Source organism: Balaenoptera musculus, chromosome 11 (assembly GCF_009873245.2).
Source record: "Balaenoptera musculus isolate JJ_BM4_2016_0621 chromosome 11, mBalMus1.pri.v3, whole genome shotgun sequence".
Classification (NCBI taxonomy): domain Eukaryota; kingdom Metazoa; phylum Chordata; class Mammalia; order Artiodactyla; family Balaenopteridae; genus Balaenoptera; species Balaenoptera musculus.
Genome location: NC_045795.1, coordinates 71,419,557 through 71,563,735, shown reverse-complemented (window position 1 = coordinate 71,563,735; position 144,179 = coordinate 71,419,557). Strand labels below are relative to the sequence as shown.

Genomic DNA, 144,179 nt, shown 5'->3' with positions numbered 1-144,179 from the left:
GATTTAATTGATATTTATAGGACATTCCATCCAAAAACAGCAGATTACACTTTCTTCTCAAGTGCACACAAAACATTCTCCAGGATAGATCACATCTTGGGTCACAAATCAAGCCTCACTAAATTTAAGAAAGTTGAAATCATATCAAGCATCTTTTCTGACCACAAGGCTATGAGATTAGAAATCAATTACAGGGAAAAAAACGTAAAAAACACAAACACATGGAGGCCATACAATACGTTGCTAAATAACCAAGAGATCACTGAAGAAATCAAAGAGGAAATCAAAAAATACCTAGAGACAAATGACAATGAAAACACGACCATCCAAAACCTATGGGATGCAGCAAAAGTAGTTCTAAGAGGGAAGTTCATAGCTCTACAAGCCTACCTCAAGAAACAAGAAGAATCTCAAATAAACAATCTAACCTTACACCTAAAGGAATTAGAGAAAGAAGAACAAACAAAACCCAAAGTTAGCAGAAGGAAAGAAATCATAAAGATCAGAACAGAAATAAATGAAATGGAAACAAAGAAAACAATAGCAAAGATCAATAAAACTAAAAGCTGGTTCTTTGAGAAGATAAACAAAATTGATAAACCATTAGCCAGACTCATCAAGAAAAAGAGGGAGAGGACTCAAATCAATAAAATTAGAAATGAAAAAGGAGAAGTTACAACAGACACCGCAGAAATACAAAGCATCCTAAGAGACTACTACAAGCAACTCTATGCCAATAAAATGGACAACCTGGAAGAAATGGACAAATTCTTAGAAAGGTATAATCTTCCAAGACTGAACCAGGAATAAATAGAAAATATGAACAGACCAATCACAAGTAATGAAATTGAAACTGTGATTAAAAATCTTCCAACAAACAAAAGTCCAGGACCAGATGGCTTCACAGGTGAATTCTATCAAACATTTAGAGAAGAGCTAACACCCATCCTTCTCAAACTCTTCCAAAAAACTGCAGAGGAAGGAACACTCCCAAACTCATTCTATGAGGCCACCATCACCCTGATGGCAAAACCAGACAAATACGTCACAAAGAAAGAAAACTACAGGCCAATATCACTGATGAAAATAGATGCAATAATCCTCAACAAAATACTGGCAAAAAGAATCCAACAACACATTAAAAGGATCATACACAATGATCAAGTGGGGTTTATCCCAGGAATGCAAGGACTCTTCAATATACGCAAATCAATCAATGCGATACACCATATTAACAAATTGAAGGAGAAAAACCATATGATCATCTCAATAGATACAGAGAAAGCTTTTGACAAAATTCAACACCCATTTATGATAAAAACCCTCCAGAAAGTGGGCATAGAGGGAACTTACCTCAACATAATAAAGGCCATATATGACAAACCCACAGCCAACGTCATCCTCAATGGTGAAAAACTGAAACCATTTCCACTAAGATCAGGAACAAGACAAGGTTGCCCACTCTCACCAGTATTATTCAACATAGTTTTGGAAGTTTTAGCCACAGCAATCAGAGAAGAAAAAGAAATAAAAGGAATCCAAATCGGAAAAGAAGAAGTAAAGCTGTCACTGTTTGCAGATGACATAATACTATACATAGAGAATCCTAAAGATGCTACCAGAAAACTACTAGAGCTAATCAGTGAATTTGGTAAAGTAGCAGGATACCAAATTAATGCACAGAAATCTCTTGCATTCCTATACACCAATGATGAAAAATCTGAAAGTGAAATTAAGAAAACACTCCTATTTACCATTGCAACAAAAAAGAATAAAACATCTAGGAATAAACCTACCCAAGGAGACAAAAGACCTGTATGCAGAAAATTATAAGACACTGATGAAAGAAATTAAAGATGATACAAATAGATGGAGAGATATACCATGTTCTTGGATTGGAAGAATCAACATTGTGAAAATGACTATACTACCCAAAGCAATCTACAGATTCAATGCAATCCCTATCAAACTACCAATGGCATTTTTCACAGAACTAGAACAAAAAATTTCACAATTTGTATGGAAACACAAAAGACCCCGAATAGCCAAAGCAATCTTGAGAAAGAAAAATGGAGCTGGAGGAATTAGGCTCCCTGACTTCAGACTATACTACAAAGCTACAGTAATCAAGACAGTATGGTACTGGCACAAAAACAGAAATATAGATCAATGGAACAGGATAGAAAGCCCAGAGATAAACCCATGCACCTATGGTCAACTAATCTTTGACAAAGGGGGAAAGGATATACAATGGAGAAAAGACAGTCTCTTCAATAAGTGGTGCTGGGAAAACTAGACAGCTACATGTAAAAGAATGAAATTAGAACACTCTCTAACACATAATAATAAACTCAAAATGGATTAGAGACCTAAATGTAAGACTACTATAAAACTCTTAGAGGAAAACAGGAAGAACACTCTTTGACATAAATCACAGCAAGATCTTTGTTGATCCACCTACTAGGTGGAAGATAAAAATAAAAATAAAATAAAATAAACATAAACATAAACAAATGGGACCTAATGAAACTTAAAAGCTTTTGCACAGCAAAGGAAACTACAAACAAGACGAAAAGACAACCCTCATAATGGGAGAAAATATTTGCAAACGAATCAACAGACAAAGGATTTATCTCCAAAATACATAAACAGCTCATGCAGCTCAATATTAAAAAAACAAGCAACCCAATCAAAAAATGGACGGAAGACCTAAATAGACATTTCTTCAAAGAAAACATACAGATGGCCAAGAAGCACATGCAAAGCTGCTCAACATCACTAATATTAGAGAAATGCAAATCAAAACTACAATGAGGTATCACCTCACACCAGTTAGAATGAGCATCATCAGAAAATCTACAAACAACAAATGCTGGAGAGGTGGGCTTCCCTGGTGGCACAGTGGTTGAGAGTCTGTCTGCCAATGCAGGGGACACGGGTTCGAGCCCTGGTCTGGGAGGATCCCACATGCCGCGGAGCAACTAGGCCCGTGAGCCACAGCTACTGAGCCTGCGCGTCTGGAGCCTGTGCTCCGCAACAAGAGAGGCCGCGATAGTGAAAGGCCCGCGCCCCGCGATGAAGGGTGGCCCCCGCTTGCCGCAACTAGAGAAAGCCCTCGCACAGAAACGAAGACCCAACACAGCCAAAAATAAATAATAAATAAATAAATTTATTTTTAAAAAAAAGAGGAATGGATAAAGAAGATGTGGTACATATATACAATGGAATATTACTCAGCCATAAAAAGGAACGAAATTGGGTCACTTGTAGTGATGTGGATGAATCTAGAGGCTGTCATACAGAGTGAAGTAAGTCAAAAAGAGAAAAACAAATATCGTATATTAACGCGTATATGTGGAACCTAGAAAAATGGTACAAATGAACTGGTATGCAGGGCAGAAGTTGAGACACAGATGTAGAGAACAAACGTATGGACACCAAGGGGGGGAAGCGGCGGGGGGTGGGGGTGGTGGTGGGATGAATTGGGCGATTGGGATTGACATGTATACACTGATGTGTATAAAATTGATGACTAATAAGGACCTGCTGTATAAAATAATAAAATAAAATTCAAAAATTCAAAAAAAAAAGGAATGGAGAGAGGAGACAGAAAATATATTTGAAGAAATAATTGCAAAAAATTATCCAAATGTGATGCAATTATAAACCCAGAGATCCAAGAAATTCAGTGAACTCCAAACACAAGAAACAATAAAACTACATGAAGGCATCCAATCAAATTGTTCAAAACTGGTAATAAAGTCTTAAAAGTCCAGCTGGAGGAAAAAGACATGTTACATACAAAGAAACACAGGTAAGGATGACAGAAGATTTCTCTGTGGAAACAAGGCAAGCAGGAAGACAGCGATATCTTTAAAGTACTGAAAGAAAAATAACTGAGCCCAGAATTCTATACCCAGTGAAAATATCTTTCAAAAGCAAAGCAAAATAAATTATTTTCGAACATAGAAAAGTTGAAACAATTCATTACCAGGAAACCAGAACTACAAGACATGTTAAAAGACATCCTTGAGGCAGAAGGGAAATGATATCAATAGTTGACTTAACATTTTAAAAAAAAAAAAATCAGCCAATGGGGAATTCCCCAGTGGTCCAGTGGTTAAGACTCCACACTTCCACTGCAGGGGGCATGGGTTTGATCCCTGGTTGGGGAACTAGGATCCCACATGCCGCATGGTGCGGCCAAAACCCCCAAAAAACAGCCCAGGTAATTCATCAAATTAAAAAGTGGGGAGGCACATGATCATCTCAATAGATGCAGAAAAAGCATGTGACAATATACATCCCTGATAAAAACTTTCAGCAAACTAGAAATACAAGGAAATATTCTCAACCTGATAAAGGGTATCTATCACAAACTATGACTAACATCATAATGCTGAAAGATTGAATGCTTTCTCCCCTAAGATGAGAAACAAGGGAAGGATATTCATTCTCACAACTTCTATTCAACATTGTACTGAAGGTCCTAACCAGCACAATAAGGCAAGAAAAAGAAACAGAAGACATCTTTATGGGAAAGGAAGAAGTAAAACTGTCTTTATTTACAGATAACATGATCATCTATATAGAAAATATGAAATATACAAAACTTATTAAATAAGTTCAACAAGGTTGCAAGATACAAGGTAAACATGCAAAAATTTATTGTTTCTATATGATAGCAATGAACAGGACATTGAAATTTAAAACAATACTGTTTATATTATCATAAAAATACTAAAAACAGATAAATCTGAGAAAAGATGTGCAAAACATGTACCCTGAAAATTGTAAAACACTGTTGAAAAATTATTATTATTATTTTTTTGGCCACAGCACACAGCTTGTGGGATCTTAGTTCCCCTACCAGGGACTGAACCAGGCCCTCAGCAGTGAGAGCGCAGAGTCCTAACCACTGGACCACCAGGGAATTCCCTTTTTTTTTGGAAAAATTTAAGAAACACCAAAATAGATGGGAAAATATACCACGGTCATAGATTGGAAGACTCAATACTGTTAAGATGTCAGCTCTGCCCAAAATTAATCCACAGATTTAACACAATCCAAATCTAAATCAAGGTGGACTGTTTTCTAGAAATTGACAAGCTGATTCTAAAATTCATATGGAAATCTAAGAGACCTAGATTAGCCAAAACAACTCTGAAAAAGATTAAGTTGAAAGACTTACCTAAAACCTACTATGAAACTGCAATAACCAAAACAGTATATTATAGTATGATAGACAGTCAACAGACCCAAATAGAGCCCAGAAATACGACCAGACATATGGTCAGTTGATTTTTCAACAAAGATACAAAGGCACTTCAGTGACAAAAGATCTTTTCAACAAGTGATGCTAGAACAACTGGCTATTTATATTCAGCAAAACAAACCAATAAAGTAAGACCCTATATCACATCTTATACAAAAATTAACACAAATGGATTGGAGAAAAAAATGTAAAACCTAAAGTTGTAAGGCCTCTAGATAAAATCAGGAGAAAATTTTTGTTGCCTTGGGTTAGGCAAAGAATTCTGCAAATAATTCTTAGATATGACACAAAATCATAATTCATAAAAGAAAAGGATAAATTGGGCTTCAATAAAATGAAAAACTGCTCTTCAAAAGACATTGTTAAAAAACTGAAAAGACAAGTCACATACTGGGAGAAAATTTTTTGCAAATCACATCTCTGATATAGAAGTTGTATCCAGTATATATAAAGAAATCTGAAAATTCAATAATAGGAAAACAAGCAACCCAATTTAAAAATAGACAAAATATTTGGACAGGTACTTGACCAAAGATGATATGTGGATAGTAAATAAGTATATTAAAAGACACTCAACATCACTAGTTGTGAAATAAATGCAAGCTAATACTACAATGAGATACCACTATTTACCTATTATATGTCTAAAATTTAAAAGATTGGACTTATCTGGTGGCACAGTGGTTAAGAATCCGTCTGCCAATGCAGGGGACACAGTTTCGAGCCCTGGTCTGGGAAGATCCCACATGCCGCAGAGCAACTAAGCCCATGTGCCACAACTACTGAGCCTGCGCTCTAGAGCCCTTGAGCCACAACTACTGATACCGCATGCCACAACTACTGAAGCCCACACTCCTAGAGCCCATGCTCTACCACAAGAGAAGCCACCGCAATGAGAAGCCTGCGCACCGCAACAAAGAGTAGGCCCCGATCACCGCAACTAGAGAAAGCCCGCGTGCAGCACTGAAGACCCAACACAGCCAAAAATAAATAAATATATAAAATTAAAAAGATTAACTGTGGCCAACGGCCATGAAAAGATGCTCAAAATCATTAATCATTAGAGAAATGCATTCCAAACCACAACGATACCACCTCACATTCATTAAGATGGCTACTATTAAAAAGAAAATCAAAAAAAAAAAAAAAAGAAAATCAGAAAATAAGTGTTGGTGACAATGTGGAGAAATTGAAACCCTTGTGCCCTGTTGGTGGGAAAGTAAAATGGTGCAGCTGATGTGGAAAGCAGTATGGTGGTTCCTCAAAAAAATCAAAATAGGATTATCATATGATCCAGCAATCTTGTTTATGGGTATATATCCAAAAGAATTGAAAATAGGATCTCAAAGAAATAGTTGCACATCCATGTTCATAGCAGTGTTATTCACAATAGCCAAAATGTGGAAGCAACCCAAGTGTCCATCGATGAATGAACAGATAAACAAAATATGGTATATACATACAATGGAATGTTATTCAGCCTTAAAATGGAAGGAAATTCTGTCACATGCTGCAATATGGATGAACTTTGAGGGCATTATGCTAAGTGAATAAGCCAATCACAAAAAGACAAACACTGTATGATTCCACTTATATGATGTACCCAGAATAGTCAAAATCATAGAGGTAGAAAGTAGAATGGTATGGGACTTTCCTGGTGGTCCAGTGGTTAAGACTCCACACTCCCAATGCAGGGGTGCAGGTTTGATCCCTGGTCAGGGAACTAAGATCCCACATGCCTCGCAGCGTGGCCAAAAAAAAAAAAAGAAAGTAGAGGGACTTCCCTGGTAGTGCAGTGGTTAAGAATCTGCCTGATAATGCAGGAGACACAGGTTCAAGCCCTGGTCTGGGAGGATCCCACATGCTGCAGAGCAACTAAGCCCGTGTGCCACAGCTACTGAGCCTGTGCTCTGGAGCCCATGAGCCACAACTACTGAGCCCGCGCGCCTAGAGCCCATGTTCCACAACAAGAGAAGCCACTGCAATGAGAAACCCACGCACCACAACGAAGAGTAGCCCCCGCTCGCCACAACTAGAGAAAGCCCGCGCACAGCGACGAAGACCCAATGCAGCCAAAAATAAATTAATTCATTAATTAAAAAAAAAAAGAAAGATTGGTAATTGCCATGGGCTGGAGGAGGGGAAATGGGGAGTTGCTGCTTAATGGGTATAGAGTTTCAGTCTTGCAAGATGAAAAGGGTTCTGAGGATTGTATGCACATAATGTGAATGTACTTTACTAAACTGTACACTTAAAAATGGTTAAGATGATAGGACTTCCCTGGTGGAGCAGTGGTTAAGAATCCACCTGCCAATGCAGGGGGCACGCGTTCGATCCCTGGTCCAGGAAGATCCCACATGCCACAGAGCAGCTAAGCCCATGTGCCTCAACTACTGAGCCTGCGCTCTAGAGCCCGCGAGCCACAACTACTGAGCCCATATACCACAACTACTGAAGCCCACATGCCTAGAGCCCATGCTCCACAACAAGAGAAGCCACCACAATGAGAAGACCACGCAATGCAATGAAGACCCAACGCAGCCAAAAAACAAAAAAATGGTTAAGATGATAAGTTTTCTGTTATATATACTTTGCCATAATTTTCAAAAGGAAACAATGTCCCACTCACTTTATATTTCTTCTGTACAGCAACCCCTTGAGGTGTAGGTATAATTATTATCTCCATTTTACAGGTGAGGAAACCTAGGTGCATAGTTAGAACATATTTTTAAAAGAATTCCACTGTACCTTAAACTATGATTCTTTGTAAAAGAGCTGGCAAATCACCAGCAGGTGATCCCACTAAGACATCTAGACATTGTGGCCCACTTTTGTTCCCTCTGGCTATTTCCTAAGGTCCTGTCCATCTAAGAGCCTTCAGCAGTCTCAGAACTTTGCAAAGAATTCTCTTCCGCCTAAACGTAAGTCCTGCAATTCCATTATTCCTAAAAGATAAAGTAATACATATACACACAAATAACATGTTTACATAACTCTTCTGCTGAATATTTTAAAAATACTTTTAGAAAGTGGTATAGAAAAGCTGCTGGGTTTTAAAAACCTGTTTTGTGAAGTTTTGCCCCCCTCTGCTGGAAAGTTTGTGTATATGCTCCTGAGGGTCTGGTTTCTGGCAAAAAAAGAATCATACAAAGTCAACTTTGGTATTCAGTAGCCAAGTGCTAGATTCTGTTCTCCGAACCTAGAGTTTCAAGGAGGTGTCTCAAATATTCTGCAACTGTCTGATTTAAAATTTTCTAAACACATTTAAGCTATTTTTACAATAAAAACAATACTGTGTTTTAAAATCTTACATGGCTAGTTCCCTGTTGGCCTAGTGGTTCGGGTTTTGGGCTTTCACTGCTATGGCCCGGCTTCAATCCCTGGTCAGGGAACTGAGATCCCACAAGCCATGCGGTGTGGCCAAAAAAATAAAAATAAAATAAATATTACATGGCTAATTTTGACACACCAGATATAGCCTGAATCTAGTTTGGGGATGGAAAGAGAATGTCTTCTTAAACTAGTCTGTCTACTTATCATCTGCTCTTATACTTTTGTGCTCCATCACTCCATTTCAAACCCTGTGGTCTGTTAAACCATTCCACTGGGAATAATAGTTATAATGTTTTATAGGGGGTGTTTCTGTTAGCTTGAAAATTGTGAACTATTGTAAGGTCTTCTGCATCTGAATTATGAATTGGAAGTGTTTTCGTCCTTTACATGGCTTATTTTAAAACATGTGACAACATCCTTTCATGGTTTACCGTTTGGTCTTTTCAGAGAATTTGGAATTACACATTTTTAAAAAACAATTGTGGTGGTGGGGAGAACAGCAATAGCTTTCTTTATTAACTATTATTAATTTCTTCCATCTCTTTACTTCTTCCCTTTAAAATACTCTCACAAAGTAACAGAACCTTGGTTTGTATATAGGCTGACAATGACCAAGCATGCTGAAGTCCTAAGCCATCTCTTACCTAGATTTTTGTAACAGACTCCTAACTGATCTTCTTGCCTCCATGTTATGTCTTTAAAACTCACCTTCTATAATGAGAACCAGAATGATTTGTCTAAAACGTGCATCTAGGACAGGAATAAAGATGCAGTCGTAGAGAATGGACTTGAGGACTTGGGGAAGGGGAAGGGTAAGCTGGGACGAAGTGAGAGAGTGGCATGGATATATATATACACTACCAAATGTAAAATAGATAGCTGGTGGGAAGCAGCCACATAGCACAGGGAGATCAGCTCGGTGCTTTGTGACCACCTAGAGGGGTGGGATGGGGAGGGTGGGAGGGAGACGCAAGAGGGAGGAAATATGGGGATATATGTATATGTATAACTGATTCACTTTGTTATAAAGCAGAAACTAACACACCATTGTAAAGCAATTATACTCCAATAAAGATGTTAAAAAAATAAAGATATATTAATATGAAAATAAAATAAAATGTGCATCTGACTAGGTCAGCCTCTACCTAGTCTTTTTTTTTTTTAAATAAATTTATTTATTTATTTATATTTTTGGCTGTGTTGGGTCTTCGTTGCTGCACATGGATTTCTCTAGTTGCGGTGAGTGGGGGCTACTCTTTGCTGCATTGCGCAGGCTTCTTGTTGCGGTGCTTCTCTTGTTGCGGAGCATAGGCTCTAGGCACACAGGCTTCAGTAGTTGTGGCACACAGGCTCTAGAGTGCAGGCTCAGTAGTTGTGGCGCACAGACTTAGTTGCTCCGCTGCATGTGGGATCTTCCCAGACCAGGGCTTGAACCCGTGTCCCCTGCATTGGCAGGCAGATTCTTAACGACTGCACCACCAGGGAAGCCCTCTACCTAGTCTTTAAATTCTTATCTCTTGCCTCAGGATTAGGTCCAAGTTCCTTAACATAGCACAGGAGGGATCCTCTGATTCAGCTCAGCCTGCCTCTCGGCTTCCTGCCTCACCACAACAAGAACCAACTTTGCTTCCCTGCTACATAAACCTTTTTACTTCTCACTTTGGTGTCTTTGTTCCTTTTTTCCCTCACTGTCCTCTCTTCCCAGATTCCTATCATGCCCCCTGCCACTCAACTTCCTCCCCTCTCTGGCTTTTGCTGACTCAGTGAATCTCTGCTAGACAGTGTCAAGGTTGTCTCCTTTGCTTGTCTTCGCCAGTGGGAACTATGTCTTCCGTTTAATCCCCTGCATCAGATACAGTTCCTCAGAAACACAAGTTGTTCAATAATTAATTGCTAGGTAATTGAATGAGTTTAGTAAATGAATACCGGTAACAGTGTGGTAAGCGTCAAGTTATCAGTGTCCAAGGGTAAGGGTATGAGACATTTTCCTGTCTTGCAAATTTCCTAGCTTATTGTAGACATGCTGTGTGTGGTTGGAAGTTGATTGAGGCATTGAGACAGACTTGTACGTTATTATGTATTTTTTTTAACCATAAAACTTGAAATTTGACTCCCCTTCAGGTAGGAAATAGGGACATGGAAATTTGCTTGAACAATACCTGAAGTTTAAATACTTGGGATACATTCTCTTGTATGCATTTCTGTAAGAATCTAATTTCTATCTAATATGCTTTTCATAGAAATAGTATCTTCATACTTATCTGTATGAAATATTTGAAAGAAATATTTGGAAAACTTTGGCAGTATTAAATGTCTTAACATTGCTTTTTATATTTATAGGAAACAGGAACTCAGCCAAGGACCATAGGACCTATGATAGCAGATTGATTAGAAGTGAAGAGTTTATCAGCATTTAAAGAAAGAAGCAGCACATAATGGTGAGTGTAACTAATCAACATCTCTGTTATGAATGCGGATAAACATCTACTAAAGGAATTATTTTAATACTATTTTATTAAAGAAATATATAAGAATAGTTTTTATATATTTTTGAGTTTTTTCAAAGCAAAGTGAAACTGATTTTTTTTGCTGTTTCTATTTTTATTTTATTTCATTTTTAAAATTTTATTAGAGTATAATCAATTTAAAATGCTGTCTTAGTTTCAGGTATACAGCAAAGTGATTCAGTTATACATCCACATAATATTCATTCTTTTTTAGATTCTTTTCTCATATAGGTTATCACAGAATATTGAGTAGAGTTCCCTGTGCTATATAATAGGTCCTTGTGGGTTACCTATCTTATATATAGTAGTATGTGTATGTTCATTCCAAGCTCCTAATTTATCCCTCCCCCCCACCCCGCCCAGTTTCACCTTTGGTAACTATAAGTTTGTTTTTGATATCTGTAAGTCTGTTTCTGTTTCATAAAGTAAGTTCATTTGTATCATTTTTAAAAATTAGATTCCACATATGAATGATATCATATTATATTTGTCTTTGTCTGACTTACTTAACTTAGTATGATAATCTCTAGGTCCATCCATGTTGCTGCAAATGGCATTACTTCATTCTTTTTTATGGCTGAATAATATTCCACTGAATATATGTACTACATGTTCTTTATCCATTCCTCTGTCAATGGACATTTTAGGTTGCTTTCATGTCTTGGCTATTGTCAATAGTGCTGCAATGAACATTGGGGTGCATGTATCTTTTCAAATTATGGTTTTCACTGGATATATGCCCAGGAGTGGGATTGCTATGGTATCATACGGTACCATATGATCATACAGTAGCTCTATTTTTAGTTTTTTAAGCAATTCCCATACTGTTCTCCATAGTGGTTGTACTAATTGACATTCCCACCAACAGTGTAGGAGGGTTCCCTTTTCTCCACACCCTCTCCAGCATTTATTGTTTGTAGACTTTTTGATGATGGCCATTCTGAGCGGTGTGAGGTGATACCTCATTGTAGTTTTGATTTGCATTTCTCTGATAATTAGTGATGTTGAGCATCTTTTCCTGTGCTTTTTGACCATCTGTATGTCTTCTTTGGAGAATGTCTGTTTAGATCTTCTGCCCATTTTTTGATTGGGTTAAAACTGAATTTTTTAACATTACTGTACTCTGTCCCCAGAGAGGCACATTTAGATTCTCAAGAGAATGGACTAATCACCAAATGGCACAAACCACAAGTAGAATTCCTCTGTTTGGGTAACTGAACACCACATTTTCTTCAATTAGATGAATATCTGGTGTTATGTTTCTATAATTTATGTAAATTGCAACCATAGACCTACCAATTACCCCATTTAAACTTGGCTTGTTCCCCAAAGAGTTCTTAGAAGAAAACTTATAATAATTATTGCCCATCCTTTCAGAACCACTGGAGGGTACTAAAACTCTAGGTCGCATTTTTTGTAAAGATCTATTTTTGCAAATTTCTTCTAACCAGGGATTTTTTTTTAATACAGAAATAATTGGCAAAAACATGTTTTTTGGTGTGTTTGGAAATATGGGGAAGGACATTTGAAGTAAGGTGTTTAGAGGCAAACAATAGTGTTGTATTTTAAGTAGTTGAAGTGGATTTTTTTTAAAGAATTTGGAATATTTTATACTGATAGTTCATAATTCACTAGGCCTTCTGTTTAATATTCTTTTTTAAAAAGGGGTTAATATTAACTAAATTTAAAAATCTTTAAAATATAAAAATCAAGAAAAGACACAGCAAGCACTCTTGTTACTTATACATTTACATACTGTAAAGGCTGGATATAGACGTATATAGGGTGTTGGTGTCAGTTGCTGCTGCCTTAATTGACTAGGGTACATCTCAGTTATAATATTTAAATTATGCTGCTGCAGTGTAGGTAGAATCCAGTGTTTTTTCTTTTTATTTGAAGAAAAAAACATTAAAAAAATGTTTATTCAGTTCTCTCTACATGTTCAACACAAATTTAAGCAGTGGTTGTAGGTCAAATAACTTTGTGTATCACATACCCAAGTTACTAGTGGAACACTAGGTCAATTTCCTTTTTTAAAAAATAGTTTTATTGATATAATTCACATACCACATAATTATTGAAGTGTACAGTTCAGTGATCTTTAGTATTATCATAGAGTTATGCAACCATCACCACAATTCATTTTAGAACATTTTCATCACTCTAAAAAAACTCTTTAGCTTTCACCTGTAAATCTACCCATTCCTCCAGTTCTAGGCAACCATTAATACACTTTGTCTCAATAGATTTTCTTATTCCAGACATTTCATATAAATAAAATTATACTGTAGGTGGCCTTTTGTGACTGGCTTCTTTCACTTAGCAAAGTTTTCAAGGTTCATCCATTTTATAGCAGGTATCAGCACTTTATTCCTTTTTGTGGCTGAATAATATTCCATTGTATGGACAATACATTTTTTTCATCCATTCATCAGTCAATGCACACTTGCTAATTAATGTTCTTTTTTTTTAAATGAATATTTTCTTTTTTAAAATTAATTAATTAATTAATTTTTGACTGCGTTGGGTCTTCATTGCTGTGCGAGGGCTTTCTCTAGTTGCTGCAAGCGGGGGCTACCCATCATCGTTGCGGTGCGCGGACTTCTCACTGCAGTGGCTTCTCTTGTTGTGGAGCATGGGCTCTAGGCACGTGGGCTTCAGTAGTTGCAGCACGCAGGCTCAGTAGTTGTGGCTCGTGGGCTCTAGAGCGCAGGCTTAGTAGATGTGGCGCGCAGGCTTAGTTGCTCCGTGGCATGTGGGATCTTCCAGGACCAGGGCTCGAACCCGTGTCTCCTGCATTGGCAGGCAGATTCTTAACCACTGAGCCACCAGGGAAGCCCTTAATGTTCTTTTAAAATCAGTACTTACTATGTAGTTGTTAAGGATTCCTGCACCCAATCCCAACATGTGCATGTGTGCATGCAGGCTTCCTCATACCAACAAGCAATTCTCGGACACCAGCTGGGTGTTCAAGAATTCAACTCAATTCTGACACTATCTATTCAGAGATAGAATCAGATTCCACAGCTAAAAGGCTCAGTCCCACAAGATCACCCTCCACCTCTGATGCCAGTAGCAAGCCCGGTTGTTACCTGTGCTTCTGACCAACTGACTACAAATCATAAGTTCCCATGACTCTCTCTTTGGGTTTAATTGCCAGAACAGCTCACAGAACTTGGGAAAACCTGTTTACTCACGAGATTACTAATTTATTATAAAAGTCTATTAAAAGATAAAAATCTATAGCCAGATGAAGAGATATGTAGGGCGACATCTTGAACAAAGAAGTTTCTGTCCCCCTGGAAATTGGGAGCTGGCAAGATAGCATGCAGAAGCGCTCTGGGTCCCCCATGTAGAAGCTCTCCAACAAAGGGTCGAAAAGCTGTCTTTGGAGGATTTTATGGAGGCTTCATTACATAGCCATGATTGACTAAATCATTGGCCAACAGAGATTGATTCACCCTCAAGCTCCCCTTCCTGCCTTGAAATCAGGGTGTAGGACTGGAATCAGGAAAACCAACCATTCACATGGGCTGGCAACCAGTCCATACCCTGGGGTAGGATCCAAAAGCCACGTCTATTAACATAAACCCAATTGTGATGGAAAGGAATTGTTACGAATATCAAGATACCCATTCTGTCTGCAGCATTTTCAGGAACTGAGGACAAGAGACCAAACACTGTATTATAAGAAAAGATGCTCCCATTGCTCTTATCAACCAAAAAATTCCAAGGTTTTAGGGAGCTGTGAACCAGGAACTGTGGATGAAGCCAAATATATCTGAGAAATATATTTTGGTTATCTGAATGCCAAATGTATATATTTCTTATAAATCACAGAATCACAGTAGCAAAAGGTCACATCAACTATATCCTTTATTGCTGGGATTTTTTTTTTTTTTTTTTAGGAAATTTTAGTTTTTATTGCTGGGCTTTTATGAATTGGGGAGAAAATGTCCAAAATTAAAGTAAGTCTGAGTACCTTTCTTGTATTCTGAAGCACCAGATAATAAAGCCATAACCTGAATCATGTGAAGTCAAAGGGAGGCAGGCTCTCCGTTCAGCTGTTATTCAGCCAAGGAGACTGGATGACCGATTTACTTCTGTCTGTCCAGAAATCATCTACAAATTGGTAGGTGCCAAAGGAAATAGTAAAAATGAAAAAACTTGTGTTTGTAAGGGAGTTGGTGGGAAGTTTCCTATTCACTCAGAAGAATAGAGGGACAAAACAAGGGAGAAGAAATGACACACAGGGGAGTGTTTGAAATGTATAGTGCTGTAATTTTGTAATTTTTCTTTATTTCTCTTGAGAGCCTTGATTTACAAACTAGAGATCCCAGAGGCCTACAAGCAAGTAGAATTTCGTATAGTTGCCTGAAATTGGAGTTAGAAGATGCAAATCTGAGTCCTGATGAATCACTTATTGGTGGTATTTCTTTGAGCAAGACAGTTAAGCCACCATTTCTTCCTCTGCCAAAAGTGGCAATGTTTCTCTGGCAACTGCTGTGAAGATCACAGCAGGGTCAGGATGGATCTGTTTGTTTTCAACTGTATCCCCAGAAGCCCAAACTGGGGCCTGGTAGCAGATAGGGTCCCAAGAAATATCTGTGGAGAGAATGAATGGTAAATTTTCTGTATTATTATTCCTTTTCCTTCAACTTATTCACAGTCTTCCAAATTGAGTAGTGAGATGTATTACCTTCTGAATTCCTACATGAATTCCTACAACTTTCTTTTGCCCTCCTTTATTATAAAAGCATAAAATCAAAAACGGGTTTTTTTTGTTTTGTTCTGTTTTGTTTTTGGCTGCACTGTACAGCATGTGGATCTTAGTTCCCTGAACAGGGATCGAACCCACACCCCTTGCAGTGGAAGCACAGAGATTTAACCACTGGACCACCAGGGAAGTCCCAAAAACACTTAATTTGAAAATTTTTTTCACACATTTCACCTCTGTTTGCACTTTTGCAGTACATCACTTCCTCTTGAGCATTCTTTTTTCTTTGTGTAACTCATGTCCTTGGCACCACTCTTCTTACTTAGAAAACTTCACCAACCACCATGTGAAGTTAGTATAAACCTGAGTTTTTCTTCAGGTGGAAATGGCGGTGGTATAAATGATCTTATAACCGGGTCTGTACTGGTTAGCCAGCTGACATAACACAAGAATCTCTCCCCATTGTTAAATCCTTTTTATTTCAACAAGCGTTGGATTTGGCAAATTATGTTCATCTGTATTCTCAAACGCAGTGAAAGGCATTTTGAATTTGCATAACTCATTTAAAAGGCATTTGGCAGACACACCCTAATTTATATTTTGGGGTGTGATTTCCATATAATAAAGTTTGCTTAAAGCGAGATGAACCAGTAAACACTTAATGGGGTAAACGCAAATCATGTTATGTGAGACAGCGATTTTCTTGCCAGAAACTATCAGGTAGCCACTCTGTCCTCAGCAGTCAAAACATATTTAGTAAACACCTACTGTGTTCCAGGCACTGTGCCAGGCCCAGGGTTATTGTGGTAAGCAAACCCAGACATTGCCCCTCAGCCCATGGAGTGGAGCATAGGTTCTAGTGGGAGAGATAGATATCATTAAATAATCCCACAAATGAGGGAGTAATGACAAATTGAGAGAAGTGAGAGGTAAATAGTCTGAGTGAAAAGAAGAAGGTTCTATGAAAGCACCACACAGGGAAAGCCAACCTCGAATGGGAGGGGGATGATCGAGGAAGCTTACACAAGGAAGTGAAGCTTAAGCCAAAGGAAGTGCAGGAGCTAATGGGGAAGGGGTTGTCCAGGGAAGAAGAGGACAACCATGCTGGGGAAACAATATGTGCCAAGGTTGATCATGTGGCCAGGGGAGCTCGGCAAGTGTGCCAGACATAGGAAATGCCAAGGAGGAGCTTAGGGAAGAGAGGTGGAAATGGAAAGTAGAAAAGGGTCAGGATCAGCAGGGCTCTATAAACCATGTGAAGAATTCTTATCTTTAGCCCGTGAATAATGAGAACATGCAGAAGAGTTTTTGTTGTTGTTTAATTGAAGAGTAACATCATACAGTAAAACGCACAACTTTCAAGTGTAGAGTTCAATAAATATTTATGTATGTATGTATATATGTATGTATGTATATACTGTCTTTGTATATACATATAACTATCACCTAGATCAAGATATAGAACATTTTCATCATTTCAGAAAGTTGTTTCATGTCCCCTTTGACTCAAAGGGGACCCTTTCATACCCCCTTCCTCCCCCTGACAGACACATAAGGGAACCACTATTCTGACTTTTATTACCATTTTTGTCTGCCCTTGAACTTCATATAAATGGAATCATACAGTATGTACCCTTGTGCCTGACTTATTTCACTTAACATCATCCCTGTGAGACTCATTCATGGTATCACATGTAACAGAAATCTTAGAAGAGTTTGACTCAGAAATGACAAAAGTGGTGATCATTTTGAAACATATAGAAATAGCAAATCACTCTGTTGTGCACCTGGAACTAACATAGTGTTGTAAGTCTATTACACTTCAATTAAAAAAAAATTAAAGAAAGAAATGAAACCAAAACTTAAACCTTAGTAACAGCTCTTGACTCCTGGGTTTAGTTGAGATTTGTGGTTACCCGAGTCAGCTGTGTAGTTGAAGGGCTACTCACATGCTGGTTCATCCCTAACCTTATTATTATTTTCAGCTGAAGATTACTTGTGTGCCTTCTCTTCTCTTCCTTGCATGGAAGTTCTTCCTTCCAGACATCAACCATGATGAACTTCAACCCAGTTTGTTGTCAGGGTCTTATACTTCCTTGGGACACGCCCAAGAAATATCTGCTCAGTGAGTAATAGAACAAGTTCTTTGGGGGAAAGAAGATGACTCATGGAAGTAGAATTATTGTATTAGCTCAAGCATAATGGAAGGAATGGCAGTTTCATATATTTTTAATGCATCTGAATAGGCCGTGGAGTTGTAGTCTTATAGTACTGTCCTTATTCACAAAATGAACGGGTTGAACTGATTAATCTCCTTAAGGTTCTATGCATTGGATTAGTGGTAGTTTTGTTGATTGGCCTTTATTATCTTTCCCTGCTGCTGATCAATGGAAAGGTTAAAAAAAAAAAAAGCCTCCTAGCTATATGGTTGAAGCAGGTACCTGTGAGCATCAAATAACGTGGTTTACCTGAAAAAAAAAAACACGCGAAATTGCTTTGCAAATGTTAAAGGCTGTTGTTACTGTTGAATCTTTTTAGTGACTTTGTTCACTTCAAAGGTACTATTATGCTTTTGTTTCTATGTGCGAATCCTGTAACTCTAACTATATACTTACCTAATTGATTTCATCAGCATGTGGGAGCCTATAATTCCTATCTATTGAAACATCGGGATCCTTCTAAAATCTCTGTATTGGATTTCTGGATGATTATTAAGATACTACTGTTTCATTCTTGCATGAACTACTGAGTAATCACAATGACAGCTTCTCAGCATGCTTTTCTATATCTTTTTTCCTTTCTCTTTATTTTTTTAATTTAAAATTTTTTATTGAAATATAGTTGATTTACAATGTTGTGTTACTTTCAGGTGTATAGCAAAGTGATTCAGATATATATGTATATATATATTCTTTTTTTAGATTCTTTTCCATGATAGGTTATTACAAAATATTGAGTATAGTTCCCTATGCTATACAGTAGGTCCTTGTTGGTTGTCGATTTTATATATAGTAGTGTGACTATTTTAATCCCAAACTCCTAATTTATTCCTCCCCACCTTTCTTTTTAAAATTTTTTTTTTTTTTAGTAAGTGATGCATTCATATGCTTTAAAGTATAAAAAGATATGGACTGAGAAGTCTCTCCCACCTCTGCCCTCCAGCCCTGGTTCCCTTTCCACAGGCAACCACTGTAGCTAGTCATTTATGTAGCCTTCCACAAAAGTTTTATGCAAATAGGTGTATATATACATAACTGTATTTGCCCTTTTTGGGGTACAAGTGCTAACACTCTATCCATCCTGTTCTGTACCTTGGTTGTTTTGTTTTAGCACTTAATGAGCTTCTTCATCAGAAAAATGGGGAAAATATGAGTACCTACCTCACAGAGTTATTTTTTTAATAAATTTATTTATTTTATTATTATTTTTTGGCTGTGTTGGGTCTTTGTTGCTGCGCATGGGCTTTTCTCTTGTTGTGGCGAGCGGGGGCTACTCTTCTTGTGATGCGCGGGCTTCTCATTGTGGTGGCTTCTCTTGTTGCGGAGCACAGGCTCTAGGCGCCCAGGCTTCAGTAGTTGTGGCATGCGGGCTCAGTAGCTGTGGTTCACGGGCTTAGTTGCTCCGTGGCATGTGGGATCTTCCCAGACCAGGGATTGAACCCGTGTCCCCTGCATTGGCAGGCAGATTCTTAACCACTGTGCCACCAGGGAAGTCCCCTCACAGAGTTTATTGTGCAAATTAAATAAATTTAACATATGCAAAGCACTTAGAAAAGCCAGGCATTTTGTAGCCTCTGTATCAGTTTTCTATTGCTGCATAACGAATTACCACAAACTTAGTAGCTTCAAACAATATCCGTGTATCATCTCACAGTTTCTGTAGGTCAGAGTATGGACATGGCTTAGCTGGTTTCTGTGCCTGGGCCTCACACAGCTGAAATCATGGTGTCAGCTGGACTGCATTCTTACCTGGAGACTCACTAGGAAAGAATTTGCTTCCAAGATCTCTCAAGTTGTTTGCACCTGTAGAATTTATGGCAGGCTGCTTCTTCAAAGCCAGCAATGGGAGAGACTCCCTGCTGCTTGGAATCTCCATCCTCTGGTAATACCTAGGTCCTCTATTTAAAAAAAAATTCAGACATAATTCATATATCATGAAATCCATCCTTATATACTTTAAAGTGTATAACTCAGTGGTTTTTAGTACATTCACAAAGTTGTGCAACTATCTTCATACCTAATTCCAGAACATTCTCATCACCCCAAAAGAGATCCTATACTCATTAGCAGTCAGTCTAGCCTCATTGCCCCCTCTCTCCAGGTCCTGGTAACCATCAATCTTCTCTCTGTTTCTATGGATTTGACTATTCTAAACTTTCATGTGAATGGAATCACACAGTCTGTGGATTTTTGTGTCTGGCTTCTTTCACTTAGCATGTTTTCAAGATGCATCCATGTTTTGGCATGTATCAGTATTTCTTTTATGGGTATACCCTATTGATAGATATTTAGTTTCCAATTCTTTACTATTACAAACAACACTTGATATCCCATTACAAACAACAATGGATATCCTTGAATAAACCTTTCAAATGTGAATGAGCATATCTCTACTACAAATTTCTAGAAGTAAAATTGCTAGGTCAAAGGTTTATGCTTCAGTAATACTGGCAGTTATTGCTGAGTTATAATATTTATATCCTGTCTTTTATAGTACTGTTTGAGGAAGGGAGGTGAAATGGCATAGTGGAAAATGCACTGAGTTCTGGACTTTGTTTTGCTACTAACAAGAGAGGTTAGCCTAGGGTGGTTATTAAGAGCATGGGCTTTGAAGGCAGACTGCCCGGGTTAGAATCTTGGTTCTGCCACTTAAAACTGAAATGACCATAAGAAAGTTAAATAACCCCTCTGTCTCAGTTTCCTTATCTGTAAAATATGGATAGCATTAATACTTTTTGTGGGGATTAATGATTCAATACATGTAACACTCCTAATACAGTGCCTGGCACACAGAAAGTGCTCAATGAATGTTAACTCTTCTTACTAGCCTGCTATGTGATCTTGGTCCACTGTCTTTTCCTATTTTTAAAATGAAGAGTTGAACTGGATTATTTTTGTGTTTCCAATTTAAAAAGGCAATTGTGGTCCCTGCATATTTAATTATATACTATCTCATTGTTCTCTAGTTTTCCTTGTGTTGTTGTTTTGTCCATTACTTAGGGTAGGGGACAATGTAGGTTTTATTTTATTTTTTAATTTTTAAAATTATTATTTAATGTATTTTTGGCTGTGTTGGGTCTTAGTTGCGGCACGCAGGATCTTTCATTGCAGTGCATGGCTCTTTGTTGTGGCGCATGGGCTTCTCTCTACTTGTGGTCTGTGGGCTTTCTCTTCTCTAGTTATGGCGAGCAGGCTCCAGGGCGCGTGGGCTCTGTAGTTTGCGGCACGTGGGTTCTACTTGAGGCGCACAAGCTCAGTAGTTATGGCGTGCAGGCTGCGTTGCCCCCCGGCATGTGGGATCTTAGTTCCCTGACCAGGGATTGAACCCGAGTCCCCTGCATTGCAGGGCAGATTCTTTATACCACTGGACCACCAGGGAAGTCCCCAAGGTAGCTTTTATATCTTTAACCTTTAGTAGCTCTTGCTTCAGAACCTTGTGTATCAGTGGTAGCTCCTCCCCTTGAACCCCCATCCCCATATACTGGATATCTATATGCATACATGTATATAAACACATATCTGGATACCCTCTGTATCTCACTGTGTGTGTTAGTGTTCCTGAGATAGCAAGTTTATGCCCCCTCTATCCCTTTCCTGTAGCTGATTCTTAACTTTTAGGTCTCTGCTTAGCCATCACCATAGATTCTAGTTTTAGACATATTTTCTGATGAACTGTAAACGTGAAAGAGGTACCCATGTCCCTTTGCTTCAGAATTATATATTCAGCACACAGCAGTGCTTAGCCCCCAATAAACAACTGAAAAATATTTCTAATACTGAATAGTAGTAATGTTATCCAGCTGAACCTAAACTTTTTAATCTACAATAATTGAATATATAGTTAAAATTATATATTAGAGCTTCCCAATCCTCTTATACCTTATAAGGAATAATACTGAATTCATTTAAAATTTAAAAAAAAAATGACTTGGAATGAAGAAAAATTTTATCCTCACCGAATTTAAGATTCTATTTCTGTGGAAGACTAATGGTTCTCTCTGGCCTTAGTTTTAGGTACTCTTTATCACCAACTGGTGTGTTTGCCTTATACATATCCTAGGACTTCTACCTTCTGAGTTAAGCTGGCTTTTGCTGACCAAATGAGGAAAGCCTTAGCTGAGTAGTGGCACCAGTATGCAGTTGTTCCTACTTATCTTTAATCTGATAAAAATGAGTTTTTAGAAATGCCTTTAATGAACCAACAACAGAGTTACCCTTTGGAGACCCCAACACCTGTGTTTCTGATAGCCTCTACTATCAAGTAAAGCCTCTTCCTCCAAATTTCGAGGGTAACTTTTAACTTAAAATAATGTAGCATTTTGCCTCAACATGGCCCTAGTGTTTTCATCAGTATTTTAAAATGTTTTTATATTAACTATTTACTAAAAGGAATAATTGTTTTATACTTTCCTATGACTTACTGAGCTGATTCAAATAGGTTGGGCAAGTCATGATTAGCTTTTCCTATTAGCTGTTAAACAGGTATGATATTTATCACAGGACACTGGAATCCAATTTTGCCATTGCCGTTGGGAATGCTCTTTAAGTAGCAGCCACGTGGCAACGCCTAGGGTTTTATTATAATTATAGGTTTGGTCAGTCAACTCCTGGAGTTTGAAAATTGAGGTCTGGGTCCCAATCCTTATTCTACTGCTTAGAGATGGAGCAAAATGTCAATCCTCATTTCTCCATACATAAAATGCATAAAGGTACAGACCTGCTGTGAAGATTAGGTCTTAAGAGAAGCAGTCAAGGGCAAGTACTTTATTTGGAGTTAAACAGACCTGGCTTCAAATTCTCATTTTGTTAATTTGTTCTATATCTTGCAATACTTATTTTATTTTTTATTTAACTATAGTTGGTTTACAGATTCTTTTCTATAATAGGTTATTACAAGATATTGAACACAATTCCATGTGCTATACAGTAAATCCTTGTTGTTTTACAGTGGTGTTTCTATTAATCCCATACTCCTAATTGCAACACTTATTTTAAATTGTTTATGATAGTATCTTCCTAACATCTGTTGTGAGGATTAAATGTACATAGTATACGTAAATCGCTTTGTCCAGTGCCTAGCGTATAGAAAGGACCCAAGAAATATTACATTTTCTGTATTCACCATAACCCAAATAAATAGTTTCAACCTAATCAGTGTAAGCTATTTTAAAGGCCTTCTACTTGACTGTCAAGTTGTTTTAAGAGAAAGCGATCGCTTGCTGTATATTTTTTAACGTGGCTGCAGACGTTTCTATTTTTCTTTAATACACACGCACTTGAGGAAAACTGAAACACCAAAGGAAAATCTAAAAGCCAGCAGCCCCTCTCTCCTCAAGCTCCCCAGAACCAAATCCTGTTAACATTAGGCTATGAAATCAAATCAAAGGACCAAGGTATCGACTGTTTGCTGGAGGCGTGCCACTGGTTCTAACCCTTCTAGATAAAAGAAGGGGGAGGGTGGGAGTAATCTATTGTAAAGATGCAAGATCCAGTGGGAACTGCAGGTCGCTGAAGCGGGCCCCCGACGCTTTCACGCTCTTATCGCTGCAGCCCACTCTCTTATCGCCACTCCAGGCCTTTATATGCACGTAAATATTTCACAAAGCCGAGATCGTCCCACAACCACTGCCTCTGTCCTGTCCTGGCCGATGTGAATCGTGCGCGGAGAAGCCGGGTAATCTTGCCTGGAAACAGGCGACGCCTGCGTTCCCGGGACCTGGCGCAGCGCGCCTCCCTCGCCTGCAACACTGGCCGAGCGTGCTCCGGGAACTCGCAGCTCGTCCTGAGGCCCATCCACCCCGCAGCCGGCCGCGGCGTCGAGGTACTCTCCGGGCGTTGCGGTCGCCCCTTTTGGCGGGCTCCGGCGCCCCAAGGCTCCGCCCCCCGGCGCTGTCTGTCCGCACCCGCGGAGGCGGGCGCCGCGCCCCCATTGGTGGAGCTCTCCGAGATGGCCCCGCCCCCTCCCGGCCCCGACGCCAGCACGTTGAGTGGTGGGGGCCGGCAGAAGAACTGCTCGAGCGAGGAGCGGTTGTTGGGGCCGGGCCGCACGGTTGGGGCGCCCGCTTTGGGGCCCCCGAGAGGCTGCTGGGTCGGGATAGCGGCCAGCGGCCACGGGGGGGGAAGGGGGTGGGTGGGCTGAGAGCAGCTCGGCGGCGAAGCTGGCCCGCCACCCCTTCCCCCCACCCCCGTCGACCTTGTAGGCAGAAGCTTCCCGGCGCTCCTCACGCCGGCGCGATGGCGACTGCTGCGGAGGCGGAGGCCTCTCCGCCGACGGACGCGAGCTGGGAAAGTGGCGGCGGCGGCGGAGACGACGAGATGAAGCAGGCGCTTCCGGAGCTTGAGTCCTCCCCACAAAATGGCGGCGGCGTCAGCGTTGCGGAGCCCGGCGGCGGCACCGGGCCTGAGGAGACCGCGGCTGCCGAGGCCGCCCCGAGTCTCTGCCACGAGCAGCCTCAGGACTCCTGTGAGGCGGGCGCGGCCGCTCTGCCCAAAGGCCCCGAAGAGCCCGAAAGACCCGTTAGGAGGAGTTTTCAGATCCCCAGGAAGAGCAGAGAAAAGAAAGGTGGTGCTTCCCCTTTTTCCCAACCCCTCTTTCTCTCTCCCCTCCATCTTTTCATTAGAACCTCTCTGTCTCCTTCCCACACCCATCCGAGACACGTAAACACGCATGCAGCGCCAGCCGCCTCTCCCCGCACTGCCACGGCCGCCCAGCTGCTGCGCTTGGTGCGAGAGGAAAGCGGTGGAACCACGCTCCCTGCTCCCCCTCTCCCCGTGGAAGTTGGAAGTAGCTCAGGTTTGAAGCTTGTCCGTAAGGCTGCAGCTCCCAGAGAGGAAAGATGGTGCTCGGCGCCCCTCCCTCCCAGCCCCTGAAGGCAGAGAAGCTGATGTGTCCTCCTAAGGATGCTTCTGAGAAGTCTCACTGTGGAAATAACCCGTGGCCATGGATTCTGGGGCTTTCTCCAAGGCCACTGCGTTGAGAGGACCACAAGTGCTTCTCCCTGTGGAAATTCTTCAGCTCTATGCGTCTACTTGAAATTTGCTCGATGTCAGCGTCTTCCCTTGTTTAGACATCTCCGTTAGATGTGATTCATGCACACTGCTGTTTTCCATCACACTTCATTTCCATGTAGATTTTTTTTTCTCGTTTTTGAAGCGCTAGATAGGGCTCTCTCTAAATCCAATTTTAGTATGTTTTTTTCTTGTATTTGAGAAGCTTGGGAAGGTAGGTTCTTGGTGCAGTAATTTCCCTATGGAAAAAAATAGAGGTCAGCTTATGCCCAAGAGTCACCAACTTGATCTTGCAGATGAGAGAACTTCAGAAAAAAATTTAAAAGTCCAGTCTGGTTTTTGGAACCAATATGGGAACAGTTAAATGAAGTACGTTACCTTTTTAAAACTTAATGCCATATTGTGACACCTTTCTAATGGAGGAAATTATCGTTTTCAATTCTTAGAAAACAATTTTTGACTGTCCAGTGATTTGGGATACTCTGGATTTAGTCAATTTAAAGCCTCTTTTTGTTTTAGTGCGTGGTTCCGTTTTTCAGATTTACTTTGGAAAGTAATAGGAATTTTCTTATTTGCGGAAAACGTTTTTTATTTGTATCTTGAATCTTGGTAAAGAGACTCTTGAATGAAGCATGTGCTTCCTCTTGCCATGTGCATAACCAGCTACATTTGCACACCTGAAATTGTTAGCCTTCTGTCAGTAAGATACAAATAAAGTCAAATTGGTAATTTCTATTTGGATGATAAAGCCAGGGAAATCCTTGGTGTGAGAAACCATGTTGAGAAAGATGAAGTTACCTTTTGTCCACTGGCATGCAGAATGTTTCTAGAAGTATCTTTTAAGTGAGTTAATGTAATACATTTTAGGGTTCAAGAGAATTCTTGTAAAGGTCAAGTTTATCAATCCTTTTGGTTTAGTTAAGATGTATAGTCTATATGAGGAAAATTAGATTTCATCCTAAGTTATCAATTGGTAGAGAATAGGTTGGAAGTAGATTCAGATGGGCTCTGATTATAGGATCAAAGTAGGAGATTGAATTTTTTTCTTTTTAAAAAATTTTTTAGCTTGATACAGTTTTGAAGTCCGTTTTTTTAGGGTTTTAAGCAAAACAAAGCATGAGGTACCTCCTTTTAATTTTTAATAGGACCAGGAAATTGGCATAAAACCCATTTGGGTTGAAATGTGGGAGGGCACTAGGAAATGTTGAAAGGCACTGTTTGCATATGTGTTGGTTTTTTTTTAATTAGATAAATCCAGAGGTTGCTGTAAAATAGACTTCATTTGAACACATTAAAAGTAGATAATAATTGAGGAATTAGGAAATATAAAACCTAGTTGTTTTTGTTTTCTCCCCTGAGCCTGATGCTTCTTTGGGGGAAATTTGTTACCTTTCTCCTCTTAGGGACGTTTTGGTAAGGAAAATATAACACAGTGGACTTTTTTCATGTTTAGTGAAAGTGAGTAATTTTTAACTTGTCTAAATATTTGTACACTGAGCAGCAGCTGTTCAAATAGTGCAATAGCGATCTAAATAGCAATTTTAAAACTTAAATAAGCAGCTTTTTACCATCATGGACTTCATCCTGTCCAACCTGAAAGGAGTTAATACTTGGTGATAGAATTTAATAGAAAAATATAACTTTTCATTAAAAAAATGCTTTATCAGAAACAGTGCGGCAGGTACTGCTAGTTTCACACTTGATCCCAAGATAATCTCCTCTTGGAAGACTTGAAAGGTATCACTTTATGTATAGGATTTGGCTAGGTATTAGTGGTGTGGTCATCTGAGTCTTTTATCATGAATATTAGATCATTTTCAGTAGATAACTCTGCTTGAACTTTTCAGTATCAAAGGTTCTGTTGCATTCGTATTTTAATATGGCAGACCTTTGCTTGTGACTGCTTTTCCAGTGAAATTTAAGATTAGGACTCATATGTTTTTGGTAGCTTAAAGGTAAACCTTTGTGAGTATAACTTGACTCAGTTCTTTTATTGGTCTTCACAGTAGCATAACATCCAAAATACTGCCATTCTAATTAATATTGGCAAACACTTTATAGTGCTTAATAAGTTATAGGCATTGTTCTAAGCAGTTTATATGTACTAACTAAATCTCAGTAATCCTATGTGGTAGGTACTATTCCCATTTTACAGATGAGGAAACTGAACTACTGAGGTAAATAACTTGCCCAAGGTTACACAGCTAGTAAATCGTGGAGTTGGAATTTGCACCTAGGTGTAGAGTACTTCTTATTTTTTATTGTAGGAAGGTTTTAGTTCACTTAAAAAAAATTTTTTTTTAACAGCTATTAAATTTAGTGATGTTTAGTATGTCTTCATCCCTGGGGAATTTTGAGATTCAGAAATTATATTCATTAGAAAATTAACACATTTAATCAGTACTCACAGATTAAGTGATCTGTTGACTGGAAGAGTAAGATTTTACTCTTTGTGATCTATGTGCTATTCTGTTTACTTATTGGCTGGACTACTTTCTGTACTGTAAGGAGTCACTGTTACATTTAACCAAATTGTGGAATTGCACTTTGTCAGTAGATGTTTCACTATTGCCTTCTTTTACTCTAAAATCTGATAGTGTAAGTCATCAAAAGTAAATTAAAATCAGTAATTGTATTTGATATAATTTTTCCCTCCAAAGGTCTTGGGAAATGAAGTAGTAATGATTCACTTTCTGGAAAATGTTTATTGGTTAATACTTTATGTAGGGCACAAGATTAATTGCTCTCATGCATCTGCATCTCATGCAGGTGCATCGCAAACTAAATGCTCTTACGCACCTGCATCCATACTGGTCTAGTTCAGGAAAATTAAAGGCCAATTCTCCTCCCAAATCCCCATCTTTTCCCACAAAATTTGGAGTTGTCTTTTTGAAGACTTTGGGGTTGAGTCTCTTTCTTAAGGAAATTTGCATGATGTTCTGGTAGTGGTATATGAATGGCTTGGTTCTAAGTACCACAGTTTTCCCTACATAGAAGTAAATCTGAGCAGGAATGTACAGGCAGAATCCAGTCATCCACATAAAACGTTTGATAGGCGCATATAAATTCTAAGTAATGGAGGTAAAACTTTCTTTGACGTATTCCCCAGTCCAAAAAAAGTCAAGTTTCATATTTGTTACCTCTCTAGATCTCTGCTAGAATGTTTATTCCTGATTCTGCACTATGTTCGATCATGAGTAGAGATGAATCACCCATTCCTACAGTATTATGTCTGTAGTAATTTTATTAGACTGAAGAAAAATGATTTTTAAAATGTCTAAATTATCATGAGGAACAAATGGATATTCATTGTATTTTAGTCATTAATATCCATAGATATCAGAGAGATGGATTCAGAGAGAATTGCAGACCAATGAGATCCGCAGTCTACTCTTTGCTATTTCCTTTTCTTCCGTGAATTACTTTAAATTGGAATGTATATTTTGGAATTTCCCTTGGTATATTTTGATAACACTGGTCCATCTTTTTTTAAAAGTTTAGCTTGTTTTTACACTTATGATTTTTTTTTTTTTTTACGTATACACATAAACAATACAAACACAAAGAGTGGCATTGACACTAAATGAGTTGGTAAAAGTAGTTGAGGAAAAATGTTCCTTTGACTAAGAAACAAAGCTACTATTTGGTGACCTTAATTTTATGTCTATTCCAGCTGCTTAAATTTAACATTTAATTCTTAGTATGTTTTGTATGCTACCAGTAATATAAAATACTCAGTTCTAGTTGTGGTTCTGTGATACAGTCAGTTTCCTCATTTGAATTATAAATCTCCAAGTGCCTTTCTAAATCTTTTCTTGAACCTCATAAAAACACATCTATAAAAGGGCCCCCCCATGATGGTCTAATGGTTAAGACTTCGTGCTTCCACTGCAGGGGGCACAGGTTTGATCCCTGGTTGGGGAACTAAGATCCTGCATGCCATGCAGTGTGGACAAAAGAGAAAAAAAAAATGATGAAAACACATCTATCATCAGTTTTGTCAATAGAAAAGCCTTGTGAATTATCAGAAATCAACTCAGTAACTATCTTTCTGACATGAATTTGATGGAAGCACTGTAAATAAGCAAAATTATATATTAATGTCTGGAAGAATTATTACGACTGCTGTTAACCTTTATAAACCAAAAAAAGGGTGTGAGTTATGGCTTTTGGCCCTGTTAAATGCACTAAATGAGAAAGAAATACTAAGAAATGAGATTCAAAAGAAGACATAAGAGGGTAGAAAGAGCATTCTAGACATCAAATTCTTTTATTGCTAATTTCCATATAGCTAATATAATTTCTTGGTCTAAAATAAGGAAACAATTCTGTTTTTCCAGCTCTTGTAATGATTTGTTTCAGCACTTATACACCCACATACATCTTTTACTTATAGTTCAGGAAACAAGATTTGCAGCTAGGGAGACTGATTTTGAATTCACACCTACCCTATTCATGTATTAACCTTGGGCCAAGTTAACTGTTAGCTCAGTTTCATTTGTGAAATGGGCATAATGAACTTCATAGGGTGGTTTCAATGATTAAATGAGATAATGCATATAAAGCTTTTAGTACAGTACCTGAAAAGGAATAATGAGCCACTAATTGTTAGACTCAAAAATTGTCAGAATCCAGAGAACAGGATTCTGACTTCCTTATGTGAAATGGATGATAAATATATAAAATGTTCTGTTCCCCTACGGGTAGTTACAGGTTTATTTATTATTATTGCCTCAAATGATGACCCATAATACTGTGATGTGTATATGTGTTCTTTAAAAGAAGTGACAGGATGTGTTGATCAGGTATGTCCTTTAGAGGATGATTAAGGACAAAATAGACCACCAGGGAATGTACATTCAGAACATGAACTGGTTATATTTCTAAACTACTGTTACCAGCACATTGACTTGAAATCTTTAAAAATAGTTACAGCATAATTTTATTCTTATAGAAATTGATAATTGGGAAGAGAAACTAGAAATTATAACTTTGGCCTAACTAGTAAAGCCAACTGAGGTATTTGAAATATAAAATACCTAATAGGACACAGGTATTGTTAGACCTATAATCTTGCACCTTTTTCTGTATTTTTATTCACAAGAATTTTTTTCACACTGGCAGTCTACTTGAGTACTACTTGAGGTGACTCTAGGACATTGCTTTGGAATGAAACAGAAATGTTAAGTACTTTTTTGAGAATAATTTGAAAGTTAATTTCTATATAAGTTTATATGATTTAACTTGAATCTTTCACTTTTGGTTAGATTGACAGTGGAAATAGTGTTGGAATAGCTTAGCTAAGGAAAATGATTTCATTTTGTAGATTGTAAAATTTCATAGAAATTTAAAGCTACTTCTTTTGATACTTCTTTTTGGCACATGTTTAGATACCTGAAGTCACTTGTTAGTTTAGAAACATAAAAATCAATCATACATAAAACCCAACTTTAAGAATCATGCTTGGCTCATTTTGGATGTGAAAGCCTATGAAAACTATTCCACATGCTGTTTTCCCTCACAAAATTTTCCAGTTTAGTTGGGGACAGACACAAAGATAAAACGTTTTCTCCTACTGTATTCTATAAAACAGATTTGAATTGAAAGAATGGATTTCTCTGTTTTTTGAGCTTTCATTTTGTTTTATATATCACTGAATGGTTGAATTTTTGACACCTAATTTAAAATGACAACAATCATATTTTGGTAGTTTAGAATATATTTGTATTCAATATAAAAAAATCTTGACAGAGCTTATTCTCATCTTCACTCACTCAGTCATTCAACTTGTGGCCAGTGCCCCAAGAAAAGATAGAGTAATGAACAAGGCAGATATAGTTCCTCCTCTCATGGAGCTTACAATCAATAGATTATTGAGTATATCCATCTGCTATAAATTTTATTATAGGACACTCTGTGTTTAGTAGTTCTTTAGTTCTTTTTGAGTGTTTTTTTTCCTGCTTACTCCTACTGTCTTTATTGCATTATTATAAGTATGTTGATTTTATCCCCACTGCCACCTTTTTTAGTGTGCAATTCCAAAGTAGTGGGAATCATTTGTTCTATATACATTCTCTCATTGAAAGCTACATTTTTACAGGCACTTTTGTAATATATACATGGTTTGGTGGATGAATGTATATGTCATTTGACATTATAGGGAATACAGTAAAAACAGCTGCTCTCTAGTACCTTTGAGAGTATGTACAAGTAGAACACTGCTTTCAGTAGTGGCCTAAAAGTATTTTGAATGACATTTATTGACTATATATAGTATCTTGAAAGAAATTAAGGTAATAGCATATAACATAAGTTCTATGAATACTTCTATCTACAGTGAAAAATAAGTGGTTCCTTTTGGTTTGGGGAAGGTACATATATAGACTTGATGTTTGAAATTTATAAGTTAAATTATTTCATGCGTAAAGTAGAAATTTGAGGTTATTAGGCTACTGTTTGAAGAACAAATTGTATATTTGACTTAAGTATTTTAAAAATTAAAGGGAGTGTGCAGTAGTTGGTGGAGTGGGGAATAAAAACTTTTTTACTTTGCACCAGGTGCTGTGCTTAGAGCCTTTTCCACGTGTTGTCTTATGTGCCATATGGCATATAGTGGTTATTAGGATAGCTGGAGTTCTCCTTTTTACTGAAGAAAGTACTGAGCTTGTTTTGTTAAGTAATTGATTTACCCAAGGTCTCCCACAAAGCCAGTAAATGCTAGACCTGATATTTGTGTCCTGGTTTGTCTCCAAAGTTCCACATCTTTCCATTTCACCAAGTTTTCATAGTAAATATCCTCCTACTTTATATTGGTAATACAAGAAGCTAATGGATGCAGCATATCTTATTCTAACTTTAGTATTAAAAACCAGATAGAATCATTTTATTGTATAGACAGCTAAGTGTCTTAAATGTTTTTATGCTTTTACTTATGGCATAAGCATTTCATTTGCTGAAATAAATGGTCCTAGACATACTACCTAAATGTAACGTAAAATAGGAGTTGAGGCAAGTTGAGTTTATGCACAGGTTCTTATGAGCGTCTTTAAGCAGTTTAGGTTGCCTAGTGTAGCATCCCCTAAGTTTTGCAAAATTGTAATTTCCTTTTCTGCATGTGTAATGCCAGATGCTCACTGCTGAAGAGTTTTTTCTTCAATGAATTAATAAGTATCTCTTTCGCATATCACAAAATAAGATAGCCTTGATGCTTTTTTTTAACTTTATTTAAAAGTTACATTAACAAAGCCACAAAAATATAAAAAACTACCTTTAAGATGGAATCTTAAAATTAATATTTTTTATTTTAGCACTTTTTCAGCCATTAACTCCAGGCTCTCGGGAATTTGAAGATGTTTTAAATATTCTCCACTCATCTTACCTTGAACCAACTTCAGTAACAAATTTTAACTACAGACGTGCTTGCTTGATACATAATGAGCTTTTGGAAAAGGAGGTATGTTTTGTTTTTGTTTTAAATTTATTTATTTTTATTTATTTTTGGCTGTGTTGGGTCTTCATTGCTGCACGCGGGCTTTCTCTAGTTTCGGCGAGCGGGGGCTACTCTTCGTTGCTGTATGCAGGCTTCTCACTGCAGTAGCTTCTCTTGTTGCAGAGCATGGGCTCTAGGTGTGCGGGCTTCAGTAGTTGCAGCATGCAGGCTCAGTAGTTGTGGCTCACGGGCTCTAGAGCACAGGCTCGCTAGTTGTGGCGCACGGACTTAGTTGCTCCGTGGCATGTGGGATCTTCCCGGACCAGGGCTTGAACCCGTGTCCCCTGCATTGGCGGGTGGATTCTTAACCACTGCGCCACCAGGGAAGTCCAGGAGGTATGTTTTAAATTGTGCTTTTTGTAAGATTCTTCAGAACCAGTTAATAGCCTGGAATTTGTTTTACTTTCTTCCTTTTCTTTAAAAATGCTAAAGTTCTTAGGAAAGCCAAATTATGGAGGGGAAAAACAAGTTTTAAATGACATGTTGTTTTCCCTAAACACTGTTGATATTGCACTACATTTATCTGTTCTGTTAAATTAACGTGTGATTGTGTAAGATAACTTCTTTTACTAACAATGAATCTTAAGCATAGGGCTAGCTTATTGTATAATGGCTTAATTGTAAATTCATTACAAGGCTTTTTGCTCTTTCAAGCGTATGTTAGTTAAATGGAATCTCTAAGAGCATATTATGTCTAAATTGGAAGGCTAATGAAATAAAATACGTATTTTTTTTTTTTTAGGATATGCTTAATTTTTTCCCCAGTTATTGCCTGGTAATTGAATTATCTTAATATCATTAGTAGAAATTCTTAGTGAAAAAGTGAGAACAAAGGGGAATAGTTGAGCCTGTTAGGTAGTGAATTTAAGTTTCATATACAAATTAGAATCTTTTTTGAGTTTTGATTTAGGAAAAGCCATAATAATCCTGAGGTAATACAAATGAGATGTTTAGAAATATTTGATGTGTATATTGCTTTCTAATGTACATGAAATACTATTAATTTTGTACTTTTATAGGTTGGTTAATCTAGTGCTATGAGAATTTAACTTTGAAAGGATCCCTAAAGTGGATGAATGTTACCGGCTCCCAGAGGATATTAAAACCTTGGTAGTTTGATGTGGTTTCATGATATGATAGGGATTATTTGTCAATTTTATATGAAAATTTAAAGATTCATTAATTATATTATTAAAGATCAGTAATAGCCTGAACATGGCATGTAAATCTGTTAGGTATGGGCTCCATATCTATTTGCTTGTATCTAAAAGTGAAAGCCAGCAGTTTAGGGTGACTTACAGTTCAGATGTACTTAGATCAAGTCACTCTTTTATCCTGGAAATGGGTATGGAGCATGGCTTATGTACTTGGCACTGAAAATATAATTGTAAAGAAATGAAACATTTTTCCTTGTCCTAACTGAGTTTATAGTTTAGAAGTTGGTCATTAAACAGAGATTTATTAAACCACCTATATGCAGTGTTCCGTGTTAGGTAAAATGAGAGATCCAAAGATAATCAAAAAATGAACTTAAAAATCTAGGGCAGAGTTGGAGTGTGGTAAGATTTTAATAGAAATTTAGTTAAAATTGTTTAGCACTAGATGCTTATTTGACTATATTGTAAGGATAAAGAGCCAATTATAATGGGAAAAAATGAAGTGCAGAAATTACAGGGAGAGAAAAGATAATTTCCACTTTGGTAGATATGGATTTTTTTTTTTTCTTTTTTTGCCATGCCTTGTGGCTTGTGGGATCTTAGTTCCCTGGGCAGGGATCAAATCCAGGCCCCCAGCAGTGGAAGCGCAGAGTCCTAACCACTGGACTGCCAGGGAATTGCTGATTTGGAATTTCTTTGAAATAAAATTCCTGAAACTCTTAGCTTGAAAAACATAATCACATACTAAGGAGTTGTTATAGATTTAATTTCATTTAGTTTACAGAAAAGCGAAGAGAACTGAAGTTTGATGGTCGTTTAGATAAAGAACTTTCAGAATCCTATGCATTTCTGATGGTTGATCGGTATCAGGTAAGTGAACCCATTTTATAAAAAACAATTTGAAAGTGCTTCCATTGTAAGTTACCTAAATTTGCAATTAATCAATACACTTGATTTTTTTTTTAACATCTTTATTGGAGTATAATCGCTTTACAATGGTGTGTTAGTTTCTGCTTTATAACAAAGTGAATCAGTTATACTATACACTTGATTTTTATAAACTAACAATTTTTTGATGTATAAATGGAAAAAATGACTTAGTGCAAGGTATTTCATTGTTTTATAATTTGCTTTTCAAATATGTTCATTTTTTCTTTGATCAAACCTAATATTCCCCCCTGGAATGTGCTTGATAGTAAATAATTTTTCCTTTATTAAAGTAGGTTATCTTCTATATTACTGATTCTTCTGTATTACTGATTATATGTGCTGGGAACTATTTTTTCTCCTTTGATGGAAGATGTTTTGAGGTGGAGTTAATTTCTCTTTAAATACTTTGCCAGTACTAATTCTTTCTAAAAGGGGATATTTATATATATATGAATGGCATGAATTCTGAGTGTATGTCAGACCTGGCATAAACAAAAATAGATTCCAACTATGGTTACATTGGAAGTGTAAGTCAGTTTCACATTAATATTTAGTCATAAACTAGCATGTATATGTATAATTTCTGTAATGTAAAAAAAATATAGTTTAGAAGCTTGGATTTTACTTAAAACAAGTTTACAAACTGTCTTTTCACATTTTTAATGTATTGACTGTAAGATGAAATGTTTTGTTTATGTAGGTTCAGAGCATATGTGAAAAAGGATTACAGGTGGGCCAGTCCAAAATAACAATTCTTGGCAGTCCTTCCATGGGTAATCTTTTTTCTTTTTTCATTTACCTACTACTAAGTTGCCCTTTAAAAATATATTATCTAATTTCGCTGTTGTCCTTATAATTAAATTCATGTATGCTGTGTCATGTTCCCAGAAAGATAGACTAGTTTCAGGTTCTGCAATGAAAACCAGTTTTATCCTTTGTTTCTGATTTTGCATAGTTCCAATTAAACAAGGGTTATCTTTTTTTTTTTTAATGTCTTAGTCTAGTCCTAGTGATTTTGAAAAATTTGGTTTTTCATGTTTTTTCTAGTTTTATTTTTTGCTTTGGTTAAATATCAGCTATCATTACATTTTTTTTAAAAGGTGTCATACCTTTTATCTCTTATTATGTTAAATATTTGGACTTTTTATATTTGTGTCCATATTAAAATAAAACTTTAATTTTTCCCTCTTTCCTAGGTGTCTATCTTTCTAGGTATGCTGATTTATTACAAGCTAATCCTTTGGAAGCTGGGGCAGTGGGCGATGTTGTTATTTTTAAAATAATGAAGGTAATTTCAACTTTTACATTTCATATATCAAAGACAGCATTTGACTTGGATTTTAGTCGACCCTGCCTTTAGGGGTTTGATTGAATTAAAAACCAGTGCTTGCTTGTGTTTGGTGTATAAAGATACTTTGAGAGTGGTTTGCCATCTTTAATCTGAGCTTTCTGAGCTTTAGAGTTTGCTTTTTTCTTTTCCAAAGAAAATACTGAAGAGAGGGAAATATGTTGGTAATGTTATTTAAGCTAGTGAAGTGTTGTGAAGAAAATTTTTATTTCCGTGTATTAAATTCAAACAAGCTTTTTTTTTTTGGTTAACTTTTTCTTACTGCTTCGATATTAGTAAGAAGTGTTGGGTATTACTTTATTACCAGGTATTAAAGGAAAAAAACTGTTGTTATAGGTAATCTATATTCAAAGAGTTATTCTATAATGTTAATGTCATACAGTCAGTAATTAGGTTTTGGTGGACTTAAAAGGTTTTCTGTATTTTAGGGTAAAATAAAGAGTATATATGACCCCATGGGTGTAAAAAGTTTGGAATCTATATTAAATAAAAGTGCTTTGGACCCAACACCAAAGCATGAATGTCATGTGTCGAAGAATGCCAATAGAATTACATCACTTTTGGCTTATAGAGCTTATGAGCTTACTCAGGTAAGTACCTGGATCAATTTTAGTGTTATGACCTCGTATCAGTTTGTCACTAAATCCTTTAAAATGTCTCCCTTTCAGTTCTCTCTGCCACCACACTAGACTCTGGTTTCCACTTACCACTGCTAGACTCCAGTGTCTCTCACTGCTATTTGTTCAGTGTTTCCAAGATAGCTCAGAAACATAACAGTGGCCCCCCTTAGACTTACAGTGATATTCAGATTCCTTAGCCTAGCTAGCTCTCCCTGCCTGTAGACTGTGACCTCCAGCCTGTTTTTTGTATAATTCCTGCCCTCAACGATCTCATTTCCTCTTGAAGCCTTGGTTTCTTCTGGCCTAGAAAGATCCTGTCTAATAAAATATTGCTCATTCTTTAAGATAAAGTTAAAGCCCTTTGAATTACCTTAATTCATATCACTTTGTATTATTGATTTGGTAGATATTTTCTATTTTTATTAGTATTTTTCTAAAATGCAAACTTAGAATTCATTCTTTAAATTTTATTCAGATGTAATTGATTTATAGTAAACTACACATATTTAAAAGTGTATTTAATGAATATCAGTCATTGTGTTTTTATATGTTGTTTGACTATAATGTTACTCTTTTTAACAAATGTATAAAAAATGTGTATATCTAAACGGATTGTATGTGAAAAGTGGTGGTGCTAACCTCCCTGGAAATGTTCTTTCTTTTTCTTTTCTTTGATTTTTACTTTATTTACATAAAATAAAGTTTATTCTTGCTCTTTTCTTTTTGAAGAATCTCAGTGGGCAAGACCTATTGTTGGGGGCTTTTAGCAAAAATTATATTCACCAAAGTCATCTGGGCTGACTCATTTGATTACCTTCTGGACAGTAGTATTAGTAGATATGAAATATAACTATAAAGTAATTACTGGTTTTTCTAGCAGAACTTGTAAATTGGCTTGATGTTTCCAGAAAAATTCCAGGCATTTTTAGAGCAACAGCAACATTATTGAAATCAGTAGTTTCCCAAGAGAATGGACTTTGAAGGACAGTGCTTTGTTTATAAACTAGGGCATTCTTTTTAATGAAAATCCCTAGACTGCAGGTCAGAAAACCCTAATCTAATGAATGTTGTGAAGGGGAGAGGCAGATAGATAGGGTAATAGGAAGAGGTTCAGCTGCCTTTGTCACCTATGTTTGTAATCTCTGCCACCTCCCCTTTGTTGCTTTGTCTGCAGTTGGAGTCAAAAATGTGTTTTTCTTTTGAAATAATGAGCAGAATGCTAGGTTTGCTTGAGATTGTGTTCTTAGTATTTTACTTTTGTATCAAATTGGTTTTTCTGGGCTGACCTGGGAGCTTAGGCTCCATTTGTTTCATTTTCATGAGGAAATTTGTTGCGCATTCCCACTGGTCAGCTCTTCAGAAGTAAACTTTTGGAATACCTATTAGTATCCTGGCATCTGATATATATATAGAAGCAGAATATTTTATATCATAAAATAAATATAAAGTACAAATTATTTTAATTAAATTGACAAGCAGTGCTTAAAGATATCTTTCATTAAAGGTACTTAAGTGGTATTGTGTTTCTCAGAAATCAGGCAGGTAATTGTAAGATTCCACTGTCTACTTCTTGCCTTCTTAAGGAAGTTAATTTTGCATTTTCTTATTTTTAGTATTATTTTTATGAGTATGGCTTTGATGAGCTAAGGCGAAGACCGAGACACGTGTGTCCATACGCAGTTGTGTCTTTTACTTATAAAGATGATATACAAACTCCGAAGTTCGTACCTTCATCAAGGTAAGATTCATGAATTTTAGACGTCATCCAGAATGGTATATAACACGTATCCTGCACTTCTGAGTTAGGAGGAACACTTTGTATTTCTTCCCATTTTCTTTCCTTCTCTTGAAATTAATTAGATTCATGAATGTTGATGATGACTTTTAAGAAGTCAGTTAGAAGGACAGATACTTAACTGTGTGGAAATAAAAACTAAAATTTACTTAAACCTCAGTGGTTAACCTTTTTTTCCTGATATTGAAGGTTTGTGTAGCTGCATAAATGCAGTTGGTTTTTTGGGGGTTTTTTTTGGCCGTGTCATGTGGCATGCAGGATCTTAGTTCCCTGATCAGGGATCAAACCCGTGCCCCCTGCAGTGGAAGCTCGGAGTCCTAACCACTGGACCACCAGGGAATGTCCAAATGCAGTTTTGTTTGTTTGTTTGATTTTGTTTTTTTGTTTTTGGCTGTGCTGTGAAGCGCGTGGGATCATAGCTCCCAGACCAGGGATCGAACCTGGGCCCTGGGCAGTGAAAGCACAGAGACCTAACCTCTGGACTGCCAGGGAATTCCCCAAAATGCAGTTTTTAAAAGTGAAATTTTGTGTATTAGCTCTCCTGGAAATGGGGAGCTTCTACAAATCCTCAGCCCCATCTCAAACCAGTTAAATCAAGTATTTATGAAGGAGCCTAGGCTTTGGTAGTTTTTACACGCTTCCAGGTGATTCTGATGGTCAGTCAGAGTAAATTGCCATTGATGATTTCTTACAAGCTCTAATATGAGGTGACCAAGTACAAATCAGTTTCTTTCCCCCCCCCCCACCATGGGGTGATTCCAGAAAATGTTTTGGCAAAATTGAATAAGTAGATTTACAGAGATGTAGGTGAAACAGTTAAATATCTACTTATTTTTACTTTGAGTTCCCAGATTTAAAGTCATGCATGATATCTAGTAATTTAGAAATACTGCAGTTTTAAAAAGCCACATTTCATGAAACAGACATTTTTGAGGTCAACCTTTTAATCAGTTTTCAGATCAGATTGTCTTGTCTTCATTTAAGTTGTTTGAGATGCAGCACTTTTTTTTGGTCAGTGAATAGCCCTGGAAACCATCCACAGCCACAAGTACTGATTTGCATAATATCCTGACAGTTGTGTTTTTCTTTCATTCTTTTTTTTTTTTTCCGGTGGCTCTGTATTTGTGATCTCCATGATACATTTACTATAGTGCCTTTCAACAGTGATTTTTAAAAGACACCCAGCACTTAATTATAAGGTCGTACCCCCAGGAATAATGATTGTCTGTTAATTTTCTTTGCCTCTTTGATTTTATCTGTTGACCCTCCATATCATTTAAAATGAACATCCTTGTTGTACCTTGAATGCTGCCATGAATGCTTCTGCCTCTGCATTTGCTATTCCCCCTGATTCCTCAATTAGCTGTATAGTTTACAGTGTCAGTGAGACCTTCTGTGATTTTTTTTTTGAAACCTATGTACCCTTAGTTTCTTTCTTCCTTTTCTTCCATAGCACTTAAAATGATCATCATCTGGTAAACTATATACTTACTTTTTTTTTTTTTTTATACTTACTTTTTGATTGTTGTCTGTCTTCCTTATGAGACTGGAAGCTCTATGAAGGCAGGGGTTTTGTTCATCGCTGTAATTGTTACCCAGAACTGTGCCTAGTAAATAATAGAAGCTTAGTAAATATTTAAGTATGATTGAGGCTATTTCCTCAAATCTCATCACCAAAATAAAGTAATTGACAGAGACTTTAAAGGACTATATTCTCTCCTGATGGATATTTTTGGGAAAAACAGCTCCCTTAAATTTGGGAAAATATGGTGATTTGAGCCAAGTAAGTGATTCTGATTTCTCTGAGTAGACTTGGATTTATTAAATGTTGTAATAAGTAATTTGTTCTTCATACTGGGAGGGAAGGATTTAATTCTCTTGTACAGTATCCCATTAAAAAATAGCATTTCTGTCAATGCCCTGAATGTTAACTTTCATGTTGTTAGCAATCAGTAATATATCTTTTTTCTTTTTAAAAATATATTTGTAGATCTAACAGCTTTAATGCAGATAGAAACACAGGTAAGATTCTTATATTTCTTTCTTTTAGTTTTATAAATCGAAAGAATAAGTATGTAGAGTAAAAAAATTAATAAGTTAAGTACTTTGTTTTATTTTTATAATGAATGAGAATCTGCAAAGTATGAAAAAGCTCGAGGCCATGTTATGATGTAGCATCAACATTTGGTCATCCAAACATAAGGTCTCCTTTGAGGATCTGCTGGTACTGTGAATACACCAAAGAATTTTAGCACTTTGATTGATAAAGGTAAAAAATAGAACAAGTTTCACAACTCAGCCTTTTAAAAGTATTAACTTCATCAGAGGTGTAGAATTTAGAAGAGAGAGAAGATTAAAAGCAATATTGACACTTTCTATCTTCAAGTTTCTCTGCAATGAGAAGAGCGCAAGTGGAAGCTGTAAGACGTTGTGAGGGATTCATGTAGTTAACTGGATTTAGTATGGTCTCCTTTGGGGGAAATAGGAGGGCAGTACTGTATTGTCTTTGCTCCTCAGCTTTCTGATATGAGGACATTTAGGCAAATAAATTTGTTATTTTCATCTGGAATAATTTTGTAGGGGAAAAGATACCTGAAACAAAAATCCTAGTATTTGAATTCCCTGTAAATAGAAATGTCAAGGTTTCTTTTGGTGGTTCTACTTAAACTGTGTTTCTGGATGTTTTTCCCTTTAGTTCTAGTAAATATTTGCTTCTGGGCTGCCAAGAGGCTGAGTTGTGTCATTATTCTTTTTATTTAGATAAATTTAACTACACGTTGTGGAAAGGACAGCTTTTAAATAAAGGAAAGCTTTTGTGTTATATTTCTCTGAGGTCAGCCACTCGTGCTTTTTTGCCTATCAAGCTGTAAGTATGTTATATTACAAGAAAATAGCAGTTAGTAGTTGCTAATTATTCAGTTCTTACTTACAATTAAAATTCCTTTTTCTAACTTACATTTAAATTTTACTTTGATCCATAAGAACTTACATATAAACAATGGTTTGTTTTAAAAAAGATTGATTTGATAACTTTGGAAACTTAGTTGGCAGAATGAGCCCTCTGCTTTTCTGTCTTGATTTGCAGATGGGCTAAATAGTTATACACATTTATGGCATAAGATTTTTTCTTAGTGATTTTAAATATTAAAAGTATTTTTCGAAGTTTTGTCCTAATTAGATATATTTTTCATTTAGCAATTTGAACATGATAGACTTAAAAGATATCAGTTCTTTGTTGGAAACAGCTTGATGTGGTGAGTTAAGTTAAAATTTATATGCTGTTTTCAGTCCTGTGCAACAAATGTTGGAATAGAAAGGTTTAAAATGATCTTTTGCTACCACCACAGTAAGCATTATGGATCCCCATAAATGGTTGAAGATTAATTTAACTGTTCATACTTGAATTGCATTTAATAAAATGACAACTTTTTATCCTTTGTGGTTAGTAAAATTGGTATAAATAACGGTTAGCTTCTGGCTTAAAGATGGAAGGTTGGTAATATTGCTGGACAGTCTAGCTACCTATACATATATCTGAACTGCCCAAATCAAGTATGATATTCATAAATATGCTCTTCTGTATTCCATCAAGATACTTGTGTGTGTGTGGGTGGGTTTGCATGTGTGCGTGTGTGTGTGTGTGAGAGAGAGAGAGAGAGAGAGTGAGAAAATTGCTAGAGTTAAAAATACAGGTAAGGCAAATACGCCTTTTCAATTTTCTTTCAGTCCTGAGAAGTTAGATGTTGAAACAGTTATGAGTATTGATCATCTGAAACAGAAAATCCCTCCAGCGCTGTTTTATAAGGAAACTTACTTAGGTCCATATGAAGGTAAAGCAGTTTAATTTTACTAAAATATATAAGAAGCAGACTTGATTTGAATATTTACTATGTATTTTTTCCTATGTCAGTTTTGAAGAATGGAATGTATTGCAGCCTCTATGAAGTTGTAGAAAAGACAAGAATTGGAAGTAACATGGAAAGTTTACTGCAAAAACTAGAGAAAGAAAAACTTGTGAGTGAAAGGTTTTAAAATGTTCCTCATTCTCCCTTAGACATATGCATATTAATAAGAGATTATGATAATATTTCGGTTTATTTCATTTTTGCCTCTGAAAATAACATAAGGTCTCTGTCTTTGTTGCTGCCATTTGATTAACAGTGTTTTACTGTGGCCTTTGGTACTTTTCTTTTTAGCCACGACACTAGATCCTCTATAGACCAGTCTTCCCCATGAAGTATCTTTATTATATTTTGTGACAGTGATATTCAACAAATATTTATTCATTATCACTTTTTTATGCAGGGTATATAGTTTGGTAAAGAATGAGGCAAGAGACTCTGTTTTCCTGGATTATGTGATAAATGGAGTTACTCAGATGTGCTTTGTTCCAGTAGAGACAGTGACATATTTGAAGATTCAAAAAGAACAAGGCGCTTGGTGAGGTTGAAAGGATAAAAACACTAGAGTAGTTGGGGGAAAGTGGTAGAACATGAGGCTAGAGAAGTGTGTAGGGGGTTGTGTTCTGCAGTGTCATTCAGGCAGTGCTCGAATGTTTGGACATTTGGACTTGATCCTATAGCAATGGGTTTTAAAGAGCGGGATGAGGTTTTAATCGTGTATGCAATGTGATCAAATCTGTGTTTTGAAAATTTATCTTGGTTACTCTGTAGAGAGTGAATTGAAGGGGGGAGATGAGGTAGGAAACTGTTACATTTAGACGGTAATGATAGGTTGGATGAGAAAAGAAAAAGGAGACTGATTTAAGAGATATTTACTAAGTAGTATCTAATTTAGTAGGTATTGAGTATATCGAGTTTGGGTAGAGGGATTACTAGGTCAGGCAGCAGATTGTGATGGATTCAGGATGAATGGAAAATGAATACGTGATGCTAATATGTATAATTTAGCTGAAGGAGAGGAGGTGATTGCAGAGGAGAGTGGCTATTCCAAGGTTTCTGTTAACATGAGGTAGGTGAGCTCATGTTTAAGTGTTGATGGGACATTCCAGTAGAGAGAGAAGTTTTTTTGCACAAGTATGCCATTTAATACAAGTTTTCAGCTGTTGACTTCTTTTTACTCCTCATTTTGTTGAGCCTCGGTTTCCAGGTAGTCACATGGAGAGCTGTATCCGTGATTTTCAGAACCTGCAACTTCATAGATGGCTACGTAGAATTTTGTTGTATGCATATATATTTGCTTAACCAATCCATCGTTTATATTTAGATGGGAGGGTCAAATTATATACAAAACTCATAGGCAGAGTTTGTACACTTGTGAATTGATGGACACCTAGCAGTAACTTTTTGAGACCAGCTAGAAATCTTTAGGTAGGCATCTTAGAACACACACACATGCACATTCACCTACATGTGAACATACTTTTTTATTTATATTTGCGTTTCTTGTTTTCCTCCCAAAATTTGTCTATGATACAAGTATTCCTCATGACCAAAATCTATTCAGTTCTTGAGTTCATAAAGTGAAAGTTTAGGTAGTAGGTTTGGATATGGTGGGATATTGAGTTATCCAAATCTGTTCAGTTCTTGAATTTCAGAGAATGAGTATTGTGGGTCTGGGCAGTGAGGAGTTTATCAGAAAAGTACAGTATCTGTTGAGTGCCTAATAGTGAGAATCAGGATAGGAAGGATACTGGCATTTTGTTTTTCACCTGAGCAAGTGTTATATTAGGTTTGTGGAGGACTGGGTCTTCCCAGAATCAAGAAGTAAAGTAAGATCCTAGATCTTAGAGGGCACAGGCATTCCATAAGGACACACTACATGAATCTAACGAACTGACGTATTTTGTGCGGCTGCCCCCTTTCCTGCAAACCCCACTGGGAATTATTCTAACTATAGCTACTTTCTTCATAGTTGTCATCATAATGGGAGGTGCATTGGGGACTGTTGGGTTCTTAATAATTTTATCCTGAATACGCACAGGAGATGTTCTGGATCAGAGAGAGACTTAGTCAGTACCTCACAGTAATAAATGTGTTGGTTCTCCTTTGCCCTATTTCCTACCCTTAGGGCAATGCATCGAGACTCAGGTCAATTATCCTATGCAAGTAGTTGGACACTCAGTAGGCAAGGGATGAGGAAAATGATTTTTCTTTGCTCATGAAGGGAAGGAGACATCTATCTCCCTCCCCTCCTGGAAAAAGATATCCTTGAAAATGTAATGAATATTAACTCCAACCCTTTGATGAATAAATGAAATCTCTTCAGGAGCCAGTTAGCCCTCTTGGACCTAAAGACATCTCCAAGTTCCTGGGACCCATTTATTCTTCCTTGAAATTAATACCTACAGAGATAGCTCTCCAGTCTTCTGGAATTGTGGGAGTTAACCTAGGAACCTAATCTGTACTGTAACCTTTTGTGTACTCACTTGGCACTTTCAGGGAGGTAAGAGAAATTTATTCTTTTAGATCAGAGCAATTAACTAGGTAATTGGCTATAGATATAATTCTTAAGGTATGTGAAGAGTGAAATATTTCTGGGGGAAATGTAAACAAACATTTCCTATCTTTATATCATATACATTTCTGCATGTCAGAAGGCTAGGGCTTTTTGCAGGAACACAGAATTCAGGGAAGTGGTATTTTCCCACAGGGGTATTTATAAAATAAGTAAAATACTGAACTCTCTTTCGGTTGGTTGTTAGTCAAATTAACTTTTTTTTTTTTAAATTTTTATTTGAGTATAGTTGATTTACAATGTTGTGTTAGTTTCAGGTATATAACAAAGTGAAGTCAAATGAATTCTTAAAGCTAACTTTAGTATAAGAAAAAGTATAAGAGAAATGTCCCTAAATTTGAATATTGTCTCTGCTGTGAACATTTTGAGTCTCTCCTGATGTACATATACAAGATAATTTTCTCTCAGGTGTAGATCTAGTATATTAGATTTATTATCTGTAAGTAGAATTACTGAATCATAATGTATGACTGGCTTTACAAAATAATGCATTTTATTTCAAGTGGTTGTACCAATTTATACCCTCAGTACCAGCAAGTTCCCATTAATTCACATACTCATAATTACTTGGTATAGTCAGACTTTGGCAAAATCTTGCCAATCTGGTGGGTATAAAATAGTATCTTATTGTGATTTTAGCTTGTCTTTCCTGAAATATGATGAGTTGATCATCCTTTCGTAAACTTATATCTTTTAATGTTCAGCTGCCTACCTATTTTTCCTTTTGAGTGGCTTGTGGTTTTTTTTTTTTTGCTTTGAAGTATGGTTGATTTACAATATTGTGTTAGTCTCAGGTGTACGGCATAGTGATTCAGTATTTTTGCAAATTATATTCCATTATAGAGTGGCTTGTGTTTTCTTACTAATTTGAGGATCTTAATATATATTTTGGGAACTAATACTCAGCTGTGTGCTACAATTGTTTTTCCATAATTTACACTTGCCTTTCTACTTTATTCACAGTGTTTTTTGAAGAATACATGTTCATAACTCTGATGTAATTGAATTTGTCTGCCTGAATGTTAAGTACTGTTTGTGACTTAAACTTAAGAAATCATTCCTTGCCCCTAGGTCTTATAGATACTGCCCTATATTTTCTTTTGAATATGTTATGGTTTTGCCTTTGGCACTTAAGTTTTTAAAAAATATATGTGTGTGTATTGTTTTGTTTTTTATTTTTGTTTGATATAATATAGGAATCCAACTTCATTTTTTCCCCAATATGAATAACAAGTTGTTCCTGAACCATTTACTGAATAGTCCATCCTTTCTCCACTAAGAAGTCTTGATACCGGGTAGGGCAAATTGCCCCACTTTTTTCATCCTTTTTGGAGTGTTCCGCTATTTGAGATTTAGCTTCCCCCCACCACCCCAAATTTAAGAATCAGCTTGATTTTTTCAAAAAAATTTTAGGATCAGCTTGTTAGCTCCTTACTCCCCTCCCCCCTAAAAAAACCCTATTGGAATTTTAAAATTGGAATTGTATTAAATCTGTAGATCAAATTCGATACTGTCTTATCCATGAACAAGATTATCTCTTCACTTCTTTAGGGTATTCTTTTAACAGAGTTTTATAATTTTCTGGATACAAGTCTTGCTCATTTTTTGTTCGTTTTATCCCCAGACATCTTATTTATTTATTTATTTTTTTGATGCTGTTGTAAACAGTATTTTCCATTTCAGTGCATTTTCTGTTTGTTGTGTATATAGAAATGTAATTGATATTTATATATTGATTATGTCAGATCAGTATATGAAATATGAATAATTTGTTCAGTTTTGTACATTATTTGGGAATACTATATAGATTTCATTATCTGGGAGCAACATTGTTTTGTTTTTTGCTCTCTAATCTAGGATCTCTAGTATGGTGTTGAATAAAAGTGGTGATTGTAGGCGTTCTTGTCTTTTTTTTTTATAAATTTATTTATTTATATATTTTTGGCTGTGTTGGGTCTTCGTTGCTCCGCACGGGCTTTCTCTAGTTGCGGCGAGCGGGGGCTACTCTCTGTTGCGGTGCGCGGGCTTCTCATTGCGGTGGCTTCTCTTGTTGTGGAGCACGGGCTCTAGGAACGTGGGCTCTAGAGCGCAGGCTTAGTAGTTGTGGCGCACGGGCTTAGTTGCTCCGTGGCATGTGGGATCTTCTTGCACCAGGGCTCGAACCCATGTGCCCTGCATTGGCAGGTGGATTCTTAACCACTGTGCCACCAGGGAAGTCCCATTCTTGTCTTCTTGATCTTCAAAAGAACACTTCTAACATTAACCATTAGTAGGAAGTTTGTACTAGGTTAGAAGTTTGCTTTAGGTTTTTCATAATTAATCTTTATCAGCTTAAATTTTTTCCTTCTTTAGTTTTTAACCGTGAATGGGTTTTGAATTTTATTGAATTCTTTTTTTTTTTTTTTTTTTTTTGTATTTATCGAGATGGTTACATGGTGTATTAGTCAGGTTTCATCAGAGGAACAGAACCAGTTGGATATGCAGTTGATACTTTAACAACATTGGTTTGAACTGTGCAAGTCCATTTGTATGCAAATTTTTTTCAGTAAATATGTACTGCGGTACTATATGATCCGTGGTTGGTTGGATCTGCAGATGCAGAACCACTGATATGGTGGGCTGACTGTGAAGTTATATGCAGATTTTCAACTGCGTGGGGGTTCCCAACACCCACATTGTTCAGGGGTCAGCTGTATACATATAGAAAGAAATCTATTATAAAGAATTGGCTTGCACAGTTATGGAGGCTGAAAAGTCCCAAGATTTGCAGTTGGCAAGCTGGGGACCCAGGAGACCTGATGGCATAGTTCCAGTCTGAATCCAAGTGTCTCAGGACCAGGAGACCTGATGTCTCCTGATGAAGTCTGGCAGGCTTGAGGCCAGGAAGAGCTGATATTTCACTTAGAGTTCAAATGCAGGAGAAAAACCAGTGTCCCAGCTCAAAGGCAGGCAGGCAGGAAGAATTTCCCTTTACTCCAGGGAGGGTCAGCCTTTTGTTCTAATCAGACCTTCAGCTGGTAAGACTCACCCACATTGGAGAAGGCAACCTGCTCTACTCTGTCTATCCACATGTATATATATTTAACTCATCCAAAAATACCTGCAGAAACATCCAGAATGACGTTTGACCAAATATCTGGATACCCTGTGGCCCAGTCAAGTTGACACATAAAATTTACCATCATGCATAGTATTTATCCTATAAACTTAATAAGATGAATTATATTTATCCTTTTTCAGTATTAAACTATTCCTGTGCTTCTGGTTTTAGAATACCTTCCCCCATTTAAAAAAAATACTTGGTTTGTTGTGTGAATGTTTTGTTTTAGGAATTTTGTATCTGTGATGATGAGTGAGATCAACCTACAATTTTTCTTTCTCATTATCTTTGTCCTTATCTAGTTTTTATAGCAAGGTTATACTAGCTTCCCAGAATTGTTAAGTGGTGTTTCCTCATTTTACAAAAGATGGATGTATATATGATGAAAGGAATCTATTCTTTGTATGTCGGGTAGCACTTAGCTGCAAAACTGTCTTTAAAATGTTTATGGGTTTATGATTCAAATTTTTTAATAGAAAACTCAGGTTTTCTATTTCTTCTCAGGTCAGTTTGGATATATTATGGGTTTTTTTGTTTTTTTAGGAAATTGTCCATTTCTTCTATGTTTTTAAATTTATTGAGCTAGAATTACTTTTATAGTTTTTTAATAGCTGCTGTATTTTTGCAAGTAGTATTTTCATTAGGCTGTCTCTTACTAGTACTTTTCACCAGAGGTTTGTTGATTTTATTCATCTTAAGAACCAAATTTTGGTTTTGACCCTCTGTTGTACCTTTGTTTTCCTGTTTTATTAATTTCATCTGTCAGTTTTAGTCTACTTGGGGGGGGTGTTATTTAGCTATTTCTGACTTCTTATGTTAGAAAAATGGGCAATGAACTTGAGTTCTAAGTACTACTTTAGCTACATTCTACATGTTTTAATATGTAGTATTTTCATTATCATCCAGTTCTAAGTATTTTTTAGTTTCCATTATGATTTCCACTTTGTCATATGATGTACAGGTATATTTTGAAATTTCCAAATATATGAGAATACTTTTTTCTTCTAATTTAATTCCATTGAAATCAGAACAGGTAATTATTTGAAATTTATTGGGATTAAAAAAAAACCTCTGTGGTCGGTTTTTGTACATGCCCCCTCTATATTTGAGAAAAATGTGTTTTTTTTTTTTTAATTGTTAAATCCTAGGAACATAATTCTGGGTTGACAGCTATTTTCTCTTAGAACTTTGACTGTATTTACTATGATATCTTCTGGCTTCTATTTTTGTTGAGAGGTCCACTCTTAGTCTAATGATGTTTTCTTTGTAGATCATCTTTTTTTTTTTCTGGTTGCTTTTTCAGTTTTTTCTTTGTCTTTGGTGTTTTGCAGTTACATTAAATATAGCTAGGTGTAGATTTCTTATTTATCTAGCTTGGTATATATTGTCTTTTCATATTTGTGGATTTATAGCTTTTTTTCTGGAGTATTGTTAGTCATTATCTCTGTGATTATACTTCTTCACTCTTTTTTGACTGCCTTTCTAGGACTCTGAAGCATCATGCTGTTCTCAGTGTCTGTTGACCTCTTGTGTTTTCTGTCTTATTCCTTTGTACTGCATTCTGAGTGATTTCATCATAGCTATCTTCTAGATTACAAATTCTGTCTTTAGCTGTGTCTAATTTGCTGTTGATTTTCGATTTCACAGAAAATATTTTTAATTTCTGAAAGCTATATTTGGTTCTTTTTGAGATCTGCCTGACTTTTTTTTTTTAAAACAGATTCTTGTTAATTCTTTCAGAAAGATTTATTGAGTACCTGTTGTGTGCCAACACACAACTAGGGACTGTTCTAGGAGGTAGAGATTATATTCTGATGTTCCTTGCAATTTTTTGTAATTACATCACATTTTAGCCGTTTTAAAGTGTACAATTCTGTGATTTTTACTAGATTTACAATGTTGTGCAACCATTACCACTTATCTTATTCCAGAATATTTTCATCACCCCAGAAAGAAACCACATACCCACTAAGCATTCACTTCACATTCCTTCCTCCCCCCAGTCCCTGGCAACCACTAGTCTACTTCTGTCTTATGGATTGGTCTATAGTGGACATTTTATATAAGTGGAATCATGCAGTATGTGGCGTTTAGTGCCTTCTTTCACTTAGCATAATACTTTTAAGGTTCATCCTTGTTGTAGCATGTATCAGTACTTCATTTCTTTTATTTCACTGTATGGATAATGCCACATTTTGTTTGCCATTCATCAGTTGTTTCCACTCTTTGTCTATTAAGAATATTGCTACTATTTGTATGACGGTTTCTGTGTGAACATGTTTTCAGTTCTGTCACATTATTTCTTTAAACATTTCATACCTGTTTTATATATTGCATCTTTTGATTCCAATCTGCAGCTCTTGGGTATTTGAATCTATTGTTTTTGCTGAATCTCTCTTAGGTTAGCTTATTTTCTCTGAAGCTTGGTAATTTAAGATTGTGAGCTTAATATTTTACATTTTTAAAAATACTTTTTGTTTTCATACCATATTACCTGTAATGTTATCTGCAAAGCCAAAATAGCAGAATCAAGTAATATAAATCCACAGACTGGGTTAGTATTGTTTTCTGAGGGAGAAGGAAACAGTAAGGTGTAATAAATAGAGGCATCAGTACAGAGTTCACAGGTGTTTCCTATTGTACAGGATTGAAAGTGTTTCTTTGGCTTAAAGCCACAGATATTACTGCTAGGGCTTCTGTCTGCCTGAGTGTTGTTTCTGGGTGTAGATTCCCTGTGTTCCATGAGTCTCTGGGGACACTGAGTCCCCTTAGGGCACTAGGGTCTTTAGGCCACTAAGCCAGTCAGGTTAAAAAATCTGTTATTTGGAGTGGGTGAGAAGTTAAAATAATCTAATTGTTTTTTCTGAGCAGCCACAAAACATGAAGCTCTTACTCATGTCTCCCAACTTTCTGTTCTGACAAATCAAGAGTTGGGCAAAATATTAAAGAGGTATGATATATAAAACATTTTGGATAAAAGGGTTTGAGTCTGAAACAAAAATTTTGCAGATGCATTGTCCACCTTACTTTTGGGTGTTCAAACAATGTTTTTATTAAGTGTAAATTGATAGTGTAGTCACTTTAGTCCTTTAAATTATTGGTTCTTACACAGACTTTGTTTACTGGAATTGCTTAATAGGAATTTAGGTAGCACAAGTTTTCTTTCAGAATCCAGATATCCTTTTGTGTTTAGCTGCTATTCTCAGTTCTTCCTTTACTTACCCTTTCTTTAATCCAAAAAATATTGTGAACTATTGCAGTAGTCTGTGAACTGAGTTCTCTGCATTACATTGTTTTCTTTCCTCCTCCAGTGCTATCAAGTTTCTTTGGGTTTTTTTTTAGGGAAACACTTAAGCTCAAAAGGGTATACTCTCGAGGGCATTTCTGGCTAACCTGGTATTCTTGTCTTTTTACAATCTAGCCCATGATCTTTCTTTCTAGACTTGTCTTACATGTTTCTCCTAGTCTCTCCTCACCCTTGGCCAGTCGTAAGTACTCTGATGCCTGCAAACTGTCCATTACGTTATAACTCTGCCCTTTGTTCATGACGTTGCCGCTATTGAAATGTCTTTCCCACAACTTTAGGCTCTTGGCAACGTACCTGTCCTTCAAAATCCACCTCCCATATACTCTCAATATGTTTTCCAACCATAGACTAACTGTATTTTTTCCTTTCTGTTGCTTCGTAAATCTTTTTAAGACCTTTCCTGTCTTATCTAATTATTGATATTTCTTGTGTTACTTTCTCCACCCAATTATAACCTTCTTTTGATCAAAGGATCTTGTGCTGCTTGTCTTTCAAGTTATCTCTGGTAAGGCAAATTGCCTTACGTGTGAAAGATGTTCGTTAAATATGTGAAGAATTAGATTACAGCAACACATTTCATTTGAGATTAGCCTGAACTCTTGAAAGGTGGCATTTGTGTCATATTTTGTATCTCCAACATCCAGCACACCACCTTGGCAATTAAAAACATGTCTTTTGAATTGCTGAGGAAAATATTTGAAGTTTTTGTTTGGTTCTTGTATTTTAGCTTCAAGGAAAAATCAACAAGTTGATTTAATAGTTAGAATTCTTTCAGTAATATTTTCTCATTAAAATTATGAAAAGGCATTTCATAATAAAGGCATTCTTAATTGATTGGAATCCTGTTAATCAGCAGAGAGTTGGTGGAAAGAGTTTTTTAGCTAATTCAGTAGCAGTACTTTTCCTAAAAAGATGATCAAAAACTTTTTGCTTTCCTTATAATTAGTAGAAACTGCTATGTTTCTGCCTTATGGTGAATAATAACGCAAATTCAACTTCTTCCCTCTTCCAAAAATGTAGGTTCTTGTTAAACCTTTGGGAGACCGAGGATACCTTTTTCTTCTCTCTCCTTGTCAAATGGTTTCTCCATATGGTAGGTGATCTTCTCTATAATTTTTATAATTCTCCTTTAACTTTTTAAAAGTTAAAATATATTGCTAATGAATTTCACTTTTGTTTTTTTAGAACATCATACTGCTAAGTCTCGAGTCTTACATGCTTTGTTTCTATTTCAAGAACCTAGAGGCATAGTTACTTGTAAGTTCTTTGAATATCTAAATCCAGTTACATATAGATACCTACATTTTATTGAAAATTTCCAGATAACTCACTAAGCATTTTGTCTTTATTACGTCATGTTTTGGGAGATAATGGGGTTATTAAGAGGTGTTAGCAATATAAAACACAAATTATACGACTTGTTTTTTTAACTATGAAAAATTATCTTGGTTTTTATCAGTGTTTTCACTAAGTAAATGTTGATTGTAATTGTTACAATACTATAGCTTAGTTTTTCAGGGTTTCTATTGTTATATGATTTTTTTTTTTTTTAGCTTAGTTCATTTTTGCATTCACATTTTAGCGACTGTAAGTGCATCATGTGCTAGGTTAAATATTAGGCCATTCACATTAATAAGAATTTTCATACTGTTTTAGAGAACACCATTTCTATTCACCATTTCTAAGAATGAACTTTAATGCTGTCTTAAGGTAAAGTTCTCACTGTTAGGGAATTCCCAAGAATTTCATTTTTAACCTGGTGGTCCGGTGGTTAGGATTCCATGCTTTCAGTTTCAAGGGCTCGGGTTCAGTCCCTGGTCGGGGGAACTAAGATCCCTCAAGCGGCGTGGCACGGCCAAAAAAAAATGAGATTCTCAATGGTAACCATTCAGTGCCTACATATCTGCTTATGGGGATAGAGAGATAGAGACAAAGTTGTTACAACAGGAAGGAGTGACATTACTGTCGTTTGCTGGACAGTCTTGCTAGGAGCCTCAGGTCTTTATTTCTCCTTACATTTTGCTTGCCACCAGTTGATGCCTAGGGACATGAAGAAGATCTTCAATGGGCAGGTGTTTTTCCCTTTAAAAATATGTTCTGCAGTTTTCATGTTTTAATTTCTTATTGGCCCATTTTAGGTTCCTGGGCTTAGAAGCATGCTATTCATATATCCCTATATAACATATATGTATTAGGGTACATACTGGTTTGGTCCACCATTAATGTATGGATGTTGTTACATTGCTTTGACGATATGTAGATCTGTACTTGACTAATTTCTTGATTGCTAACATGATTTGCTTTTTTGTTTGTTTACAGCACAGAAAGGTTCAACCAGTGCAGCACCACAGGAGAGGCATGAGAGCATGCCAGATGTATTAAAAATAACTCAATTTTTACAGTTTGCTTTGATTCAGTGTCGAAAGGAATTCAAAAATATAAATACTATAAATTTTCATTCTGTTGTTGAAAAGTATGTAAGTGAATTTTTTAAGCGAGGTTTTGGTTCAGGTAAACGAGAGTTTATCATGTTTCCATATGATTCACGATTAGATGATAAAAAATTCTTATATTCAGCTCCAAAAAATAAATCCCATATTGATAATTGTTTGCATACCTATATTTTTCGGCCTGAAATGTATCAGTTACCTATTTATAAGTTAAAAGAGCTATTTGAAGAAAACAGAAAACTTCAACAGTTTAGTCCACTTTCAGATTATGAAGGCCAAGAAGAAGAAATGAATGGTACAAAAATGAAATACGGAAAACGAAATAACTCAAGGGGTGAAACTATTACACCTGGAAAGCAGAAGTCATCTCACTCTTTGGATTATGATAAGGATAGAGTCAAAGAATTGATTAATTTAATTCAGTGTAGGAAAAAAAATGTGAGTGGGGACTCAGACACAGAAGATATGAGAAGCAAAACTGTCTTAAAGAGGAAGCTTGACGATCTACCTGAAAATATGAGAAAGCTCGCCAAAACCAGTAATTTATCTGAAAATTGCCATCTGTATGAAGGTAAAATATCAGAATTGTTTTTATATAGTATAAAAGTAACAACCAAAAACATAGTAAAGTAGTTCTGTCCTTTCTCCTCATACAAGGGTTTGCAAATTATAACCTGAGAGCCAATCTAGGCAGTCCCCTGTTTTTGTAAAGGAACTTTTGCTGCCAATCTCAGCTTCTGTATTCGTTTTTCAAGGCTTTGTTACAGACTGGCCATGTCCAGCCTGGGTAGCCATGTTTCCCACCCTCCTTGGTTAAGGCACTTTTCTCAGAATATGTCATGGTCAGCCCTTTACTTCTTTCTTTTTTCCTGAAGCATCTTTCATTTCTCTCAAGCCTCATATCTTTACCGTTCATATCCCTCCTTAGCTTTCTGGCTGTTCTCCTCCTTGATGGTTTTCATCTCCTTTAGCTTATGCTGGATTTCTGCTCTGTGCTGAACCTGATGGTGCTTACTGATCCATCCTGTCTAATACTGTTGACCTGCGTCTTGAGAGTTAAGTGCTTACTATGTGCTAGCTGCTTTACATGTGTGGACTCATTTAGTTCTTGATTGGTAGACATTATTATCCTTATTTTATAGATGAGGAAACCATCTCAGAGAAGTTAAATAATTTTACCTAAAGTTATGAGTTCACTGATCCATGTTTGAACTCACTTCTGACTACAAGCATTGTTCCTAAAGTCAGCTATATTTCCTAGCACTGAACACATAATAGGCAAGGTACTTAAATTTTGGCACCATTTTAGCTGATAATGGGCAAATTTGTATGTGTGAAAAAATATTTGTGGGTGGAAATCAGGCTTTTTCAGTAATTAAAATGGTGGGAAAGCTATGCTGGTTATAATAGATCAAAGGAGAAATGGGGCAGGGGAGAAGGGGTAGATAGGTTAAAGTAGAACTAGTGATAGTCCGAGTTGCATATCTAGGTGTTTCTCACTTGTGTTTGTTTCTTGTCATTTTGCACACTTTATTTCTGATCCTGAAAGTAGAGATTTAAAGGTTAGATTCTAACTTTTAAAACATTCTGATCTTAATTTGGTGGTGAGCCCACTCATTAAGAGGTAGCCTTCTGTCTCCCCTACTGCCTTTAACATCAACTTTTTAAGGTATGATTTATATACAATGTACTCATTTTAAGTGCACAGTCTGATGAGTTTTTTATAGCTGTGTTACCACTACTCCAATATATAGGACATTTTTCATTACCCCCAAATGTTGCCTTGTTCTTCTTTGTAGTTTATCTCATTCCACTCCACTGCTGATCTGCTGTCTCTATAGATTATTTTGCCTTCTCTATAATTTCATATAATTAGAATCATACAGTATGTACCCTGTTGTTTCTAACTTTTTTTTTTGCCTGTGGTACATATACACTACCTAAATCGGAATCCTGACATCTACCCTGGCTCTACCCTCATGTGCTTCAGTATTAAAGCACATGCCTTTCTGAATGTCTCCTCCCTTTGCAAGTTTTTAAATATACTGGTGGTGCAGATAACCCAGATTTATACCTGCTTGGAGCCATGTCTAACATGTTTTCTCTCATAGTCCTTTTTGTTCTTAGTGCAAGATTGGTGTAGATTTCTTTGGGGTGATTTTGTATCTCTAATATCTCAGCTTTGTTATGAATTAAGTAATCTAGTCATTTAAGATAAAGCTTAGATTATGAAAAGGTTAGCCAGTATTTTAAGTACAGAATGTTATGGGAGAGATCAAAATCAGATAAAGTCATGGGTTTTTGTTGTTTTTATATTTTTAGAAGATTTAAGAGTAATCTGCATACCCTTCTCTAACATTTTGCAAAATCGTTGTGTAGGTATTTTTTCTGTTGTCAAGTACCTCACTGATTTTAGGATTTTGGTGGTAGAGTTTAAGGTAACTACAGTACAGTTATTTATATATATTATCCATATTACCAACATAATATTTGAGCTCATTTTTAATAGAATTTTCAAATTATGATGAAAATAAACCTTCATTTAATGGGAATTTTGACCTATGTGCAAAATTTTAGAACCAGTCATATTTGGAAAGTAAGGGATGGATATACTTGTAAACTCTAAGCAGGTGGTTTGATTGAGTTCCTGCCTATAAATGTTATATGATAATTAATTTTTAGGTATATATATATATATATTATTTTTATGCTTGCCTTCCAGACTTTAAGAGATGGCTCTTTCTCTTTTCCCTTCAGAGTCTCCACAGCTTGTTGGCTCACTTGGGCATGATGCTGACTTGAGACGGCAGCAGCAGGATACCTCTAACTCTAGCATTGCTGACATCCATAGGTTGTTTAATTGGCTATCAGAAACACTAGCAAATGCACGTCATTCTGATGCATCCCTGACAGACACAGTCAACAAGGCCTTAGGATTGAACTCTGATGATGCCCGTGAAGAGATGAGGCAAAAGCATGAGTATGAGTTGAACTCTACCCTGGATAAGAAAGAGTATGAGCAGCCTACTTGTGCAAAAATTGAAAATGCACATTTTAAGGATACTCAGAGCCCACTGCTAGAAGTTGATACATCATCTTTAAAGTATCCTGTTGCTGTTTCTACCAGTGAAGTAGGCACTGACCATAAACTACATTTGAAAGAAGTAAGCCTGTATCTTTTGGTTATCTTTGTTTGCTTTTGTGAATGTGTGTATGAAAGGGAGGATGTGGGGGGAATTCCCTGATGGTCCAGTGGTTAGGACTCTGCACTTCCACTGCAGGGGGCACGGGTTCGATCCCTGGTCAGGGAACTAAGATCCCGCATGCTGCATGGCACAGCCAAAAAATTTTTTTAAGAATTAAAAAAGGGAGAATGTGGGTGTGCTTGTTTTTCCTTTTCACAAAGAAATGATACACATTTCAGTAATAGTGTCTGTTCAGGATAGTATTTCTAAGTTATTCCTTGTTAGAGATAAATGCAGAAGTGTTTTCCTTCCTGCTCATAAGCTTTATGTGTAGTCTGAAATTTACCATTGTGATAAAGTGAAGGCTGGACAATCTATTTGTCAGGAATGGCTTACTGGGAGTTAGTTCTCTATCATTTCATAATAAAATTGAGTCCTCAAAACACTGGCTTTCTGCTGGCAGTACCAGAACCCACAGGTGAGGCAGATAAGGTGACCAAAGTCAGTGCACCAGTTAGAAACAAGGTTAAATACTTTCTATTTCTCATGCAATGGAAAATGAGTGGCCTTTAGGATTACCTCTGAGGTGACCCTCACCCGTGCTTGACAGGGCATCCAGTTTATGATACGTGCTTAGAGTACTGATATCTAGCTGAGAAGTAGCCTAATCTCCCCAGCTCCCCCCTTCCCAAGAAGTGGTTGCATCACTTGGGGAACTGTACCAGGATGGCACCATGTTCCTAAAGACTTGTTCCTAATTTAGTTTCTTCCATTTTCTCTTCCCTGTCTTTGAGTAAAAGTCATATGCATCATGGGACTTCCCTGGCTGTCCAGTGGTTAAGACTCTGTGCTTCCACTGCAGGGGGCACGGGTTCAATCCCTGATCAGGGAACCTAAGATCCTGTATGCTGCGTGGCTCAGCCAAAAGAAAAAAAATTTTTTAAAAAGTCATATGCATGTCCCCAGGCTTTCTACATGTAGTTTTGGGATATTTATTTTATGGGGAGGATGATGACAGGGATCTCAGTTGGGGGCATGTGTAAGGTAGGCACTAAGAAACCTATATTGTTACCATTTCCTGACATATTTAAAACTCTAAATTGTGTTGATGGGGGCATGGACCAAACCCAGCCCACTGCCTATTTTTGTAACTAAAATTTGATTGGAACACAGTCATGCCCATTCATTTAGGTATTGCTTATGGCTGCTTTTGCATTTCAGTGGCAGAGCTGAGTATCTGGCCTGCAAAGCCTAAAATATTGGGTGCTTTACTGAAAAAGTTTACCAACCTCTGCTGTAAATCAACCAATTACGTTTTGAGAGAAAAAATTATATTCTAGTTTGAGATTAGAGTATTATAACTTCACCATGTTGATTTTACTTGTTTGTAATGTTTAGGTTGAAGTTTGTGAATTTGCTGTGAAAAAATAGTTGTTTTTTCTTGACATTAAAATTAATTAAAAAGAAAGGTATTGAATCTGTACTCTAATTTTTAGGATCCAGATTTAATTAACATGAGTAATTTTGAAGATTGCAGTTTGTGTCCCACTGTTCCCATTGAACATGGATTCCGTAGACAATCTAAGTCAAATAATGTTGAAGAGACTGAAATACATTGGAAACTGATTCCAATTACAGGTAAGAACAAGTATACTGGGACTTAGGTTTGCTTGGTTTTACTTAGGGACCAGTTTCCTGAAGCGTTTTGTCTTTTCTAGATTCCACTCTTGGGTCTTGCTTGGCTCTGACATCTTCAGTGTCTTATTTTTGAGCAATGTGATATTCATCATTGAGTGTTGCTGTTCTTGGTCAGTATCTGCAAAAGAACCTATTAAAAACAGAGGGATTTAAAATATCCTTACTCTCCCTATGGAGTTGAACATGCAACTTGCAAATGAAAATTGTTGTCAGAAATTGTGTTTCTAATAAGGTGAGGTAGCTACAGAGATGAAATGAGGGTCTTTGGGCAGCCAATTAAATGCTGTCTTCTCAAATTATTAAACTTCACAAGCTGTCGTCTAAGAAGTGGTCATGTTAAGGTTCATCTATTTGAAAGAAATTTGAGTTCTTAATATTGGATAATTTGAGAGAAATTGGATCATTGTAGAGAATGGCCTGAAATGATTACATGTAAATATCCCTAGAAAACTTATTGAACGATGAGGCAAGAATAGTTTAGCAGATGTTGAAAGATCATTTTGCAGTATTCTAATTTCTCTGTACAAACACATACACACACATATGCAGATACTGTTAATATTCCAAGTTCTTATTCATCTTCGTTAGCTAAGCATTTGGGGAAATATTTCCAGGGCACATCTTTTCCATTCTTAGATCTTTATTTAACCTTTAAAAAGAAAAAACAAACAGTTTTTGCTAGAAAGTCAACTGAAGTATACTTTCTAGCTTGTGACCTAGAAGCTACTGAGACCTCCAAGGACTCTGCAAAGAATTTCTAAAACTTGATGAGTTTCCATGGGCTTCAGCACCATTCTCTACTTAGTACCTTATCAGAGAGGGCAAGAGGCCTAGAAGTGATCGTAGAGCGGCAGCTGGTACTCCTGACCTGGAGAAGTTGGCTTGAGTTGGAAAAACAGAATAAGGAAGTAGTCTGTACAAGGTGATTATCCTAACTTTCCTCATTTAGACACCTTCATAGCTGGTTTCAGAGCCATTTGAAGGCACAACATCTAGGTGTTGATATTCCATCATCACCAGAATGGAAAGGGAAGCAACTTCCCATTTCTTAATGACCCTTCAGGATTATTTTAGGCAGAAGAGGGAATACTTGAATTTGTTAGCATTTGGGGTTATCTGAAAGGTGCTTTAAAAGGTTGTCACCAGTACCTGAAGAGAGTCTACAAATCTAATGGATGCTTTCCCTCAGGAGGGAATGCAAGAAGCCCAGAAGACCAGCTGGGGAAACATGGTGAGAAACAAACACCAGGTGAGAAGGCTCTCTTTGCTTTTCCTCCCAATGTGCCCTTCTTCAGAATTGCTACTTGCAGTTCTGGTCCTCTATCTGGAGGGCATCAGTTTAAGTCTGTTAATTACAGAAAATTTGGACAATATCATATTTGTATTTAAATCATTAATTGATTTATATCAAATATTCTTATACAAAGAATGTATTCAAGGGAGTCACTGAATATTCATAGAGATTAAGTTTTTTTCACCTACAGTAGATTCTGTCTGATATGATGACTTGGGAAGACCAGAATATTTTTCTTAATCCATTTCTACAGGACATCTTATGAGAAGCAGTCTTCAAGTTTCTCTTAAATTTAAAAAATACGAGGAGTTGAGGCCATGTATCTTTTAGGTACATTATTCCTAATCTTGAATTTTTTTGACTCAATTCTTCTTTTGCTAATTGTAAAGCTAATTTCTGCAGATACTTTAAGAGATTAGGAAACTTTTGGATTCCAGAAACATTTATAGATATTACTGATTAGCTAGTTGTAGTAGGTGCCTAGAAGACAGTCTCTTTTGTCTAAACTCAAGTCAATTCAGCATCCCTGCAGGTGGCCATAGGCAGATTCTTCTTGCTTGGAGTTTGGTCTGGGTCTTTTTTGTTTCCATTTCATTTTGTCTTACTCTTTCAGAAATCCTGTGGTGGTGTTTTTTTATTCAGAAGAAAAGCTAAATGACTAATTTTAGTAGATCTTTATGGTTATTCCTCTCTTTTGGGAATTAAAAAAAAGACTTTGAGTTAATAGTTTTCTTCAAGATGATCTTTGTCTCCTCCTAGGAAAAGACAATTGAAAAAAAACAAAGTGGGAAGAACAGATGTATTGATATGACATACAGGAAAGTGCATAAATCTTTAGTAGACAGCTTGATGAATTCTTAACATATGTAAACACTTAGGTGACCACCACCCAAATCAAGATGTAGAACATTCTCAGTACCCCAGAAGGTCTTCTTCTGCATCCTCCCAGTCAGTATTCTCCCTGCCCCAAACCGTAACCACTAATCTGACTTCTCTTGCTATACATTAGTTTTTACCTACTCTTGAATTTAAGATAGATGGAACCTGCTACATATGTCCTCTTTTGGTTTTGGCTCTTTCACACAACAATATGTTGAAGATTCATGTAAGTTTTGCTTCTATCAGTGATTCTTTCTCATTGGGAGAATCAGGTATCTTGTTTATGCTTCATAATGCTCCATCAACATCTGCAGTCTTTATTTGGCATACCATCTTCATATTTGGTGGTTAAAAGTATAAAAATCCAAGTGATGCTACTTTTTGAGAACTCGCCACTCCCCTTGCATTTAAAAGTCAAAGTACCACAATGCTTGAATGATAGTTAGTAGAAAACATGTATTATTATAGATATTGACATGTGTTTCTTTTAAATCATTTATTGAAGACATTTTTAAAATAATAAAGTTGTCCATCTTAATAATAAAAATTATATGGGGGAAATCTGTACAAAGTAAGATTAGATGGTGATCATTTGCATTTTCAAAGGGATTTGGTTTAGAGTTTTTTAATATGGAAAATTTCCCATGTGGATTTAAGTTATATTTCAGCTTAAAAACATTTCCTTCATCCATAGCACTTCAGGAATAAGCTTACTGGGGGACTTCCCTGGTGGTCCAGTGGTTAAGACTCCACACTTCCACTGCAGGGGGCACAGGTTCAATCCCTGGCTGGGGAACTAAGATCCCGCATGCCTCGTGGTGCAGTTATTTAAAAAAAAATTTTTTTTAGAAAAAAAAATTTAGGAATAAGTTTATTGGTCTCAACTATAGCTGAAATATTTGGGAGAATGTATTCAAGTATTTTTAGTAATAAACCATTCAGAAGTTTTAAAATTACACGTGGTCCTCCCCAACTCATTTGTTTTACAAGATGCAAGTAAGACATTTTATTTGAATAAATCAGATATTTGACACCAAATCAGATATTTGGTACCTAATTCAAGAAGTACAAAACTACTTCAAAATATAAGTCTTCCACCCCTAGGCCAGACACTTAGTTTCACCCCATTGATCAACCTCTGTTACAGATTTTATTTTTTCGTGGTTTTTTTTTTTTTTTTGGCCACGCTGCACAACTTGCAGGATCTTAGTTCCCCGACCAGGGATTGAACTTGAGCTCCAGCAGTAAGAGCGCCAAGTCCTAACCACTGGACCGCCAAGGAGTTCCCTGTTACAGATTTCTTATGTACTCATCCTGACATTTTATATGTGCACTAAACCCCATGTTGCAGATTTACGAAGGGCATTCAGTATTCCTGAATTATTTTATGGAAGTTGAATTTTCTGGTTTATCAATTTCATACAGTTGTAATTCTTACCTTGGTACATTGGATATTTTGCTCCCCTTCTCTTCTTTGATCTACAGACCTGCTGTATGGTCTTACCATGCTGACAGGTGCCTTTGCAGTACTTAATGGTTGCAGTGGTTCATGGTAACCACTGGGGTTGGTAGCAAAATGTTATAAACTAAATGCTGGTTAGGCTGTTTAAACCTTTAGAAAAGTGTGAGTGTAGGGAAAATCAAAACTGAATTTTTTGTAGAGGGGTTACACTGCTATACCTGGGTGTAGACTTGAATAGGGAGTTCACTATATCTTAAAAGTACTATATTTTTGAAAACTATACCTATGTGTGGACTTTCCGATCTAGAGGTAACATTTTATATACTACAACAGCAATTTGTTAGGGAATGTTGGCTAAGATTTAAGAAAAATTAGTACTTTTTTAAAGGATAAAATTGTGTAATATGAACTTGTAGGGAAAAATAATGAAATTTTGTTTTTTCGTGAAATAAAGTATTACTCTAAATTGCTGTTAAATGTATTTTCCCCATGTTTTTTAAAAAGGGATTTAGGGTTCCTGTTTTGAAGTGTAGTTTCAAGAACATACTGTGTTTGAATTTAGGATTTGTGAGTGGAAAAAAGTACGATCTTATGGATTGAGCTAGTTGTCAAGAATCACGGGTTATCGTAGTTTCATTAGCATCAGCTAGCTTGATGATCTCTTCATCTCATATGGGGTAATAGCTATTATGATTTCTCTTGGAATGATTTCCAAACAAAATAAAAATACTTAACAAAAGTGCTATCAAAAGTATTACTGTTAAGTTAATGCAGCTATGAAATGTGTTCTCTTTCTATATGACTGAGACTTTCTTTTCCTGATAAATTGAAGTCCCTAACATTGTAGCAAATCCACTAAGCAACCCCATATGTAAGAGCAAATCTGAAAACAGATAAAATTAATTATCCTAGATCCTGAATGCAACTCTTGACGACTTATTCCCACAGCATTTCAGCTTGGCATTCTTTCAGTTGCCTTACACTCAAAATTTTCCTATTAAGAGGGTATTACCATAGTGGACATTATTGGCAAAGAATACAGGGGTTGAGCAAGCCATTGCAACTGACCATTCTGCTTAAAGCATGTCTGTTAAAGTCAGATCTACAGAAAGGAAGGGAAGCAGAAATAAACAAGTGACTTAATTTGTATTGATGTTAAATTGGCCCTTGTTTGAATACTTCAAAAGCAATCAAAGAAAGTAACATTCAAACTTGTCACTCTAGCTATTGAAATACAAAGACCAGCCATAAGTAAGTAGGGCACATAGGAAATAGGTTCACACCATTATTTGAGGTTTTTATTCTACCTTCTGATGCATAGTTTGTTCTAAATATATACTTGACCTGGCATTTTTTTTCCTTATTTATGAGTTTGTATTTTCGGATGTTATTATTTTGGATTGCTTTTGTAATAATAAACTCTTCCCATATAGGTATGAAATCACCAGAAGAACAACTGGTGTGTCTGCCACCACAGGAGGCCTTTCCTAACGACCCTCGGGTAATAAGTAGACAGAGAAGTTCTGATTACCAGTTTCCATCCTCTCCATTTACAGACACACTAAAGGGCACCACTGAGGATGACGTGTTGACAGGTCAGGTGGTGACAGTGGAGGAGCAGTGTGTGCCAGCAGCAGAACCGCCTGCAATGAGTGAAACCACAGAAAGGACAGTGTTAGGAGAGTACAGTCTCTTTTCTAGGAAGATAGAAGAGATTCTGAAGCAGAAGAATGTTTCATATGTCAGCAGAATTTCCACACCTATCTTTTCAACACAAGAGAAGATGAAACGGTTTTCTGAGTTCATATATTCTAAGACTTCCAAAGCTGGTGTACAGGAGTTTGTAGATGGCTTGCATGAGAAACTAAATACGGTTATCAAAGCATCAGCCAAGGGTGGGAATTTGCCAGCAGTCAGTCCTAATGATTCTGGTACTAAGACAGCATTGAGTCCTTTGGGAAGGCATGTCATACCAGTTTCCTCAAGCGACTTCAACAAAAAACACCTCCTTGAGCCACTTGGTAGTGATCCTGTGAAAGACACCAACTCTAATGAGCAGCATTCCTCTTCGACTTTGGGTTTAACTGAAGCAGAAGTGAACCAGCCACACCATGCCACAGAGCCAGTGGTGACTTCTGATCGTACTGTACCTGGTCATACTGCCCGGGAACCAGTAGAAAAAGAAACAAAATCGCCCAGTGATGTAAACATTTCTGCCCAACCAGCTCTTTCAAATTTTATAAGCCAGTTAGAACCTGAAGTATTTAACAGTTTGGTTAAAATCATGAAAGATGTCCAGAAAAATACTGTGAAATTTTATATTCATGAAGAAGAGGAGAGTGTGCTCTGTAAAGAAATAAAGGTAACTAACTGAGAAGGTAATTGTAATGCTGTCTAAACTTCTCTTGTTGGCTCTGACCTCTATAAAATGGATTTTTGTTTTTAGGTGTTGACCATATTATTTTCATAATTTAATGCAGAGTGGAATAAAAGACTAGTAAGTTTAATTGAATTTAGAACTGGTGATCTAAATATCTTAGAATTTTTAATCTTGTTTTGGATAGTGTCATTTTAAAGACCAGTTGTATACATATTGCAGATACCTTTAAATTGTTGATTTAAAGATTTTCAATGTTTCTTACTGGGTTTTTAACAAAGGGGAGGGAAAGATGCAGAGAAATAAAGGAAGTTGTCAGTGTTTACCTCAGGGGGTTTTATCAATCAGGTAGAAAAAAAAAACTGTCCAGGGTGACCTAATGATGATATCTTTTGGCATTTCTTGATGCCCTGGTCATGCCAGGTTTCCCAATAGCCCTTATTATCAAAAAACATGGTGATCCTGAAACACTTGCCCAATCATGAAAGATTCCTCCTTGCAAGGTATGTTTTTTGTACTGAAGCTATGGAGTAGACAGGCGTTTCAGGCATTTGGTTTAAAAAAATACACACATAGAGACAGGTATGTAAAATCTGTAACAATAGATACGTAATTTATGGGACAATTATATTAGTGGTTTAATGTTGCCAATTAGTATTCACTAAACTGTGTAGCATTTTAATTCCTTAAGGGAATGCCTTAGTTTTTAAAATAAATGCCTGCTCCTATTTATGGAATTTACTTACCATGATAAGTTTCTGCTTTTTTAGTTAGAGGAAGCAGAGGGGGCTATAAATAAGTGGCGTATAGCCAGAGTGGCCCAGAAACTCCATGCTTTGACATGTCCTGAGCCTTTGTCAGTTTGAGGATCTCTTTGACGTCGGCATGTTTCATGTGATGTGCTCATGAGGACGTGAAGAGCATGGAAATGGGGGCAGCAAAGTGCTCAGTGTGCTGCCTTTACCAATTCCCTGTAGTTTCTTGGGAGGATGAAACCAGACTTACCAGGAATTTCTTGGTTGCATTTTTGCCGTGTATGATTGAACATTGAGCTTCTCAACATTCTTCCACCCCCAGCAACATGTTTCCAGCTCTTTGGGGCATAGCTGCGTGGTGGTGTAGGGCTAGATGAGAGAGTGGGTTGGGCACAGTTCCCAGTGTGCTCACCATTACTCCATCTCCTCCCACTGCATTTTAAAAATTGATTGTAACACACTTGTGGGAAATGTGTTTACTTACGAATGGTGCTTTCAATCCATTCTGGCTTAGAATAGATCCTATTTCTGCTATTTATTTTATGTAGAAGAGGAAAAGGATGCTGTGTGTTTTATAAATATGATAGGAAATCAGATCAGAACTTTAATTCTTTTAATCAATATCCATTGGAAATTTTCTAGCAGAAATGTTACAGTATAGTACAGGACTTTATGAATAAAATTTTAAACTTCCTAAATATTTCTGGAGTCAAATTGATTTGTTACTTTATGAGTTAAACTGTCTTATTTAACACAAACTTGCATTTAAAATTTCTTAATGTAAAAAGACCAAAAATTACAAGCAGGCCTATCAGACAGTAATTTACTTTTTCATAACTTGATTGTAAACTGCTCTGAGATTTGCCCAGAGGCTTTAGAAGTTAGAGCAAAATCAAACACTGTAGAAGATGCTTCTTTAGGGCTGCACAGAAACACCCTCTTTGGGTGTGACACTTGTAGACAGCTCTTGAAAGACTGGTTGTGAGGCAACCTTGGTTTAGATGTATGGTTATCTAACCAGCGTGCCAACCTTGAGAAAATTAATCTGCTCCTGTATCTGTGAAATGAGGAATGTGACCTTCAGAATCCTGCAGTTTGCTTCAGAGTTCAGGATTCCCCCAGCAAGCAAAGAGAATTCTGCTGGGACTGGCTATCTTGTGTCCTTTGAAAGGTAGTACCGTGTCACCAGCATGGAAGGATGTGTTAGATGGGAGAGTGTTTTGTTTGAAGGTGTAAACTTGATAGGCATGGCTAATTAATATGTAAGTAACGTTGTACATATTGAAGCTCTGTATGAATGATCCTGGGGCTGTTGTGAGTTAAAGGAGCTACAGTAGTCGTAAAAGTGCTTTTTAACTCTGAAGGAGTATACTGGTAACACTGCTGCATATAATCAAGGGCCTGCTTCAAAAGGAAAGGAAAATGGGAGTGAGGGAGTGGTTAATGACTGAGCTCTGGATTGCCCAGAATAAGTAATAAGAGTTAAGAACCTGGGCTAATCCATTGCTTTTCTGGTTCTGTTACCCCAAGCTAGCATTTACTTGGCTTTGACTGCATAGCATCATAACATCGTGACTGTGACCATTTAAGGTCTGAGCTTCAGAGTCTTCTCTAAGAGTGGACTTGATGATCTCTGAGGTCCCTAGTGTAAGGGCATCATTAATAGTGGTCTAGTAGTAGTTAAACTTAACCACTTTATCTTGCATTTCTCGTGTTAAATGGATGTTTGCAAAAAAGCTTTTAAATGTTGATTTAGTTTTTTTTCTTTAACAGGAATATCTTATCAAATTAGGCAATACAGAGTGTCATCCAGAACAGTTTTTGGAAAGAAGATCAAAATTAGATAAACTATTGATTATTATTCAAAATGAAGACATTGCAGGTTTCATTCACAAGGTAGACTGTTAAGCTGAATTCTTTACTTACTTTGGTTGTAAAAAATCCTTACTATCTTTGAGACTAAAGCTGTTTGTTTTTAAAATATCCTCATAAGCTTTAAAGGAGATAAAACTTCGAGGTTGGGAGGTTTAGGACTTGAGACCTAAACTACCCTCCGTGAATCAGCTCATGAGATTCATATTTATACCTCTGCAAAATTTTAAATTGTGGCATATCACAGATCTTACCTATTGCTTAAATAGTCAAGACTAAGAATACTGACTCCTTGAATGCCATTGGGTCTGCTGACTCTCTTTATATTGTTATCACCTTCATTTGTATGTCCTAGGTAAAACCTGTTTGTACCCCCCCTTTGCTGAAGCAGTCCCCCTTTCCCTTGGATTTGGAGGTACCCCGTCTAGTCTTAGGAGCCTATCTCAAGTCCTACTGCTCTTTGAAGTCTTTCCTGTTTCAGTCCGTAGGCTGTTGCCTCATTTGAATTCGGACTGTACTCACAGGGCCAGGCAGGTTAGCATTTGTCATTCTCTGTTTCCAGGTCTCTTGTTAAGTGCCTCTTCCTTAGAGTGTTCTGTTCAAGGTAGATAGATGCCCAGTACATAAATGTTGGTTTGTATATTTGGAAATAATGTTGGAAACATTGTTTTTGTGCTTGACTTTGCAGAGGCAACACACTAATATAGGTGAGCCATAGTACATCTCTTGTAGGTTACTTCACACTTGAGTCTGTGTGTCCTTATTTCTATTTTTATTTTGGTATTTAAATAGGTACCTGGCTTGGTGACTTTAAAGAAGCTTCCTTGTGTTAGTTTTGCTGGTGTTGACAGTTTGGATGATGTTAAAAATCACACATACAATGAGTTATTTGTATCTGGAGGTTTTATCGTTTCTGATGAATCCATTCTAAATCCAGAAGTAATCACAATTGGTAAGATTTATTTATTCTTTGTAGCATGTAACTTATGTCTTTTCAAGGTTTTTCTCATTAGTACTCACTCATACTTTTTTAATGTATTGTCCATTCTGCCAGTGACAGATAACTAGTACATTTCTATCATTTCTTTGAGCTTTTATTACCTCAGATTTCTTTCCCATTCTTTTACTCTTTACGAATAATTTCCTCTTAAGTCTGGTATAAAGCAGGGCTGTCTGCACCTACTTCACTTGGATTACTTTTGGTTTGTTATTGTTATCAACATGTTTTTGTTTTTTTGTGTGTAGATGTTATGTTCTTAGATCTCAAAGAGGATATATAGATCTGTCTCCCTTAGAAGGGAAAAAAGAGAAAGAAAATACTACATAGGAAAGTAGGTGTTCCTACATAATATCAACAAACACTTCTTCCTTAATTCAGTTGTGGAGTGGGTGACTTGTTTATTGAATTTAAAATGAACTTCATTATCTCTAACAGAGAACCTTAAAAATTTTTTGACATTCCTCGAAGAACTTAGTACTCCAGAAGGAAAATGGCAATGGAAAGTCCACTGTAAATTTCAGAAAAAACTAAAGGAACTGGGCAGGTAAGGTTTGAAAAATAACTATATATTGGTTGTTGATTTTAACATTGTGTTCACAGAATTTTGCTATTTTTTTATATGTTTGTAAATTATAGATGCTGCTCAGTTTTCACAGATGTCTTTTGCCAGCTGTAAGGGAATGTAGATACTGAATTATTCTAGCCTGTTTGAAAATGGTATTCTTGTTTATGTAGAGGTTTGCTGAAGTTCTAGTTACGTATAGAGATAAAATTGGTTTAAACTTTACCACTTGGGTTTAGAATAATAATCAAAACGGGATAATCAGCATTCTTTATTTTTTTATGGAACTCTATATGCCAAGTAGATCAGGCCCTCTCCTAATTGTTAATCTAATAATATTACACATATGAGAGAAGGATTAATCTTGACATGATAAAGGGATCTATGATTAGGACATTCATTTATGTAATAAGTGGTTTCTAACATGCCCAGAAGTCACTTCTCAAAACGTGAATCTTAGAGCACTAGTCCCTTGAGAGGCTCTGCAAATAACTATTGTAATCAGATGAGTTTGGGATACTATATCCTACTACTAGAGTCCATATAATGTACTTATTTACACATTTGAAGATCTGAGAAACTTTGTAGTTAAGGATCCTGTTTTACATTTTGTCAGTCAGCATTTCCGAAACCTAGACCACAAAACATTTTTTTCTTCTGATACCTATGATATTCCATGGGACACACTTAGGGAAATTCAGGCTTTAGTAATTTTAAATTATTTAACTTTTTATTGTATTTCATTTTTTAAAAACTTGTTTTATCTTCAAATCATGTGAAGGAGGCACTGGGGAAGTCTTATGTTTATATAACAGATAGCAGTACTGAGGCCCGGAGGTATAACTTGTACAAATTAGTACTGTCATCCTCCTGACAATAGCCAGTAATTTCTACCACATGTTGCCTTGCATCTGGAAGTATAGAAATAGCTCAGAGCCATGTTATTTTTTGAAGGAAAGACTTATATTTTTTTGTCCTTTTACACCTTTCATTACAGTTCTAAATTAGTGAAGCTGAAGAGAAGTGTAATTTATTTAGTAAGTAAGAAGTTGAGATTTTTGTCTGAACTGAATAGCTGGCCCTCAGGCTTTGTACCCAGAGAAAGCCCCTGGAGTTACCCGTGGGTTGCACAATTCCTGCTCTCCCTCTACTAAGAAGCACCTGTACATCAGGCAGTGAGCTAAGCAGTGCGGTTGTCGTTAGTTGTCTCAATTGAGAAATTATGGCTTTAATTTCAAGTGAAAACGTCCATACTAAATTTTAGAAATGCAGATACAGATACTGAACTACTTAATTTCACAGATTGAATGCTAAAGCTCTGAGTCTGTTGACCCTTCTGAATATCTATCAGAAGAAACATCTGGTTGAAATTTTGTCATACCACAACTGTGATTCACAAACTCGGAATGCTCCGGAATTGGATTGCCTTATCAGACTTCAGGCTCAAAACATACAACAACGACACATAGTCTTTTTAACAGGTAAAGAGAGTGAGTGCTCTTAAGCTTTCTACTGTGAATACAGGAATGTGTATGAAAGGATTTTGTGGGACTGTGTTGGGTGTTTCTGAAAATGTGGAGGAAAGGATTTTGTGAGGGCTGGAGGCAGGCATTATCATTTTATATAAGTGTTTTATACTCAACTTTTTCTTTTTTTTTTTCAATTTAGAAAAGAGTATCAAGATGCTTTCCAGTTATACTGATAATGGAATAGTGGTTGCGACTGCTGAAGACTTTATGCAAAACTTTAAAAATCTTGTGGGCTATCACAACTCAATCACAGAAGAAAACCTTCCTTTGCTTGGTGCTAATGAGAATCTTGAGTCACAGTCAGGTAACTTTTCAGTAGTTCTCATTTTCTTTAAGGCAGACAGAAAAAGAATGGTTTTGCTTTGATATCATATAATGAAATGCTAATTTTGAAACTGCTCACCTCAGTGTAAACTCAGCTTCAGGGGAAATGTTTCAAGGCATTTATCATTCTTTTACTTAGCATACACAAAATCTGCTCATTTATTATACTGTAGTCAATATAAGCTGTTCGAGTTAATGTAGACTGCATACTATAGAGTAGGCATTTTCTTTTTGAGGGTATGTAAGCTTTATTGGCTTCTGTTGTGAATTAAAGCAGTTTAATTACAAGGTAGTAGAGATATCCATAGCTTTAGTCTTTTGTGAGATGGCCTCTGCTTTGGTTCCAGGTTTTATGTAAAATGAAAGATGTACTTTTGTTTTTGAGAAAAAGCAGAGATGTTCGAACATTTGATACAGCTAACCAGTTTAGTAGTAATCCAATGAAGCTAGATGTCAGAATTTTTATTTTATATTTGTCTTGTCGAATACTGAATTACCGTATAACTTTAGATGCTGTTTTGACATTAACCCCTTTGGAGCTGGGAGTTGGGATTTCCCAACATTAAACGTGAACACATTTCGCAGAAGCTTTTAGCATCGGATTATCTGGACATTCACACCTAGTGTGAGTGTTGTGACTAAGTGAACTTGTGGCAGAAGACCAAGCTTTAAGGGATTGTGGACTTGCAGACCCTGACGCATTATATTGTGTGAGTAGTGTATAATTTTAAAACTTAAACAAATTGTGTATTTCAATAGAGGAGGACTTTTTGTTTTTTAAATGTAGCTCTTTTAGAAAACGATGAAAAGGACGAAGAGGATATGTCTCTGGATTCAGGGGATGAAATCTCACACATAGAAGTATGCAGCAATTTTCATTCAGAAATATTGGAGAAAGAGACCAAAGGATCACGTGGAACAGATCAAAAAAAGAATATTCAAATTGAGTTGCAATCGTCTCTTGACTTGCAAAAAAGTTTATTAGAAGAGAAGACTTATCAAATTGATTCTGAAGAGAGAGCTTCTATTGATATAGTATGCTCTGAAGGAGAGAACAGTAATTCAGCTGAACAGGATTCATATAGCAACTTTCAGGTTTATCACAGTCAATTAAATATGTCCCATCAGTTTAGTCATTTTAATGTTCTCACTCATCAGACATTTTTGGGGACACCATATGCCCTTTCATCAAGTCAGTCTCAAGAAAGTGAAAATTACTTTTTATCTGCTTATACTCAAAACTTGGATAGAGAGAAAACTCCATCTCCATTAAGTTGGTGGAAAAGTGATTGTTCCAGGCCGTTTTCAAAAGAGAAATAATTAATTACAGTACCTTTTTTTTTTTTTTAAGTAGGTTGTTGTTATGGACTTTTTCTGTTTCTTAAAAGTGACTTAACAATTTATATTTCATTCTCTAAACAAAAGGTTTCTTTTCCTTTCGCAAATGTTTTTTTCCCTCTTATTTAAATCATGATGGCCTGTAACAGTTGAAGCATCTGAAAATTGAAATAAATATATATATTTTTAACATATATTGTACTTGAATTATCTCATATTGGCACTTTTAAGTTTTACACTTATATGTCATCTGTACTTTGGCTTCAAATTGAAGCCTGTTTTATATATAAAACTAGATAGTTGCAAAAGGATAGTGAACAATAATGGCTTTACTTTTTTTTTCCCTCCTCTAATGTCAGATGATCCCAGCTACTTTTGCTGAAATGACATTATCATCAACTAATGCATTTATTTTAAGCTTTTTGTATAGTGTTTTTACACAGGTATAAGCCAGTGATGTTAATATTTACAGGATTTTGGCTCTCAATACCTCAAGATTTATTGAACAAAGCCATTTCATTTAGATGATAAAACTATGTACATATAGGACTTAGGACTTAACACCAGGCAGCATTATTTTTTATTTTTAGACTTAACCATGTAAAATCACCTGTTGCTAAAATTTTGGTCAAACTTTTATTTGAGAATATTTGATAATTACAATTTTCAGTGCTTGTGTGGTCCTTGACTTAAACAAAAACCTATCTATCTTTTGAAATATGAAACTGAATTTGGTTATTAAAGGCATTAAACAATTTGAAACAAACTTTGCTATAGATTTTTAAATTGTTAGAAAAATGTAAGTATATTTTTCAGGTGGTAAGCACTTAAGTGCTATATACTAAAGCTAACTTTTTAAATTCCCAGATAAAAGTACATGGTGAAGATAAATTTTAAATCCATATGTACTGCTAATTAACTGCCTCTCCATTACTAATACAAACTTTTGTAAATGTTTTTGAAAACTGGTTTCTACAATAAAAGAAGTCATTAAAAAAAAACACTTAAAAAAATTTCCACGTAAGCCTAAACTGAATCTGGGCTATTTTAGTAAAAGTAAGTATGTCAGACCTTCCTTTGGCGCCTCAAAAGAACTTTGAGTTCTACTCTTTAAAATCTTTTTATAGAGCAAAAATATGTAAGTGGTATTTTAATTAATAAGCTACATGTAAAAAGTGTGGAAGAACACTGTAAACTCCAGACTCTGTTAAGGTAAGTAGATAAATACCCACATTGTGATGAGTAGAAAAAAAAAAATTTTTTTTTTAACTACTAAGCTTTTTTACAAAAGTGTCTTGTTTTATTGTTTTTAAAAATATATATATACACACAGCATTTTACTACATAATGTACAAGTTTTAAATAAGCATTTTAAAAAGAAATCTAGGCTATTTGATAAATACAGTTAAGCAACAACCAACCACATTTTATAATTTGGAAGACAAATCAAATGTAAAGGATTTGATTTTCTACATTTAAAATGAACTAAAATTCTCTTCTTGATTTGCAGCTAAAGGCATGAGATTAGTTTCCAACTCTCTTTGCTTCTGGAGAAGGCCCTGAAATCATATTGATATGTTAGTACGGTGTGCAGCAGAGGGGCAAATTATTCCTATTTTACCTTTCTGTCTTGTTAAGCCAGAACTATATTTACTTTGAAAACACGTATTATGCTCAGTTACTTGGCCATAGCTTAAACTTTATCTTTGTCATGTTTAACTCAAAAATTTTCAATTTTTACACCAGACTTTCTCACTTGGATACTGTGCAGCTATCACACATTTGTAAGATTATATTTTTAGCCATACAACCAATAGAAATGACCTTTCTTAAAACCGTGTCTCCTAACTGTGGGGCTGAACACCACCTCTTTCCTTTTCCCCAGATGCTCTTAAAATGGTCATGAGTCTCCCTTTAACATCCAGTGTTTATCCTGACTGCATTAACCTTAGTGGCTAGTACAAGGCCCTGCTGAAGTAAGATACGGTCACTATATAGGTGAAGGTGTATGTACATCACGTTCCTTTCTCTTAGGCTCACAACTTTTGTCTCTACTAAGCTAGAATATGCCTTGTCACTTTAAAAAGGGATTTATGTAAAATCTTCACTGTGTGAATTACCAAGCTTGAGTTACAAAATTCAATCCGCATCTAACCAAAGCTACAGCATTTAAAAAACTAAGGGACACTTTATAATCCTGGGTTAGTGGGGGTGATTTTCTAGTTCTACAGAAAGAATTGTTTAAGCAACACTTGAATCAACAATTTGAAAAGCAGGAGGCATTCATAAATGACTGGACATGGAAAAGGGTACTCATAAAAACTACAGTTTATTTTCCCCAAATACACAAAGTATACTGTGAATCAAAGCTAATCGCAAAACCAGTTTTGCAAGTCTTTTTTTTTTTTAAGGCCAGCTGGTAGAGAACAGTTATAGCCTTAAATATTGGATGTGTTACCTGATTTTATTTTTATCTGAGCAGGATAATGAGTCACAATTGGTCTGGGAGAAAAAGTAGTCTGGTAAGATTATACATGTAATTTCACACTGAGTTATATTACTCTTTGGGACTTGTGTCAAGTTCTACTCCAAACACGGCCAACACGTTCATTTAAAAAAATGTGAACTGCATTACTAAGAATTAAAGCATAACTAACTGCATTACTAAGAATTAAAGCATAACTGTATTTATTTTCTGCCTTTGGTTTTAGGGCCTTATTGATCATACTTTGCCATTTCAAATGTATGCATTTTTCATTCAATAAAGTTGTCTTAATATTCAAAATGTCTCATGATTTCATGCTGGAAAGAAACAGTCTTTTAGAGATGGCAATGTGAAAGAAATAGAAGGAAAGTTGTGTTTTTTAAAAAAGAATCAGCACCTGTACATTAAACTGACATGTGGTGAAGTCACATTAAGTCATGTAACCAACAATGCTTAGTAAAACTGGTAAACACAGCCCTCCACCAGAAAATGGTCACATCCACACTTTGGAAGAGCTCATACCTGTCTCAGTTCTGACAGTCCCTTAAGGATTGCTTGCTGTCGATCCCTGTTTTTCACCAAGTTAGGATTAAGAAGTGGATCCCTGAGATGGTCAAAAAGCTGTTCTTGGTCACAGTCTGAAGCCAGATAAAAATGACAAAATTCAAATACATTTATAATAATATGAAATAGCCCTATGCTATAACATTCTATGGATTCATTAATAAATTTATATCCTAGGAAAGCACCAAGTAAAATTTAAGTAATAAATATTCAATAAAAATTTTAATAATTGACTCTGAAAGAGAGAAATTCTTACTTCCTCTCCTGGGGCAATTTGGATTTTTAATTGGGGGGGTACACTTATATTTACTTACCATGTGGATTTTGGTACTGAGGATCCTGGGTTAAAGGCCTAGACAATGGTGCATCTGGATCAAGGTAATAGATCTCATTGGTTCGGACATAGGGAATAAAATGAAATGGTTCAGAAAACCCAGGTGAGAATTCTGTTTGACTATCTCCTGAGATCAGATTCTCTCTTTCATAAGTACTGTTTTTTAGTGTCTGAGTTTGCTGCGTTCTGTTCTTCACTGCCGGAACTGGTGGTGATTGAGACCTGTATTTTTCCAAAAAGCACAATAAGGGACTTCTTAAAAAGCATGAATGAAAAATTGTGTATTTTATTTTAGATTAAGCATATTCTATTCTTTAATCACATTTCAATTTATTCTAAATGTACCTATAACACCTTTAGGAACACTATATGTAAGAGGCTTGAGTTCTATGATACCATTTCCTAAAACAGGGCAACAAAATGGGATTAATTTGGGGTTTACTAGTACTTGCTGAGGATATATATATGCTAGAACAGGGAGAAAAATTTACTAGCTTCTGAGGATCAATGCTACCTAATTTAAACCTAATGTTTCTCCTTAGATAATTCACCATAAAATAATATACTTACCGCCTAAACTAAACTTGCTATTAGAGCCACATTCAGAGACAGCTTAAACCAGCTGGTTCGTGCACAAAAGCAGAGAATAAAAATTCTAACAATTTTAAATCTCCCATTGGTTAATTTCTCATTATCCCTACCAGTCATTTATTCCCTCCCCCCTCAATCCAAGCAGAACGTCTATTCCACTGCTGACATATCTGGAAAATCAAAACTGTTAAAGTCTGAAGATAACAAAATGTCACCCACATTCCTGCTCAGGATGCCTAGGTCCAGTCCAATTTGGACCTTCAAATTCTAGGTAAAATGCCGACACCCTTTCCCTTAAACCTCTACTCACCTGAAGTCACAAACTTTCCTGTTACTGTCTTCACAGACATGCATACATGCTTCATCTCACCTATATCTTGAGCAAGTACTTTATATCACACAGAAAGCACTAAGTAGCTGAATCCATAACATACCTTTCCTTGCTGAAAGAATTAATTCTCCGAGGTTCTTCTTCCTAAGTGATAGACAGGAGTTAACAGTGTTTCCATACGTCCCCACAAATGTTTTTAGTGGTTACTTGTTGAAATAATCTGAGGATAATATTTGAGTAACATATACTGGATAATAGGATAGGAGAGGCTTGGTATTTCTCCAGAGTCAGAGAAACCAACCCAGTAATTCCTGACCTTGTAAATTATCCTCTGTCTATATGGACTATAAGAGTTTTGAATGGGTATCTGAATAAAGAATAGCATTAATCTATACAGGGTTTAAGTGTAAACTTTTTCTGTAAAGGACAGATAGTAAACACTTGGCTTTGTGAGCCATGTGGTCTCTGTTGCAACTACTCTAAACTCTTCTTGCAGCATGAAGCCAGCCACAGACAATAGGTAAAAAAATGAGCATGGCTGTATTCCTAAAAAACTTTATTTGCAAAAGCAGGCAGCAAGATGGATTTGCCCACTGGCCATAGTTTGTTGACCCCTGGTGTAAATAAACTACAGCAAATTTCTAGAACTCTTATTCAGACCCAGAATAGCCTTGTCAAAACATGCATGTGTGGAACTATATTCTCATTCTAAAAACTTCAATACATGCTTTAAAATATTTTTTAAGACAGAAGAGCTTTACCTTTTTGACTAGCTGCCACCTGAAACCTGGTTCAGTTTCTTGATGAGATGAATGAAGAACATCTGGTGAAGTGACTCTATTTTGAGAAAGGTGTCCAGGATTATTTCTTTCTACCAAATGAAGCAGTTCCATCTGCCTTCTTACTCTTTTTTCTTCTCTCAGCTTTTGAAGCTGTTTAGGGTACTTTTCTGATGCTGGAATATACCGTCTCAGTGGTTTATTTATATTCCAATCAGGCCTTTTAGGACACTTCTTCATATGTTTTGTTTGTTTCTCTGTTCTTGTGAACTGATTACACTGGTCATTATACCAACTGTTTTCTTTTTCTAAGTTGGCTCCGTTATCATGATTTACTAGTTCTTGCTTGTTCTTCTTAGTGTTAAACTGTTCATTAAATTCTGCAGGAATCTCAGGAGATGAACAGTTTATAACAGTTTCCCTCTCTATTACCGATCCACAGCGTGATTCTATGTTGGTAAATATTCCTGCATTTAAGTCATTTAAAAAAAAGTTTCAGATGAATAATTTTTAAAAAATTGTGGTAAAACATACATAATGCAAAATTTACCATTTTAACCATTTTTTTCAAAGGCATTAAAACTGCCCTCTAAAACTTTGGTTTGAAAATTGAAAAAAAAAATTCTATACCCACTAAACAACTCCCCATCCCCCGCTTCCTGCCAGCTTGTAGCAACCACCATACTACTTTGTCTCTATGATTGTCTCTTTTTGTGACTTATTTCTGTTAGCATAATGTCCTCAAAGTTCATCCAAGTTGTAGCATGTGTAAGAATATCCTCCTTTTTAAGGCTGAATACACACACACATACCATAAAACATTCCACTGTATGTATATACCACGTTTTTGTTTATCCATTCATCTGTCAAGGGACACTTGGGGTGCCTCCACCTTTGGGCTATTCTTCAAGACCTTACTTTTTTCAGTTCTTCTGACTACACCCAGAAGTGGAATCGCCAGACCATATGGTAATTATAAATTTTCTGAGGAAATGCCATTCTGTTTTCTTTAGCAGCTGCACCATTTTACATTCCCACCAACAATGCACAAGGGTTCCAATTTCCCTAAATCTTCCATTAAACCAGTTTTAAGTGTACAATTCAGGGGCACCAAGCACACTCATGATGCCACACAATTCCAGACCCCATCATCACCTCAAGCAGAAACCCTGCACCCACTAAGCAGTAACTCCCCATTCCACCCTCCTTCCCAACCCTCAGCAACTTCCACTCTACTTTCCACTTCTGATTTGTCCACCCAACCCTAAATTCCTTACACCAGTGGAACTATACAATATTTGTGTCTCCCTGCACAACTGCCCCCTCCCCTCACGTCCAGCTTATTTCACTCAGCGTAATGCCTTCAAGGATCATTCAAGCTACAGCACATATCAGAACTTCAGATGATTCACTCTTTATTTTTTAATTTTATTTTTGGCTGCGTTGGGTCTTCGTTGCGGCGCATGGGCTTTCTCTAGTGGCGAGTTGGAGCTACTCTTCGTTGCGGTAGTCGGCTTCTCACGGTGGTGGCTTCTCTTGTTGCGGAGCACGGGGTCTAGGTGTGCCGGCTTCAGTAGTTGTGGCACATGGGCTCAGCAGTTGTGGCTCGTGGGCTCCAGAGCGCAGGCTCAGTAGTTGCAGCACATGGGCCCAGCTGCTCTGCGGCATGTGGGATCTTCCCGGAGCAAGGCTCGAACCTGTGTCCCCCGCACTGGCAGGGTGGATTCTTAACCACTGTGCCACCAGGGAAGTCCTCATGTACTTTTTTAATGTCTGTATCTCATATACCATCATGCTATGCCTCCAGGCCATCCCTGAATCACATACAACCTTTTACTTTTTTCCATTTTGAAAACAGGAGAAGTTCACCATTCGAACAAGACATCTAAAATCTCCTTAAAATTTATATAATGTTCAATGATTATATATGTATGTGTTCAGCTATCACAACAATTGAGCAACAAAATTACTTTGTTGCTCAAAAGGCTTTTTTTCACATATGATTAAAATTTTAAATTCACAATTAGCTAATGAAAGGTCTGGGTTGCCCATTAAAAAAAAAAAAGTCCAATTATTGCTGTAAGTTTGTTATTCCAGACTAGAGCTGCTCCAGGACTAATCCTAGTAAGGCTGCCCAGCCTACATCATTTTCATACTGGATATCCTTTTTTGCCACTCTACACCCACTTTACACCTTTCTCTCCCCTGCTCTCTGCCCTAGCAGGCTGACTGGTAAGAACCTCATCAATGGGTTCCTGGGTCCTCTGGCTTCTGTTTCTGTCAAGAGTGTTCATATGCAGATTATAGGAAGGGAAAAGAGTGAATTCAGGATACTTATCCCACTGGCTCATTCCCTGTGAGCTGACCTCAGGCTGACTCTGTCCCTTTACCAAAGGTTCCCCTCAAAGTTATCTCTATACAACGCTTGTCTTCTAGGTTCTGGTAACAGGTCAGTTGCTACTAGCACCAGAGTCAAAGCACTATTGCTGTATTCCCTCACAGCCACTCCTTTGAAAATACTCTTTTTAAATAAGCCATCTTTAATTATTCTACTTTGGGACCCTGACTGATTAAATTCCCTTAGAGTCACCCAGTGATAATATACATAATTTCACGGTCTTAAAGACCTAGTTTGACTTCCTCTTTTTTTTTTTTTTTTTTTTTAGTTTGACTTCCTCTTAAGTGATGTGTAGGATTTATATAATTTTGTTATTTATCTGGACATAGAAAAGGGACCAAACCACATTCTTCAAGCTTACGAGCAAACTATAAAAAAAAGTTTTGTTTTTTTAATAAACTAAACAGGTTGCTTTACCTCACTTCCCTTTTCAAATTCCCTTCTACCTTCCTGTCATATTATGTAATTTGGTGTTGTATTGAAGATCTAAAATTAACTGGCAGAAATAGAGGTATGTTAGAGGATGGATTTCCATTAAGACATTCTGGGCTTGGGGCTCAGTACTAGCCAACTCCAGAGTAGCTTTTTGATATTTCTAAAGGAACATTAATATTATCTCCTAACTTATGGCCAGCCAAATTGGTTTTTGTCTCTTTTTAAGTTACCAAGGGATCCCCAAGACCACAAATAACTGACAGGAGGGTCCATTGGTAATTAGTTTAAAAACTGAAGGTCTGGTTCAAGGTGGTGACCTAGGAAGATCCTGAACTCGCCTCCTACGGACACACTTGAACCTATAGTGACATAGGGAACAATTTCCTCTGAAAAAAACCTAAAGAACTGGCTGGGCGACTCCTACACATTGCGCAAGTGTGTAGACGCACACCATCAAAGCAGGTGGGAGAGGCTGAGACACAGTCAAGCCATAAACCCCACCCCTGTACTGCAACCCACAATTGGGAGGGAACTCAAAACCCAGAGCTTTTCCCCAAGGAGTTAAGGGTTTGAACCCCACATTGGGTACTCCCACTTTTAAGATCTGCACAGAACAGATAATCCCCCAAAACATACAGCACTGAAAACCAATGCGGCTCATGTCCACAAGACCCACAAAGCTATAGCAGAAGGGAGAAACAGCTCTGAAAGGGCTCACTTACCCCAGGGCCCAGTGCAGAGGCAGCTGATTACACCCAAATGTGAAAGAGGCTCATTTAAAAATATGTTGAAGCGTTGGCCCAAGGGGCAGGAATGTAACTTAACACATCTAGGGGCAGGAATGTAACTTAACACATCTAGGGGCAGGAATGTAACTTAACACATCTAGGGGCAGGAATGTAACTTAACACATCTAGGGGCTTGCTGGAATACTCTTGGGATGGGGGTGGGGATGAGGATGGTGGGCACCACCTGTTTTTTTTTTTTAAAAAAAAAAACCACTAGGCCTTTTATTCCCACCTTGCCGTCCCCACCCCATCTGTTACACTGCCCCCCGCCCAACTTCAACATGTACAACAAACCCTCAGCAAACATCATTCTCAATGGTGAAAAACTGAAAGCATTTCCTCTAAGATCAGGAACAAGACAAAGATGTCAACTCTCACCACTTTATTCAACATAGTTTTGGAAGTCCGAGCCATGGCAATCAGAGAAGAAAAAGAAATAAAAGGAATACAAATTGGAAAAGAAGAAGTAAAACTGTCACTGTTCGCAGATGACATGACACTATACACAGAAAATACTAAAGATGCCACTGGTAAACTACTAGAGCTAATCAATGAATCTGGTAAAGCTGAAGGATACAAAATTAATACACAGAAATCTCTTGCATTCCTATACACTAACAACGAAAGAGCAGAAAGAGAAATTAAGGAAACAATCCCATTTACCATTGCAACAAAAAGAATAAAATACCTAGGAATAAACCTACCTAGGGAGGCAAAAGACCTGTATGCAGAAAACTATAAGACACTGATGAAAGAAATTAAAGATGACACCAACAAATGGAGAGAGATACCATGTTCTTGGATTGGAAGAAACAATATTGTGAAAATGATTATACTACCCAAAGCAATCTACAGATTCAGTGCAATCCCTATCAAATTACCAATGGCATTTTTCACAGAATTAGAACAAAAAATTTCACAATTTGTATGGAAACACAGAAGACCCCACACAGCCAAAGCAATCTGCAAAAAGAAAAATGGAGCTAGACGAATCAGGCTGCCCGACTTCAGACTATACTACAAAGCTACAGTAATCAAGACAGTATGGTACTGGCACAAAAACAAAAATATAGATCAATGGTACAGGATAGAAAGCCCAGAGATAAACCCATGCACCTATGGTCACCTAATCTATGACAAAGGAGGCAAGGATATACAATGGAGAAAAGACAGTCTCCTTAATAAGTGGTGCTGCAAAAACTGGACAGCTACATGTAAAAGAATGAAATTAGAACATTCTCTAACACCATACACAAAAATAAACTCAAAATGGATTAAAGACCAGACACTATAAAATTCTTAGTGGAAAACATAGGCAGAACACTCTTTGACATAAATCACAGCAAGATCTTTTTTGACCCACCTCCTACAGTAATGAAAATAAAAACAAAAATAAACAAATGGGACCTAATTAAACTTCAAAGTTTTTGCACAGCAAAGGAAACTATAAAGAGGAAAAGACAACCCTCAGAATGGGAGAAAATATTTGCAAACAAAGCAACTGACACAGGATTAATGTCCAAAATATACAAACAGCTCATGCAGCTCAATATCAAAAAAACAAACAACCCAATCCAAAAATGGGCGGAAGACCTAAATAGACATTTTTCTCCAAAGAAAACATACAGATGGCCAAGAGGCATATGAGAAGATGCTCAACATCACTAATCCTTAGAGAAATGCAAATCAAAACTACAATGAGGTGTCACCTCACACCAGTCAGAATGGCCATCATCAAAAAATCTACAAACAATAAATGCTGGAGAGGGTGTGGAGAAAAGGGAACTAACCCTTTTACACTGTTGGTGGGAATGTAAACTGATACAGCCACTGTGGAGAAGAGTATGGAGGTTCCTTAAAAAACTAAAACTAGAACTACCATATGACCCAGCAATCCCACTACTGGGCATATACCCTGAGAAAACTGTAATTCAAAAAGACACATGGGACTTCCCTGGTGGCACAGTGGTTAAGAACCCTCCTGCCAATGCAGGGGACACAGGTTCAAGCCCTGGTCCGGGAAGATCCCACATGCTGTGGAGCAACTAAGCCCGTGTGCCACAACTATTGAGTCTGTGCTCTAAAGCCCGCGAGCCACACTACTGAAGCCCGCGTGCCTAGAGCCCACGCTCTGCAACAAGAAAAGCCACTGCAATGAGAAGCCCGTGCACCACAATGAAGAGTAGCTCCCATCGCCGCAACTAGAGAAAGCCCACGCACAGCAACAAAGACCCAACGCAGCCAAAAATAAATAAAAAAATACATGTTTAAAAACAAAACAAAAAGACACACGTACCCCAATGTTCACTGCAGCACTATTTACAATAGCCAGGTCATGGAAACAGCCTAAATGTCCACTGACAGATGAATCAATAAAGAAGATGTGGTACATATATACAATGGAATATTACTCAGCCATAAAAAGGAACAAAATTGGGTCATTTGTAGAGATGTGGATGGACCTAGAGTCTGTCATACAGAGTGTGAAGTTAAGTCAGAAAGAGAAAAACAAATATCGTATATTAATGCATATATGTGGAATCTAGAAAAATAGTACCGATGAACCTATTCCCAGAGGAGGAATAGAGACATAGATGTAGAGAATGAATGTGTGGACACAGGGTGGGGAAGGGGAGGCTGGGATGAATTGGGAGATTAGGTTTGACATAAATACACTACCATGTGTAAAACAGATAGCTAGTTGGAACCTGCGGTATAGCACAGGGAGCTCAGCTTGGTGCTTTGTGATGACCTAAATGGGCCGGATGTGGGGGCAGGGGAGCGAGGTCCAAGAGGAGGGGATATATGTATACACATAGCTGATTCACTTTGTTGTACAACAAAGTGTACAATATTCACTCCGTTGTATATTGTAAAGCAATTATACTCCAATAAAATAAATATATAAAGTGATAGCTCATAAATTGGCTTTTATGCAGTTTTGGACTATTCCAAGGATTACAAAAGCTTGAACTCAAGACAGGCTCTCCTCACCGAAATGAAGCAGTGGGATGAACTCACCTTGCAGTGACAGTTTAAAAATTTAAGTCAAGTTCCTCCAAAGTTTTAAAGTCAGCAGGTGAAAAATACCTTAGATAAGTTTGAAATAAGGAATACCTTACATTGTACTGTAAGTGTTTATTATATAAGAATGAATAAAAATGAGGTGGGAGAAGTACAGATAGATGCATACTAAGAACTACTGCCATTTTGAATACTAGCCAAAACTATTTTCCTTACAGATGTTTCTGTAAGAATTTTCTCTAAGCACTCTGTAATTTTAAGAAGTACTTTAATAAATGCTGTTTATACTCAAAAAAATATAAATAAATAAAATTTAAAAAATTAAAAAACACTAAGCCTTTTATTACCAACTTGCTGCCCCTGCCCCGCTGTTACACTCCCCACCCCCAGCTTCAAATGGGCGGGGGGGAGGGTGGGGGGAGGTACCATCTTCACACTCACCCTCTGCCTTGCTATAGCTGGTGCACGCCATCTTCACCCGCTCCCTTTATCCCATTTCAGAGTGCGAGTATCTCCTGAAGGGGAACTTTTAGCGAGTATCTCCTGAAGGGGAACTTTTACATGCATCTGGTGCCCTGGTTTTTGCAGCTGTTGCCCAGTGGGTGCCCCCTGATGGCCTGGCTCTGGAGGCAGGGGTTGGGGGGGGAAGGGCGGGTCACATTCCTGGGTCCCATGAAACTGTTAACAATCAGAGAAACAGTTCTTGGCAGATTATCACCCCCAGGGCACTGCATGGATAGCAGGCTGAAACAAACCCCAGTCTTTCTGAGAAAGATTCCTATTTGCTTCTCCAAAAGGTTTGGCCTTAAGGGTAGGCTTCTAGTTTGGTACACATCTAGGGGCCTACAGACAAGCTCTCAGGGAATGGAAACCGTTAGATGCAATCTTTGCATTATTTCTCTGCCTTACTCCAGCCTTCCAGTATTTCCCAAAAAGCTTATACCCTTGCAAGGTGCCCCAATTATTGCAGCTGCCACCAGGGGACACTTCTACATCACCTGGTTATAGTGGCCCAGCGCTTATGCTTACAGGACTGTAACCAATGGAGAAAGAGTTCTTAAACAGCTACTACTGCCAGGGCACAGCAAAAGAAAACAGATGCAGGAGTTTAGTCTCTCTGTGAAAGAAGCCTATTAGCTTATCATAGCTACAGCCTGAGGGGAAGGCTCCTAATTAAACACATATCTAAGGGCTGACTGTAACCCTTTCCAGACACCTTAGAGGTCAAGCACCATCTTCATACTCTCAGCTATGCTCTAGTCCTCCATTATCTCTTGGAGGGGAGCTCTTACCTGTCTCTGGTGCCCCAGGTTTTACGTCTTGTGCCCTGGTTTCTGCAGCTGCTGCCTAGGGGACGTCTCTTGATTGCCTGGCTCTGGTGACCAGAGGGGCTTGTGTTCCAGGGTCTCATGGGACTATAACAATTGAAAATTATTGGCATGTTACCACCCCCAGGGCACTACACAAACAGGAAACTGAAACACATACACCCTATCTTTCCATGAAAAAGGTCTACCTGCTTATCCTGGAGCTTTGGCCTGAGGGGCAGGCTTCAGGTTTGGCATGCATCTAGAGGCCTACTGAGGTGCTCTCAGGGACATAGGCTGCTGGACGCCATCTTTGCACTTATCCTCTGCCTCACTACATCTTGCTGACGTCTCCCAGAAAAGAGCTTATACACTTGTCTGGAGCCCCAGTTTTTGCTACTGCCATCCAGGAGACACCTCCAGAACGCCCAGCTCTGATGGCCAGTGGAGCTCATGCTTGCAGTCCCACAGGACTGTATATACTTGTATACTTTAAAAGACTGCCTGCAAGTCTGGCTTCCAGTCAGCCTGAATCTAGGTGCTTAGATTTGGGACACTGACAAGTCCTGGCACCTCCTCAACCACTGGGAGCTATTAAAAATAGAATATGCTACACGGACAATCACAAAGGCTTGAGATACAACCAAAAGCTAGGGTAAGATTGAATGATAAGGTTCATTTCCTACACAAGGCCACTCCTTCAAGACTGGAAGAGGTGGCTGTTCATTTAATGCAAAGAAACCAACAAAGAGAGTCAAGAAAAATGAAGAAACAAAGGAAGAACACGTTCCAAATGAAAGAATAAAAGAACCTTAATGAAAAAGTGATAAGTAATCTACCTGATAAAGAGTTCAAAGTAAGTAATGATCCTAAAGATGCTCACCAAATTCAAGAAAGCAATGGATAAACACAGTGAGAACTTCAAAACAGATAAAATATAATAAAGTACCAAATAGAAGCCACAGAGCTGAAGAATACAATAACTAAACTGAAAAATAGAGGGGTCCAACATCAGACTAATAGAAGCAGAAGAAAAGTTCATGAACCTGATGACAGGGCAGCGGAATTCATCTAATCAGAGTGGCAAAGAGAAAAAAGAATTACAAAAGTGAAGACAGCTTAAGGGATTTATGAGACAACATCAAGTGAACTAACATTTGCATTACAGGGGGCCCAGAAGGAGACAGAAAAGGAACAGAAAACTTATCTGAAGAAATAATGGCTTAAGACTTCCCTCACCTTGGGGAAGAAAGCTCTGTGGAAACCCAGAGAACACTAAACAAGATGAACCCAATGGACCCACATACCAAGGCACAGTATAATGAAAATGTCAAAAAAGTTAAAGACAAGGAGACAAACTTAAGAGCTGCAAGAGAAAAACAACTTGTTATCTACAAAGGAACCCTCATAAGACTACGAGATTTTTCAGCAGAAACTCTGCAAGCCAGAGGCAGTGGCATAAAATATTCAAAGTGTTTAAAGAAAAAAACTTCCATCAAGAATACTCTATCCAGCAAAGTTATCATTCAGAATTGAAGGAGAGAGAAAGAGTGTTTTCCCAGATAAGCAAAAGCTAAAGGAGTTCATCACCACTAAACTGGTTTTATAAAGGAACTTCTTTAAGCTGAAAAGAAAGGGTGCTATAATTAGCAACAGAAAAACATACACAAGTATAAATCTCACTGTAAAGGTTAATATTAAAGGCAGTGGATTATTCACTCATAAATCTCATAAATCACTCATAAAGCTAGTATGAAGGTTCAAAGACAAAAGCAGTAAAAATAAATACAATAAATAGTTAAGGGACACACAAAGTAAAAAAGATATAAAATGTGACATCAAAAACATAAAACATGAAGGGGAAGAGTAAAAATGTAGAGCTTTAGATTGCATTCAAACTTAAGTTGTTATAAAGTTGGTATACGTAAGCCTCATGATAACCACAAAGCATAAACCTATAGTAGATACACAAAAGATAAAGAGAAAGGTATCTAAGCATACTACTAAAGAAAGTCATCAAAACACCAAGGAAGAGAAGAAGGGACAAAGAGGAACTACAAAACAACCAGAAAACAATTAACAAAAGTACAATATATACATTCCTATCCTTAATTACTTTAAATGTGAATGGACTCAATTCTCCAATCAAAAGAGAAAGAATGGCTAAATGGATACTTATATGCTGCCGACAAGAAACTCACATCAGATACAAGGACACACCACAGACTGAAAATGAAGAGAAGGGAGAAGATATTCCATACAACTGAAAACCAAAATAAAGTGGGAACAGCTATATTTGTATCAGACAAAATAGACTTTAAAACAAGGTCTGTAACAAGAGACAAAGGAGGGCATTTAAAGAGGTCAATCCACCAGAAAATACAACATTTGTAAGTATTTATGGACCTAACATGGGAGCACCGAAATACATAAAGCAAATATTAATAGACCTAAAGGGAGAAATAGATGGCAATACAGTAATAGTAGGAGACTTTAACACCCCACTCACATCAATGGATAGATCATCTGGAAAGAAAATCAATAAGCAAATAGCCTTTTATGATACATTAAATCAGAAGGACTTCACAGGTATATACAGAACGTTCTATCCAAAAGCAACAGAATCAATATACCACATTAACAAAGTGAAGGATAAAGATCATATAATCATCTCAACAGATGCAGAAAAAGCATTTGCCAAAATTCAACAATGGTTTATGATAAAAACTCTCAACAAAGTGGGTACAGAGGGAAAGTATTTCAACATAATAAAGGCCATACATGTCAAACCCACAGCTAACATCATGCTCGATGATGAAAAGCTGAAAACTTTTTCAAAGACCAGGAACAAGACAAGGATGCCCACTCTCACCGGTTTTATTCAACATAGTATTGGAAGTCCTAGTGAGAGCAATTAGGGAAGAAAATGAAAGAAAAGGCATCCAAATTTGTAAGGGAAAAGTAAAACTGTCACTATTTGCAGGTGACATATCATATACAGAAAACTCTAAAGCCTCCACCAAAAAAAAACCCTATTAGAAATAACAAATGAATTCAGTAAACTTGCAGGATACAAAATCAACATACAAAAATCTGTTGCATTTCTATACACTAATAATGAACTGTCAGAATGAGAAATTAAGAACACAATCCCATTTACAACTGCAACAATCCCAATTATAAGTGCATAAAAAAGAATAAAATACCTAGGAATAAATTTAACCATGGAGGTGTACACTGAAAACTATAAGACATTAATGAAAGAAACTGAAGACGACTCAAATAAATAGAAACATATTCCAAGCTCATGGGCTGGAAGAATTAATATTGTTAAAATGACCATGCTACCCAAAGCAATCTTCAGATTCCATATAATCCTTATCAAAATTCCAATGATATTTTTCACAGAAACAGAACAAACAATCCTAAAATTTGTATGGAACCACAAAAGACCCTGAATAGCTAAAGCAACTCTGAGAAAGAAGAACAAAGCTGGAGGCATCATGCTCCCTGATTTCAGACTGTAATACAAAGCTGTAGTAATCAAAACAGTATGGTACTGGCATGAAGACAGACACATAGATCAGTGAAAAAGAATAGAGAGCCCAGACATAAACCCATGCATATATTGTCAATGATTTTACAACAAAAGAGCCAAAGAGAAACAACAGTTTCTTCAATAAATGGCATTGGAAAAAATGGACAGCCACATGCACAGGAATGAAACTTGACCACTATCTTACATCTTACACAAAAATGAATTAAAAACAGATTAAAGACTTAAATGTAAGACCTGAAATCATAAAACTTCTAGAGGAAAACATAGGCAGTAAGTTCTCTGACACCGGTCTTGGCAGTGACTTTTTGGATTTGACACGAAAAGCAAAGGTAGCGTTAGCAAAAATAAACAACTGAGACTCCATCAAACTAAAAAGGTCCTGTACAGCAAAGGAAACCATCAACAAGATGAAAAGGCTGAATGGGAGAATATATTTGCAAATCATGTATCATGTATTAAGAAGTCATACAATGCAACAGCAAAAAAAAATCCAATTAAAAAATGGGCAGAGGGGGCTTCCCTGGTGGCACAGTGGTTGGGAGTCTGCCTGCTAGTGCGGGGGACACGGGTTCAGGCCCTGGTCTGGGAGGATCCCGCATGCCGCGGAGCGACTGGGCCCGTGGGCCACGATTGCTGAGCCTGCGCGTCTGGAGCCTGTGCTCCGCAACAAGAGAGGCCGCGATGGTGAGAGGCCCGCGCAACGCGATGAAGAGTGGCCCCCGCTTGCCGCAGCTGGAGAGGGCCCTCGCGCGGAGACGAAGACCCAACATAGCAATCAACCAATCAATAAATAAATAAATCTTAAAAAAAAAAACAACAACCAAAAAAAAAAACCAAACTTGAGGAAAAAAAATGTCTTTCCTATATTATTAAAAAAAAAAAAAAAAAGGGCAGAATATCTGAATAGACATTTTTCCAAAGACAACATCTAGATGGCCAACAGGGATATGTGAAGAGATGCTCAATATCCCTGATCATCAGGAAAATGCAAATCAAAATCACAATGAAATACCACCTCACACCTGTCAGAATGGCGATTATCAAAAAGACAAGAAATAAGAGCTGGTGAAGAAGTGGAGAAGAGGGAACCCTTGTGCACTGTTGGTGCGAATGTAAACTGGTGCAGTCACTATGCAAAACAGTATTGGAGGTTCCTTAAAAATTAAAAATAGAACCACGTGATCCAGCAATCCCACTTCTGGGTACTTATCTGAAGGAAATAAAAACACTAACTCAAAGAAATATATGCATTCCTTTGTTCACTGCAGCATTAGTTACAATAGCCAACAAATGGAAGCAACCTAAGTGTTTACTGATAGATGAAGAAAATGTACTGTGTGTACACGTACACACACACACACACACACACACACACGTATATACACAAAATGGAATATTAGCCATAAAAAAGAATGAAATTTTGCCATTTCCAACAAAATGAATCGACCTGAAGGACATTATGCTAAGTAAAATAAGTCAAAAAGACAGACAAATATCATATGATCCTCAGGTATATGTGGAATCTGGGTGGAAAAAAAAACTCATAGATACAGAGAACAGATTGGTGCTGCCAGAGAGGGTGGTTGGGACGTGAGCAAAATGTACAACCTTCCAGTTATAAAATAAGTAGGTCTGGGGATGTAATGTACAGAATGTTGGCTATAGTTAATAATATTGTACTGTATGTTTGAAAGTTGCTAAGAGAGTAAATCTTCAAAGTTCTCATCACAAGAAAAAAAACTGTAACTCTGTATGGTAATGAATGTTAACTAGACTCATTATTGTGATTATTTTACAATATATACAGATATCAAACATTATGTTATACACCTGAAACTAATGTTATGTGTCAATTATATCTCAATTTTACAAAAAAAATGAAAAGATTTATTGGAAGTTATTTAAAAAAAGAAAAAATATTTCCTAGACACATGGGTGGAGGGCTGAAAGGATTCATAGTAAGCATGGAGACCTATGATAATGATACCCAACATGGATATTACCTAATTAGTTATGTAAAAATTTAAAACAAGCACATGAAAAGATGCTCAACATCAGCAATCATAATGAGAGAGCACTTTACAACCAAGAGAATAGTAAGTATGGGCAAGGATGTAAAGAAATTAGAATCTTCATACATTTCTGGTGAGAATGTAAAATGGTACAGCTGCTGTGGAACACAATTTAGTAGTTCCTCAATATTCTAAACATACAGTTACTATACGACTCAGTAATGCTACTCTTCTCCCCCAAGAGACTAAAAATTTATGTCTACACAAAAATTTGCACATGAATGTTCACAGCAGCATATTTCCAACAGCCAAAAAGTAGAATTAACCCAAATGTCCTCAACTGATGAAGGACTAAACAAAATGTGGTGGTATATCCATAAAATGGAATATTATTCAGTGATAAAAAGGAATGAAGTACTTACTGTTACATGCTACAATATGGATGAAACTTAAAACATACTAAGTGAAAGAATCCAGACAGAGAAGACAACATATGATATGATTCCAATTATATGAAATGTCCAGAACAGACAAATCTAGAGAGACAGAAAGTAGACTGGTGGTTGCCCAAGAATAGAGGGGAGAGAGGAAATGGAGAATGATTGTCGATGGGTACAGGGTTTCTTTTTGGAGACATAAAAATGTTCTAAAATTAATTACGGTGATGGTTGCACAACTATGAATATAAAAACTGAATTGTGCTCTTTAAAAAAACACTGAATTGTACCCTTTAAAAGGGTAAATTTTATGCTATGTAAATTATATCTTAATAAAGCTGCTATAGAGGAATTAAAAACCAAGAAATACCTTTATTTCCTAACTCTTACCGAAAACCTCAAATTCCTTTAAACTTTAAATTAATTTAACTTAATTCTAATTGTGACTTAAATTTTAAGTAAATTTTAAGCCAAATCACAATTTATACAATACCCGTTTGCACACCAGTGTCCTTCCTGGGAGAGGCTGTAGAGCTGATATATGTATTCATTTTACCACTGATTTTATCCAAGCCATGTCTTGAATTTGCAGTGTTGTCAGTAGATGCATTATATTCCACTTGTATTGTATCAACTGGCAAGAGAAATAAGTTATGTGATAAAATGACATAGCAGCAACTAAATACACACAAGACTCTTAGTTTAATCAAGCAGTGTAAACACTGCAATAAAAATTTAGAAGGGCTAGCCTAAAGTTTCTTACAAAAAGCTATCAGCATTCTTATCCCGTACTGAATTTAGGGAGATCACTTAATGGATATCTCTGTAAAAATGGGTACAAAAGTATACATTTTACCTATTGTGAGGAAAATATAAGAAAATATATGTGAAAAGATACTGAAAATTATACATTATTTAGCTCTACCCTTAAGGCAATTTCCCAAGTAAGTGTTATAAATTTACATTAGTTCATAGTCTGAAATTCCTCAAAAAATATTTAGTTAACAGGTGTTTAAAGGTATTAAAAATAGGCAATTATTTAAAATTTTCAAGAAATATTATAAATAAAATTCTAGTCCAGTGCTTACTGCCAAGATTTTTAATCAATCTAGAAGTGTCATGTCCCTTTTGAGCCAATTCTCGGATTCTCTGTTCTTGTTTCAGTCTCTGTGCCAGCTCCTGCGCTCTCTGCATCGTCTGGAACAGCTCAATTGTCTTAAGAGTCATGATTTCCTATCAATATTGAAGTGCACACAGTTAATTAAATACAATTATCAAACATATACAGACTTGAATATTTTCTCTCAGTAGATATTTTCTAAGCTCCTACTATGTACCAGGCACTATTCAAGATACTGGGAGTAGAGAAGCCAAGAGAACAAAGTTCCTTCCCTTTTGCAGATTACATTTTAGTATCTTTTTCTACAGCTGTATTAGACCACAAATACAAACACTCTTTTACTCATTCTATGAAGTTTTCAAAACTTCTAAAACCAATGGTCAATTCCACCTGAATTTTATTAAGATAAAAAAATAGATAATAAGAGGTAATACTCAAGATTTATGGCCATTTTTTGCAATTCAAGCAAATGACACTGATTTTTTTTCATGTATGTAGTTATTTCATAGGTGTAGTTGGCTCAGCCTATTCAACATAATGAAATCAGAACCTAAACCATTTGTACCTTCATCAGCTAATTCTGAAGCAAAGGTTGCAAGTGGGAAACGGCAAGAAAAGGCAGTCTCTCAGCGCTACCTCCCAGCTCCAGGGGGAGTGCTGTATGGTCTGCTCTGTAGACCTCATGAACCTTTGGCAATCCAATGTCATTGTATAACTTGCTCTTTGTCAGGTCCACTCAAACATGGCACTTGACATCACCGTACCTATGCAGTCTGTACCACTTAATATAGGGGTTCTCCTAGCCAACCAGACATCTACTCTTTTTAATAGACCCTTACTTAGCACAGAGGAATCCTCTAACACAGCAACAAACTCTATCATCAATCCCAGCCAATGACTCTGCAAGTAAATGCTCCTGTTCACAAGTGGATACAGACAGGAAGGCCAATCAGTTCTCTTAACGTATTTAGAAATTTATTAATATAATAATCATTGCTTAGAAAACATTTAAAAATCAAGCAAATGGATAACTTTTGTTTTATGCTGTAATAACTCATCCTGACCTCCTTCTTAGCAGAGAGAAGAAACGCAAGGAGTACAGCATTTGTGAATCAATCATTTGAAACAATAAAACCTCCAGCTTCCCTCCTACTTTCAAAACCTTCTTTATGCAAAGCTTTAATGTTTCTGCATACAGTTTCACAATTTCAAAACACATGCAAATGTTCTCGTTATTTTTTTCTTTAAAAACACACCCAGGGACTTCCCTGGTGGCACAGTGGTTAAGAATCCGCCTGCCAATGCAGGGGACACAGGTGCTATCCCTGGTCCGGGAAGATCCCACATGCCGTGGAGCAACTAAGCCTGTGCGCCACAACTACTGAGCCTGCGCTCTAGAGCCCATGAGCCACAACTACTGAGCCTGCGTGCTGCAACTACTGAAGCCCGCGCGCCTAGAGTCCGTGCTCCGCAACAAGAGAAGTCACAGCAATGAGAAGCCCACACACCGCAACAAAGAGTAGCCCCCCGCTCGCCACGACTAGAGAACGCCCACGCACAGCAACAAAGACCCAACGCAGCCAAAAACAAATTAAAAAAAAAACCCAAAAAACAACACACCCATTTTTACTCTAAAATGTTACAGTTAGGATATAAATACCTACTTCCTTTTGTTTTTGCTTAAGTATATCTTCTTCATACTGTTTCTGCATCTCTTCTTGTTCCCGTGCTAAGCGACGCTCCTCCTCTTGTTCCTCCTTCTTTCTTTGCTCTTCTTCAAGCTGTTTCTTCTTCCGCTTCTCTTCTACCTGAGCAGTGATGGCTTTCTAGTCATAAACAGTAACATAAATTATAGTCATAAATTTTTTAAAAATCCATAAAGCATCTGGTGTTTCAAAAACGTTTATCAATATATAGAGAGTAATACATATATGAGTTAAATTAAAATGTCAGGTTTCCAATGTATTTTTCCCATCTCCCATCAAGTTCTACATGCTTTTTCTTTAACCCCAGGAGGGCTCGTAGAAGAACTAAGAGAAAAACAACTGAAGAAACAATCTCAGTGCTTAGCATAGTGCCTGGTAAAAATAGCAGATGCGCTATAAATGTCTGTTCACTTAACCGACTGCAAGTAACCATATTAACTAAGCCAAATTCTTCATATAGTAGAGGTTTTGATGAGTTATTAGACATTTAAGTCCCTTTAGTATTAGACTGAAATTAGGACAAAATTTTAATCTTAGTTTCCTTTCTTATATTATCCATTAGATTTCTTAATCATAATTCTACTGCAATCCCTTGTATCTATTTCCCTTTCAAAGAACTAATTCTCATCCTGAACAGAATTCAGGAGAATTGGAGAAAAAAATATCCAATACCAACTTAAGATTTAGTGTCATTTCAGATACACAACCTAAACATTAAAGACCTTCTTCCTTGGAAGGCAGGTGGCTGTACTACATGATACTGTCTGGTTCTCAACATAAGTGTAATTCTAATATAATGCCAGCTGGAGTAGGGATTAGATTCATCACAGGACTGTGCAGGGCCTGTGCTGTAAGTTTATACTGGAATTTTAATTTCCATTTACTTAGGTATCTAGGCCATGACTACTAATGATTAAGGCAAAGAACAACATTCGACAATGCAATACCTGATGTTCTAACTGTTTTTGTCGTCTCCTGTCTCGTTCCTCGATTTGAGCTGGGTCCAAAAGAGCAGTCATAGAACGGAGAAAGCTGGCAAGACAGATCCATTAGCTATTTAAAACCCCCAAAAGGTGTGTTTAACAAGGTGCTAAGTCATTTTTGTTTGAAATGTATCTACTAGTCATTTCTACTGTAAAGAAAAACACCAAACCTGAAACCAATTAAGATACAAATACAACAACAATCCTAAAGTGGCACACAAACCTCCTTAAACACCAACAGGTGCTGAAGGAGGCACTTACTTCCTTTTCTTACTGCTTTCCACAGCCACGTCTCTAACAGGTCTTGCTACGCGCTCCTCCTCTGAAGGTTCAACCTGGCTTCCCGCTGCAGGTGTATAGAGACTGCTGATATCAGCCAGGTCCTGAGCGTCCGGAGAGACACAGAAGTACTCTGGTTGTGTTTGCGTTGACCGAGAGGACAGCTGAGACTGAGAACCAGGACAGCTCTTGAATGAATCAAAATGTATTGCCCATCTGTCATGTTCCTCACCCTAATCACGACAAATAAGAACTGCTAAGAACTCTTCCAACTCTTCTTACGTTTAAAATCCCAAATGACAAATAAACATGATTTCTAAAAGTCACCACACAGCAGAACAAGCATCATAAAGACTAACAAAACTGTATCCTGTATTGATTCCATATACATTTAGACAACTAAGCTTCGAGAATATGAAAAATTCAAAGAATTAGGACATTTCTAAAAAGTTAGTTACAAGAAGCTATGCAAAATCACACTTACTGAATTCACTCAACAAAAGGTTCACAAAAGCAAATATGGAATAATTTGAATAGTCTTGTCAAATAGTTTCAGGATACTTTTAAGTTTATGATTAGTGACTCTGAAATTATTTTTTTTCCCCTTTATACCGATAAAACTTCATAAATTACCTTTGAAGATATAATTTTTTCCTCTACTTTTTTTTGGCGGTCATCCTCTATTTGCTTGTTCAACTCTTCAATCCATTTTCTCTGCTGTTCTTGTTTCACAACACTGAAAGGGCACTCCATCAGTACTGCTTCCTAAACAACAGTCATCAATACCATCAAAAGTTTACCTCTTTTTCTAACCACTTTATATTTACAAATCTTTCCAAAGAATTTATATAGATTTAACATGGTAAGGTATTTATCTCTAAGAGAAGCAATAATTTTAAACAAAAAAATTCGAGAGACTTCCCTTGTGGCACAGTGGTTAAGAATCCGCCTGCCAATGCAGGGGACCCAAGTTCAAGCCCTGGTCCAGGAAGATCCCACATGCCGCAGAGCAACTAAGCCCGTGTGCCACAACTACTGAGCCTGCACTCTAGAGCTCGCGAGCCACAACTATTGAGCCCCCGCATGCCACAACTATTGAAGCCTGCGTGCCTAGAGCCCATGCTCTGCAACAAAGAAAAGCCACCACAATGAGAAGCCCATGCACCGCAACGAAGAGTAGCCCCCCCTCTCACCACAACTAGAGAAAGCCCACACGCAACAAAGACCAAACGCAGTCAAAAATAAATAAATAAATAAATGTATAAATAAATAATAATACTTTAAAAAAAAATTCGAGTATACAAGAATTAAGTAGATATATTCTAATTTTCAGAATCATATTTGTAACATATACTAGCAGAAGGATATAAGATAACTAAGTAAGTGTAAAGAAAGGAAATTTTCTAATGAAAAATAGAAAATTTTCTCCAAACCAACTATAAGATTTTCAAATTTCTATCCTAATATAGTCTCATTTACTTTGAAAGGAATCATTGATAACCTGAAATAGATGAATACTGTTTAACACCTGGCTTCAGAATACAAAACACTGCTTTTGGACCAAGAGCCAGGAGGATGTAATAGAGCCAGAGGCTTTCTCTACTGAATCATAATGTCTCTTTTAGATACCTTTTTTTCCCATTTCTGCTGCTACAGCCCTAGCATGATCTGTGACATTTCAATAAGAAAAATATATTGTATCCAGATTAAGTCCTTGAATTCTAAGAAAAATAAAAACAGTAGCATAATAATTCACTGTTCCTTTAACTTATGAGAGTTTAGTATGCTTTAACAAAAAGGAAAGCATAGGGCTTCCCTAGTGGTGCAGTGGTTGAGAGTCTGCCTGCCAATGCAGGGGACATGGGTTCGAGCCCTGGTCTGGGATGATCCCACATGCTGCGGAGCAACTAAGCCCGTGAGCCACAATTGCTGAGCCTGCACGTCTGGAGCCTGTGCTCTGCAACGGGAGAGGCCGCGACAGTGAGAGGCCCGCGCACCGCGATGAAGAGTGGCCCCCGCTTGCCGCAACTAGAGAGAGCCCTTGCACAGAAACGAAGACCCAACACAGCCATAAATTAATTAATTAATTAATTAATTTTTAAAAAAAGAAAAGGAAAGCATATATTCTACTCAAACTGTCCTAAAATGCAAGAGCTAAGCAACAAAACATTTTGTTACATGATGTAACTACAGGACATAATTTTAAAAATAGTTTGACAGAATAATATAATGGCAAAGCTCATTAGTTTTCAACCAATTGCTTTGATCAAAGGAAATACTTACACAAAAAGGAAAAATCTTAGTATCTCAGGTGCTCCCACACATTTTTAAACAGATAAAAACCAACCCTATTTATTTAAGCCTAAAAGAACCACTTCAAAAGGAGCATTATCTTCAGGTAAGTGATTTAACAGTTCTTCTATTTTTAGAAATGTTATTTTAGAGTTCAAACTGGGGGAAAAAAAAAAAAAAGACCCTTTGAACTCCTTATAAGAAATTCACAGGGAATTCCCTGGCAGTACAGTGGTTAGGACTCGGTGCTTTCACTGCCAATGGAGCAGGTTCAATCCCTGGTTGGGGAACTAAGATCCCAGAAGCCACACAGCATGGCCAAAAAAAAAAAAAGAAATAAAGAAAAAAAACAAATTCACAATATGGCATTGAATCAACATAGAATTCTGTAATCTGTTTCTTAAGTCTGATGTAACCAGATCTGGTTTCAAATTTTGGTGGGGTTTCAAATTATTCAAGGATAAGACACAAGTCAAAATACCCTTGAAAATTCCTAAAATCCTCATCAAAAGTTTTATATACATGTCTTATATTTACAACCCTGTGGAAAATTTAATAATCAATTCTTCCAATTCAGTCTTCAACTTCTTACTCAAGGATGTCTTACATCCTTGTCTTACTTGCTTGCCACCTGAATAAGTCATTTCACTTCTCCAACCGACTAGAAAACTCTTTAAATTATTACTTTCTTTTTCACAAGTCTTCCCCGCCGTGCATTCAGTTAGAGGAATGAAAGTATAAGGATCTGGGGGATGGGAGAGGTGGTAGGTAAATGTAAACTCCCTTTTGATTACTGAGCTCATTTTAATTGAAACCTGAGTAAGGCAAATGTGTGTAAAATGCAAGACTCACTGTGTAACAAATGTGTTCTGATGATGATCTAGCACCTCCCTTCTGTTAATGCTTCAACATGGCTAAGGAAAGAGCCCTCTTTCTCTAGGTTCACTCACTTTTTCACTTTCTTTCACATTATTGACCTCAGACGTCCCTTCCCCTACATAAAAGCTCCTTTTCTAAACACCTATTTTGAGCCTATTCTCAAGTGACAGCCTTGAGTGAAAACTCATTTTCACAGGTACTCAATACACACTTCCCCACAAACAGTTCCCAATGTTACAGGTTCCTAATGTAAATTTTTAGCTACCTTCAAGTTCTTCTATGTTAGAAAATGTTAGTCTTACTCCTAATATAAATGCTGTATGAATGGCAGCTGCTGTATCAGAACTGAAAGTAGAGGCTTTTCAAATGGTCACCTAGACATGCTTTAGTTCTGTTTCATTTAATTCTCCCCTTAAAGCAGTCTAAAAATGCATGTCTGTGAAAGAAGAACACTCAGTGGTGACTTTGCCATGGTCCAGAATAGTCCTCCTTGCCAGTGCATGATTCCCAAGTCCAGACACCAAGAGCCTCCTCACTTTAGACAGTCTGTCCACCTACTCATCTTGTCCACTCAGCAGGCATAAAAGGCATTCTTCTGGGTGGTGGGTGGTTTCAGGACACTGGGCTAGAAAAAAACCAGATCTTCCAAGAGGAAGAGCAGCACAACTAAGAGCTACAATCATTTTGGAGGGTGGGTTGGAGTACTTTGAACTTGAAAGTAACTAAAATCTCTGGAACCAGGACTACACAGTTGTGCACGTGGCTAAAGTCCTGGTTTTCATGTGCTTATTGGCCATATCTTTGGAGCCATATCTGTTTAGTCTTTTCCTTATTTTCCAATTTTACTAACACAATCGTCCCTTGCTATCTGTGGGGTATTGGATTCCAGGACCTCCTGAAGATACCAAAACTGGCAGATACTCAAGTCCCTTATATAAAATGGTGTAGTATTTGCATGTAACCTATGCACATCCTCACGTGTATTTAAAATCAACTCTAGGTTACTTATAACACCTAACAGAATGTGTATGCTATGTAACTAGTTGCCAGTGTGTAGCAAATTGAAGTTTGGCTTTTTGAAACTTTCTGGAATATTTTTTCCCTGATATTTTCTTCCTTTTTTTTTTTTAAACTGACTAAATAATTACTTTATTATATACTTTTATAAAGAACTTTATGTATGTTATCTTTTTTAGCCCTCACAATAATAACAATAATAATACGAATTGGCTGACAACACTCTCTCTGTTACAGCACTGCTGGGCATTTTATGTACATTAATTTCCACGATAAAATTATGGGGTAGGCATCATTTTTATAGAAATGAGAACTAAGGCACAGAGGTGTTAAGTATCTTATTAAAACTCATGGCATCTGGAAGTTTTTTCCAAACATTTTCAGTCCGAGATTGGCTGAGTCCATGGATCTGGCACCCACGGATACAGAGGGCCGCTTGTATCCAACTATTCTGATCTTATTTCCTTCCTTCTACTTCCTTTGGGCTTAATTGTTGCAATTCTTTCTCTAACTTCTTGAAATGAATACTTAGATCATTTATGTTTTGCTTTCAGTCTTTCTCTTCCAAGAAATGCATTTAAGCCTATAAACTTCCCTCTAAGCACAGGAAGCTCATATGTTCTCATATATAATATTTTCATCATCATTCGGTTCAAAACACTTTCTAATTCTGAGTTTTCTTTCACTTAGAAGACTACTGCTTAAATATCAAACATTTGGAAATTTTGTTATTTGTTACTGATATCTAGCTTAATTCCACTGTGATCAGATAGCATATTCTGTGTAATCTGAACCTATGAAATTTGTTGACTTTATGGCCTAGCAAATTATTAATTCTCACTTTTAATTTCTAAAATATTTTGCCCATAGATTCTTTGGGTTTTCTATATAAATGACAAATTGCTACAATTTTATTTTTTCCTTTCCAGTTCTTAAGACTTTTGTCTTGCTATACTGGCTAGGACTACCAATAACAAATAGTAATAATAATATGGGCATCTTATTTAATTTTTAATTTTAAAGGGAATACTACTAAAATTTCTCATTTAGTATGATGTTTGCTATAGGGTTTTATTTTTTTTTTAAATACTCAATTGGAAATTCCTTCTAGTCTAATTGCCTGAAATACTGTCCTTAACAAACTGGCTTTGAGTTTTATCAAATGCTTTTCCTGCATCTATTGAAATGTTTTTTGTTTTATTGTGTTAAAATGGTACACTATACTGCGGATTTTTAAAAATTCCCTTAACCCATTATGAACCTTAGTCATGATATATTACCTTTTTACACATTATCAAATTTTACTTGTTAATATATTTTTTAGAATTTTTGTGTGCATATTCATGATTGAAATAAACCTAATTTTCCTTTTTTGTTATTTTTCTGGCTTTAATACCAAGTTTATACTGGGCTTGCAGAATGAATTGGGGGCCATTTCATATTTCTACTGCCTGGAAATCTGAATAAATTTGGGATTTATTTCTTTAAAGTTTGGTAGAAATTGTCAGTAAAACCATGTGGGCATTTTATTTTCCTTGTGGGAAAGTTTTTTTTTACCCAGATCTACAATTACTTTAACAGTTACATAATTATTCAAGCTTTTTACTTCTTTTTAAGTCAGTTCCTGTAAGTTATAACTTCTCCAGTAACTTACCCACTTCATCTAAGTTTTCATAATTATTGGCATAATATATTAACTTACTAATGATTCACTCTCTACCTGCAATGCCATTTTCACTCATTATATATTTCATCGACTGGTGCCCTTATTTTCTTTCCTTTTTTTTTAATTTTTAAATTTAAGTAAAACTGACCGGCAACACTATGCTAGTTCCAGGTGCACAACACAGTGATTCAATATTTCTATACATTACAAAATGATCACAATAAGTCTAGTTACCATCTGTCACCATACAAAGTTATTACAGTATTATTGACTATATTCCCCATGCTGTACATTTATCTCCATGACTCATATATTTTTTAACTACAAGCTCATATGTCTTAATTTCTCTCACCTATTTCACTTATCCCCGTACCCCCCTCCCCTCTAGCAAAACCACTTGTTTATTCTCTGTATCTATGAGTCTGTTTGCTTCATTATGTTCTGTTCATTTGTTTTGTTTCCTAGATCCTACATATAAGTGAAATCATATAGTATTCTTTGTCTTTCTCTGACTTACTTCACTTAGCGTAAGTGAAGTAAGTGGACAGACTTCTAGGTCCGTCCATGTTTTTATAAACAGCAAGGTTTCATTTGTTTTTATGGCTGAGCAACATGCCATTATATGCATATACCATATCTTTATCCATTCATCTATCGACAGACCTTAGGTTGCTTCTGTATCTCCCCTATTGTAAACTGCAATGAACATGGGATGCATATATCTTTTCAATTTAGTGTTTTTTTTCCTTTGGAAGAATACCCAGAAGTAGAACTGCTGGATTGTATGGTAGTTCTGTTTTTAATTTTTAGAGGAAACTCCATCCTGTTTTCCATAATGGCTATACTAATTTACAGTCCCACCAACAGCTGGTGGGAAAATTCCTTATTTTCATGATCTATTTCTTCTAATTTAGGTTTATTTTGTTCTTTTCCTAACTTAAGAGAGATTTATCTAGGTTTAGTGTTATGGGTAATTGGCGTACACAACTTACTCTCAGTGTTCTCCTCCACCTGTTTAGTTGTTAGTCAGTTCTGCCTCTTATTCTAAAAGGGGATTCACAGGTATATGAAGTACTTAGTACACTTCTTGGATCCTAACAGGCCCTCAAACAAATCAATTTCCTTACTTTATTTAATTATTAAATCTTTCTGATAAGGCAAAGAGACCCACTCAGTTGTCTGCTTTTTTTTTCTTTTCTTTTTTTGGCCCTGCCATGCGGCATGCGGGATCTTAGTTCCCTGACCAAGGATCAAACCTGTGCAGTGGAAGCACGGAGTCCTAACCACTGGACTGCCAGGGAATTCTCCCCCACTCAGTTTTGAATAGGAAGAGGATTTCCTTCCATAAAGTTTAATTTTGGAGGACTGAGATAGGGTTCCTCTGATTCCAAGACTGCCCAGTATAGAGAAGCAAAGGGAAGCTTTAGCTAGGACTGATTCATTTTGGTCAAGCTACTGTATTTCTTTCTTCTGAAATTAGGGCATCAGTGGACTGGTACTAGTTTATAACTTAGTCACAACCCATTTCTGTTGTGGAAAGGGCTTCATAACTCACAAACACTCTTCTCAGAATTCTAAAGTAACCTGACAACAAATGGAATATAAAGGTTCTAGGCATTCCATTTTTATTCTACTGGGTTGTGACCGGCTATTAAAAAAAAAAAACTCCTGTCCTGTAAGTGCTATAAATCTAGAGAAATTCTTGCTGAACTCTGAACCATGCTATAATGAGCTCTTTTTGGTACATGACATGGATAGAAATGTTTTATGGATTATCCTTTATACCTGTGAAAAAGAATAAAGGAAACCTCATTTAAAATGGAGTCAGAAAGCCCTGAAGGGGGAGCTCTCACCCATATGACTCACCACAGCTTACAGACCCCGCCAAGATTTCCTTCTGACTAGCAACAAGCTTCCCACCACCTGCAGCTACCACAGCCCTCCCCAGTTTCCTCCTTTCCTCTACAAAATCAAGTTCCTCTCCTCTGTTCTCCAAACTTGCCTAAGGTTTGTCACAGTTTGCTTGTCCTGAATTACAACTGTCTACTATTCCCAAATAAACTCATGTTGCTGGTAAAATAACCTGCTCTTTTGTTTTTTAAGGTCAACATATCCTTTTGTGTGTCAGAAATAATACATAATATTTTTAAAAGTCAGAAAGTTGAAATGCCAAAAAAAGGAAAAGATAAATATACGTAATTCAGTGATAATTATCATATATGAATATCTTGGGCATTAATGCAGACTGGTGTTTGGGTATCTACTCATTAAGAAAATATAATACCAAAAGGATCCACATCAAACTCATATTCTTCACAATAACCACCACCTTCAAGAGTCTATACACACACACACACAACGGTTAGAATAAAACAAATTCAGCAAAGTTGCAGGATACAAAACCAGGAGAAAAAAATCAGTTGCATCTCTATACACTAACAATGAACAATCTGGGAAAAGAAAATTAAGAAAACTATTCCATGTACAATAGCACCAAATATTAAGAATAAAATACTTAGGAATAAGTAGGCCAAAGACATGTACACTGAAAACTACAAAACATTGCTGATGGAAATTAAAGACACAAATATCAATAAATGGAAAGATCCTACCTTCAGGGATAGGAAGACTTCGTATTGTCAGGATTACCTAAAGCAAGCTACAGATTCAAAGCAACCCCTATGAAAATCTTGATGTTTTTTGCAGAAATGGAAAAATGCATCCTAAAATTCATATGGAATCTCAAGGAACACTAAATAGGTAAAACAATATTGAAAAAGAAAACTGGAGGACTTAACACTTTCTGATTTCAAACCTTACTACAAAGGTATGGTAATCAAAACAGTGAAACAGTGGCATAAAGACATACAGAACAAATGAACTGAATGGAGAGCCCAGAAATAAACCCTTTCATATACAGTCAAATGATTTTTGACAAGAGTGCCAAGATGATTTGATGGGGAAAGAACAGTCTGGTGCTGGGAAAACTGGATATCCACATGCAAAAGAATGAAGCTGGACCATTACCTTACACCACATATAAAAATTAACTCAAAATGGATCAAAGACCTAAACTATAAAACTCCTTTAGAAGAAAACATAGGGGGAAGCTCCACAACGTTAGATTTGGCAATGATTTCTTAGCTATGACACCAATAGCACAGGCAACAAAAACAAAAAATAGGTAAAATGGACTTCATCAAAATTAAAAACTTTTGTACAAGAAAGGACACTATGAAGTGAGTGAAAAGGCAACTCATGGAAGAAAATACCTGTAAATTATATATCTGATAAGGAGTTAATAACCAGAATATGTAAAGAACTCCTACTACTCAACAAGAAAGAAAATCCAATTCAAAAATGGACAAAGGTGCTCGCTTCGGCAGCACATATACTAAAACTGGAACGATACAGAGAAGATTAGCTTGGCCCCTGCATAAGGATGACACGCAAATTCGTGAAGCATTCCATATTTTTATCCCAGGAATGCAAGGATTCTTCAACATACGTAAATCAGTCAATGTGATAAACCATATTAACAAACTGAAGGAGAAAAACCATATGATCACCTCAATAGATGCAGAAAAAGCTTTCGACAAAATTCAACACCCATTTATGATAAAAACCCTTCAGAAAGTAGGCATACAGGGAACTTACCTTAACATAATAAAGGCCATATATGACAAACCCACAGCCAACATTGTCCTCAATGGTGAAAAACTGAAACCATTTCCTCTAAGATCAGGAATAAGACAAGGTTGTCCACTCTCACCACTGTTATTCAACATAGTTTTGGAAGTTTTAGTCACAGCAATCAGAGAAGAAAAAGAAATTAAAGGAATCCAAATTGGAAAAGAAGAAGTAAAGTTGTCACTGTTTGCAGATGACATAATACTATACATAGAGAATCCTAAAGATGCTACCAGAAAACTACTAGAGCTAATCAATGAATTTGGTACAGTTTCAGGATACAAAATTAATGCACAGAAATCTCTTGCATTCCTATACACTAATGATGAAAACCTGAAAGAGAAATTAAGGAAACACTCCTATTTACCACTGCAACAAAAAGAATAAAATACCTAGGAATGAACCCACCTAAGGAGACAGAAGATCTGTATGCAGAAAACTATAAGACACTGATGAAAGAAATTAAAGATGATACAAACAGATGAAGAGAGATACCATATTCTTGGATTGGAAGAATCAACATTGTGAAAATGACTCTACTACCCAAAGCAATCTACAGATTCAATGCAATCCCTATCAAACTACCAATGGCATTTTTCACAGAACTAGAACAAAAAATTTCACCATTTGTATGGAAACACAAAAGACCCCAAATAGCCAAAGCAATCTTGAGAAAGAAAAATGGAGCTGGGGGAATCAGGCTCCCTGACTTCAGACTATACTACAAAGCTACAGTAATCAAGACGGTATGGTACTGGCACAAAAACAGAAATATAGATAAATGGAACAACAGGATAGAAAGCCCAGAGATAAACCCACGCACATATATGGTCACCTTATTTTTGATAACAGAAGCAAGAACATACAATGGAGAAAAGACAGCCTCCTTAATGAGTGGTGCTGAGAAAACAGGACAGCAACATGTAAAAGAATGAAATTAGAACACTCCCTAACACCATACACAAAAATAAACTCAAAATGGATTAAAGACCTAAATGTAAGGCCAGACACTATAAAACTCTTAGAGGAAAACATATGCAGAACACTCTATGACATAAATCACAGCAAGATCCTTTTTGACCCACCTCCTAGAGAAATGGAAATAAAAAGAACAATAGACAAATGGGACCTAATGAAACTTAAAAAGCTTTTGCACAGCAAAGGAAAACATAAACAAGACGAAAAGACAACGCTCAGAATGGGAGAAAATATGTGCAAATGAAGCAACTGACAAAGGATTAATCCCCAAAATTTACAAGCAGCTCATGCAGCTCAATATAAAAAACACAAACAACCCAATCCAAAAATGGACAGAAGACCTAAATAGACATTTCTCCAAAGAAGATATACAGATTGCCAACAAACACATGAAAGGATGCTCAGCATCACTAATCATTAGAGAAATGCAAATCAAAACTACAATGAGGTATCACCTCACACCAGTCAGAATGGCCATCATCAAAAAACCTACAAACAATAAATGCTGGAGAGGGTGTGGAGAAAAGGGAACCCTCTTGCACTGTTGGTGGGAATGTAAATTGATACAGCCACTATGGAGAACAGTATGGAGGTTCCTTAAAAAACTAAAACTAGAACTACCATATGACCCAGCAATCCCACTACTGGGCATATACCCTGAGAAAACCATAATTCAAAGAGTCATGTACCACAATGTTCACTGCAGCTCTATTTACAATAGCCAGGACATGGAAGCAACCTAAGTGTCCATCGACAGATGAATGTATAAAGAAGATGTGGCACATACATACAATGGAATATTACTCAGCCATAAAAAGAAATGAAACTGAGTTAACTGTAGTGAGGTGGATGGACCTAGAGTCTGTCATACAAAGAGAATAAGTCAGAAAGAGAAAAATAAATACCGTACAACTAACATATTTATGTGGGATCTTAAAAAAAAAAAAAAAAAAGGTTCTGAAGGACCTAGGGGCAGAACAGGAATAAAGACGCAGACGTAGAGAATGGACTTGAGGACACAGGGAGGGGGAAGGGTAAGCTGGGACGAAGTGAGAGAGTGGCATGGACTTATATATACTACCAAATGTAAAATACATAGCTAGTGGGAAGCAGTTGCATAGCACAGGGAGATCAGCTCAGTGTTTTGTGACCACCTAGAGGGGTGGAATAGGGAGGGTGGGAGGGAGATGCAAGAGGGAGGAGATATGAGGATGTATGTATATGTACAGTTGATTCACTCTGTTATAAAGCAGAAACTAACACACCATTGTAAAGCAATTATACTCCAATAAAGATGTTAAAAAAAAAATGGACAAAGGACTTATAGACATCTCTCCAAAGAAGATATACAGATGGCCAATAAGCACATGAAAAAATGCTCAACATCACGAATCATTAGGGAAATGTAAATCAAACTACAATGAGACACCACTCCACATCCATTAGGATGGCTATCAACCAAAAAAAAAAGTAAAAAAGAAAAGAACAAGTGTTGGTGAAGATGTAGAGAAATCAGAACCCTTGTGCACTGCTGATGGGAATGCACAATGGTGCAGGAGCTGTGGAAACAGTAAAATAATTAAAAATTAAATTATCAAATTAAAACTGGTAAAAATTTAACATAAAAAGATAAAACATAAAATTACCATATGATCCAGCAATTTCACTTACAGGTGTATACCCAGAAGACTTGCAAATACTGACTTGGAGAGATTATCTGTACATCAAGGTTCATAACAGCATTATTCCCAATAGCCAAAAGGTGGTAAGAACTCAAATGTCCATCAACATTTGGATGAATGGATAAACAAAATGTAGTATCATAAATAAAATGGAGTATTTTCAGCCTTAAAAAGGAATGGAATTCTGATACATGTTTACAACATGGATGAACCCTGAAAACATTAAGTGAAATCTGTCAGACACAAAAGGACAAATATTGTGTTAGTCCACTTAAACATACTGAGAATAATCAAATTCATAGAGACAGAAAGTAGAATGGTGGTTGCCAGGGGCTAAGGGGAGGGAGAAATGGGGAGTTACTATTTAATGGGTATAGTTTCAGTTTGGAATGATTAAAAAATTCTGGAGATGGATAGTGGTGATGGCTGCAAGACAGTGTGAATGCACTTAATGCCACTTAACTGTACACTTAAAAATTATTAAAATGGTAAATTTTATGTTATGTATATTTTACCACCAAATTTTTACCACCAAAAATTAAGAGGAATTTTTTGTTGGCTAACTGCAGAACTATGGTCTGGTGGTAGCAATAAGAAGCTAGCAGAATGATAACCTCACTTTCTATCCCATGTTAGACAGTATGCTAGAATATATTCCCTTCACTTAAAAGAGGCTTCCCAGGGAGGGGCAGTCATTAGGGAAAGCCAAGGTTTCACGGAGGTGAGGTATTCTCACAAAGGCTGAGGCTGTAAGTAAATTTCTTAGAAACACAAAAAGAAATTTTAAGCTGCACAGTGTAAAAAAATGTTTGGGCTGAACAATACAGGAAAGAGAATACAGGGCCATTCAACTGGGGGAGGCGGAGTAAGACTGAGAATCAAGAAGAGGAGAGAGGAAAGGAAGATGGTGAGAGGACTGACTCTTAGCAGCCTCAGGGTTCAGAATGGACCTGTGCTTTGTAAATTATAACTAGAGCAAACTTTCATTAAACACTTGTTATATGTCAGCCACTGTCTTATGCACTTTATGTGCATTACCTCATGTTTTAACAAAATTGGCCTTGATGGTTCTTCTTGCAACTAAATTTCTCCTCCTCTCAATTACATGAAGAGGTTAACTTAATATTCAAATAATATAAATGGTTGTGGCTAGTGCTGGGATTTATGAAACCAACTGCTTTCAGGTATTTAAAGGGGGATTTTTTTTTGTTACAGTTCATGTCCCCCCAGTAGCACCTCTCCATTATCTTACAGCATTCACACATAAATACATAAAAACTACATTTAAACAGTAAAAATATGCATAGATAATCATACTCTAACCTTGGTTGTCCAACCCTGGATTTAGTATATGATTTCCTTTCTAGTCTTTCTCCCATCCCCAACCCCTATCTCTGACTCCAAAATATAAATAACTTCACTGGTTTTCTAGATTATTAAAAAAAAAAATGACACATGCTATCATTAAAAAAATGATATTAAGTCACCTTAAATGGTTAATTCTTTATTTACATTAACAATCATAGTATGGATTACTCCCAGATAATAAATGACCTAAAAAGCCATGCAAAATAAGCAATAATAAATGATATGCTAACACTTCAACTGACATTTCGGTAACAGAAATACCTAATACTTTTAGCATTAAAGTTTTTTTAATCCTAATGTTGAAAAGTAAATAAGCTTACAACTGATTCTCAACAACATCATGAGTAGTTTTATTTGCAGTTTTTAGTACTATGTGCATGCATCAATTTCTAAACTCTAAAAACTTAGAATTATCATCCAGAACTATAGAGTTTTCCAAAATAACTTCTAGCAAGACTAATTTATTGCCTTTTAACATTTGGTCAAAGTGCTTTTGGGAACATAGAAAAACGTAATTCATATTTCATTCCTTTTGTTAACATAAAGGTATCAACAGACTATAAACTGATGTAGGCTAGTCAGTCCTATATGGAGCAGAACAAGCTGACATGCAAACAATCTAACTGGCGGGGTTCTATAAGAACTCTACCAGTACTGAAAATGTCTACCACCAGAATCATACCTTTAGGTTACTGCCTTATTTTCAGAATACATTTGTTAAAATGTAAATGTTCATTAGGAAGGAAAAAAAGAAATAGTTAATAACTTTTTTAAAATTTAAGGAGCGGGGCTTCCCCGGTGGCGCAGTGGTTAAGAATCTGCCTGCCCAGTATTTACAATAGCCAGGACATGGAAGCAACCTAAGTGTCCATTGACAGATGAATGGATAAAGAAGATGTGACACATACATACAATGGAATATTACTCAGCCATAAAAAGAAATGAAATTGAGTTATTTGTAGTGAGGTGGATGGACCTAGAGTCTGTCATACAGAGTGAATAGGTCAGAAAGAGAAAAACAAATACTGCATGCTAACACATATATATGGAATCTAAAAAAAAAAAAAGGTTCTAATGAACCTAGGGGCAGGACAGGAATAAAGATGCAGACATAAAGAATGGACTTGACACAGGGAGGGGGAAGGGTAAGCTGGGATGAAGTGAGAGAGTAGCACTGACATGTATACACTACCAAATGTAAAACAGCTAGCTAGTGGGAAGCAGCTGCATAGCACAGGGAGATCAGCTCGGTGCTTTGTGACCACCTAGAGGGGTGGGATAGGGAGGGCAGGAGGGAGACGCAAGAGGGAGGGGATATGGGGATATATGTATACATATAGCTGATTCACTTTGTTATACAGCAGAAACTAACACAACATTGTAAAGCAATTATACTCCAATAAAGATGTTAAAAAAAAAAGAATCCACCTGCCAAAGCAGGGGACACAGGTTTGAACCCTGGTCCAGGAAGATCCCACATGCCACAGAGCAACTAAGCCCGTGCACCACAACTACTGAGCCTGCGCTCCAGAGCCCGCAAGCCACAACTACTGAGCCCGTGCGCCACAACTACTGAAGTCCGCGTGCCTAGAGCCGGTGCTCTGCAACATGAGAAGCCACCACAATGAGAAGCCCAAGCACTCTAACGAAGAGTAGCCCCCACTCACTGCAACTAGAGAAAGCCCGTGCGCAGCAACGAAGACCCAACGCAGCCAAAAATAAAATAAATTAATTAAAAAAAAATTTAAGGAGCATACTGCACTCAATAAAAATTAACTGGTAATTTAAAAAAGAGTATTTCGATTCACTTCTTCAAGGAAAGTACATTATATAGTCATCAAGTACTAAAGGGCTTATATATTCAAAGTAATGACATTTAGAACTTACCTCTAAAATCTGACTAGCTCTAGGTGGTGAGTGCCCGTCAGCCTGGATCACCATTACCTGACTGGGAGACTGTGACAGAATGCTAGAATAGCTAGCAGCAGTCTAAAAACAAAAAGAAAAACAAGGGCACTTTTTTGTCTAGTATTAAATACATGCAAAATTTAAAGGTCCCCAAAGCACTACCCGAGGGACACATGGTATACACTTATGTTTGATAAGCAATCACTTATGTTTGATTTGATAACCTTGTAGTGGATACCACATGGTCAGTGCTAGAGTTTTGTGGTCATCTATAACATCGTGGAGCTCTTTTATAGGAGCCTAAAGGAGGTGCCAGGGGCCTTTACACTCACCTACTAACATAGTAAGACTATTTACAGAATGCAAACAGAGTAGTTGAGGTCATAATTTAATTCAAAATAATGTTGTTTTAAAATACCATATGAAAAGTGAGTTTTAAAAAAATGAATAAGTTTCAAAACTAAGCTTTATGAGGGACTTCCCTGGTGGCAGAGTGGTTAAGAATCTGCCTGCCAATGCAGGAGACACGGGTTCGAGCCCTGGTCGGGAAAGATCCCACATGCCGTGCAGCAACTAAGCCCGTGCACCACAACTACGGAGCCTGCGCGCTAGAGCCTGTGAGCCACAATTACTGAAGCCCGTGTGCCTAGAACCCATGCTCCGCAACAAGAGAAGCCACTGCAATGAGATGCCCGTGCACCGCAACGAAGAGTAGCCCCCGCTCACCACAACTGGAGAAAAGCCCATGTGCAACAACAAAGACCCAACGCAGCCATAAATAAATAAATAAATAAATAAATTTATTTTTTAAAAAAGTAAGCTTTATGATATGAACAAGGCTTAGCATTAAAAAATTGCAGTTAAGGTATCTTATATTCCATAAGTGTCTGATTTTGATACTTTTACCTTAGCCTGATCAAGAATTTGAAGTTTTTCCCATACTATTTTATCACTTTCAGATTTTTTCCATGGATTATTCCATTTTTCAGAAGCTTCTTTTTCTTTCTTCTTTAAAGCAACCTGTTCATCTGTAAATAATGTCCTTTTTAAAAAAATATACAAAAACTGTAAAAAAAAAAATGACGTAAACAAATCATGACCTTCTTAAAGAGTGCAGATTCCAACACAGATCAAAATTTTTTTAGGAAGGAGATTAACTCACAAGACAGAGAAGAATTTTAAGGATATGGAATAAAAGAAAATGTTTAATCAGAACCAAATTTAAGTATGGCATAAATGGATATAAAAATGTTTGTTTTACTACAATTATAAATAAGGAGCAATTTTTTCAGAACATATTTTATATTATGCTAATTATTGTGAGGTTCTACTGTACAATAATGTTCATTTAATTATTACTAAAAGGCTTAAAAGCTAGAACTCTGGAGTCAGAGAACCTTGGGGTCAAATTCAGGTTCAACCACTTCCCGGCTGTGTGACTGTGGGCAAAATGATGTTCATCCCTCTAAACCCCATTTTTTATTCTATGAAATCAGAGTAATAATAGCGCCTATTTTCAGTATAGGGCCTCACACAAAGTAAATATTTAATAAATGTCAGCCATTATTATTTATAACTGCTGAAAGTACATAAAATCATGTGTCCAAATTTGTACTGAAAAAACATTTAAAGCTGCAATTATGATATAAAACACATCAGATCTCCAAACCTTCTGACACTGCTACCATACATTTAATTTCTTTATTATTCTATTACTTTGACTTCCAACATCAATTCATTCCCTATTTCTTCACTTACCTCTTTTTCTAGATCACCTGTCCTGGAAGGGTTGTGACTAACTGGCAGGACTTTCCAGTTCAGTGGACAGTGAATCCCATCTTCATGCTTTTAGTACAACTATTCCTAAGTACAACTACTACCTCGTGTATTTTCCAAACTCTGATACCTGGACCCTAAGTCTAGTCCAAGAAGTAACAGGAGTTTCTTAGTTATTATCTTACTTACCTTAAGACCCTACTTAACAGAAATTATAACTTTTTCTGTTATGATGTCTACAGACTGAAAAAAAGAAATAAGCTTATTTTTGTATGGGATATACTGATTGATATCATATTGATGATTCTTGATTAGAATGTTTTAATTTTTAAAATGAATTATTTTTAAATAAAACCATCTTTAACCCATAGAATTTCTGTAATGGAAAAATATGAAAATGGATTCTCAGGAAATGAGAAATGTTTAGGAATCTTTGAGCTCCAGAAGGATCCTGATGATATTAATGTTCATCTGTGGCTTTTGGTGCAAATCACAGATCAGCAAACAAAAAGATATAACATAAGGGAATGTGAAATCACAAAGTTTCTTACGCCATTTGCAGAGAACTACTCTAGATGGTGAATGTTATAAAACAAGGTTTTTGATAATATCATACTGCAAGATGTACTTCATCCTCAATATATATTCCTTAAGCCAACAAAACTATAATAAAAGGTGCAATAATTACCTACCAAGCTCTTTCCTCCACTGGGCTTTTTTTGCTTCCAACAAACCTCTATCACGTTCTCTTTCTCCCAGAGTACTGAATATGTCAGCTGGTTTCCATATATTCTCTCTAAGACAAAACACAAAAAATAACAGAAACCTTATCATATGTTTCTATACAACTTACTCCATAAATATTAAGTAATAAACTTTTAAATAGCTCTAGTCTTCAGAGTAAATATTTCACATACAAGTCAAGGAAAAGTAAAACCATATTCCCAAGATGACCCCACAACAACAGACGTGAGTTACATACGTGGCAATTTTCTGCTCATACTGATTAGATGTCACCTGATTTTCATTTAAAACAGACTTTTTTTCATCCTGAACAGATGAAATGGCCTCAGTTTTCTGCGTAAGTCCCACGATGTTCTCATCCTTTGGCTGATCAGGAATATTGTTTAAATTTAGACTATACTGACCTAGAAGGTAAAATGCATGTTTTAAAATTAATACTAAAATTACATCTATTGTAATACCTTATCTTGATACAGTTACACAGTTTTAAAAAACACGGCTTTACACATCATCTAATTAATCACCTCCCACAGCAGCCCTTGCAGTGCGTATTATGATTCCCTTTTTGTCAAAAAAGGAAACTGAGCCTCAGAGGTTAAATGGCCCAGAGGTATGGCCATAGCCATACAAACTTTTGTTTCAAATAAGAAAACAAGCAACAACAACCAAAAAAACCTCTATTTACTCTTGCCAACAACACTTTTACAAATAATATAAATGATAATACAAATCACAACTTAAAGGAGAATAAATGCAAACAGCTTTATAAAAAACTCATTACCTTGCCCTTATTTTTCTCATTTAGCTGGGAAAGCAATCAGTGATGAACTTTTCCATGGACCACTTTCTCTATATCCCACCTGTATCTATTCCAAATGTTTTACACAGGGCTCAGATGCTTGGCTCAAAAATCCCTCAATGTGATAGTTCTCCCAATGGAGAGAAAGCATATCTAATATGCAGGTCATTATATGATTAGGCAAATTCTGCTTTTAACTTTGTTGATACCATCTCTCATTACGCCTAGTAAGTTTTTAGTTTTTGTTCTCTGAGCTAGAATTCTAGCCTTAAAGATAAAAGTTAGCTCCCTGACTTTACAAAGAATAATCTATACCAAGAGAAGGCAAATGACTCCATTTTGAGCCCCTTGGGAGTGCTAAGGAGCTACCTGGTCCCCAGACCAGTTGTGGGGCCTCTTCCTGGTGACTGTTAATTTTATTTTTATTTATTTCACGGTTGCTTAACAAAATTTTAATAATATTTCTATTCATAGTCACAATTCCTTAGATCAAAGCTGAAACTAGAAGGCTTTTAAAAACATAATACAATACCCTGACTAGTAAAACAGAAGGCATATAATACGCCACTACTTCCAAGTCAGTGTTTTACGTTGGTTAAGAAGATAGTGCTGCTAATTCTAAGCAAGGATTGAGAGTCAGGAAGAGCAAAAGCCGGGGCCAGGAAAATAATCCTTTTCAGCAACTCATGTCAAATCTTCATAGCAAAATTCCCTCGTTTTTCATTAGAAATACAATAACAATTTTTTAGAACATTTTACATAATTAGTTTTCATGTAAGTAAAGCCTCCTACCTTCCAAAATTAGTACAATAGCTTTCTGTACTAAAATCTAGAATCCACAGAAACTGGGTTTCTTAAGGTCATGGTACATGAGAATAATATTCTGAACATTAACCTTAAAACATGGCATATTTTAACTACAAAAGTAATTCTGCCTATGTGAATGTTTTCTAAACGAATATTTATTTTAAAACATTGTTACATGTTAAACTAGAATTTAAGAGGTACAGTTATGTAAAATCCAATGAAACTCAAATTCTAAAACTTACATATTGATAAAATTAATATTAAAACTTCAGAAAAATCTTACTTGTTTCCTCCCTCTTTCCATTCTCAGCCAGGGAAACTGATTTATTTCCTTGGTTTACAGTCATCAAAATCTGTTGTAGTTGGTCTTGTGTTAGACACACCAAACTGCTCTTCACATTTTCAGCTGTGACGTGCTTTTTGCAAGGCTTCTGTTTAGCTACTACAAATGCATTTATGCTGTTTCTAGTCTTCTGTACATTAGGGGTTGCAGGTGAAATTTCTTTCTGGATATGAAGATGGTCTTTATCTGCATACTGCTTGCATAAATCCTTAGTGGGTGAAAAAGTCATACTATTTTTTTCACTTTTTGCCAATGAAGTTTCTGAACAAATTCTCTTCTTTTGCGAAAGTTTTTCACTCCTGACACAAGTATTTTGTGATTTCAGAATGTATCCAGTTTGTTTATTTCTTAAAGGACATTTTGCAATCTTGGTCTTATTTCCCATCTGCTAAAACACCAGAAATTTATTCTTTACAATAGCCCACGAAAAATCAACAATTATCTTTATATAATCAGTGATAAGTCAGGCTTCGAAACTTTTTTTTTCCTCATTTTGCTAGTTAGATAATATACCCATAAGAAACTAACCCTTAACCTTTGCAAATCTTCACTTGAAAGCTTCATTAACAACTGGAAATTATTATTTTATTTCAGGATAATGAAGATTACAGAACAACTTTTATTCTAGGTGTTTACAGTTCATTCTGCTTCAGCTTTGAATCTCATGTCATGATTCTAACACCCACACTACCTTTCTTTACAGGCATTTATACACCCGTAGGTTACTAGCCCTTATTCCTTGAATAACTTAGCTTGTGGGTCACCATCCCTCTCTCTAACCTAACTCCTGTCTTAATTATTGGTGCTTTCATATTCTTTCAATACCCTGGCCTCATTTCCTTGACCTCTGTTCCTATACTCTTGTCTTCCATGCTACCTCAGTTACTCATTGCCACAGTGATATCATCTTATACTGACCTTGTAACTACCCATAACTGTAATCCCTCCATAATCTCAATTTCAATAAGAACCTCCAGTCATAGGCCTTAGCACTAGTCAGTGCCTCTACTTGGGACATTATTCCTTCAGATTTTACATGGCTCATTCACTCACCACGTTCAAATCTTGGCTCAACACCACTGGCTCAGTGAGGTCTTCTCTGAACACCCTATTAAAAATTGCAGGCTTCCTGCTCTAACTTCACTCCCACCTCCCTAGCACTCCTCAGTTTCTCAAGCCTACCGTGCCCCTTCCCTTTCTCTCATGTTTCTCTATAGCACTTTTGTCCTGTAATATTCTATATTTATTTTGATTATTTTCTGCCCATTCCACCTTTTTTTTTTTTTAATTTATTAATTTATTTTTGGCTGCATTGGGTCTTCGTTGCTGTGCACAAGCTTTCTCTAATTGTGGCGAGCAGGGCTACTCTTCATTGAGGTGCGTGGGCTTCTCATCGCAGTGGCTTCTCTCATTGCGGAGTGTGGGCTCTAGGCGTGTGGGCTTCAGTAGTTGTGGCTCGTGGGCTCCAGAGTGCAGGCTCAGTAGTTGTGACGCACGGGCTTAGCTGCTCCGCGGCATGTGGGATCTTCCCGGACCAGGGATGGATCCCGTGTCCCCTGCACTGGCAGGCAGATTCTTAATCACTGCGCCACCAGGGAAGTTCCCACCTTTTTCTAACGTAAACTCTACAGGGCAGAGATTTTTGTTTGCTTTGTCTACTGCTGTGTCCCCAGTATCTGAACAGTGAGTGGAACAGGGTAGGTTTCAGTAAATTTTTGTTGAATTACTATCTTCAACCATACCATTTTAAAGACTGAATTCTTTCTCTCTCTCCCCCAAATTAGCTCCCCTTTCCAAAATATCTCATTTCTGTAGCACTGTTGTTCTAATCTTTCAGACCAGCAACCATGGAGTCATCTTTGACTCTTTATCCTCCTTCACAGTCTTCTTTAGCTTACCAGCAAGTACTGGTCATTTATTCCTTCCAAATTATCTTTTTCTCCCCTTTTACATGACAATACACCTAAATTCAGGTTTTCATTACCACACTACTGATTACAGCTTATCTCAAATCTATCCCACTGTATATTTCTGCAAACCCATCTAACATAAAATAATTCAACAGTCATTCAATAAATACTAAGTGTTGCTTTTTAGGTGATCAACACTATGGGAAAAATGTTGGAGGTATAAAATGAGTAAGACAAGATTCTTGTTATCAAGGAGTGGGGCAGATGCCACATGGCTTTCATCTGGCTTATCATATCCCAAACGTCCTTGTCTTTCAAAAATGACATAATACACAACCACACTTTGACCAATGAATCAACCCCATTTTACCTTTCTTTTCAAAATGTACCTGTATTATCAGTAGTAAAATCTCTTTATTACCCTCTTCCCCTCACCTATACCCTTTTATTCCAGGCTTTACACTTTTGATAATACTAATACCACAATCTAAAATGCCCTTTTACCCTCCTATCTCTGTGGCTATTTTTATATAACTAACTCTAAATGAGAGGTGGCAAATTTAAATACCTACTGTAAATTAGCCTGGGTGGGAACTAGGATAATTGAAGAGCACTTTTCTGTCTAAAGGAGGCAGCCACCCCTCAGAAGCAGCCTACATTGCCAAAGAGGAATCTGAGTCTACTTGCTAGATCATCCAGTATTTCAAGAGAACCAAGAATGCCATATTTTACCTTAAAAGTTCCATTTTTTAGACACTCACAATTCATTCTAGTTTTTGAAAACCATTGTGTGGATTAGGTAAATTATCAGCAGACTGCACATAGGTTACAGAGCTAAGCTCTACCACCCCAGTCCCCAACGACTACAGGTATTACTAATCCTACCCTTCTTTGACTTATACTGACATTTTCGGGATCATTAACAGCTGAGTATTTTGGTTCTCTAATCAGTTTCTCACTCAAACTGCTAAGAAGTGTAGTGTATTCCCTTAACGTATCTTAAAAGTCTCTCACTTTTGTCCCCTTCTTTCCATTCTGCTAGCCACCATGCTTCAGGTTCTCATAAGACTCTCCCTGGACTAATATAATTGGCCCTTAAGTAGTGTCCCTGTTATGATAATCTGTCCTTCACAGAATTGCCTGAAGCTCTTTCCTACAACACAAATCATATCTAGTCTACTTTTCAAAAATTCTTTAATGCTCCCTACATGCAAATCAAATAAGTTCAAACCCTCTGTGTATACATTTAAACTCCTCATGATTGTAACCACCCTCCCTAAGTTTTATGTTCTACTTCTACTTTATTGGAGTATAACTGCTTTACAATGGTGTATTAGTTTCTGCTTTATAACAAAGTGAATCAGTTATACATATACATATGTTCCCATATCTCTTCCCTCTTGCATCTCCCTCCCTCCCACCCTCCCTATCCCACCCCTCTAGGTTCTTACCTAGTTTTGATTGTACCAGTACTTTTCCTAATATTAAAAAAATATATAAAGACAGCGTCCAATGCATTTAACGCTGGCCGACTTTACAATTTATATGGGGCCAGGATCCCAATGCCAGAAAGAATCAGAGAAGATTAACATTTTAAAATATAAAATGTGCTACCTAGCATTAATATTGTATACACCTTTTAGTGTGTTACTATTCTCTCACACACAGAAATACCTGCGAAAATTTTAAGATGTTTTATATTTCAACTAATTGTGAGATAATTTTGAGTTTAGAATTTATAAATTACCCATGACACTGAATCATTAATATTTATCTTCCTATAAAAGCTTAAGAAATTAGACTGGTAACCATCTTTACTTCATATTTACTACCACAGATTAAAGAAAAGTACAGGAGAGATTTTGAAAGAATTAAAGTACTCTGACCACAGTTTGTTAAACTTGATGATGATGAGATAGAGTTCACAGTGTTTAAAGAGCACACTATGTACACGACAGTAATTCAACCTATGAGGAAGAGGAAAAACAGAAATGTAGGTAGTATAGTCACTTAGGAGCTTACTCCAGTAGAAGAAAAGTACTATGATGAGTGAATTCATGAATAACTTACAGAAAAGAGAATTCAACATATAGCTACAGAACTGTGAGATTTTGGAAACTAAAAAACTGATTAAAACAAAAAAAGGAAGACAGCACTACTGTTTTTGGTTTTTGTCTTCTGTGAAGAGCAAAGAAAGAAATAAGCATCTCAGGAACCTCTATAAATAAGAGAAGAGAAGCTCCTTGAAATAAAGTCAATATAGAAAGGAGATTTAGGTTGCATCAGTATTTTTTTCCAGCTTTACTGAGATTTGACCATTAAAAATTATATATATTTAAGGTGTAAAATCTGATGATTTGGCATATGTATACATTGTGAAATAATCACCACAATCAAGCTAATTAACATACCCATCACTTCACACAGTTACCGTGCATCAGTATTTTGGAGTCCCAAAAGCAAGAGGAATAAACCCAAACAATCTGCTTTAAGACAATAAATAATTTAAGATCAACATCAGCACAGACTTATTAGTTACCCTGGAAAGAAGAATCCTAGAATAAAAAAATCCCTAAACTGCTAAAAGAATTTTGTAATGATTCTACCAAAAGTCCAAGACTAGTAACTTTGTTTATTACAGGCATAAAAGGGGATCTCCAGATGTTCTAAGTTGGTTAAAAAGATAATGAAATGTCTTCACAGATGTAGTGACCATAGCACATCCATTAAGGACACAATCGAAGAGGGAACGTGTGCAAGAGAATTGAGGTCAGGTGAAGATAAAAAAAAACTATGTGTAATACTTGATTTCTATCTAGGAGCATGAAAAGGAGCACTGTATTTGTTAATGTGACTCAAATAAGAACAGTTAGTTGCAATATTTTAATAGGGCAGGGCTAGGAAAAAACTATACAATCTGTATTCTGTGATTAAGGGAACACACAAGGTATGTATATACTGTGTATGTATGTGTGTGTATGTAATAATTTTTATAGGTAGCTTGTGGAATTACTCTCATCAGCATTACTCATTTATCAAGTAATTGATATGTTGGGTTCTCAAGCAACTTCTCCACCTTGATTAAATCAGGAAGAAACAGCAAAGCCATCAAGGGTTCAGAGTTGAAGAGAAAAGGGCCACATCACCCAAACCAGTCTCTATTCAAGATATGGAAAGACAGACTTTAAGATGCTGCAAAATAAAATGGGCTACAGTAAGTTATAGAGGGGGAGAGTAGAAATTTCTGCTGCTTAATGGAAAAAGAAATGGGAAACAAGAAAAGTAGTGGTATCAAAATTTTGAAGCAGTAATGTATTTTGTAGAAAAAGGCACTGTGGGTTCCTGATAAAGAAAAATAACTTAAAAGGAAAACTATTATTTAGCTCAAGTGTAACCTCTTAGAGGAGGAAGCTAAATGCATGTAAGACTTTGTCAATCAAATACATCTTTTTGGTGTGGGAAAATGCAATTTGAGTATGGAAAAAAAAATTTTTGCTTTAAAGTTTGGCTATTTTTAAAGATGTCACGAGGTGCACTGTCCAGTACAGTAGCTATTAAATTTAAATTAAAAATCAAACAAGTAAATCAAAAATTCACTTCCTTAGTCACACTGGCCACATTCAAATGCTTAATAACTACACATGGCTAGTGGCTGACTATCATATTGGACAGCACTAATTTTAGAACATTTCCATCACTGCAGAAAGTGTTACTGGACAGAACTGATCTAGAGAAGTGAGTTCTAGGAGGCTTTTTAAACTGAAAAATTATGATTCCATTTCTGTAAAAGGACCAGCCTGAAAGCAAGGGTATAATAACTTTTCACCATCATTCCAAACCCTTTGTAACAGTTTGACAGGAATTATTTTCAAACCACTGTAAATTAAACTGCATTTTACATTTGAAAACAAGTTAGGTCAAAGTCATTTGGCTTACCTTTACAGAAATTTTTGATTTACGTTCTACAAAAGAAAAAAAAAATTACTAAACTATCAACCGAAAACATACTAAGGCAGTCACAAAAGAAAATTTTAATTAACATTATTTTAAGAAGATATTAAGTAAAAATATTAACCCTCAAAGCATTAACTTTAGGTCCTGTCTGAGTGTTCTAACTTTTACAGTGTGGTTCAAGTATTTATATTTCATTTTTGTTTATTTTCCAAGGTAAAAGTATAAACAGATCAGAGAAAAAGAAAATAATGTGAATGAAAAGAGTACCAAAGCATACTCTGAGCTTTAAAACTAAAACTAAAAATGACTTTAAAACTATGGTCTTATTATAAATTGAATTTTCTCAAACAACACATTCTCTACATGCACAGAACATAACTGCATAAGTTTTACCTAGATTATTCATTAGGCAATAAGCATATTTGCTATATACAAATATAATAAAGAAATGTTACAAATGAAATATACTGGAACATTAAATTATATGAATAAATACTGACAGTGGTAAACAATGATGTAATCTGACTTTACTTGGCTAGAAATAAATTTGAGGAAGTTAGGGACACCAGCTTTTTTTCAAGGTGTCATTTAAATATTCCACTACAAGCAAAAAATCTGTTAAACAACTACACATTTTTCGTAGGAATTTAGAAGTTAATATTTTAGATTTCTAGTAATATAGCATACCATATGCAGACAGTATTAGCTTGGTTTTTCCATCCAATAATTCAGTTTCAAGCTTTAAACCATCTCTGCAAAATAAAAGAAAGTTTTCTGTCATTTTTAAGAAACAGCAACATTTTAAATAGACAGAAATGCTCAGTTGAACCTTGAAAGTAAATTTGTTCTCCTGAATTTATAAAGGAATCTTATAAATATTAAACCGTTCTTTTTAAAAAAAATTTCTATAGATGTTCATTTTTCTTTTAAAAATTGATGTATAGTTGAAACCATTCTTTTAATTTAAAACACTTTTCAATTCAAAATAAAATTAAAAACGTCATGGAGAAAATTACTGAAACTTTCCAACAATACCAACAATTTATCATGTTTCATCTGAAACTTCATTTTGTTACTGACAAGGAATAAATTAATCTGGTTATCGTAACAACATTTAGTTCTTCTAACTCTAGACTGGAAAAAATAATGCTGTTACAAAACTCCTCACCTATGTTAATGGAGCAAAACACCTCTAGCTACCATTTATTAGCTTCATAATGGTCTCATGACTAACACATTCTATGGCCTGTTAGACCAGTACCTGAAAATGAAGCTATAAGATTGCCACCAGGGTTATTAACTGCTTGAGCATGGAGTTCTACTCTATTCTGAATATTTCAACTAATACATATTCACACTTAGTGACACTTTTGTAACTATCACAGCAATACATCTATAATAAACTTTGCCCGCTACACTTTATCTGTGCCTGTCAAACGCAAGAGCACAAAGTTAACAGTAGATACTACCAACGAAACTTGTACGTCTGTTAAGGTCCTAATAAAAATTCCACTGAAAACTAAAACAGCAGTACACACAGGTATTTTACTGTTTTAGTGAGAGAGAGAGAAAAGACGTACGTCAACACATATCAACAGGGACAAAAATGACGTCCAAGAGACAAAATTAAATCCCGCGGGCCAAAAAAAGGGAACACGAAATTTGCGGTGATGCTAAGGTTGGGGAAATCAAACGATTTCAACTTACTAAGATAAAAACACCACAAAGAATGGGTTTTAAGGGTTTCCCGGTAGCACGGTTACAAACAGTTCATGTTTACGTCGGTGAAACTTAAGCAAAAGAAAGACCTTGAATGAAACCGTGAAGTACGTCTATTCAGCACTACCGCGTTGCAAACGCCTTCAGGGGCAGACTGTCTTGTTTCTTACCCCTAGATTCTAGAACACAGAAACCATTTGCTAAACGAGGTGCACGAGTGTAAGTTTGGTGACTTTTCATCTTCTTAAAATATCAAACTTTCCAGTGATGATAAACCACGCAAAAGTCCTTTTTATTTATCCAACCACTACTTAATGAGGGCCTATCAGGTGCCAGGCACCGGTGATACACGACTCCTCGAGAAGCCTCGGCTCCCGGCACGTAGGCCGCTAAGCTCCTCTGGGCGCTTCCACACTCTGCAAAGAACCCCGAAACAGGGTCGCAAAGCACCAGGGCCCGGGCCAAGATTTCTCCCCAGGAAGCCGCTACGCTTTGTCTCTCCACCTGCCCTCACCTTTTACCTCCTCTCACGCCTCTCCTCCCTCTCCCTCCTGAGGTAAATGAGGAAGCGGAAAGGAGGCACGGACAGTTTTCACGCGAGTTATTAACTGGAAAACGGAAGGCTGCGGAGGCTGTAAAGGCCGACCCAGCCCCTCGCCCCTCTCAACCTCAGGGAGTCGGGTACTGCTGCTTGGGGCGCCGCAGGCCTGGAAGGCTCTCCGCGAAGGACTCCAAGAGCCAACCCAGCCTCACCCCCTCTCCACGGACGACCACCTTTCTCTCCGCAGCTTACCCCAAGTTCATGGCGCGACCGGCCACGCTCTCCACAGGCCGCTCAAGCCCCTTGTATACGTCGGTTGCCGCCGCCGCTCAACAAGCGCTACGCCGATTGGATACAGTGATGCCGGCGAACTGGGAGAGCGGGCCAATCAGGATTGAGCGTACTGGCGCTTGCGCTCAGCGGGGCGGGGCTGCCGGGGAGACCCTCTTGGTTCTCCCCACCTGGTCCTGACTCTAGAATGTTGGGGGTTTTTCGTTCCTCGGAATTGTAGCCCTTAGAGTTCACAGGGAGCTCTCAGAGAAGTGCCTCAGCTCAAGCGGAGGTGGCTGGTTAAGCAACTTGCCTGAGGTCTCTATCAAGCTATGTAACCCCAGAGCCCATGTTCCAATCTAGCGTTACATGAGTCTAACTCCTATTCATCCTTCAAATCTCAATTTAAACGTCACTTCCTCCATGAAGCTCCTCTGGAATCCACTAGTGGGTAAATTCGGAACCCATTTTCTGGACTTCCCAGTTCCTGCCCTTTCAATCAGGGTACTAATACATTTCAGATCCTGTGTCAGAGTGAGCTTCAGAGGGGCAGAGTTGGTTTTTGACACCTATATACCCACAGCACCTGGAACTGAACAGTACAGACAGTAAATATTTGTTAAACGAATAAACAGCAAAAGTTTTTAATGCCAACAAAAACCTTATTAAATTTGGCAATGATATTTCATGATGAGGATGCCCGTAGATATAACGCAGTTACTAAAATTTACGAATTTTCATCTATTTACTCTTAAATGATTTTACAAACTATAGCTGTAATAAATGAGGCACACTGAATTCTTACGGTACATTCAGTGAAAACTCAAAGATATCTTTTAGTATTTATTTATGTACCTGGCCTGTGGAAGATATATTTAAATAAACATTTGTTACTTTATGTGACTGAATAAATGAACAGGTACCAATGTATATTTGATCCTGTGTTGTTTTTTGTTTTCGTTTTAAGGAAGTCATCTGTGCATATTAAAAAAAAAAGGCTAAAAGGATTTAAACCAACATGTTAGCAGCAGTATTTCTGGGAGTAGTGTGACTTAAAATTTAATTTTGTTTCTAGCTTTTATTATTATGAAAATGTTTAAATAAACAAAAATAAGAATAGTCCAATGAACGCCTATATACCCTCTACCTAGATTTGACAATGGTTAATGTTTTGCTACATTTGCTTTCTCTCTCTCTACACATAGGTGGGCAGGCACACCCATACATCCACATCCATACACTCATACCCACGCCCATGCACACACCCACTTTTTTTTGCACCACTATTTGCAAGTCAGTTACAGACATTACAACACTTTGCCCTTAAACATTAAAGCATGTATCTCCTAAGAATAAGACATTCTCTTATATAACCATAGCACATAAAATTAGCAATTTTATGATAATATCGAGTGTTCCATTCCTATTTAATTTTCCCCACTTGTTCTAGGAATATATTCTATATAGGTGAAGGGGATTAAGAAGTACCAACCTCCAGTTACAAAATAAATAAGCCATGGGGATATAGTATACAGCATAAGGAATATGGTCCATAATATTGTAATAACTTTTTATGGGAACAGATGGTTACTGGACTTATCATGTTCATTTCATAATGTATGCAAATATAAAATCACTATGTAGTACACCTGAAAGTTACAAAATGTTGTATACCAACTATATTTCAATACAAAGTGAATACTTTTAAGATGTTATTATGTGGTCGACCGTGCATCACATCAGGTTGTTCTACAGTTACTGTGGTCAAGTTTGAGGACTTTTGGTGGTGGCAGTCCTATCTCTCTATTGTAAGCATCTATTTTCCCCTTTGCAGTTAATAAGTAATCTGAGGGCTGGTGGTTTAGCACTGTGCAGATATTCTGTTCCCCAATAACCTTTCACCTAATAATGAGGAATGATTTTTATTTTGTGTTTTCTGTATTTTTCAATAAGTCATCTTTTGCATGGTTTTAAATCCTCCACATACCACTCTTCTCTGCCTACTTGTTTACCAGGTGCAAGAAATTGGTGCAAAACTATTCCATTTCCCAAGCGTATTGTGAGATAGGAATCGAAGGTCAAGTTTCCAGTTGTAGCATCCCTTAACGCTCCATGCTTCTTTATAGTCTGCCTGAGGTCCATTCCCCTGGAAAAGAGAGTTTAGTTAAAGGCTTTGAATTGATTGTTTAAAGGTATGTGAAGGTTGGAGGTACTACAAGCATACCCTTCATTTATATGCAGTGTAGTTTCCTCAGATCTTACTACCCTGTGGGTGCAAAGAGTGTCACCTTGACAATAATCTTGCTCCAAGCTGCACCTGTGGGATCTTGGCCCATGCTAAGTAAGCACTTCTGGATCCCACTCTGAGTGCACTGGAGCCCTTGAGGTATCCAGGCTGCAAGTCATCTGTAAGGAAAGAGAAATGCATGCCTTTTGTGTTCTCTTCTGTTCCAGTGCATAGCGTAGTTTTCCAGAGCTTTGGATCAAGGCTGCCTGGGGTCAGATCCCAGCTTTCTTGCTTTCTAGCTGTGTGATCTTGGGACGTTATTAACTTAACCTGCTTCAGTTTCTTCTTTGATACAATGAGGATGAATACTAGTATTCCACCTCATAGGGTTGTTGTGAGAATTAAATGAGTTTAATCACATGCAAAGTACTTAGAATAGTGCTGGCACATAAATGCCATGTAAGTATTAGCAATGATCAATATTGTTACAGGAGAAGTGCTATTTGAGTCCAATAATTTACAGAGTTTTAGATCACTTGATTTTTTTTTCCTTTTTAAAAAATTAAGGTAAAAATTACAGAGAGCCTCCTTTCACAGATGAGGAAACTGACTCACAGAGATGTAACTTGCCCATGATCTTAACTACTGTTCTGTGCTTCTTTCTTTTATAGAACTATGCTCCTTGAATTCTACTTAAACAATTAAGAAATGTTTCCCTACAGATGACAGTAGGTTTTGAAATTTTTTACTGAAGAAAGAAGAGAGCTTGTAAGTCCTTTCATTGTCTATGACTCCCCTGAATTTACTTTAGATTAAGCCAATTTTAAGTATCTAGGTACTGCAGAGACTCTCCTAAGATCATAAAATTTATACATCTTGCTCATCCTAAAGTAAACAAACATAGTTATGATTATTATTGAGTAGAAAAGCATAAGAAAAAAATCTCTATATGTGCTTTATTTTTCTTAGCCAGTTCAATCCCAAATGTGTAAATCATTTCCATTTCTCTAAATACGGTACTTCATTTCTGTATGAGTAAACACTTTTTGTCGTAGGAAACTGCTGCTTTTATCAAGTACCTGATAAAGTATCTTTAAGTTAAAAAGGTGTTTCATTTTCATTTTGCTTCTAAGAGTTTGTATCAGTCTGGGTCCAATCAGGAGAGAGATGCCAGCCACACAGTCATTTCAAGAGTGAAAGTTGAAAACATAGTGAGATACCATTTCACATCCACTAGAACAGCTAAAATGGAAAGCTGACAATACCAAATGTTGGGGAAAATGTGACACTGCTGGAACCTTCATCTTCTTACACTGGGAGGGTAAAATGGTCCAATCTCATTGGAAAACAGTGTGATAATTTTTAATAGAAACTTTTAAACATCTGCCCTATGATTCAGCAATTCCTCTTGGAAGGTTGCATCCTTTAGTTTGCTGATCTCTGAAGCTTTGCCTGCAACTGTTCAAAGACTTTTTCAGGAGCACATAAGTGGGAAGGCCTTCCTACATCCTCCATTTATGGGTTTAATTTTTCCGCCTTACAGACCACCACTGTGAAGCAGTGTTGGCCCTCCGTTTGTAAGTGCTGCTCTACAGAGCAAGTTAATTAGCAGTCTTCTCTGGCTCTGGGAGCAGATGATACAAACCATAGGACCAACACGTTAGACAAAAGCAAAATTACATTAAGTAAATTTTTCAGGTGTGATGGGATGAAGGTCTCAATTGGGCAATTCTGAGAAATGTCTTAAGAAATACCAAAAGAGCAGAGGAAGAAGAAAAAGAAAACCACTACAAGAGTAAGTCAATTAAACCTCTCTGACCTCTTCATATAAAAGATTAGACAAGCTGTCTAAGGTTTCTTTCAGTTTGTAAATGGTTGATTCTAAATTATCCTCAATCTCTCTCCATGCCTGCTCCTCCACCAGAGTTAGGGCCCCTCCCATCTCTCCCCAAGGGTATTCCAACAGCCTCCTAAGCAGTCTCTATTCTCTAGCCAGAACGATTTCTAAAATGTGAGTCTGCTTAAGTCACTATGCTGCTTAAAATCTCTCACTAATTTAAGAACTCTGTTGCCCCGATATAAAGTCCAACGGACTTACTGTGTTCACCAGCTCCATTTTGATCTTTTAAATTTCACCCCTCACCTCGGCCCCTCAAACTTTAAGCCTCCTTTTACGCTGATCTTCTTTCACTTCTTCAGTGTAACCACATTCACTCCTATCTCCCACCTTTACATAGTCATTCATATCACAGATTTTATTGAGTACCCACTGTGTCCCAAGAATTGTTTTAGCACAAGGGATAAAGCAGTAGCCCAAACAGACAGAATCCCTGCCCTCCAGAGCTGTTTCTTCTTTCTGGAATGCTCTTCCCCACGGCACCCCTTCATTAAGTAACTTGTCCTGCAGGTCTTCCACGTGCATGCAAACGTAAAAGCACAAACACCCACATGACTCGGAAAGATGTGGCCCTGCTGCAAGTGTGTCTAAGGTCCTCTTCGGCAATAGCGTCCAAAGAGATGGCTTCCTCCTCCCTGTAACCCAGATGCTACTGGCTCCTCTTCGGTCGTGTCTTCTCTTTTCCTTCTGGTTGGCCTGATATTCATCTAAACCAGTTTATTCTTACATAGAAGTATTGAAGGAGGTGGAGAAAGGGTTGCAGATGGTGTGATGTCTCAGGCTCTGTGTCTTTCCTCCTGGGATTGCCTCCATTTGGGTCCATTAGAAGAGAAGGACACTTAAGAGATAAAACCAAAAGAAAGAGTCTTCAGTTATAGCCCATGACAGCCATCAGGGGCTGGGGAGAATCATAGAGGAGTGTTTTTTTCATTCGAAGTGTGGTGTTTTGCAGCATCTCATTACTGACTCCTTCAGTTTTATTTTCTAACCCCCGTGGCCCCTGCTCTTTTCCTAGACTCTTGGCTCACCTCTCGCTCACCTCATTCACAGTCTCACCTCTATAAAGGTGGCTCTGAAATCGCCAGTCTCTACTTCCCTCCTTACCTACAAAATCCCCAGTTGCAGGCTACCAGTTCTTTTCTGGCTGTGTGGAACGGCTTCAAATACAGTAGAGGCCATGTCAGATGTCCCATCCTTTCCCCAGCATGACTCTTGTCATCTGAGTTTCCCTTTTTTAAAAAAATATTTATTTATTTTATTTTTGGCTGTGCTGGGTCTTAGTTGAGGCATGCAGGCTCTTCGTTGCAGCACGTCGGTTCTCTCTAGTTGTGGCTTGGGTGCTCAGTAGTTGCAGCTCACGGGCTTAGTTGCCCCACAGCATGTGGGATCTTAGTACCCCGACCAAGGATCGAACTCACGACCCCTGCTTTGGAAGGCACATTCTTAACCACTGGACCACCAGGGAAGTCCCTGAGTTTCCCTTCTTTCGTTAAGGGCACAGTGGCTTTCCCAGCCCCTGGTAGTTGGTGTGCCAGTGGTAGGACGTGTCCTATTTCCCCAGTCTCCTAATGCTCCAGCTGTGACAGTCTATTTATTCTTCCCCAAATATACTTTTTATTCTCTCTCATTCCTGTGTTTCTTCTTTTGTACTCCCCTTACCTAGATTGCCTTTCTCCCCACATGAACTTGTGATGGGAAAGCAGAAGCTCATAACTGATGTAATATCTTAGATATACCAAAAAAAGGGAAGCTCCATGATTGGTATAAGACTTAGTGACAACCAAGAAGATAGCTGGGCAGCACTGAGTCTTAAATTTGAGGAAAATACTCTTGGGAACAAGGGTATCAGAATAGAGTGCTCTCCACTAACTTCCCAGGATGAAGTGCTGCTAGCACAGAGACTCCTTCACTGGTAAACCTTGAGAAAGGTTTACAAAAGTAAAAAGTGAACATACTTATGTATTAAATGTATACATTTGCCTGTTGAAACATTTCCCAGTGATAAACATGACATTGGAGAGTGATTTCTTTGGAGTGGGCATGGGAGTGGTGGAGAATGGGACCAGGAAGACAAAAAGGGAACGTCAATAGTATTGGTAATATTCATTTTTAAATATAGGTGGTAGGGACACAGGTTTTGTTTTATTATTCTCCATTTTTTTATGTCATATTGAAAATACACACACATGTAAATTTCGTCCCCATGCTGCCAGTACAATTTGAAATATACAACTGCAAGCATGTATTTTCCCTTACACTCATTTCCATAAAGCAAAGTGATGTAAGCTTTTCATATGTATATTTTGCATAACTCAAGTCCAATTTATGTGGGTGATTTTTCACCTAATCCTTTTTTTTTTTTTTTTACATCTTTATTGGAGTATAATTGCTTTACAATGTTGTGTTAGTTTCTGCTGTATAACAAAGTGAATCAGCTATACATATACATATATCCCCATATCCCCTCCCTCTTGCATCTCCCTCCCACCCTCCTTATCCCACCCCGCTAGGTGGTCACAAAGCACCGAGCTGATCTCCCTGTGCTATGCGACTGCTTCCCACTAGCTAACTATTTTACATTCGGTAGTGTATATATGTCCATGCCACTCTCTCACTTCGCCCCAGCTTACCCCTCCCCCCACCCCATGTCCTCAAGTCCATTCTATATGTCTACGTCTTTATTCCTGCCCTGCCACTCAGTTCATCAGTACCATTTTTTTTTTAAGATTCCATATATATGTGTTAGCATGCAGTGTTTGTTTTTCTCTTTCTGACTTACTTCACTCTGTATGACAGACTCTAGGTCCATCCACCTCACTACAAATAACTCAATTTCGGGTTTTTTCTGGCTGCGTAATATTCCATTGTATATATGTGTCACATCCATGTCCTGGCTACTGTAATAGTGCTGCAATGAACATTGTAGTACACGCCTCTTTTTGAATTATGGTTTTCTCAGGGTATATGCCCAGTAGTGGGATTGCTGGGTCACATGGTAGTTCTATTTTTAGCTTTTTAAGGAACCTCCATACTGTTCTCCATAGTGGCCATATCAACTTACGTTCCCACCAACAGTGCAGGAGGGTTCCCTTTTCTCCACACCCTCTCCAGCACTTGTTGTTTCTAGATTTTTTGATGATGGCCATTCTGACCTGTGTGAGGTGATACCTCATTGTGGTTTTGATTTGCATTTCTCTAATGATTAGTGATGTTGAGCATCCTTTCATGTGTTTCTTGGCAATCTGTATATCTTCTTTGGAGAAATGTCTGTTTAGGTCTTCTGCCCATTTTTGGACTGGCTTGTTTGTTTTTTTGACATTGAGCTGCATGAGCTGCTTGTATATTTTGGAGATTAATCCTTTGTCAGTTGCTTTGTTTGCAAATATTTTCTCCCATTCTGAGGGTTGTCTTTTCATCTTGTTTATGTTCTCCTTTGCTGTGTAAAAGCTTTTAAGTTTCATTAGGTCCCATTTGTTTATTTTTGTTTTTATTTCCATTACTTTAGGAGGTGGGTCAAAAAGGATCTTGCTGTTTTCACCTAATCTTGACACAGCAGATGGCAGTGTAGGTCCAGTTTCCTATACCATAATAACATGGACATGTTCATAGATGAAACTTATTTTAGCTGGAAAATTTGGTTTTAAATGGTAAATATAGAAAATATAAAATTATAGAAACTTATGACTCTCTTCCTGGGGATTTAGAGACATATTTTCTAATTATATTAAACTCATTAAAAATACTTCATTAATAAAGTAAAAGCTAATTCTTAAGCAGAAATAGGAATCATTGCCTCCAAAGAATACTAAGCAACACTCATTCTCACAGGATTTGAGAGATTGTCTGAGCTAGTACTTCAAGTTTGACTTTGGCAAGTAAACCCCCTTCATAAAACTATTTATGAATCTTCATGTTTTGTTACGCATGGTATAGGATTACATTTTTGGCAAGAGTTTTAAAAAAATCAATCACAAAGAGATTTAAATTAAATCAATTTTTATTTAATAACTGCAGATATGAGATAATTGCCAGTACAATTTCTTTGCATTCCCCCCTCCCCCCCCCCCCCATTGTCCAGATTCTTTTGAATCTGCTGCTTCCCTTCCCTTAGCAAGAACTATAGGGGCAGTACAGCAAGCTGGAGGAGAGTCCAAGCTCTAATTAAACAGAACCAGATTCAAATTACTGCTTTGCTGCTGATTGCCTGTGTGATATAGTGGAAGTTCATTGGCCTCTCTGAGTCTTAGTTTCTTTCCTTGTAAAATGGAGGTAATAATAGAATTTAGCATTTAGGGTTATTGTGATAATATGTTCACAATATTAGCACAGATGACTGTTCTTGAGGATTGCCAGACTCTACTCTCTACGTTACCCTCTTGTATATATTCTCTCTCTTTCTCCCCTTCTACAGGATGTGTAGAAACCCCCATCATGGACATCTTTCCTTCACAGCCTTTGGAGTGATGTGTCTCCAATATGCTGCCCATCATTAGGCCCTAATTCTTTTCTTTCCTTCTTCTCATTCTCTCTTCCATTCGGAAACTCCACTGCTCTCTCATTTTGCTCACCAGAGTTCTTCTTCATTTACTTCTAATTTCCAAAGAAAGTAGTGACAGACCTTGTTTACTCCTTCCCTACTGGGGACACAGCCATCTTCTCTTCAAGTCCACCCACCTTTCCCCAGGAAAGGCTCAGGAGAACTGAGAATTCCTTGCTTCAGCTAGAAGATTCACCAGATGGGCTTTTCTCCCAATACTAGAAATATTTGATAAGGGGCCATGTTAGAAAGACACTTGAAAGTGTTAAACCATTGTTTTCATGTTGTAGGAGAGATTTCTGTGATAATTTAACTTTGTTAAATTATTTTGATATTCAAAAATTTGATATTTTTGAGACCTTCATGGATTTTTCTAGAACACAAAATATATCAGAGCAAGAATTACCTAACTTTATTTCTATAGAGAATCACTGAATATGAACAAAAATTTTAATCATGACATTCTTCTTGAACACAGAACAAAACAACCAATTAATTAATTGTTTTACCAGTCATATGTTGAAATAAGCTCCAATTTATTGAATATTTACTATATATTAGGCATAGTAATAAGTACCTTAATAGCATTATCTCAGTTTATTCTTAAAAAAGCTAAAAACTTGGGCTTCCCTGGTGGTGCAGTGGTTGAGAATCTGCCTGCTAATGCAGGGGACACGGGTTCGAGCCCTGGTCTGGGAAGATCCCACATGCCACGGAGCAATTAGGCCCGTGAGCCACAACAACTGAGCCTGCGCGTCTGGAGCCTGTGCTCCGCAAGAAGAGAGGCCACGATAATGAGAGGCCCACGCACCGCGATGAAGAGTGGCCCCCGCTTGCCGCAACTAGACAAAGCCCTCACACAGAAACGAAGACCCAACACAGCCAAAAATAAATAAATTAATTAATAAAAAAAAAGCTAAAAACTCAACTGTAGATACTAGTATTATCTCCATATTACAGATGATAAAACTGAGGCTTAGAGAGTTACAGAACTTGAGTGGGATCAGACAGTAAGTAAGGATAAAGCCAAATCAGTCTAATTCTGGATTCTAAACTTAACGTTACTATTCATTCTTTAAATTATTGACATATAACATTATATTAGTTTCGGGTGCACAACATAATGATTCTGTATATGTATGTATTGCAAAATGATCGCCACAAAAAGTCTCATTAACATCCATCACCACACATAGAATTCTTTTTCTTGTGATGAGAACTTTTAAGATCTACTCTCTTAGCAACTTTCAAATATACAGTACAGTATAATTAACTATAGTCACCATGCTGTACGTTACATTTCCAGGACGTATTTATTTTATCACTGGAAGTTTGTACTTTTTGACCACCGTCACCCATTTTGCTCACTATCACTATGGTAATTAGTCAGTACAAGGCAAATATTCCTGGTGAAATTGGCCAGTTACATTCTGAATAAAATCCACAGCTTCATCTTTTTAAAACTAGTTTTGGGGGACTTCCCTGGCAGTCCAGTGGTTAAGACTCCGTGCTCCCACTGTAGAGGGTACAGGTTCGATCCCTGGTCGGAGAACTAAGATCCTGCATACCTGCACGGTGCAGCCAAAAAGCAAAAAACAAAAAGCGACTAGTTTTCAGTTGCTAAGGAACTTATCCATACGTGAATTTATTAGGCACCTATCATCTGAAAGACATCCTTAATTTCTCTTTTTCCCGTCCCACTCCCAAGAAATCGATCTACAAACCCTGCTGACTTTATCTCAAGTGGTCTGGTTCTCTTCCTCTTCTCCTCCCTCAGCCTATACTAATATCATCTCTGTTCCCTGTATAACAGCCTTCTAACTGGTCTCTCTTCTGATCTATAAATATGCTATACTCTTATATGTTTATTGCTGCCTCTTTCACCTCCACGTAAACTCCACAAGAGCAGCAGGACTCTGTCTTGGTCAAAGCTGTATCCCCAGGACATAAAACATGCCCGGCACATGGTGAAGAGCTCAGTAAATATTTATTGGTTGGAATTTAACACAGGGCATGCAAAGATGAAGAAAAGCACAGTCTGTACCCTCGTGCAGTGTACTATATATTAGTGGAAACAGACACATAAACAGTACATAATGCAGTGTGATAAATGTTATAAAAGGGGGCATACACAAGATTTAGTTCATAGTGGTGCAAAAAAGGCAGGGGAGCAATTCTACTTGGAGGGGATGGGAAGATCTGGGGAAAGTTTACAGATGCTTAAAAAGATCTTCTAGGTTAAAGAAGAGTTCACTGGGTGGAAGAGACGAAAGAATATTCTAGGAAGAAGAAACAGTGTGTGCAAAGACAGGGAGGTAGGTATTGGTAAGTGCTGGTTAGTGGGTTGGAGAGGATAACTAGAAATAACTTGATATGGTTGGAGCCAATGGTACAACGTACAATGAGCAAGGTCCAGTGGTACAATGTACAATGGTACAATTTGTACAAAGCCAAATGTGCAATGGTACATATGTGTGAATGGTAGGGGATGAAGGTAGAGGGATGGGAAGGGGCCTCATCGTGAAGACATGAAATATGCCATACTAAGCTGTTCAAATTTTATTCTATAAATAATAGGGGTGCTGCAAAAGAGCTTGAAGCAGGGGAATAACAAGAGATTAATATTTTAGGAAAAAACTAAACTCTGGTGATGTGAGAAAATGGATTGCAAAAGTCTGAGATAACATGATCCACTAAGATTCAGTTACAAGACTTCCTCTTCTGGTCAGTATGGAATAACAGGCCTGGATTTATTCTCCTACCTGAACAATAACAACAAACTTCAGAAAGAGATCCCAGAACAGAGATCTGAAGAATGAATGAAGAGCATGGCCAACAGTGTAAACATAAACAGCACGTGCAAAGGGTCTGTGACTGCAGGGAGCCTGTGTTATACCCTAGTAGCCATTCATTCTGAAAATAGGACTTTTCTCTCAGCACTTGGCAAGTTTGACATAAGCACAGGTTTATAGATGACTCCACTTGTTCCTATTTGTGACCTTGGTACACTTCAATTAATGAAAAAAATTTTAATGTAGGTTAATGAGGTCGCCTACTTTTGTGAGGGCACAAATGATTACGAATTTTTACATTTCAGTGATACATATCTAGAGGTTGAATATAAATTATTCAGCAAATTATGATTTTTTATATTTCAGTGATACATATCTGGAGGTTGAATAAAAATTAAGTCAAATTTTATCAAGCTGTAGCTTTCTATGGTATGATAATAAGAATCATGTTATACAACTCACAATAAAAAACATAATTTAAAGCAAGTTTAAGAATTTTATTTTAGGACTTCCCTGGTGGTGCAGTGGTTAAGAGTCTGCCTCCCAATGCAGGAGACACGGGTTCGATCCCTGGTCCGGGAAGATCCCACATGCCACGGAGCAACTAAGCCCGTGCGCCACAACTCCTGAGCCTGCGCTCTAGAGCCCACGAGCTACAACTACTGAGCCCACGTGCAACTATTGAAGCCTGCGGGCCAGAGCCCGTGCTCCGCAACAGGATAAGCCCCCGCTCGTCGCAACCAGAGAAAGCCTGCGCGCAGCAACGAAGACCCAATGCAGCCAAAAATAAATAAATAAATTTATTTTTTAAAAAAAGGAAAGGAATTTTATTTTAAAGGGACTATTCTCTGTGGAGAATTATTATGTGAAATTTGTATAAACTGAAAGAGCCAAGATAGATGTTTTCATATCTGTGCATGTAGTCATTCATTAAATATGACACCTTAAAACATGTCTACTAAATAGAATTAAATGTTTACCACAGACATAATTATTTTACTTGTGCTTTAAAAATTCTAGCAATACTATATTGTTAACTGTAAGGTAAAACAGTCGTGAAAACACAGATCAAATTCTGTAATTGTTCTTCAGGGACATTTGTCATGCAAAAAAACCTATTTCACATTAAAGTTGGTACACGTAAGTATTTTTAATATTAGAACAAAGTTTTAATATCACATTGGGCCTTATTTATTTATTTATTTATTTATTTATTTATTTATTTATTTATTTATTTATTTATTTTTGGCGTGCGGGATCTTAGTTCCCTGACCAGGGATCGAACCCATGCCCCCTGCCTTAGAAGCGTGGAGTCTTAACCACTAGACTGCCAGGGAAGTCCCTGGGCCTTATTTTTAAATTCATAGAATTTGGAGGAAACCTTTGAAAAATCATTTATCACCACCTTTCAGTTTTAGAACACTACCATTACTCCAAAAATTTAGCCCTAAAATTTATGTGTTTTTCTTTTTAAACAACTATAACCTGAAAGAAAGAGTAATTATATGTAAATGACTAGACTGTAAAATGTTTGTTGCTGATTAGGCAAGCCAATCAATCTCAAAAATCCAATTTCAAAAATAAATGACATCCAATCCACACTCTCTTCCCCGCCCCCAGGCAACCACTGATCTACTTTTTGTCTCTATGGAGAAATTTTTGACCTAGTTAAATTCAACTGAACCAGAGAAAAATGTGGGAGAAATTGCAAATACTGTGTTTTAACATGTAGTCCATGGCACATAGTAGGTGTTCAATAAATGGGGTCGTTGGTATATACCATGTATAAATGTCTGCTGGATGTACATATTGAAATTACTTTTAAATATTTCTTTCCTTCTTATACCAGTGTGCAAAGTACTATATCCTCAAGAGTTACAAAGGGGAGAAATATAGCCCGAGTCTATCCTTCTGGATGCTTTGTTCAAATCTTCTCAAATAACGTTTCCATTGTCAATGAGAGCTCTCTGTATCTGTTACCTCATCTACTGTTCCTTTCTGGAGGTATAAATACCACCAGCTAATAAAGAAGGAAAGCCTTGTGGTTATCTCTCTTCAAGTTTGCATGAGCCCATTTGATTTAATATTATTGCAATAGCAAACAAAAGTAGTTTCATTTCATTATACAAAAGTCTTAATTTCTCTTTTCTTCATAAATTTGTTTTTTTTCCCGAGTATAAGAGTTTGATGCACTTTTTTTGATACTGATTGGATTGCCAATTCAAGAGTAAACATTTTATCATCATTTACACATAATTACTTTTTTTCAGGTTAGCGAGTTCTCAAAAAAGAAACAAATGTAAATTTTAGAATCTGTTATCTAATTGTGGTAAAATACTAATTCTTAGAAGATGAGCTAATATGGAAGTTTCACAATTAACACGTGTTCAGGAATTCACTCTCTGCATCTTTTATAAGTTTAGCTACATATTCCAAAATGACGAGTATGAACTCGAAGATCCTACCATTATTCACTATTTTTTTTTCAGAAATATCATCTGAAATGAATTAACTATGGAAATAGGAAAACCATAAATTGAACCTGAAATGTTCTCTGTTTATAGACTTAAAAACATTGGTGAGGTATAAGAATTATCCAGGACACGAATTTACTATTTCATTTTAAAGCAATTAAAATAATTTAAAGGGGAATGATAATTTAACAATGAAAAATCTTCAGGGGAACCAAGCACTTTTTAAAAAATTATTTTATTTTATTAATTTATTTTTTTAATTTTTATTTTTGGCTGTGTTGGGTCTTCGTTGCTGCATGGGGGCTTTCTCCAGTGAGTGGGGCCTACTCTTCATTGCGGTGCGTGGCCTTCTCATTGCAGTGGCTTCTCTTGTGGAGCATGGGCTCTAGGTGCGCGGGCTTCAGTAGTTGTGGTGCGTGGGCTCAGTAGTTGTGGCTCATGGGCTCTAGAGCACAGGCTCAGCAGTTGTAGCGCACAGGCTTAGTTGTTCCGTGACATGTGGGATCTTCCTGGACCAGGATCAAACCCGTGTCCCCTGCACTGGTAGGCAGATTCTTAACCACTGTGCCACCAGGGAAGTCCCAGAACCTAGCACATTTTATGCTCAAACCCAAAGGAATTTCTTTAGCTTCTCTTTCTGTGGATGGAAGGAAGGAAGCATGCATGAGAAGAGAGAGTGAACAAGGGAGGAACCTGATGACAACATTTGAGTCCTAGGAACCATCCATGTTTAAGCCATCTTGACTTCTATATTCTCAGATATTGAGCCAATAGATTCCCCTTGCACTTCAGCTACTTGGTTGGATTTCTGTTGCATGCAACCCAAACTCTCCTGACATATGTATCTCCTATTCTTCTTTTTTAAAAGAAGTTTATTATTGCAAAATTTTCAAGCACACAAAAGAACATATGTAAGGGATACAATAAATGAACACCAGGGTATTCACATAAGAAATAGAGCTTCATAAAGACCATTGGAGTCTCCCATGTGCTCCTTTCTGGGTTCATCCCTCTCCCAGCACCCAAGAAGACCAACTATTTTGATTTTATTTATTTATTTTATTTTTTTGCTTTTCGTTATAGCTTTACCCATATGTATGTACCTATTATTGGGTGAATTGTGTTCCCCCCAAATCTATATGTTGAAGTGCTAACCTCTAGTACTTCAGAATATGACTATATTTGGAGATAGTCCTTAAAGAGATAAAGTTAAAGCAAAGTCATTAGGGTGGTCCTGAGTCCAGTATGACTGGTATCCCTATAAGAAGAGGAAATTTGGACACAGCCATGTACAGAGGAAAGACCAAGTGAAGACATAAGAAGACAGTCATCTACAAGTCAAGGAGAGAGGCCTCAGAAGACATCAATCCTACTCACACATTGATCTTAGACTTCTAGCCTCCCAAATTGTGAGACAATTAATGTCTATTGTTTAATCCACCCAGTCTGTGGTACTTTGTTATGGCAGCCTGAGCAAACTAATATAGCGTTCTTAACAGTGTATTTGTTAGTTTGTTCTTCAACTTTGTATAAATGGATTCATATTCTAAGTAGTCTTCTGTGACTTGCTTTCTTCACTCAGTGTCATGTTTCTAAGGTTCATGCATGTTGATATGTGAACAGTAGTTCACTTTTTTATCGTTGTATAGAACTAAATTATTTGAATATGCCACATTAAAAAATCCATTTGGGCTTCCCTGGTGGCGCAGTGGTTGAGAATCTGCCTGCCAATGCAGGGGACACGGGTTCGAGCCCTGGTCCTGGAAGATCCCACATCCCGCGGAGCAACTAGGCCCGTGAGCCACAATTGCTGAGCCTGCGCGTCTGGAGCCTGTGCTCCGCAACAAGAGAGGCCGCGATAGTGAGAGGCCCGCGCACCGCAATGAAGAGTGGCCCCCACTTGCCGCAACTAGAGAAAGCCCTCGCACAGAAACGAAGACCCAACACAGCCATAAATAAATAAATTAATTAATTTTTTAAAAAATTAAAAAGAAAATTCATTTACCTATTAATGGATAAGTAGGTTGCTTACATGACTTTTTGTCTGTTTGTTAGTTTTTATTTTTTCTCTCATAAACAATGCTGCTATAAATAATTTTATACCTGTTTCTGGTCATGCGGACTCAACTTTACCAGACAGGGAAAAACTTTTAAAAATTGTTTCCAATTATACGTCTACTAGCATTTGCCCAGGCATTCCTGTTGTTCCAAATCCTTACCAACATTTGGTATTTCAGATGTGTTAACTTTTGCCAATCTGGAAGATATGTAATGGTATCTCATTAGTTTTAATTGGCATTTTCCTGATTACCCATGAGGATTTTCATTTTTAATATATTTATTAATTATTTATATATCCTCTTCTGTGAAAAGTCATTTATATTGTGTTCCTTTCTATACTAGATTGTGTATTCTCTTATTTGCTTGTTTTTATATGGGGATGTCTTTTTCTTAGACATATTTTTATATATGTTCTGAATACTAATTCTTTGTGGCTTACATGCATTGCACATATCTGCTCTCAGTTTGTGACCTATCTTTTCACTTTCTTTATGGTGTTTTTTAATAGAAATTCTCAATCTGAATGTACTAAAATAAGTAAATATTGTTCTTTAGTATTTGTATACATTGTGTCTTAATTTAAGAAAAATTTCCCTACCCAAGAAAGTTCCCAAGTTGTATTTTTTTAAATTTAAAGACTTTTTAAGAGCAGTTTTAGGTTTACAGCAAAATTGAAAGGAAGGAATAGAGATTTCCCAGATATACTCTCTCCCCACACATGCATAGCCTCCCTCACTATTATTAACCTCCACTGAAATGGTACATTTGTTACAATTGATGAACCTACATTGACACACCATAATCACCCAAAGCCCATAGTTTACATCAGGGTTCACTCTTGGTGTTATACATTCTATGGGTTTAGTCAAATGTAACATGTAACCATTATTATAATATCATACAGAGTATTTTCACTGCCCTAAAAATCCTCTCTACTCTACCTGTTCATTTCTCCTTGCCCCGCAAGTTGTGTCTTTCACATTCAAGTCTTTAATCCACCTGTAATTGATTTTTTGTGTGTGTGTGGTGTGAGTTTGAGATCCTTCGACTGCTCTACAATGCCACTTTACTCACATACCAAGGTTCTGTATGTTTGGGGGCCTTTTTTTTTTTTTTACCATCAGTATATTTGCTTATCCTGTGCTAATACTTCATTGTCTTAATGACTAAAGCGTTAAGTCTTGATTTCCAGTATGACAAGCCTTTCCAATTTGATTTTCATCTTGTAAGGTCTTTCCTCTTTTGTATATACTTAATATTAGCTTGTCGAGTTCCTTGATTAGAATTGCACTGAGTCTATAGGTCAGTTTAGAAAGAACTGAAATCTTTATGATACAGAGGCATCCTATCCATGAACAGGACATATACCTTCATTTGAGTTATTTCTAAATGCCTTTCAAAAATTTTTGCAATTTTTAAAATAGAAGTCTTGGACATTTTTTCTCAGATTTATTTTAATAAATAATCTATCTTTATAGTTGCTTTTGCTTCTGTAAATAGTATCTTTTTAAAAACAATGGTGAATGTTTCTTACTCATATCTGTTTATTAATCTTATAAGTTGTATCTTGTAACTTTATTAATTTTAGTAATTTGTAGATCCCTTCGGCTTTTCTATGTAAACAATTATATCATTTTCTTTCTTTTTTTAATTTTTATTTTATGTTGGAATATAGTTGATTAACAATGTTATGTTAGTTTCAGCAAAGTGATTCAGTTATATATTTAATATATTCATGTAGCTATTCTTTTTCAAATTCTTTTCCCATTTAGGTTATTATAGAATATTGAGCAGAGTTCCCTGTGCTATATAGTAGGTCCTTGTTGGTTATCTATTTTAAATATAACAGTGTGTACATGTCAATCCCAAACTCCCAATCTATCTCTCCCCCCTCTTCCCCCCGTATATCATTTTCAAATAAACACAGTTTGTTTTTTCCCTATTCAATCTCAATAACTTGTTTCTTTTTCATCTCTTACTCTTCTGGTTAGGCGCTCTGGTATAATGCTAAATAGGAGTGGTGATTGTGGGTAGACTTGTCTTGCTGTTGTTTGTAACAAGAATGTTTAAGATTTTGCCATTATGAAGGGTATTTTGTAATTATCCTTTTGCAGATTAAGGGAGCTCACTTTCATTCTGAGGTTGATGAGAATTTCTGCTGTGTGTGTTACATTTTATCAAACACTTTTTCTGAACCTATTGAGTTGATTATATGATTTTTTTTCTCCTTTAATCTATAAATGTCGTTAAATACACCAACACATTTTTCTAATGTTAGACCAATCTTACATTCTTGGATAAACCCAACTTGGTCATGATGATAGTGTATAGTTTAGTTTATTTTGATAAAAAATAAACAGTATTTTGTTCAGGATTCTTGTTTTGGTGTACATGAGTGTAATTGGCCTGGGACTTCCTGTTCTTATATATTCCTTATTTTACTTTGATACCAAGGTTATATTAAGTTTATACAAGATGTGGGACTCATTCTTCATTTTTTTATTCTCTGGAAGAGTTTATGTAAGATTGGAATTATTTAACTTTAATTAAATGATTATTAATTATTTATTAGTTAATTATTTAACTTTAATATATGTATCTTTATCTTACCTATAATATTCAAAGTTAGGTGTGGAAACAGAGACACGTGGGGACCGACATTTGCAAAGCGGAATAATAAATCAGGATTGAAATAATTAGTGTTAACAACTCAGCCTTACTACAGTACTCACAACATGTAATCAACAGGAGAGAAAAGAGAAAGCAATTATGAATTGCGAGAATCTTCTCTAAGCCTAATGCTTCCTTGGTGAGCATTTATGTAGACAGGAAAGACAAAAATGAAAAGCTTTGAATTTCCATTGAACGAAAGAGAATCCTAATTCACAGAAGACAAATTGAAGCTGATTGGCACCTTTCTCCAGATATACATTTAGTTCTTCTCTTTTGCCATCAGATAGTACAGATTGATGCGTCCTGTCTTTACTTAGAATGTTGTGTTGCCATAGACACTGGCCCAATTCTCAAATCCCCTTCATTTCACACATTTCCTTCACAAAAAGAGTGCTGATTGAGTTCAAGCAAATTTATTCCCCAAAAAAAGCATACATAAAAAGGAAACAAAATTAGAATCTGACTGAGTTTCTTCCCTTCCTAAAACCACAGCTCCAGATTCTTTTCTTAGTTAATGGAAAGAGCAGCTTGCTTAATGGCATATACATATACATTTTGCTACTCTTTCTAAATTCATTCAGTAATTCTTGAAATAAAACTAAGATGTAAAAGTAAAGGCCACATAAAAATTAATTGAGAAGTTTTCTGTCACAATTTTCTTATGTAATTGCATCACTCTTCATTTGTTGAACTGGATGGCATTAGTAATTGTTTCACCTTGTATTAATGTTGCATTTCATAGATTAGAACTACTATTGTTATGTATTATTTCTATGTCTTCCCAATACTGTCTAGTGATATAGACCAGATAGGTATCATTCCTGTTTTACAAACGGTGAATCACGCTCTGAATAGTCATGTAATTCCCAATAGGAGTAAGTCTGTAGGTCACCTAATTTTCACCTAGTTAAGTCTACAAGGCACCATGTACTTAAAAAGGGCATTAAAATTACTGAGAACCTGATTAAGATTACTCCATTGATAACTAGGCCTTACTAGAAAAAGGAAAATATTAGACCTTTGGAAAGCAAAAACATCTTTATGCTATTTAATTTTTTTTTCCTCTTGGCTACAGGAGCAAAATGGGAATAACATCATGAAACTGCCTATCTTTGCCAGTGGTGAGGTTGAGTCTACTTTAATGTTGCACTATTATTTGAAACTTTTATAATCTGTTGTATAGTATAGTTTTGATACTGCCTGTTACAGGCTGAATTGTGTTCCTCCCACATTCATATGATGAAGCCCTAACCCCTAATACCTCTGAATATGACTATATTTGGAGAAAGAGCCTTTAGTGAGGTGAATAAGTTAAAATGAGGCTGTTAGGGTGGGTCCTGATCCAGTGTGACTGATGTCCTTATGAGAAGAGGAAATTTGGACACACAGAAACATTAGGGATGTGCGTGCACAGAGAAGAGACCATACGAGGGCACAGCAAGAAGGCACCATCTGCAAGCCAAGGAGAGAGGACTCAGGGGAAACCAAACGCTGACACCTTGAGTTTGGACTTCCAGCCTCCAGAACTGTGAAAAAATTAATTTCTGTTGTTTAGGTCACGCAGCTTGTGGCATTCTGTTATGGCAGCCCTAGCAAACTATTACATTGGCCTAAAAACCTTGGCTCTGAGGAGGAGGAAGGATCAGTCATCAATGAGAAGCATCCTTAGGCTCCTTCAGTTACTCAAGTCACAAACTGGGACTTTCAAAAGGAGTCTCCCCATAAACTAAAAAACAAAGATTAGCATTTAACTATAAATACTCCAAGAATCATTTTATGAATAGCATCCTCTGTTTTGGAAAAATGGCTCCAAATAACTGCTCATTACCAAACACTTGACTGAACCACATTGGGCAAAAGCATGGCAAGGATTCAGCAGCATCTCAAGTTAACAATGAATTATAAACAGCTCTATATTCTTTTTCTGGGCGTTTCTCCTGAAGGAATTATTTAATTTGGAATTAATTTTTGTATTCAAATAAATGTTTAATAAAGTATTTTTTTGAAATAGCACATTCACAGGAAAAATATATTTT

At 36.8% G+C, this 144,179-nt stretch overlaps 2 protein-coding genes and 2 non-coding genes across 13 annotated transcripts; 3 read left to right on the top strand and 1 right to left on the bottom strand.

Moving 5' to 3' along the window:
• Positions 1–23,055: 23,055 nt before the first annotated feature.
• TASOR (transcription activation suppressor) lies at positions 23,056–74,506 on the top strand. Of its 8 annotated transcripts, none has more exons than XM_036868963.1 (24): positions 23,056–24,613; positions 32,367–32,512; positions 34,483–34,575; positions 35,336–35,408; positions 35,832–35,923; positions 36,412–36,573; positions 38,217–38,341; positions 40,389–40,420; positions 41,159–41,264; positions 42,125–42,228; positions 42,309–42,412; positions 52,303–52,375; positions 52,468–52,539; positions 53,602–54,303; positions 56,490–56,896; positions 58,414–58,555; positions 59,805–59,864; positions 63,684–64,612; positions 67,156–67,278; positions 68,047–68,206; positions 68,690–68,798; positions 70,119–70,297; positions 70,485–70,649; positions 71,457–74,506. In XM_036868963.1, the coding sequence occupies exons 1-24, from the start codon at positions 24,286–24,288 to the stop codon at positions 71,987–71,989; spliced, it is 5,019 nt and encodes a 1,672-aa protein (XP_036724858.1). In that variant the 5' UTR covers positions 23,056–24,285; the 3' UTR covers positions 71,990–74,506. The 8 variants fall into 8 exon arrangements, with proteins under 8 accessions (XP_036724858.1, XP_036724867.1, XP_036724861.1 ...); XM_036868966.1 differs by having other exon boundaries at positions 23,658–24,613; positions 63,807–64,612; XM_036868969.1 differs by having other exon boundaries at positions 23,658–24,613; positions 63,807–64,612; positions 71,180–72,201.
• On the top strand, positions 56,971–57,043 carry TRNAG-UCC. Its single transcript has one exon. It is a non-coding gene; the product is annotated as a tRNA-Gly (tRNA).
• CCDC66 (coiled-coil domain containing 66) lies at positions 73,450–123,537 on the bottom strand. Of its 3 annotated transcripts, XM_036868973.1 has the most exons (19): positions 123,465–123,532; positions 121,640–121,704; positions 120,935–120,960; positions 115,029–115,476; positions 113,378–113,543; positions 113,084–113,191; positions 111,526–111,661; positions 110,599–110,700; positions 95,773–95,904; positions 95,122–95,372; positions 94,825–94,909; positions 93,836–93,997; positions 92,140–92,284; positions 91,545–91,685; positions 77,074–77,573; positions 76,416–76,456; positions 75,371–75,612; positions 75,015–75,130; positions 73,450–73,566 (listed from the first exon to the last, which is right to left on the bottom strand). In XM_036868973.1, exons 1-19 carry the CDS (start codon positions 123,473–123,475, stop codon positions 73,483–73,485), a joined length of 2,961 nt encoding a protein of 986 aa, XP_036724868.1. In that variant the 5' UTR covers positions 123,476–123,532; the 3' UTR covers positions 73,450–73,482. The 3 variants fall into 3 exon arrangements, with proteins under 3 accessions (XP_036724868.1, XP_036724869.1, XP_036724870.1); XM_036868974.1 differs by lacking the exon at positions 110,599–110,700 and having other exon boundaries at positions 111,526–111,647; positions 113,088–113,191; positions 123,465–123,537; XM_036868975.1 differs by lacking the exon at positions 110,599–110,700 and having other exon boundaries at positions 111,526–111,647; positions 113,088–113,191; positions 115,029–115,473.
• On the top strand, positions 104,364–104,470 carry LOC118904621. Its single transcript, XR_005022069.1, has one exon. It is a non-coding gene; the product is annotated as a U6 spliceosomal RNA (small nuclear RNA).
• Positions 123,538–144,179: the final 20,642 nt, after the last annotated feature.

Coding starts and splice junctions, on each gene's coding strand:
- TASOR (XM_036868963.1), top strand. CDS start 24,286: ATGGCGACTGCTGCGGAGGCGGAGGCCTCTCCGCCGACGGACGCGAGC. Junction 42,229..42,308: donor TTACTTAGGTCCATATGAAG/GTAAAGCAGTTT, acceptor TTCCTATGTCAG/TTTTGAAGAATGGAATGTAT. Junction 54,304..56,489: donor AAATTGCCATCTGTATGAAG/GTAAAATATCAG, acceptor TTTTCCCTTCAG/AGTCTCCACAGCTTGTTGGC.
- CCDC66 (XM_036868973.1), bottom strand. Junction 115,477..120,934: donor AATCAAAAATTTCTGTAAAG/GTAAGCCAAATG, acceptor CTGGTGTTTTAG/CAGATGGGAAATAAGACCAA. Junction 113,192..113,377: donor TATGAGCAGAAAATTGCCAC/GTATGTAACTCA, acceptor GTTTTGTCTTAG/AGAGAATATATGGAAACCAG.